This window comes from Coffea eugenioides, chromosome 3, assembly GCF_003713205.1.
Source record: "Coffea eugenioides isolate CCC68of chromosome 3, Ceug_1.0, whole genome shotgun sequence".
Lineage (NCBI taxonomy): Eukaryota > Viridiplantae > Streptophyta > Magnoliopsida > Gentianales > Rubiaceae > Coffea > Coffea eugenioides.
The window spans coordinates 39,588,076-39,732,254 of NC_040037.1; the positions used below are offsets into that span (position 1 = coordinate 39,588,076).

A 144,179-nucleotide genomic window follows, 5' to 3' on the forward strand; every position below is an offset into this window, starting at 1 on the left:
AAATTTGATTTTGAATTCTTCGATTTTTTTTTCTTAAGAGTAAATACCACGCTATGGATGGAATTAGAGGCATTGGTTATGCCGGGACAGGGTACTATTTGAACAGAAAAGCTTTATATTGTCGTCCAAACCATGAGAATAGTTATACAATTCTACATTTTTTTTTATCAAGATTTACTTTTTTTACTCCTTCAGCAAATCATACAGTCAAAAATGAATTTTAATGCACCTTCTTCTCCCTCTTCTCTCTCAAAATTGACAGATGAGATGCTTGTTGAGCCTGGGCCTGCAGTAGATTCAATGATTCAATCAAGAGTTTGAAGGAGAGTCACACAAGGAGGAAAGAAGTCATATCACATGGGACTTTGCTACTTGTACATTTGAAGAAAACACTGAATGGGGAAATCAAGTATGTTTATTAGACTACTCCCCATTGAACTTCTCTCAATTATACTCTAATTAAAATTAACTTAGGAACCATTTTCGAAAATGAACACCGTTCATATTATATTGCATCACTTATGCTAATTATAAATAAAATTTTATATCAAATTGACTAAGTTTTATTGTCTGATTTATCATTATAAATTTAGTTACGATTTTTATCCTTTCTTCACGGTTCAAATATTTTGTATAAATTGAATGCCAAAATAATTTTAAAAAGCTATTTTTTAGTATGTTAATTTGGAGATCAGAAGTAAGGTAACGACACAATCATATGATTTTATAAAATTACAGTAATTTAGATATGGATAAATGGCAAAATCATTGGATAAAAAAAAAATCTAATTGATAGGATCCCAACCTTATATATTTTCTAGTACTTTTATTCATATAGTCCCACGGCTAGGAAGGTCCGTTCTACCAAAACTAAGGCCTTGTTTGGTAGACAAGTTTTTTACCAAGATTATCTGCTACAAGTTTTTTGAAAACTTTAACTACGATAATTTCAAAAAATTTCTCAAAAATTTTAAACTATATACTTTAAAATATTTAAAAAAATTTTTAAAAACTTCTACAGTAAATTATAGTAAATTTTTAGATAAACACCTAAAAAACTCACTTGCCAAACATGTATAATCAGGTGAGTACAAGAATTAAAAAATGATAACTAAAACTTAATTCGTGATGCATCGTTAACCAGTTCTTTCGTTTACTTTAGCATTGGAAACTTAGCTATAGCCTATATACTAATAATGCATGTTTAATGATTTGACAGATTATTCTCAAAAAAAAAAAATGATTTGACAGATTGGCTATTCCTACGAATGTTTGTTGGAGAGTACTTTTACTGGTTACCTTACGCATAGCAAAGGATGGAAACCCGTTTATCTTTATCCAAAAAGGCCAGCTTTTCTAGGTAGCACCCCCATTGACACGAAGGATTCCCTGGTTTAGATGATGAAATGGGCTTGTGGATTGGTTCAAGTGGGGTTTTCAAAGTATAGCCCTCTACTATATGGGCTATCCTCCAAAGCTGCCTATCCTCCAAAGCATGTGCTACGCGGACGCGGGGCTGGAGCGGTTGTTCTGCGGTTGTCAGAACAACCGCTCCGGAAGGTGTAACACCATTTGTACATGATGTAACATCATCTGTACAAGATGTAACAATTGAACAACAGCGAGTAAAATAAAATAACATTTTTGTGGGTCCCACACGGCGTGAAAATCGAGTTACAAGACGTGATCTGAGCCGCACAAATTTTTGAGGCTTCATCCAAGCCGTGAACTGCTTGGGACGGTTGTCTCTGACAACCGTCCAGGCCCCTCGTCCGTCCTACGCATACTTCACAGAGGCAAACAGATTACTGACATGGAAATAGTAGCTCAGACTCTTAACATTATTCTATCTGTGATTGTATCTTTAGGCTCCCTTCCCTGTATAACAGGATAGATTAGATTATACAAATATTACCGTCGCCGAAAAAAAGTATCTGGTGATGCATTGAAGGATTGTATTTGGCTATATTCTATGTTATTCGTATTCGTCACTTGGCCCTGCCATGCTCGTGTCCAACTCCATTTTACACTAGAGTAGTCTGTTCCGGCAGGACTAGCAGCCGAGTCCGAGTAACATAGGCTATATTGAACAATTAAACATTGGAGGGCTCAATTCTTTTTCGTAAGATACTTAGTAAGAGTAATATATTTTTTGCAGGTATCCACAAATGGTTTGCACCTTTCACGGTGGTGCATATATCCTCCCTTCTTCAGCATTTATTCGAGGTCCTTTCTTGTGGAAGCTCAATTTTGGCATGGTGGAGTGAACAAAGAATTTGGATTATAGGGTTAGTTACAGGTTGCTTATTTGGATGCGTGGATGTTTTGCTAAATCGACTAGGAGTAGCAAAGACAAGTTTTAGGTTGACAAATAAAGCCAGTGACCAAGAAAAGCTTGAGAAATACCAGAAAGAAAGGAAATTATGGAGAGATGTTCCGACAGTTCTTTCTCTCATCCCATCTTCTGGTTCTAAGTTAGCCCATCATTGAAGGACCTGTGACAAAGATGAGGAAGAAGCAGCAGTAAATTTTTGTTTAAATAATTTTTACTTCATGTAATATTTACCATATTATTCGCCTAGTCTTCTCTATTTTCTTGCTTTTCAAAAAGGAAATGCTGTGAGTTGCACTGCAGGGTGAAGTGTCTGTCACTTCTGTAAGAGATTTCTTGGTAAAATGTATGTCACTTCTAATGGTTAACTCTGTTAAAATAAATAAGAAATTGCAACTCAAATAGTATCTTTCTCTTCTATTAAGTGAATTTACCGAATAATAATGACATAAATGGATTTTGTAGATACGGACTTTTTTTTTTTGCAATTTCTCTCTATGCCTTGAATTAACCTGCTTGGGAGGCAATGCCTGTGATTTTCTTAAAAGAAAGAAAAAAAAGAAATAATAGGCTTTTATCATTTTTATTTGGAAAAATTGTATTGTAAGTCCTTCATATTTTGTCAAAAGAAATTTTCGTCCCTTACATTTAAAATGCAAATTTTATGTTCGTTACAAACTGCATTGGTCCAATTTGGCTCAAATGTCGAAAGTGCAACCATTTTTTTTTTTTTGGCCTCAAATTGTCATGTGACACATGCATGATCAGTTTTAAATGAAGTCCTAAGGATTAGCAGAACAGTTTCCAAACAAACTATTTGGGAGGCAAACCCAAAAATACAAAATCTAAGACTGGATTTAAGACAATTTCTCTATCCCTTAAGAGAAAATTGGTATTTAATAATACTTCAAAAGTAGTATGCAATAAAAAGCTAATGGCATGAAGTAATAATTTGTGCAAAAATAAGGTGATTTCATAAACTCAAAATCTTAAAAGTCTTAAATGATAAGCTCCTAAAATATCCATCTATCATTCTTCAAAAAAGGCCAAACAAAAAAAAAGAGCAGGTTCATGAATGATTTTACGACCATACATGGGGAGGTCTTTATTACTAGAAAAAAAATATAGAACTTCAGTCCCTAATATTTGACCTACGTGCCAATTTGGTATCTAATATTTCGATAAAAATAAATTTGGTTCCCAAAATTTTTCTACGTGCAAATGAGCATTAAGAATTAATTTGGCACATGAATCAAACATTAGAGATCAAAACTACATTTCTCTCTTTTGATTATTACAAATTTCAAGGCAGAGAGCTACTATAGAGTATGGACATGACCATGAGGGTTCTCATTCATATAAGATCCATGCAAAAATATTTGATATATAGATGCTTGGCCTTCGCAATGTAGGATGTATACACACTTATAATATTAACTAAAAGCCCTTCCTCGTCTCCATTGGTAGAGTAAAGCTCAGAATAAAGGATTTATTACATTTACGTTCCGCAGGTACAACTTTGAACGGATTCGGGCCTCTCTAGTTGAGGTTCTGTCTAATTTCATCAAATTATGAAAATTGGTACAATTTCTATGCAAACAAATATGTTTTTTTGAGTAATCATGAATTTTATACTAACTTAATTGTTTATTAATTTACACAACTAGACAGAAAACTTCCCATTTGGTCTGGGCATCGTCTGGTCAACCAAATCAGTTCCCATAACGCAATTTGCACCGGCAGCTTGATCTGCTTGTTTAAAAGAAAAAAAAAACCATCGTCAAAATTTAGTGTTTTGAATCAGTAATAGACACTTGAAGAATTGGATCGAGAAGATTGCATACCTTAAATTCAGAACTAAAGCAGTAATTAGAAACGCTTTCTTGTAAAAACTAAGGGAAGAAGCAGTAAATATTTTTATATTTTTACTTCATGTAATACTCCCCTTACTCACCTAGTCTTCTATATTGTATTTTGGGATAATTTCATAAACCTCCCCTAAGGTTTCTAACAATTTTACTTGACGCCTTTAAACTATAAAAGATCTCACTTGTCTTCTTGGGTTTAAACTTTTTGCATCATTTAAAACCCATTTTAAAATATAATATTAAAAAAATTCATTTTGGGAAAGTAAATATAATCTCGTTCCAAATTTGCCCTTTTGTTTTCTTACTTTTTATTACAAAAACAAATGAAAAAACAAAAATAAAAAAATATGAAGATTTATTTGGATTGGACAAAATGTAGTGTGTTTTTAAATACCAAGAGTTAATATATGAAAGTTTATTTGAAAAATTTTGCAAGTTATCAAGACAATATTTTCTTTACTTAAAGCATTTTGAGTTAATTTAAGAAGTTTTATAAATCATTTACATTTTTTGAATTTTTAATTTTTTTGTCCAAATTGATGGCTTGAAAATTAAAAAGATAAAGCATGCTGAAAATTATATATAAATTTTTTGTATTGTTTTTAAACTAGTGCAAAAAAGATATTATCATAATTGTAAATTATTGCAAGTTATTTTTAAAAGTATTATAAATCATTCACACTTTTAAGTAATTTAACATTTTTTAATCCGAACTAATGACACAAAAACTATTAAAGAGTTTTTGGTTCTTGTTATCAATTTTTAAATTTTAATTAAAGAATTTCATCGATCAATTTACAAAAATTAAGAGATAAGTGCCTTTAAACTTTTGTATCACTTGTCTTCCTTCCTTGCTCTATTTGAATCGGATACAACAATTCATACATGCAACAAAGTAAGGATAGATAAATATATCTGTCAATCGTAAAACGAGATGACAGTCATATATAATTGCTTCATCTTAACTATATTCAACAAATCTATACAAGTTCAAACATACACTAAGTTAATACACCATCCAAAATCAACCACTACGCCGCGCTTTTTAAAGAGTGATATATCATTGCAAAAGGATATTAAATGCACCACCAAAATATGATAGTTAGCAAAAGCTCTTCTATGCAGATTCTGGCCAAATTGTTGTGGAGATTTCTTGAACATGGCCCAAAAAAGTGAGAGAAGAGAAAATGGCGGAGAGAGTCGTGTAGTTGTTTGGAAGATGCTGAAGTGAAAACACTATTTTGCCCCCAATGACGGAGCCGGGGGCTATGTTTTGAAAATTTTAATTTATAGTATGTCAATATATGTTTAAAACAAAGTTGGCCCTCCAAATTTTTTATAATTTTAATTTATATTATGACAGTTTATATGTGTATATATTAGCCACCTTTGAATTAATTTTTTCATCAAAAAAAGTTATTTATTTTTTAGTAATTATTTAACTTTCAAAAAATTAAACATATAATTTGATGATCCATAGTAAATTCAATTTGATATATTGTAATAAAAGATCCAATTCATAATTATTAATAGTTTAAAAAAATAATTAATTTATTGGTCCACATACAATATGCAACTTAGCCCAATTGATCAGACTTATTCACATTCTTCCTGTATCAACTGAAACTATAGAAAGGGCATTTTCAATTATGAAAATAATCAAGACAAAGGTTCGAAACAAGATGGAAGATAATTTTTTAAATGATTGTCTAACTGTGTACATAGAAAAGGAAGTTGCTAAAAGATTTAGCACTGATTCAATCATAAATGAATAGTTCTATAAAAGAACGTAAAGCTTAATTTACTTTTAAGAAAAGAGGTTGAAATTTCAAGGTATGTTAAAATAACTTTACCTTTTTTTTAATTGAAAATAGTTATATTTATATTGCATAGTTATAGATAAATACATACATACATACACACACATATACATATATATATATATAGATATATTGCACATGTGACATATTCTCCTAATGTGCAATTTGGCTGATTTGTGATGTTATGAGATATTTAATCAAAAATCATTTTTATCTTAATTTTCATTATGACTATGCTGCATATTTATGAAATAGGCATACCATTGTAATTAAAATTAATATTTGATGCTTTTAGATGTCATATATTTAAATAGATGAAAATTATTTTGAATATTATATATTAAGATAATTTTGTTAAGAAAAATTTTGGCCACCCTTGGAAAAAAATCTCGACTCTAACGCCCTAGGATATAAAACCCCCAAAATGCATAGAGGACCATAAACGTCGAGTAGTAAACTCCCGCTTTTCTTATACTAAGATTTGCTAAACTATGATAAATTTTTAGTCATATTATTATTAATTTTTAATATAGATTCCCGTAATAACCGTAACTTAAAAAAAGTTACAAACGCATACAACTGTCTCAATTGTTACTTTTTATCACTTAAAATCATTAGTTTCCACAACATTAGTTTCTAGAACATTGATACAATACTTAGCTTCCTCAAAAGATTATTAATACATATATGAGTTGTTGAAAGAAAAATTACTGCATAACTACGTAACTCCATGACAAATTTTTTTTTTTTTAAAAATTAATTCTACAGTATACTTGAAAATGGGATCACTTAGTCTGATATATCATATATGAAGCATATAGGAAAACTATAAGAAGAAACTAAATCACTTCGACTTCAGTAAGATTCCAAAACCAAGTAAAGACAATGTTAAGGACTCTCTCATTCTAAATTTAGATGTAGCATAATCAAATTAACTTCTTTCAAATTTGGGACAAAAGAAATATTTCTCCTTGTGAATTTAGAAGTACAATGCCCCCTTGTTTTTTTTGTAAAGACTCTTGACATTTCTCCTACATCATGAACAATAAGATTTTTTTCTTCTTCTTTTTTAAGATCCATACTTCTATTTAGCTGCTTAAATCAGTGGTTTCAAGTGAAAGGAGCTCATCTGGTAGCATTTTCATATCTTCATCTGCCAAGGTGACCAATGCCTGTATTCCCTCACCATATTTTGCATCCATTAGGATTACCCTGTTCTTGACCGGTAGAGCCGGACCACAGACAGAAAGAGGTTTACCCCAACCGTAGTACACTTCATGGAAGGGCAACTTACACCCACTGGTGAAGTGACAGTAAAGGGTTTTTGGGTTATTAATTACTGCTAAAATTTTGTGAGGATCATTTGCAGAAACCACATTGTTTACCACATCCTCTTCTGGGTAATTGTTGAATTTTCTTGTCACAGTTCTGAAAGCACTTACCAAATCATGGAATTTTCTTGTATAAAAGAAAACACGAGAAACGAAATATGGAAGATGAATTTGGTCAAGGTAAGATAGTCTCTGGTGTTTTAAGTGATGGGGAGTTGGAGAATTTGGTTTTATCAACTCTTTCGAGATGATCTCTAATCTGGTGGCCATCTGTGTATGCTAAAATTTCAGAAAATCTATGCTGCCAGCCCTCAAATGTTGAGTGTTGATATAGTGCAAGTCTAAGGTTCATAAAAAAGTATGCAACCGAAATTGACTAACCGTTACAAGTGTGAGATGTGATTCATGTAAAGGCTATGAAAGGCCTGAATAGCCATGTGTTGGTATATTCAACTTTGTCCCGTTTGCACCTCCAGTGGCTTGTGTACACATGAAAAGCTCCTCATGTTTTTATATCAAATAGCCATGTTTTTATACACATGAATAGCCATGTTTTTATATTAAAAGACAAATTTTCAATATCATTACTAGTTACTGACACGTGTCTTACAAGTGTCAACATGTTAAAAGTTGAAGCCGAATCATAAAATAATTAGTGAATCACTATAATAGGAGCAAACATGCTGGGTAGGTTCCTAGCATGACATCTCATCAAAAGACCTCGACCCAATGTTTTCATAATCGGACCGGACTGGCCGGTTCGATCGGTTGGACCGCGAACCGGATATACCACCGGTCCGGTCTACTATCAAATCCAAAAGTTAATGAAAAATCGCTAGAAATCGGTCGAACCGTATAAACCGCTAAAAATCGTACAAATCGTAACCCCGCGGTTTTTAAATTTTCAAACAAAATGTCAAGAATGAAGCTGCTTAAATTCGAACTAGATCTCCATGTTCACATAAGACAATCTTACCACTAGACCACAGTCATAGGACAAGTTCAGTTTGTCCTAAGAATTCTACTTAACTTGACTAAAAAATAGATTAAAAAAATGAAACTCTAACATTAAGAAAAGAAATAGCAGACGCACTTTTCTTTCAATCCATCACTTTCTCGGTTTCAGGCTTCTAGGCCAACGGCTCCTCTAATTCTCCTCTTGAATTTTTTTTCAATTTTTTCTTCTTAACCCTTTCAAACCCAAATATCCGCAACAAGATTTTCTCAAACCTTCACCATTATTATCAGGCTATCATCTTTAGCAGATTGTAGACAAGTTGGAAATTTCAACTTTCACAAGATATTTGAGACTCAAGAGCTTTTCCTGTTTTCCATCATCTTGGTAAGTTTAATTTTTCCTTTTTCAAGGTTTTTGTTTTCTATATTATTATCTTCAGCCGATTTTTTTTTTCCATTTTCTTCTTTTTTTTCCCCAATTTTCATCCATTTCCCCTAATTTTTGTTTTATTTTTATTTGATTAATTAAGGATGAAATTATGAATCATTAATTATTTTGCAATCATATTTGGAGAAGCTATTTTTTGGATGAAGTATCAAATTAATAAAATGAGACATGGATGAAGTATCAAATTAATAAATTTTGTATCAATGATTGTTTGGTTTTTTCTATGCTGTTTATTGTGTTTTTATTGCTTTTGCTATGCTGAAGTAATTAGTCTACCGAATGCTCATTCATCTTGAATTTTATAGGTTTCACTGAAGCAACAAAATTAAAGACATGTTAAAGTTGATTTGTGAAAGTTGTCAAACAAAAGCTTAAAAAAAAAGTGCCAAATCGGACCACATGTTTGTATGTCTTGGTAAATCCGTAAATGGTAACCTCAGGATCCGATCAATTGACCATTTATTTACACTTGCCACTAAGGTCGTTAGAACCATTAAATTTATTGGCACAAAATCGACTGTATCTCAATTGATGTTTGTTTCATTTAAAACTGGTTTGTGTTTTTATTTGTGATAATTGGTGAAAATTTGGATTGTATCTATTTATGTTTGTAATGAATTTATGAAAACTTGTGGTGAATTATGATATTTTAATTATGTTTATCGTTCCAGGTTTTACGTATAACTTTTAGGAAATTTGTTATTATCTCAACTTAAATTTAGTTATGTTGGTGAATGCATTTTAGAAACTTAAGTTATCAATAACCATGTTAAATTGTACATTAGTCGTCAAGTTCAAGTGTAGAATGAACACCTGTGAAGTACTTAACATTAAAGTTGCAAAAAAAAAAAGAGCAAAAAACCGGTGAACCGGTCGGACCATGAACCGGTCCCCTCTCTGATTCGTTGGCCGGTCCAAGTTTAAAAACATTGCCTCGACCTCGAGGTCTTGAAAATGCACAGCATGCCAGATCAAACAGTCCCACCTGCTTACAGAAATATAAAAAAAAGATGTGATACTAGAAAAATGGTATGCATACATCTCTTCTCTCAATGAAAGGATAGAAAAACTTGAATCCCTCTTTCTAATTTGATCATCGGAGTTTATTCCGGGGAATTGAGCACCATCTATTTTTACAAGTTGTCTACCAAGAAAATATCAAGTTTCATTAGCATCACAACAGGATTGCAGAACTTTGAATCTCAGAAAAAAAAATATATAACTATTTATACAACTTAAATGGATCAATATGAGTCATACGCCAATAACATGAAATATAGGATGATAAAAAACATGAAATTGTCTACATTTTAGAAGTATTAACAAATAATCAAGTCAAATAATAGAAATGAAAAACATAATATGAGAAAATTAAGAAAATGAAAGCGATGGGTTGATTTATAAAACAAAAATATCAAGAAAAGCAAAATCAACAATCTAGAAAAACAGGATTCAACAGCATTTGAAACTATAGACTTATGGATGAAAAAAAGTCAAGAAAGCAAAATCAATAACATATTGATTAAAATTTGTTATAAAAAAGGAAGTAATGAATTATAAAAAATAAAAATTGTCCAAATTTTTGTGATAGTAACTGTTAACATATAATCAAACCAAATAATAAGAATACAAAACATGATTGTAGAGAATTAAAAAAAATAAGAAAACTATAAGTTTTTTTGATAAAAAAATTTTAGTAAGGCATAATTAATACAAACATATATAAGGCAAAAATTAATACATTAATTAAATGTTGCTATAAATAAGGAAGTAAAAAAGAAGGAAATTAATTGTTACCAAAAATAGAAAGAATTAAAAAAGTAAGAAATCAATATATTGATTGAAATTTGTTATAAATACAGAAGTAGTGAGTTATAGGAAAAATTTTTTTAAAAATTCCAAATTTTAGTAATAGCAACTTCTAATATATAATCAAGCCAGATAATAAATTACAAAATGTGATTAGAAAGAAATTTAAAAAAATCTAGAAGTTGATTGATTAAAAGATTTCACAAGGCATAATAAATACAATCCTATATACGGTGGAAACTAATAAATTGATTGAAAATTATTATAAATAAGGAAGTGAAAAGGGAAGGAGATTAATTGTTACCAGAAAATAGAAAAAGAATCAAACACAAATATTAAATTCATCCCTGTGACAGAAAAATAGACAGTTCATTTGGTAGAAAGTTGAAGTAACCAAGTCAACAACCTTCTAAAATTAAAACTAATCATTATCACACACACACACACACACACACACACATATATATATTGTATGTATATACACATATATATTATATGTATATATGTATGTATATGTATATGATTACACTTCTTGATAGCCAGTTTTGAATGAAAACACACAAGTGCTCCTGTGTTCAAGATAACTTAACATGAAATATATCTTCTACCTACTAGAGTTTTGGCAAATGTATTGAAAGTTGGGAATCAAAGTACAGAACCAAAAAGTATAAGATAAGATGACTCGGTGCAAATTCAGTCTTGGCAAATACATTAGTTACACAAAATATCTTCAGCAGTACTTTTTCACATTTCTGCCCACCGTACAAGGCTTCACGAACGTGCTTATTTCATAGGGATGTGGCGAGGTGGTGGCTTGGCTTATACCCAAGTAAACTGTTGGAATTTGCAAGCTTGGCAATCAGATGCAGCACCGGTATTTTCATTTGGCGTATCAAGATGGAATCAAGTAACAAAATTGGCACCCTTCATATTCTCCAAGTCTACTCCATGTCTAGCGAATATATCAGCAAGAAGGAAAATATTCCTTCAAGCTTTATACATTTCACTTGCATAAGATTGCTACCATTCACCTCCACGTTTAATGGAACTTGATCAATGCGTTCTGTGCTACTTGAACCAATATCCACACAACTGCGCCTCTCCGAGACAGATGCAGTGGCTCTCTGACTGCATCATCCAAAAGCCTTCAAACCAGAAATCATATGTTGATGTCAGAAGCTCCTTACTGAAATCTGAAAATCACAAAATGGTAAAAAGTTGCTCCCTCAGTACTAGCACTAGTCGGAGATTTAGCTGCTACTTAGTCGTCTGATAAGCTGTTCCTTCTGGGAGACCACCTTTCACTTTCATGAGAATATCTGCCACGTTGGCGTGAACTGCTTCTGTCCATGGAACCAACGACACCTGAGTGATCACGACTGTTAGACTTCTTTTCATCTCGATGAGAATGCCTACTACGTTTGTGGTGCTTGCTTGAGCGGTCGTGCCTGTCTCTTGACCTCCTCCGTCTATCAGATGACTGTTCCAGGCTTGGTGACCTTTCGAGATGATAATCACGACTAGTTTCTTCATCATGCTTATAGGAGTAGTCTTCACGGTCTGCAGAAACCCTTTTTCTTCGGGGTGGTGATGGAGCCTTTATGCATTAAATGAAACATTATTAGCTGCAAGTTTTTGGCAACTACTATGTACTTGCTTCATCAAACTTGAAAGGGACTCCGGTCATAGTCTTCACTGGATCAAGATATGTTTAACTAGGCTTCTTAAAGTGAAAAAGAAACAAGGGGAAAAACATCTGAACATAGTCAAAGTAGTTACTTAGATTAGAGTATTCAAGCAAATAACTACAGGAAATCTTGATGAACAAAGTTGCACTTTCTTGTTTAGTATCAGAATACACACACACACACACAAGCACCAGAAATCTAATATTTGACATTCTGATACCTCAAAGCGTGACACATATCTTCCTTCCAGGGGAGGTGGTATGCCAAGCCTTTTGAGGTCATCAAAAGGAATTTGTCGCCTGGGTTATACCAGAACCATGCAAACATAAGATTAGGATATCTAAAATCTTGAACAAATTAAAGTTATAGTCAGTTGAATTCATCAAGGCAAAGATAGTGGCTAGCAATAAATCTGAAGACCCAACCCAGGCAACTGTTTATAATTTAGGATAAAATGATCAGTCATGTACATGACAGAACATTCTTAGTCTTCCAAAAGACCCACACACCACTATAATTTCAAGCACCCCCTTGGGGATCAATGACCAGTCTACCACAATGCCTCCCGCCAATCCAAAATGTTAGAAAAAAACTACAAGATAGCTGCATCTTTCATGTGAGCAGTTGGTCATGGACTCCATAACTTTCAGCCTCAATGAAAATAAAATAAAGAACTTAATTTAGCCTGAGGAAATCACATAGGAAGATAACAAAGAATAATTTGCTTGTCACTTTTTGTCAAGTCAGGTGCGGTTGCATTTCTCCAGGTGCCAGAATTTTCAATTTCTTTCTCAATTTAGAATAGTTCGACTTGCATTAATAGCTGTTAGGAAGTTGTGAAAGTAAGCATTAGGGTAAAGTGACAGCAAAAAAGCGGCAGAACAACAAGAACTAAAACTTGATTATAGGGAGGTCACAATTCAATCATACAACTGAATCATGTCTCATTCACCTATTAACAGGAGAAATTTACCTCTTATCCTTTTACTTACACAAATAGGAGAACTGTAGGGCCTAGTACTCTAGAGCAAACAAGGGAATATTTGGGAAAAATATTATGGCTATTCAATATTTGGACAACTGTATTTAAAATTGCAGGCCACTACAACCTCAAAATGGAAGTGGGGAGGACTTGGAAATTCACAACAGAAAGGGTTCATTTGTAAATGTAGTTTATTGAAAACTGCTTCACTATGTTTCACTGTGGATGACTGCCGTGCACTTAGACAATAGGAACAGAAGGAACCAGAGAATTTTCAGCATCTGATGCAAGGCAAAACAAAGACGAAGCAAAAGGAAAAGGAAAAACTATAGCCTATTACTTAATGGCTATTCTGGACCAAACAACCCACAAATTACTTAGGCACAGGGAATTTTAAGATCCCTTTTCAAATATTCCAATGAAGTTAACTTTGATATCTTTTGCTAATATTTGAATACTAAAAGGGCATTTGAATAAACAATAGAAATAGAAGGAATCATAGAATTTCTACCATTTGGTGTAAGGCCATGACAAGTATGAATAAGGAGGATAAGAAAATACTACAGTTTATGGTCATTCTGGACCAAACAGACTTAGGTGCAAGGTTTAAACATAAACAAATCTCACGAGTTACTAGGGAACTGGAACTCTTTAGGATTTCTTTTCAAATAATTCAATGAACTTAACTCTGATATTGTTTGCTAATTTAGTGTATAGCTTGAACCCAGGAATCAGATGTCATGAAAAAGACTATGCTTCCTACATTCCTGAACTTCCCAAATTGAATGTGTTACTGGGGCTGAGCATGATGATTTAGAATAGTGAGAAAAGAGAGAGACCAGACACAGCTTAATCAAATTGGGAATGATCAGACAATTGACATATCAAACTGCAACAAAAGGTACAAGATCAACTCCTCCAGTGTATCTAAAACAGTTGCAACAGAAGATATACTTAAGGTATAAGATTGGCTACATCTCAAGGGGCTAAACTAATCAAATGTAGCAAATTACTGAATCTCAAGTATAATAGGTCAATATAGTACAACGGAATTGGATTTTCGCATCAGACAATTGACATTAAAAAGAATATCAAAATTACTCTGGGAAGAGAGTGTTTTTAGTTTGTAAATTTTGAAAAATGATACTGAATATTCTTCTCAAAACTAGGTTGCCAAATGGAAACAAAGCATTTCCCTTTTTTTTTTTCAAAAGGTTTATTTTTCATGTATAACATGTAACAATTAGGTATACATGCAATGCATCATAAGACAAGATTCTTAAAAATGGATTACAATACTTGTTTTGCAAGTGACCGTCAAGTCATTTCAGTGCGAATATGGAAGTCCCATGAAAAGGGATCAACCCTTCATTGAATTGTTGAATTATGTGATTCAATCAATGAATTTATCATAAAGTGATCCAGTTGAAGAACAACCAATGTCTAAATTAGGATCATCTTCTTTATCCGCAATGTTCACCAAGGTGGTAAACCTAATAAAAGTCTACCAAAAGAGTGAAATTCTGATTTCAACTTTATGTGGAAAATAAGCTTGATGCTCAAAACATTTGAATCCATAAACAGAAGTGCTGAAATTCAAAAACTGAATCGGTAACAACATATTCCTTGAGAAAAGTAGATTAATTTTACAAGCTTAGATAACGCAGCAGATACTGTCCTAAATCTCAAGAGTATGCATCAATAAAATTTGCATTAACATCTGTCACTAGCAAAATTTATGTGACATCTACTTGTTTCCCACTTGCAAAAGTTCTATTTATGAAAACATCCTTTTACTAAGACAAAAGAAAACAGTCACCCATTATGTAATCTATATATCCCACAAAGCGATTAAATTATTACAAATGGAAACAAGAGAAAATATCCCAGTGGCCAAAAATAACAAAGGCATAACCTATAAGAAAACAACTCTAATGGACTATTTAACGTTCCTTATACCTTCTGTTGCAACTTTCATCTAGAAAAATTCCAGTCAATTAGTTAGCATGGTTCAAGAAGCAAAGGATTAACACATACAAGGGAGCACGAAATGGTCGTTCTCGCCCTCCGAAACGCAGCTGCCCAGACTCTTTTCTACCACCAAGACCCCCTCCTGGAAAGAAAAATAACTATTAAAGTTGATAATAATCATAATAAGGCTTCGAAAGATTAGAAAGATTTGACAAACCTAATCTTCTTGGGATCCAGCCTGGCATGAGCTGCTGTCTGTTGTAATCAACTATGATTTCCGAATCATCAATAAAGGTATGATGAGCATCCTGCACAAAAGATGTGGAAATAGGTTTTTCATCTGGTATTTTTCTGATTATGATGATCCCTTTAAGTATCTCAGACTTAAATCCCACAACAAATAGGAAGTACGGATAAACATGTTAATACCAGGATTTTACAGTGAAAATGTACTCCAGGATCTGCTAGCTAATAAGTCATATCCTACATGATGCATTATCGAGAACATCTCATGCAACCAAATTCAAGAGGAACAGGGAATGCTTCAACAGAGGGTTGTGGTGAAATTAAGGAAGAGAGTATATGCAAGAACTCGGCATCTCTCTGCGTGAAAAGGAAACAGGGTTCCTTGCCTTAAATTACACACATAGATAGTGTAATATCTAACACATCCATCACAAGATTAGTTTGTAGAACCATAATTTTTACCTTGGCTGCTGACCTTTTGAAGTAAAAATTTACATTATCCTAATTCACTCATAATTAGCATTCTAACTACTACCAAGCTGCTGTGAAACTTTGTTTTGTTACATAGCAGAAAGATGGCTCGTCTACACTTTTAGGCAACCAATCTCAGACAAGTTGAAGGTCTTTTCCAAGGTTTCTGACTTAAAAAACCTCAGCCCTGACACAAATTATGCCAGGCTCCTCATTTCTGCCCATTTTTAGTTAGTACCAGAACCAAAAAGCTCCAGAGACTGGCAGCAGTTAAAGAAAATAAAACAAAAAGTGGTAATCAAAAGATGACCTTGATAGATCAACAGTTGAACTAATGCACGCTTGAACCAAGATGCCAAATTTCATGATTGCTCCAGCTAGCCATTAAAGTGATAGCCAACTATAAGGTAGTCGTAAAGTACGTTCCTCAGAGTAAAGCTAAACAATTTGGAAATACATGCATTGCCAAAATCCAGTCAAGAGATAAAATTTTACAGATTGAAGGAAAAACTCTTAAGACTATCAAATTAAACAGACAAACGGAAAGAACAACAAAGAACTGACACTCGCGTAAATAGGGAGAGAACTAAACACGGTTGACAACCTCTCATATATAACAAAGTAGACTCACCTTATACGCTCGCCTCATTTCTCTTTCTGTTTCAAATTCAACAAATGCATAACCACGTGAGGCACCAGTGACTGCAGAGCAATCATGAGAATGATTAATTTACATCAGCAACTCATTTGCAAATTCAAAGATGCCATTCTGAGACGTGGACCAAATTCCCGGTAAAAGTTTCTAGTCATGGATTCAACTAGGATCATTCTATATGTTGCAACAGAAAGGGTGTTACAATTGATTAAAAAAAGATTAGGTTCCCTATATTTCTCCCTTGCATTTGTTCTCCCCATACAACTGATACTAGACTGCATTACAAAACCAAGTACCTACTTAACATCTCCCTAGCGTGTTACAATTTCAAAACCAAGTACACTTCTATTTCTTTCGTTCTTTCTACAAGTAAAAAACTGTGAGCAAAAAGATTTGCTACACAACAAAGCTATAATAATGGAGCATTTCATCTTACTTTCTTCCAAGCAACTGAAGAAAAGAAAGACAAAATTCCGGGCTGAGAAAAACCATATATCATCATAAATACTTGTAACGATTGGTGGTTGCTAGCGTGCTTCACATTTAATTGTAGAAAAACTATAACTTCCTTTACAAATCATAAACAGACAAGTAAAATATAACACAATAATACTCAAAACCGAAAATACAATTGAAATTAAAGTTGATAAAAAAAAAACTGAACAGCATAAATCAGTGGATAAATTAGTAACTAACCAATGTGTCTGACTAATCTCAAGTTCTTTACTCTTCCATATCTGCTCATAGCCTGAAGAAATAGACAAAACCCATATCCCCAATTCAACAGATAAGCTCAAAAAAGTAATCTTTTCAAATAAAACGCCATAACCAAAAACCAACAAAACAAAGTGAAAATGAAGAAAATGAAACTTAAATAAAAAAAAAAGGGACCTGGCGAAGAGTTTCTTCAGTACTGGAGTGGGAAAGACGGCCCACAAAAATAGTGCAATAGGGGTCACCAATCACCTTTGGATCACCGAAGGGGTCATCTGCAAGAAAATGGGCACATAAAAAAGTGGGAAAAAATGGCAAAAAAGAATGAACAAGAACCTGGGAAGGAAATCAGCAATAGGAAAAGTTACAGAGGCCAGAGTTGGTGCAAAGGAAAGCTCTGTAGACGGCGTTGTCGTGAGGAAGAACGTCGGTTCCATCGATGCTTCCTGCTTGAATTGGATGGTATGATTCTGCATAGAATACTGAGTTGACGTTGCTGCTGCTGCTCATCTTCTTCCTTCTTTCGCTCTCTTTGCTTGCTTTTCTTTATTTATTTGAGATTTTTTTTGGGGGTTAATTCTTGTGCAATCGACCCGACCCGAATCATAACAACAGTCTCGGATCTGTATGGATTGATAAAGTATTCTTTGGAATAATTATCCTTATTCCAGTCAAAGTGTATTGGAATATATTGAGAATTATGGGCTTGTTTGGAAGCCCTGTTTTTTACCAAGTTTTTATTATACTAGTTTTTTAACAACTTGCGCTACAGGAACCCCCAAAAACTTATCAAAGTTTTTAACCAACACACTTAAAATATCCAAAACACCCCAAAAAAAAAATTTCCTTCTCCTTTTCTTCTTCTTCCTCCCCCACCACCACCTCCATTGCCGGCTCCGTCGCTGGTTTTCGCGCCAATTTTCCGGTGCCGGTGCCGGGTTTCTTTTTTTTCCCCCTTTTTTCCCTATCCCCTCTTCCTCCCCTGCCATCATCCTCTCTTGTCTTTTTTTTTTTCTCTCTACGTCCGGCGCCATTCCTCCCCCACCTCTCTGTGGGAAAAAAAAGAAAGAAAGAAAGATGGTGAGAAGCAGGAAGGGAGACAGGGTGGAGGGCGAGGGTGGGCGGGGCAGAGGGGGGTGGCAGGGGAGGGAAGGCGGGCAGAGGGGCCAATCTGTTGGGGGTGGCGGAGGGGAGGGGGAAGGAGGCAGAGGGTGGCGGAGGGGAAAGGCAGGGGGAGGGGGAGGCGGGGCAAAGGCGGAAAGGGGCTCAGAGGGGAGGGGGAAGGCGGGGCAGAGGGAAGGGAAGAGGGTGCGAGGGGAGGGGGAAGGGGCAGAGGGGCGGAGGGGAGGGGAGGGAAAAGGGGAAAGGGAGGAGAGAGGTGGCGGTTGTTGGCAGGGCTGCTGGGGATGGCGGAGGTACGGGGAAGAAGAAGAAGAAGAAGAAGAAAAAGAGAGGAAAGAAAAGAAAAAGGAAAGAAAGAAAAAGAAAAAGAAAGGGAAAGAGAAAAAAAAAGAAAAAAAAGTTTTTCACCTTACAAAAGCTTCTACAAAATTTTTTCAAAAACTTCTACAATGCACTACAGTAAAGTTTTAGACAAACTCCCAAAAAACTCAGGTTCCAAACAGGCCCTATGTTTGGATAGTTAATTTCTCTTGAATTCTAAATAGGATTTTTGTATGGATTGTTAATTCTATACCTCTAAATTTTTGTCATAATTATTTGAAAGTGCATAATTTGCCTTTGCACTTTGTAAACTATTGAAACAATTAAAAACACGAGTACCATGGCATCTCTAACTCTTGTTTCACAGTGCAAGTAATTTCTCGACAGATTCAGATTAGCAAATACAAATAAGTGCTTTTAATCGGACAGTGGTGTCTCACCAACTAGCACACACAATCATGATCCAAACAGAATTATCAAAGTAGTTGATATTAGATGATAACTATACTTTATATGTTTAGTATAGTCCGTACGCCGACACACTAAAATTAAAGCAAGAGCATTGACAATTTCTTTTCTATTGCCTTCGCCTACCACTTCTGTAGTCATTCCACATTCCATTTGCCATTGCATCCCTCATTCCATGCCATTCATTCACCTCTTCTTACGAGGCATGGAAAGGTTGGATTTCTGGCTTTGGTGGTACCCTACCTTCTCTCTCAACCTCCATCTCTTGTTTGTGGTCATTGAAGATGTCATCCACTGGCAACTCGTCTCGTATAAAATTGTGAAGTGTGCAACAAGCGATGACAACATTTATTTACGTAGTCATATAAAAATTTGGCACTGGACCGCACAATATGGGTGAATCATCTTTTTAGCACCCCAAAACATCCCTCAATTACATTTCAAAACGATGAATGACGAATATTGAAAAGCTGCTGCAGGGAGGTAAAACCTCGTCATCCTTGTACTTGCTATCGGAGTGTACCACGATAAGGTGCAAGAAATTCTAGAATGTTTCTATATGCACTGTCAATCAAGTAGTATTTTCCTACCATGACATTCACTGAACGGGAAAAAAAACCAGTGATTGGTACAAGAATAAACACTTAAACTATATAAAAAAAAGATTATTATATAATTGTTTCCACCTGGCGGAGGCATTGGAAAATGTGTGAGCCCTGTTAGTGCTCTATCCAACACATGTGTATCATGGGCACTCCCTTCCCATCCAGCATAAATATATATAAAGTGCATATCAAAACCACATATGGTTAACACATTCTGAGTTGCTTAGCCATGCCTATACTTGTATGTGACATGTTCCCTAGGCGGAGCATGTGCTGGAATATGAGTCACATCCATTGCACCTACCGCATTCTATGCATGAAATAAATGAGTTGGTGTGATGTCTGTAATAGCATTATTCATGGCAAGAAAAAATATTAATCTTAGGAGTAAATAATCGATTTGTAATCGTTAAAAATATGCATTACGAAAAGGGTGCAAAAATTTTCTACTATAAACCAATTGGTGAATCTTCGATCCGTATAAATTTTTGGATGCACATTGTTTTGGTCTCTGGGTCAAACAAGATGTTTTCCTAATTCACAAAGACTTCGTAGGATCTCGTGAATGTTCTTGCATATAGTTTCCAGGGAATGCTGAAATCGTTCAGCAAGACAATGCATTCGATGGTTGTGACTTAATATCACCATTGTCATACACACTGCCTCTTATATTTTTACTCTTTTCTGAGGGTTTTGCGGGACATATCCTCCACTAACCAAAATTTCACATAATCGCATGAAAGAGTCCACTGTGACCCTACAATTCTCAAGAATCCTTGTTGGATATCTATGAATCATTTCTTGGACATAATCTCTTCCCGATAATATGCTATTTCTACATGGTAGTGGCAATATATATTCGACTGCTATTTTGGCGACCGAATTGAAAAGAACAAGAATTGTCCATTCAATTAGTTGCCAATCCTTGTCGTCCTCCTCTTGGTCATAAGAAGTTCCCCAAGTAGTCCAGTTCCTGTCTATGCTTCTGCTCTCTCTCGATACAAGCAACCTATACCAATTTCAAAATGCCAATTTCATTAGACAATGCATAGGTTATAAGAATCCTTGGTAGGAGAAGATCTAATTTTACATAGACAAATGTGATAGGACAAATAGGTTTTTTGTTATGATACATTTACCTGCATTGTGATACCGTTAAACTAGTGTCTTGAGCAACCAATATATGTCTGGAAGGTTAGTCTACACCGTTGTGAAAGTAGGTAGCCGATATCTCTTTCACAGTAATTTATAGGCAAAGTATGAGTCAGTGTAGTTGGCAGCTGTACAAGGGAATCTCACACAATCTTATTTTTGGCTAGTCCATACAGTTATTCGTTTGTTCCTTCCCAATAAGTTTACAGAACTTTTAATGGGTCTACGTGAAAACATTTCCACTTTCATTGCTAAAACACAAGTACTTCCATCCGAATGTCTAATAAAGCTATACAAATTTAACAATGTAGATGGCCATATGCATCATCAGGCACTAGTGGTATCAACTGTTGAAGAGCACGGATAGGGAGTAAAAGTTGCAATCTCTACATTTTCATCAGCCAGAAGCCATGTGTGTGCGGGGATGAATGCAAAACAACAACGTTGCTTTTGTCCGGATTTCAGTTCATTAGAGTAATAAAGAGCATAATCAGGGAGACCTCAATGTCATGCAAATATCTTGTTACAAGACAAATCAACTTTCAGTGAACTGTATTTGAATGCCACCAGTAGGTTACCTGTAATTGATAGGGATAAATGGGACATTCCAATCAAAACGTATAAAACAAATGTTTTCAATTCAGGTGATGAGCATTTCATTTTGATTTCTCCACCACTAAATATCCTTTCATATAATCTGCTATAAAGAAAGTATATATGCATATACAAAAAAAAGAACTTCAATGAGTACACATATACATTTACATATGTACCTCTGTATAAATATATGCATAAATATAAATATATATATATATTTATATACAACTATGTATATATACATATATACATATATCTATTTATATGTTTACATATACATAAATATATAGCTATATCTATATAAATATATATGGATATATATATTCATATATGCATTTATATCTATCGTTATATATAGGGTTATATATATCCATAAATAAATATATAATTATATTAGGATGTGTGTATATATGGATCCCGACAGCTATGCGTATAATTTATCTCTAGTAATAGCTATGCAATGTCCACAATATTAAAAGTTTTTAGCCAAGTGATCACATTACAATTCGTTCAAATTAAAATGAATACCACGTCTTTAATGTCCCCGCTTCTAATCGAAACACACATCAAGTTTCACATAGGGCAAAAATGTAAGCAGTTCCCCTAATTCCATAGTTGAAATCACATAATACATTCAAATTTCACATAGTAACAACATATATGCCGAATGCTTGGGATTGGTGAGACTAAACTACAAAATTGCTCACCAACTATAAAGGTTTCAGGGAGTACCAAGTGTGTGATGGTTGTGGGGTTTAGGGATCCAGAATGGTATCAGCATAGTAACACTGGAAGCTTTCATCCGACAAGAGGAACATTTGGCACCACTTCTCACTCTTTTCAAACTCTTTCATGCAGGCCAATCGTTTCTGAGACTAGAGCTTAACAGACTCATGTTTCGGATAGCTGTTATCTCAAACCTTTAATGTAGTGACACACCACTCGTTACATCGTTCTCTATCTTCAATCTTCAATTGTGACAACTTGCTGATGTGGGTGGCTGTGTCTCTTAGAGCATCCCCGGTCTTTTGAGATTTAGTGCTTCTAGATCCATCATGTGACAAATTTCACAGGCTTGATGTAGGTCTTTTACCAGGCCTCTTTGAAACAAATTCAACCTCATCATCATGAATAGGGATGTACACATCCTCTCCCCAGAAGTCGGAGCAAGGTCCATCGAGTTTCGCCTTTCCCTTGAGCCTTGAACATGCATCTGCTATTTTTTCGGTACACCACGGAGAGTGGTGGACATCACTTTGGGCGGATGACTGGGCATGTTTACCGGTAGCTGTGTGCCTCTCCAGAATTTCAGTCAACTCAAAGAAAATACCACAGTTTCGACCTTCTTTGAACTGTGCAAAGTGCTTGCTTTCTGGCCATTCAAATATTTACTCACTAGTATGCAACCCCTGAACAAGTAGCATTATCTAAATCATAGTAGTGAATTTTTAAACAGATCTAGTAGAACTAGGATTTTTTCAATTACAAGGCAAAGGAAAAGGGCAATCCAGTAGCATTAATTAAAACTCTACAACCTGAGTATGTAATGTTAGATGCAAAATAAGTATCAAGTACAAGACAAATCCATCTCAGATCCAGCAATAATCACCAATTATGAACACTTTGATGTGAGTTTAGCAATTTAAGCAATAGCAAACGTTTTAAACACAGGTTGTTGTCAGTATTTCCCTACTATGGTTCTTTGTTACATCAGCACATTAGGTTGAAAAGCATAAGTCTTAAATTAGGCATATAAAACAGTTTAAGCTTCATAACCGGCGAGCCAAACCAAAGCTAATGTTATATTTAAGTAGCAAAGAAACAAAAGGTCGTCAAATAGCCAAAGCTGTTATGAGTATTGTCCATAATGTAGTGCAGTAGTACACAACACATATTCAAATTTAAATGTAGAAGGTAATGGAATGCATTACCCTCTTAAGAGCACTCTATTTTTCCTTGATAGCTTGGAAGGTCAAAAGGTCGGCATTCTACCCGAATCCTATCTCTGCAGTTGATCGAGACATCCCAGTTAGCTGAGTGAAACAATTTCATTCAGCTTCCAACATATAAAACTTGGATCGGTATTGATCCTATTTCAAATTTACGCTTTACTTGTCATTCATATGTAAGGACAAGTGATACCAATTTGACCTACCCTTCTGCAGCTTGTTCCATGCACCATTCCTGTGCTACTCCACCAGTGTAGCAACAAAGGTCGGCTCCAAAGTGCGGTGATTTTTCCAATTAGCTATTTTGGAATCATCATTCATTTGACCGACATTTATACATTGCTGTTGGGTTAGCGGCAGATAGTAAGAGCAAAAGGACTTGAAAATGAGGGCTGGCAATTGAAAGTTGGAGTAGGCATATACCTTCAGCAAGTCGTTTCTTGCACATGTTCCTAGATCATTTGAAGCGGTCTCGAAATATGATTGCTGGACTATAAAATAAATAAATTTCAATGCAACATGGTCATATTAGGGACTGAAAAGTGTGTAATTTGAAGTAAAAAAGTTCAGCTGAAGTTTGTAATAAAAAAATATATAAAAGTAGTTAGGCAATCAGCCAAACCACAACTAGTGTGTGCTAAAACATCTATGGAATATAGATGAAATGAACATATAAATATATAATAATTACTTTCATGGCCAAATTGATGAAAGTAGTACATGCAAAAGGGTCTTACCACTGCTCTTAAGGACACGACGGCATTTATGGAGCATATAAACGTGTGAAAAAGGACAAGATCGGTGGAACAACAATGTTCCGGAGTGAGGGGCTGCACAAGTCAATGAAGAACTTATAATAGAAATGGGACATTCCAATACAAAGTACTAAAAATCATTACTGAAATACATCTAGATTCTAAGGAGTAAAGGATAGGTAAAGCCCCAACATGAAGGGGGTAGGGTATAAGATTGACAAATGGGCTGGGTAAAGAAAAAATGCGAAGTTAAAAACAAACAGGCAAGTAAATAGAATGAGCAAATTATCCGGATGACCATTAAAATTTTGCAATCGTCGAGTTTTGGCCATTGAACTATTAAATGTCTAGTTTTGGCCACTAAAATGTCAAAAGTTAAGACTCGAGATCATTCTGTTAGATTTAGTCGTTATGTATGCCAAAATTTGACTGCCACGCAATTCCCAAGATCGCAAGAAAAAGGGGCAAATTATCTAGTGGTGATTAACAAGCTGGAGAATATCTTTTACCGTTCGATAGTAGTGGCAGTAGAATCTCAAGAAGAAGAATATGAAGAATCCCAGTCTCGCTGCCTTGACTAGCAGAGATGCCCATGGTGGAGGATTGGATTCCTTGCAATTTTCAAGGAGAGAATTGATCTCTTTTCCATTTCAACCCACCGCCTCCATCCACCATAACTCCTCTTCCTCCTCATCCTGGAAACTCAACATTGACAAGTTCCGATTGTTTCAACAACCTCATCACCATCGCTCCTTCAGTTTCCCATGCCTCTGCCCAAAAAGTTAGTACTACTTTTTCTTCCGCCACTTTACCAATTTGAACTTGCTATTGCTGGTGTTGCTGCTGCTATTAGTCTAATCACCCAATCCATCATTCTAGGAAATGAAGATCTTATTCATCAACCCTTCCTGCTGATTCTTAATCCCTCCATTCACTTTGTCGTTTCATTTTTCTTCGTTTCTCAAATGTTTGATGTTGGGTTTAAGTAAAAATAAAAGGAAGACGAGGGACCAGATGCATAGGAGAGGACGAAGTGGTACAAGCACTCATTTCAACTTTCTAATTTGCCCCATTCGTTTTGTCTTGGGAATGGTGCGAGCAGTTAGATCTAGCATATTTAACGACTAAATCTAACAGAATAGTCTCGAGTCACAACTTTTGATATTTTAATGGTCAAAACCAGACATTTAGTAGTTCAATGGCCAAAACTCGACGATTGCAAAAGTTTAGTGGCCATCAGGATAATTTGCTCAAAAAGAATTAACCAGTCAAATTTTTCTTTCTTATAACACATTAGCCAAATCAACTAACATCAACGTGATTTTATGTTAATAGTCCTTTTTCCTCCAGTGTAAAGGCATCTGTACACAAAACATTATCTCAATATAGAGCTGTTGCATTTATTAAGCAAATTTTAGATCTTTTTCGTGTGATTTTCAGGCCTTGCTTAGTATTGTATACAAATGATAAATAATTAACCAGCCCAAGCATCTAAAGTAGTTAACCAAAGGAACCTCTTTTTCATCTACTTTAAATGGTAAATGTCGTACAAGAACCATGTGGTCATTATAAATGGCTATCTGGAACTGATATTTGTCTTCTTAAAACGGTGAAAATAGGAACCATTGGCTCCCTGCAGTTGTACTAAAAAGAATCCAAAAAATGACGAACCTTAAGTTTTAACCTCGACTACAGTATCATTCTACAATTAATCTGCTATTTGGAGCTAATAAAAGCTGCGATTGCATAGCCCTTTCCATGAATCAAAAAAACAAGGCAACAATTTATAGAAGGAGATGTACCTAAAGGGAAATTATTGGATTCCTGCCAGATGGTTAACAAAGATGGCCGCCGACAACCAAGAAGCACCTCTCTTCTCTATGCTCAGTGTTCGCACACTAACACCCACGAAAAACACATGAAGGCACTATCAGAAATCAGGTAAGCAATTTTAAGGAGTGAAACTTATTACGTCAAACCACCGGATGTCTGCTCTTTTTCTGATACACGAAACGGGAAGGTGGAGATGTTGAAATCCAGAGTAAAGTACAGAGGTGGGGGGAAGGGTTCTGAGTTGCTTGCTTTATGGGAGAACTTCTTTCTAACGTTCAGAATACAATAAGTGTTTGTACTTGTTTTGGATACAAAGTAGTGGGGACGAATTATTTCGGTCAAATTTGGTCAATTTTTCCAAAATTTTACTGTTCAGAAATTAGAATAAAGGAAACTATCAGTCCATACAAAGCGATTATTATTTATTATTTAATGTCTGTAGAATTTCTTTTAATACGTTGTAGGAGTGGAAACACATTTGTATCATATACACTCTCTTCCTTATAAAATGGAAAACTATAGATTATATAAATTTTGAACTAGTTTTATTATTTTGTTTCATGATATTGTTTTGTGTTACAAGTTTGACACATGAAAAATCTATAATGTCGTTGTATTTTACAACTTTAAAGTATATTTAATTGTTTCTAATATCATAAAGAGAAATGTTATTTGCACTTAATTTTTTATTATTTGCACTCTAATTTTTTGTTTTATCATATAGTTTAATAAATAAAAATTATACGATTAAAGTGATTTTGAGAATGTAATTTAAAAAATGGGAGTATAAATAACATTTCCTTATGTTAATTCATCTCCATAAAACAACCAACTAACCTAGCAATGGTAAATGAAAATAAATACATAAACAAAAGACAGAAAATATTCAATATATTTAAAAAAAAATTGGACACTAGTTAGAAGACACTCTTGGTATTAATTTATTGGATAATTAAAATTAATTTGAGAAATTATCCAAAATGCAAGGAGGCAACAATTATATTAGAAAATGATTTCCAAATAAAACAAAATTTGTATGACAAAAAAATGATGCTAGAAAAGAAATTTCTATTGTTTTCTAGATGTTGTTCCTAACTCAAGAAATATATATATATATATATATATATGGATTAACTTTTTATGTATTAATAGCATAGTGATTTTTTTTATATTAAAGATTTTGAATGTATGTTACATGTGCATGATCTGAATTTGAAATTTGGATTCATGTTATGTGGCATGATCTAAATTTGCTCCTAAAAAAAAATTATACACTGATAGTGTATAAAAAAGTTGTCATATATATATATATATATAAGGTAAATTTTATATAAACTAACAGTGTATACACTATTACCATTAGATTCATGATACATATGTAAAAGTTGAATTTCAGTGTATACACTATTACCATTAGATTCATGATACATATGTAAAAGTTGAATTTCAAATTCAAATTTTACATAGTTATCATTCATCCCACACTGACAGTGGGAAAGATTAATCCATTATATATATATATATGTGGATTTTTCTAACGGTGCGTTAATACACATAATATTCACCTAACATAACATGTGCATACACATATTAACAATTATTATCTTTTCTTGTATTTATATACTTTTCCTATTTAATCTTACCTATGTTCCTTTATATTTATTTACTTTTTTCTAATTAATCTTACATTTTCAAAAATATAACATCTGAAATATATTTTAATGAGTGTTCTATAAGCACTGGTTAGACAGGCCCTATATGTGTGTGTGTGTGTGTGTGTGTATTTTTAGAGCACAAGTAAATTAAAGACATAGAGAAGCTATAATAATTGAATGTATTCAAGAATATATACGTGCGTGTGTCTATATATATGTGTGTGTGTATATATATATACATATATGTTTGTGTGTGTATATCGCATGGTCCAAAAGTTCTTTTTATACACTACAAAAACAAAGGATAATTTCAGAAACCTCCCCTAGGATTTTTTTACTGTTTCACTGACCTCTCTCCATATTTTGAAATTTACACTAACCTCCGTTAAGGTTTAATTATTTTATAACATTTAGATCTAATCAATAATTAAAAATTAATATTAGGATAGAGAAGATAATATGATTCCATCATTACCCCTCTTTTACTACATTATTTAATTAATTCAATATTAATCTACATATTAAAGAAAAACACTAAAATTTGCTTATCATTATGGATCAAATCACATATAGTATCAAAAAATAGTATATCATTGGATACGGCTAAATCCACACCTTTCTAGTGTAAATCCACATCTTTTACGCTAAAATATCTATAAACCTCATACTATTTATCAGGATTTCATAGAAACTTTTTCAATACCAAAACTAATCTTTTGTGGTGGGAAAAGATGATGTCAATTAAGTTTATTTTTCTCCCCACTCAATTTCATCCTTTCATCATCCTTTTTCCTTACTTTCTGATGTTCACGAACTATAGCAAATCTTATAACGTTTAGACCCAATCAATAATTAAAAATTAATATTGGGATAGAGAAGATAATATGATTCCATTATTGCCCATCTTCTACTACATTATTTAGTTAATTCAATATTAACCTACACATTAAAGAAAAATACTAAAATTTACTGTTTATCATTATGGATCAAATCACATATAGTATCAAAAAATAGTATATCATTGGATATGACTAAATCCACACCCCTCTAGTGTAAATCCACATATTTTACGCTAAAATATCTATAAACCTCATACTATTTATCAGGATTTCATAGGAACTTTTTCAATACCAATACTAATCTTTTGTGGTGGAAAAAGATGATGCCAATTAAGTTTATTTCCCCCCCCACTCAATTGCGTCCTTTCATCATCCTTTTTCTTTACTTTCTGATGTTCACAAACTATAGCAGCAAATATTATCATCAGTTGGAGAACTCTGAACTTCTAGTTCTAAGTGAGTATGAAATCATTGCAATGATCATCATTTGTTTTTTTATTATCAATAGATATTTGAAAATCAAGTATCACTCTTCAATCTTGATCCTGAAATTTTTATTTTTTATTATCAATAATATTGGGTTTTCTTGATTGGATGTTTTAAGAAATTTTAGTCATTTTAGAGTCTTTGGATATTATGGTTTCTAATCTTTTATTTGATTTGGACACCAAACAATCATACGTTTAGTTGGTTGGATCAATATGGTTATTCAGATGAGAAGCTTATTTTTATGCTGGAAAAAATTGACATGGAAATAATTATTGTTTGGTAGTGTTAATCTGTTTACCAACGTAATTCTATTAATTCTCTTAATATGTTGAGTGCTTGTAACAATTGGTTATTTTTAAATTAGTACACTTGTAATTGATTTTATTCTTAGCATATATGTGAATTCTGGTATGAATTACTAACATTTTATAGGTATCAAGTGTTTGTAATTAAGCCAAAATAACTTATGGAATATTTATCAATATTTTTTGATCTCAAGTCATACATATATGCATATGTGACTGGTTTCATTATTCTTTTAACTGCAGGCATAATGTGTGAAAGAGAATCAATGACTTTTGAAATAGAAACTGAATCATAATATGCAATGCAAGATGATCTTTTGGAATTACAAAAGAATCATTTTGAAAATCTCGAGTCTTTTGAAAGTAACTCAAGAGTTTGTTTTAAAACGAGGCTTTTCTTTGTCTATTAAGAGGTCCAAAAAAGATAAATTGATAGTTATAGGGTATGGTGGAGGAGGCATATATCGCAATAAAAGTAATCTCTCGGAGCACAATCGTAAGAGAAATACAGCATCAAGACTTATTAATTGTTTTTTTGAAATTCGTGGAAGGAAGAAGAAGGGACACTGAAAGCCTGAAATAGGAAATCCCATCCATAATCATGCATCTTCGGAAGATATGTTAGGTTATCCTTTTTGTCATCGATTCTCCAAGAATGAGGAAATAGATGTTGAAGAGTTGATCAAGTATGGTATACCAACTCGTCAAATTCTTTCTACAATAAGGCAACACAATGCCAACACTCAAGCAATATCTAAGATGGTAAACAATTTGAAGGCAAAGTTGTGAAAACAATATTTATTTGGTCGCACACTTATACAAGTTTTGTTGGAGGAACTTGGTAAGGAAGGTTTTATCTATAGCTCAATGCAAGATCCTAATGGACGGATAACACACTTATTCTTTGCTCATCCTTTTTTAATTGTATTGAGTAGAAGTTATCCTAATGTCTTTCTGATGGATTGCACTTATAAGACCAATGGATATAAAATGACACTGCTTGAGATTATTGGTTGTTCAAGTTTCAATAAATCATTCTACTCTTGTTTTGTTTTCTTGAAAAATAAGGAAAAAGAAGATTATATACGGGCACTAAGAATATTTTCTAGTATACTTGGTGATGATTTTCAGCCTACTGTTGTTGCCACTGATAGAGAATTGGCATTGATGAAGGCTATTCAAATTGTATTTCCATCAACTATGAACATTTTTTGTGTCTGGCATATTGAAAAGAATATAGTGTCACGTTGCAAAAATCAATTTATGGAAAGAGAAGATTGGAATGGATTCTTATCATCTCGGACTGGTGTAGTTAATTCTACAACTCAAATGGAATATGAAGAAGCCATACAAAATTTTGAGTATATTTATGCAGAAAAGAAACATGCTTTGGATTACATTCAAACTACTTGGCTACCTTCTAAAAAGCATTTTATGAGTGCATGAACAAACGAGTACGCTAATTTTAGAAATGTGCTACTTCAAGAACTAAAAGTGCACATGCTTTGATCAAGAAATACTTGCAAGTATCTAGTGGTAATCTATGTGAGGTGAAGAACAAAATAGGTCATGCTATCAAGCATCAATTTCAAGCAATCAAGACACAACTTGAAAATGAAAAGACTAGAGTTCTGCATCGTTTCCTTATTCCTTTTTCAGTGAACCTATCACTTGCATGCCTTTGTTTGCATTAGATAAACTTTAGAAGTAGTATGAATTAGCTAAATCTGACGATGAGTTGTTACCTTGTGAAAATCAATTCATGACTACGATGGGTCTTCCTTGTGCACATGAGATGAGGAACTTGAATTTAATTCAGCTTGACAGTATTCATTCATAGTGGAGACTTGATATTAGGCCATTCAAGGATAATGAGAAAGTCCAAGATATTGAGGATATTCCTTCCAAAGTTTGATTGGAGAAGTTACATGACAAGTTCACGCCATATTAAAAGACGGATAATCAAGTACACAAATACATATCAAGTTGGACAGATAACCATGTATACAAGCACATATACAAGCACATATACTAACGTCAATATAATAAAATTATATAGTAAATATATTATATATCATATAACCACAATTTAGTATATTATAATATTAAAATATATCATATTAATATATTAATATTATATATTATAATATTATAGTATATTAAATATGATATAATTAATATATCATATAATATATTTGGACTTGTAGAGCCTGCTTCGCGTGGTCTCTGCGCGGAGTGAGCCTGGGCTGAGTGGTGAATAAGTATGAAGGACTAAGTACTCGTTCGAGCATAAGCTATGAATTGTGAATTGGTATAGGCCTTAAATGTTCTTATGATATCTGAGGACCATAGATAGGTACGTCAGGTAGGAATTTCGATTGTAGATAGTTTACTCTTGGGACTGGCCAGCTCGAGATGTGAACTATCTTATTTCGGATTCTCGTGCCCGAGTACTCCAGAATTGAGGCGATGCAAGCTACTAGGTATTTGAGCCTTGTATTTCGGAAACATGAACAGGCTTTGTCTGACTAGAATGAGCACAAGAGATCAATGGACATCTAGTTTGGATAGTAAGTGACGTGAGAGACCAGACGGGCTGATACTGGGACGACTTCACCTTTTCCTTTTGGTTCGTCTGGATATTACTACCACCTGACGTTAGTATATGTGCTTGTATATGTGCTTGTATACATGGTTATCTGTCCAACTTGATATGTATTTGTGTACTTGATTATCCGTCTTTTAATATGGCGTGTTATGTGCGATATGTTATTTGAGTAATTGGTATGATAGATTTTGGTATGATAGATATGTTATGGCCACTTGACAGAAAAAGAGAAATAAGAAACAAGATTTCTGAACTTGTGAATGAAAAAACTCCAGTGGTTTATGAACTTGAGATTCGCACTCAAAAAGGTTGTCCATCTCTATTGAAAAGAAAAGGAAGTACTAATTCTACAAGGCGTAATCCTTCAGCCTTTGAGTATGTCGAAAATTCAAGAAGGTGTAGCAAATGCAAAGGTTCTGGTCATAACTCTCGCACATGTGAAAAGATCACAGACCTTTATGTGCCATTATCTCATAGTGAAATGATAGAAAACAACTCAATTGGCACTATATCTAGTGCAACTGATGACTTCTTGTGGAGCTAGATTTTGGTATGATTTGCAAGAATTGGTGTACAAACACATTCCTTTCCATTGATTATGTCTATCCCAAACATGGGATTTTTTCTTCTTTTTCAGACTCAAATGCATTAGCTGCATGCATCATGGAAGACAACAGATGAGAAATTCTTTTTCAAATGGCATTATGGGGTTGTGACGGGTTTTGTTTTATATAGTAGGGACATTTAGATTTCAATTTTCTATAGAGAATTCATATTCATGTATTTGTTTGGATATCCAGTAGATATCCTTACATATGTTAATTTCTAAATTTCTTGATGTTTTTCTTCATTCCTTTTGTTGGCATTGGTTGAAACAATATTATTATCTCTTATTATGTATTAGAAGATGAGAAATGTTTTGATAAATTTTTGCTATGCTCTGATACATTTTAGTTGATGATGATAGTTGCTACTATAAGTCTTCAATATTGGAAGGTAAGGACAAGGAATGATAAAAGAATGCAGTAAAGTAGGGGGAAAGGATGAACTTGATTAACTCCATCTTTGTCCACCACAAAAGGTTTGTTTTGGTATTGAAGAAATTCCTATGAAATCCTTATAAATAGTATGGGTTTCATAGACATTTTGATGTAAAGGGTGTGGATTTAGACTAGAAGGGTATGAATTTAGCCTTACCCTATGTCATTTTATATTTTTCACTTAACATAAGATCCAAATTATTCTTTTCAATCATATATTCATTCTCAAACAAGATCAACAACAAATAATCAAAAAATTTGCAACCAAAATATTATAAAGAACAAAGTTTAATATCATAAATATTCTTGTCAACATATTAACGTTAGTTGCTAAGATTTTTATGGTATTAAAGTTCACTCTTTAAAATATTTTGGTTATATTTTTTTAATCATTTGTTGTTGATCTTGTTTGACAATAAGTTTGAAACTGAAAAGAATAATTTGGATCGTATGTTAAGTGAAACATATAGAATGATATACTATTTTTGATACCATATATGATTTAATTCCTTACGATAAATAGTAAATTCTAGTATTTTCTTTAATGTTTGGGTTGATATTAGATTAATTAAACAATTTAGTAAATGAGGGACGATGGTAGAATCATATTATCTCGCTCTCCTAACATAACTTGTTGATTGTTGATTGGACCTAAATGTTACAAGATAATAAATCTTTGGGGAGGTTGATAAAATTTTCAAAATCTGAAGGGAGGACAGTGAAATAATCAGAATCCTCAGGGGAGTTTTCTGAAATTATCCCACAAAAAAATTGATTAGGTGGTAGAAAAATTATAGCCTGGCTAGAAAAGAAAATAATTTTTTATTCATTTATTTAGTTTCCCGTATGTGTCGTCCGGAGTCCAATCCCCTCCTCCTTCTCTCTCACACACAACACACAGTAAAAAAACCTCTAAATTCTGCAGCTCATCTCAGAAGCCTCTGATTCACTATAATATGATGATGGCTCCAATATAGACTTATCACCTGTTTTGAATACCTGGGTTTTCTTCCAAATTCTGTAATTTTCCTCTTATTTCCCCATCTGGGCTCCGTTGATTTCCTTATTTTCATTGGAGAAAGAAAGAAAGGAAATTAAAGAGAAAATTTCAACAAAAAATGGGGAAAAATCAAGCTTACAAAGCTATGCAAAGAGCAAGGCTGGGTGCCAACTCTGCTGCTCCTGAAGAGATCAATGACGGCATGGTTCGTACCCTTCCATTCTATTTTTCCTTTTCTGTTTTTTGAACCATTTTTCCTTTGTACCAAATGAAATATATGCCTTGTGAATGATTTTTTTTTTTGGTTGATGAACTACCATGGCTATCCTTTTTCTTCTTTTTTTTTTCTTTTATGAATATCGGATTTTACTCTTGGTGTTATCTGGGATGTTTGCAGAATTTTTTTCATTTATTTTTTCAGATTTTTGGATGATTTCAAGAAATTGGGCCGAGAGTTTTGGTGCATGTGAAAAATTGGACTAAAAGGTTAAAATCAAGCTTGAATTTGGATAGCCTTAATTTGCTGCTAGTATTTAGCTGTCAATGATTGGATAACTTACAGTTTTGGGTCGTGAATTAAATGGATGACATAAGTGCTTTGTTATTTTTTTTGTTTTGATGCTTTTCTTTTTGTTTGTGGCTTGAAATTTAATTGGGGTTTGTTTAAAAGAGATTTGGTCAGCCTATAAGCTAGAAGAAGACTCTATTGCTTGATTCAGGAAAAAGTGAAAACTACGTAAATGATGCGATTCTATGAAATCTATGAGGATGTGATTAATGGTGTTTGAAATTACTAGTAAAGTGCGCCATAATTCTTGAAGCATTGGGTGTTTGTATATTGGTATTATGTTTCTATTGAAGCCGATTCATATCTTGTATTAGCAGTGAAGTAGACTAGTCTTTGTATTCAGTTCTTCCTTTGGTTGCTCTGATTAAGATCATTGTCAAGCGCATAACCTTTCGTTTTACATGTAATGGATCTAGATTACTGAGTTTGAGTTGGCAAAGTGGTTTTGCCCTGTGCATTTCTGATGAGGACTGTCGCAGGTGGATGGTTCTTTTCATTCACCAGAGTGGCATGCTGCTCGTTTGGCAGGTCTCAATAAATCTCATACTGTTACGTGGGAAGAGTTCAAAAGGAAGCAAAAGGTATTCTGCTGGATGTTCTTGTGTTTGATCTTGTCTTAGTACTTCCACAGTTTGACCGCTGTGATTTGTTGCAAGGGCAAAAAAGCTCGATTAGACTACTGCTCAAAGGTGTTGAGTGATTGCCACATACAACATGGAAAGATGTACCTCATGATTGCTTCATAACTCATTTTCGTTTTGCATTGTTTGCTGTTGTCAAAGCATATATTTGTTATCCTTACATTTGGTGAAACATTATTGAAAGATGTTATGCTTTTAAACAAATAGTAATAGTTAGCTCCTCTAATTTTGTTTCAAGATTCCTGATATTGCTCTCAAAAGAAAATCTTGAACAAAGAAACAACTGGCTTTACAGCTTACTAATTTCAAAATGCATGAAATTGTATTTAAAGATTGGGGAAGACATACTGGGCTCTTGAGATGTATGAGATAGTATGCTTGCATTTCTGTAATGGTGTTGGGATCAACATAAACGAACTCTAAAGGTACACAGACTATTGACCCTTCAGATTTTGGACAGTTGTAGGAATTGTAACTGCTGGTTTTCTCATTGTGCCTGAGTGGCTTACAAGTTAATTCGAACTTCCTGTGGACAACAAGTCACATCCATTCTGTCAAAAAAGGACCTGAGATTAGATGTTCAATTCTATGTTGTGTCCTGGGTTGTGCCACTAGGTCCTCTGATCTTGGGGGTGTATCATTATCCTTTTCTTCTGTGAAAAGGATTCCATATAATGAAATTTGACTTTGGTTTTGGTGGTCTTAAAGAATTAAAGTTGCAGTATTTGTAGTCACGTTATGGATGGTCCAGTGTGCAGATTAGATTGGGGTGGGCAAAATGGCATTCTTGAGCATATTCAACTTAAGTTTTGTGACTGTTATGAGATATTTTGGCTTGACATTTGTTGTTCTATGTCTTCCGAAGATAACCAGATAAAAGATTCTGGTTGTGATGAGGTTTGATGTGGTGAGTCTCGTAATTGATTTTGTGAATTGCATTCTCTTGTTGCTTTCTCATGGGTTACTCTGTTAGGAAGAAGAAATGAAAAAGGGGGAGTTAGAAGCAGACAAGGATAGAATGATGAGGGAGTACAGGGCTCAACTAGATGCTGAAAGGGCTCTCAAACTTTCTCAAGGGAAAAACCACTCAAGCAGGAAATCTGGCCGCAGAAAAGGTAATGTATTATGTAGTGAAAGGAAGAGCATATTCTTGTTACTAGTTACATAATTAGATTTCTTGAGTGGTGAACTTTTATTCTTCCAGAAAAGAAAGATAAGGATTCAAAGAAGCGCAGCAGCAAGAAGAGAAAGGTGCGCTCAAAAGTGTTCTTTATTCTTTTTCCTCTTTTTTTAAATCTTTTTTGTGATTGTGCTTAGAGTAAAATAGAAATGTATATAACCATACATATTTAGTAGGTAAAGTACCAAACAGTCTTTTGGAATTAAGAAATTTTTTTTGATAACATCCATGTGATGCATTTAACATATAAGCAGTTATTTTGAGTTTGGCCCTGTCCACATGGTGCTAAACTTGTGATGAGGTTTGTCCTTCTTCATGGTTTTACTAAATCTGATTCTTATGCGTACGTCTATAATGAAAATTCTTATGCGTATATCTATAATGAATGTAGTGTTTTCTGTAATTATCACAATGCAAGATCTGTTAGGTAATCTATTCCTTGTTGACGGATGCCCTTCATGAGAACATTTTGCATGAGAAAAAATGGTAGCGAACTTGGAAGGTATTCTTTTTGCTCAATCATAGATAATGGAAGTTCCTGTCGTCACTTCTTTTCATAAGCAGTCAATCAAATAGAAGATTGACAGGACCCTGGTTCAAATAGTGCAAATTGGGGTTTTTTTTTTTTTGGGGGTGGGGGATTTCTTGCTACCAGTTTATCAGACTGAAATTTAACGAGTTTCTGCTCTTCACAAGATGGGGATGTGGTAGAGGTGACTTCTTCCATCCTTTCCACTTCTTTAGTCAACCATTCAGAAAGCGCTGAGTTCATATTCGCTGAAAGAGTTTTATTCACCTGCTCAACCGCAATTACGGTTCCAATATAAAGGTTTCTTGGCAGTCAATTAGTTCATCTGTTTTCCACATTTTTGCTTTTAAGTAGAATGTTTTCAATCTTTGTCTACAATAAGATAGCTGGTTTCAATGGGTTAACCCAATTTCACTGCCCTTGCGGGTGTATGTAACCTATAAGTTGTAAGCTACCTGAGATAAATTGGTCTATGGAGCTTCTTTTTGAGGTTCTCATCATTGGAAATTTTCTACTTTTATTATTGACATTTTAAGGTTTAGTGGATTAATATGATTCTCCATAGTTGAGGAGCATCGATTAGTGCAAGGGTTCATCAAATTACCTGAAAAGCTGATTGGGGTGCACATAAATGGTTTTCATTTGTTTTTCTGTTTCTCTTTTGATGCTGTACAATAATGTCGCATACTTGCATTGCAAGATGTAGATTCCACTTAAAGTTTTGACCAATATGTTGTAATTTTATGCTCCATATGCATGAAGAAATGAAAGATTTAGTATTGGATTTTAACTCAGCCCCTACCTCAAGCATTTTTCGGTGATTCAAGGAAGAAATGCTATAGTGTTTTTGGTATTACTTGTGTCGTGGTGTATTCTTTGATTCTTCTCTCAGCAAGCAGGGAAGTACGAGTACTCGTAGAGAACTTATGACTTGTGTTATAGCCGTTTAACGATTAATCATCTGAACAGAATCTGACTGTGTGGTTTATATTCTACAGTTAACAAATATGAATGAAGCCAACTATGGTCTTCTTTGTTTCATGTTATGAAATACCTGATTTGGATTATATATTCTTAGCATTCGAGGAGATATTCAGATTCTAGTTCTTCAAGTTCACCCTCAGAGTCTTCAAGTAGTGATGACGAATCAAGAGGATCAAAGTCAAGGTCTAAGAGAAGGAAGAAAGAAAAAAAGCATCGATCAAGATCCAAGCAATCCAACAGTGATAGTGGAGAAGCTGACGGGCCTTTGCCACTTTCTAGATTCTTTGGGAAAAGCTGATTTTATTGTACTTGTACCATTAATCTTCTCTTAGATTAGCGGTTGAGGGGATTCTTCCGAAGTCAACAGAATCTAGGTTGCACTTTTTATTGATGTATGTATCCATAGCCTTCTGTCTCGTTATTACAGATCAATGTCTTCCTGAGCTAGAGGTTATGTAGTGAATGTGGGAACAACTTCTATATTTCTTGGATTACTGTCTACTAAAATTTGAAACTGCTTACATTGTGATCTTATAGAATCTGATAGAACTTTTCGGAGTGGAGGAGGTCAGTTATTCTCCTTTTCCAAACTTAAAAGCCTCTTTTTTTGAGTTTGGACTCTAGGGTAACTGCGCTGCAAATGTTGAACGTGATTCCACTCTTGGGATGGATGACAGGGAACAGCAAAAGTTGCCATTCAATTCACTGCAGTAACATAATGCTTTTCTGGATATATGTTCGACTGGTACAAAGTGTTCTCAACGAATATGCAGAGTTCTATGTCTTGCATTACTGTCCTTTGCAACTGAGTTCCCTTATGTTTGTCTCTGTTATCACAAGTGGCTGCTGGATTTTCTTCTAAAAATGCCATCAGTTTTATAACTCAATGATAAAGGTTGCAATGGTTGGAGTCTTAGGACTTCTTGTCAGATCTGATGGATGAGAAGTTGCCATAAGTACGAGCTATGTACGCCAATGGACTTTGATAGATACTTTTTAGCCAGGTATATTCACCAGAGTCTGGACTATGTATGACCTTGTAACAAATGCACCCAGAGGCCCCTATACAATCCAATATTTGCGCATCCATCCATCCATGTGATTCAAAACTCTCTTAGCTGGGATATGGTTGTTTGTACTCTAATAAATTGGAGGGATAAAAACATTAAACTCGCTTGAATTTTACTCTCAATTGCATTTTACTCGCTCAACTTAATAAATAGGCATTTTGCCCATCTGTTTCATGTTTTAGGACGAAAGTGCCATTTTCATATTAAACATTATTTTATTTTATTTCATTTTTTTGGTTCTTTTTCAACTTGTCCTTTTTTATTTTTAAAATTTTTCTTCCTTCTCTCATGTGGTTGACAACTATTTCCTCTTAGCTGTTATTACCCATATATTAATTTTCATATGTGTGTGTGTCTATACATATATATATATTCTGTATATAATATTATGGTTGTATGATAATTATATAAATGATATATAAATATTATACATAATATGTAATTGATAAGAATACAATTAGGTATATATTATGCATAAAAATTATAATCATTAATCACCACAAATGAGTTTGAAATCCATGCGCATCAACTTGAGAGAAGCCATTACCGATTCCACACCTAATTCTAATTCGATTTATTAAAAGTGGTACATACCAAATTTGTAGCGTTTATCAATTTACCAATTTCATTTTGGATGTGGTTAGCAAATCAATACCACCGATTTATACAATTTTTATTTTGTGATAAAACATCATAATTTCATTAAAATCTGCACTAATGACAGAACTTGCATCATAAGAAACCCTAAGAAAAGAAACTTCATCACACAAATGACAAAAAAAACTATAGAGAGGGTTCATCCCATAAAAAAAGATCAGAAAAATCTGGTCTCTCCCATCGAAGAGTTGGAAGAAGTTTTGGCTAAAGAATTTTTCTGAAAAGAAGGAGAAGAGAAGTAATTTAGCTTATACAGATTTAGATGCCAAAGAAACTGTCAATAAGGATAAAAAAATAAAGGAAGAAAAATGATATTAGAATGACTTTGCTAAATATTTAAATTCTAATTTTTGTTGATGATTTGATCTTTTCATTTTCCTTCCTTAAATACGTTTGTGCATGTATTGTCAGTAGTCCTCGCGCAACTCTAATAATGCATTTGCTTCGCCTAGGAAAAGAACAAAGAAAAAACTTAAGCTTAACCATTTCAATCGAGTATTCAGGACCATCAGCAATCTATATTTTGGCATCCTAATATCTGTTCTACTGTATGTTAACCAGAACTGGAACTTGCAGCCATGAGCAGAAGTAAAAAGGAGAGTGAAAAAGGTCATAATTAGAGATTTTCGTACATTAGAAATTTGACTTCAACTAGTAGTACAGGAAGGAAAAGCAACCCTTACAACAACATGACAATGGTTTCAACCTATGCCCCCGATCCAATGTCTTCAATAGCAAATCCATCCAGGTTTTGGATGGATAATATATACATTAAAGGAGAAAAAGTAGAGTACAAATTATCACAACGTTCAAATCACACTAATTAACTCAACAACAATTTGACAGCAAACAAGTCTCACATTTGCTGATATTCTGGATTGAATGCAAGAGCCTCTCGATAAATCAACTCCTTCATCTGTTCCTCAGTCAAGGCATGCTGCTCAAAATCGAAGCTAAAAGGAGTCATGCAAATAGGTTCATCACTGATGTCATGGAGTGATGTTAGATATGGGTGTGCCAGTGCATCTTCAACTGAAACACAAAGACAGAAAAGAAAGGATGAGATGTCAAAACAAAAAGTCTCATCACCATGCACGGAGGTAAGAAAAGAATTGTAGTGGGACAATGCTAAGATAGAACCACACTTTTGCAAGGGTTCAACAATTAGTTCTTTAGTGCTAATTTCGTGTTTCACAAGAAACCTTATCCGGGACAGAACGCTAACTTGAATCCTGTGAAGGATCAGTGATTTACAGCACAGGCTAAAATAAAAGCTCTAGTTGCTTTATCATGTTTTGAGCTGTGGACCTCTTTACTAACATTCACACAATAGGCAAAGGAGTAAAACCTTCCATTGCAACGTTAAAATGCATCTTAACTCATGTCTCTTCAATTGCACTCATTACCTGCCTGACAGAAGAATGTAGATTTGCAGAAGTGCTAAGCACGCATTTGTATAATTAGTCAAGATTAAACACAAAAGTTTCCAAAATAGCATGTTGAACAGGACACAAAAATATCAAGCCATGAATCATGTTAAGTTGCCATTTCACATAATTACCAAAAAACAGCATGTAGGGAAAACCCAATGTTTGACGCAACGTATATTTGATTTGCACATTGCTATAGCACCTTGGGGTTGCAGTGGCACATAACTACTGCAGATCTCTGTTCAAAAAAATTTTTAATCTACTTTTATGGCTGTCTTTGGAGTTCTTCTTATAAGGTCATTAGTACTATAATTTATATAATTTACTTAAAAATAGTTCTTCATCATTTCTTCATAATTGGCAAAATTTGCTTCTTGACCCAGGTGGAAAACAAAACAGAGATTGATATTTCAATAACCACACATAAACCCCATGAGAGCAATAAAAAAAGGCATTGCCAAGGAAAGCCACAACAGGCATACCTTTCACTTGTTGGATTTTAAATAGAAATGTGTTGCCAGGCAGCTATAATAAATTCCTAGTATTGGTGGTGGACTTATAAAAACAGTTGTCAGAAAGTATATATACAGCAACATAAGAAACTCTAGCTTGATCAAATATGCTACATGACATGAAACATTTACGTCCAATCCCCTGGAAGATATAACATATTCAAGGAACCATTACTTGTGGCCTTTTAGGGAACTGGAGACATACATCTTATGCTACATTTCAAACAAATATGCAGCAGAACCAGCAGCTCTAAGTTAATCTATCCCAATTCAAGAAGAAGTAAAATAACCAGTGTTACTAAGATCAAAGCAACTCTGGAGGTTAAACTTAACTGGAGTCCATGTTGCCAAGGTGTTAGGTCTACAGGTGACTAGTTTTTTTATTGAAGGGGTTTCACAAGATTAGGGAGCACGAGGTAACATCTTAAAGAAACATAGACTGGCAGGAGAACGTGCCAAAAATGGTCAAGTATAGTGATGCCTGTAGAAGGAAAGTATAGTTCCTTCCTGGCTATTGATTGAGAAGGTAAAGCTGGCGTGTTAGCTTCAGAAAAGATTAAGTCTGGTACTTTAGAAAATAGTAATGCAACACATATCCAAAGAGCACACATAGTGAGAGCACAGTGGATAAAGAAGGGATTTGTTGAAATGTGTTAAAATTTAAGAAACTGTAACAGGAAAAATTTAAAATAGGTGGTTCAGGAATGTTCTATCTCAGAGGAAACATCAGGACATGATCCCCAACTCCCCATGTAGGGTGATCATAATGCCATCGCATTTGTTCCTAACTTATAATGCACAAGGCTTCACCATCCTATATGAAGAGGAGTTACCATGGTATTTTTATTCACAAATGCATATAAGATTAGTATCAAACATGTAGCTCCCGGCAAGGCCAGTATGGTCATAAAATAGGTCCTGAAGTTAGTTCAACCATGGGACTGTTGGAATAAGTTTTAGCTACTTGTTAGGATCTGCTTTGGCACACCAATTTGGAAATAAGGAAGCTTCAATTCTAATAGGTCCAATCACCATTTTTTTTCTTTGGTCCCCGCTTAACGTTACCTTACATGATACAAAGTTGAATGTTACAGTGATGGTGATGTGGCAAAACACAGCACCTAAAACTTTTTTCAGAATGCCAATGCTCTCGTGGGGCCAGAATGAGCAGTCAGCAGCATCAAGTATTGAAAATGCCAGACTCTTCATGAAATGGATCATACATGATATTCAAAAGGGCCAGTGAATTACATGTATGCTCACTGGTGTGACTCTTGCAACTTTAGATGTTGAGAAAACACCAAACTTCCACAAAATTTTAGTAGGTTAGCTCAAGTACATCTTGTAGATTCTTATAGCTTTAGCTTAAAGGTCATTCAACACTCTTTGGTCAAAAATAAAACAGCTATATTGGGCAGTAGTCCTTGAGTATGGAATAGGAAAAAGAGTGGAGGACTATGATATTAACAACTCAATGTGTGTATTTTTCTATCCTCCAAGAGTGTCCAGGCTGCTCTTCTCCAAATTAGTTAAAGTGACTCAGCATTAACTGCTATTGTTGGCAAAGGGCAGCTGATTATTCTGGAACGCACACAAATGAGGTTAGTGAACCATCATGTGCTTGCATTTACATAGTTTTTCTCTCTTCTCTGTCAAAGAGAATCTTAGGTCTCAAAGTAGCAATTCCCCAAAACCATGCCAGCCTACATTCTCAGATCTACTATAGTTTGTTATCGCTGAAATCAGAATCTACATTTCTAACCAGACTGCAAACAATGCCAACAAGTAATGCATCTGTCATATCTGGGAACTGAATATCTGGGAACTGAATTACATATCTTGTCTCCTGACCTGAACATTGGCTGACAGGCATCAAAGAAAGCAGCTTCTATATTTTATTCTCCATGGCAGTGAAGAGCCTGCACCTCAAGCAAGTTAGCCTTTACTTCTTTTTTGCCATCATTTCCAGCTCTTTTTACTTCATGATTCTGGATTTCATAATTTTCCACGGAAAAGAAAAGTCACTAGAAAGCTCAAGTATTTCTGATGGTTCTCAGTGATTCTGGTATTGCTAAGGGAGTCTGATCGATCTTAGAGACTTTTCGTTGAGCTTTAGCTGCAAGGAAACTCTTTCATTTACTCTCCGTAAAGCTCAAGAGCTGCAGCCAAAGCAAGTCACGTTCTATTTCTGCTGCCAATATACAACACATTGTATTTCTGATGGATCTTAGTGATTCTGGGATTTTTAAAATATTTTTTTTTAGTCATTCTGGTATTGCTAAGGGACTCTGAGTATTACTCTACAGAGATTAATAACATATCATCAACATAATAAATTGGTTGATATTACCACTACATGACACATACCAAGGAAGTGGTTGAAAAAATTTAATCGCAATTAGCACATAAGTGCAAAATGTCAATTGCGATTAAACTTGCTCTCTCTGATGGAAAAAAGGATTCATTCATTTATCTTTTGGGTGAGGGCGAAGGGGCTCTATCGTACGAGCCACAAGATGGACACATATTATCAAGTTAATTCTAAATTAATGCAAACCAACTGAAATGCATACACTGCTAGCAAATGAGGAGGCACATTATCAGAAAGTCAAATGTCGAAAAACTCCATAGGATTGAGGATGGAATGCCAGACTAATCTTCATAAATTATTTGCTCGACAACATAATTCATAATTGTAAGGTGATATGATTCTTATACAAAATGCAGGATAACCTACAACTCAGACAAAGATCTGCATTAAACATACTTATTTTATGCTGTTAAGAATATATATATGATGCAGCAGCTATCAGGTATATAAAAAAGGCACAAACCCTTAGGACAGGTAAGACAAAATGGAAAAGGACCTTTTGGTCCAAGGGAAGGTGTCCAAAGTAGTTGTGTCTACTGGTGGTTTTCCCAGTGCTTCTGCAGAATTAGAATGCTGAGGAATGTTTGTCATTTCAGCAGTTGCGGAAAAAGCAGCAGCTGCAGTAGACATGAATTCTTTGTGCCAGTTGACGTAGTTTCTAAATTAGTATTTTTATGCAGTCAGGCTTTGAGGGTCAAGGTAATTTGATCAAAATTAAGGATGTTCATTTTTGAGTTCAAGGTGTACTGTTGTGCGTTCTTCAGGAAGCCTCACCCTGGTTGGACAATCCTAAGGAAATCTAAGTGCAAATCTACGTGGACTTCCAGAAATTTCTGTCTTTACCTCATCATGCTCTTCCAGTCTTGCTTTATACTTATTAACATTCTTATTTTTGCCCATCCTACCTACTCATCTGTAGTAATTTCCAAAGACCAAACATAAGATTTTGATATCCATAATCTCCAATATTGCTTATTTGGTGTTGCATCCATCAAATGGTGTAGGGGAATTTAGATGGGGTGGAAGAAATTCAAAGAAACACAATGCCTGTGAGTTCTTAAGCTTACCTATCCTAAGCCAAGTCTATCCACACTTTGCTCAGAAAACAAAAAAAGAGCAAAGATAAGCAACATTTCAGAGACTATATAACTTATACAGATGAGAATTGCCAATTCCTTTAAAAAGCAAAGACAGCTCAACATACACCTTGCCCTTACAACAACTATAAAGCACTTCAATCAGCTCCAAATCAGTTACAAGTGGGTGGAGTGGGTCCACACCTATTTAACAACGCAATCATAAGCTGTGATATAAATTTTCACATTCTGCTTCTTGCTTAGGTTTCAATTCTATATCTACATTTTATTGATCCTTGTAAGCTGCCAACTTTGAATATAGATATACCTCTATGGAGTATATCATTTTTCCAACTTCAAAAGGTAGTACCCTTAGGTAGAGGAACATATCTATTTCTCCATTTCATCAAAGTTATTCATAAACTGTAACCTAAGACTGCAAAAAGGCAAACCCCAAAACAATTCAACTAACTAAACTACAAGGGGTCTATATAAGGTGCAACTCCAGAGTAAACGAAATAAGGGAACAAAAAATTACTAATAATAAAATCCCAAAACTCCTGTATTAACATATACAAGTCCACTAAATTCCTTTCCAGTCCTTATCTCAGTGTATGTTCCTGTTCTTTGGTTTCCTTTCTTAGTTTAACAATGAGACCAACTGGAAAGTTTGAGGCACAGAATCTCAAGAATGAAGTAGGTCCAAAATGAAAATCAATCTTAAGTCCAAAGAATAATGGACTACAATGTAATTTATGAGTTGTTGCATGTACAAATGGTTACTTTCTTTTCCTTTTTTAATTCAAGAAAAGAAAAAGGAAAGAAAACGTCAGAAAGAAATATAAGCCACCTAATATGGAATAAAGGATTAAGAAGGCAATTATCATCCATAATGTATGAAAGTCTACAATTAAGCAACATAGCACCAATAATTCAGCATGAAGAAAACCGCTTGTTTGAGCTTGTTTCTACATGAACTTACTATGCAAAAATCTTGATAGCACGTGTCATGATGGTTGAAAAATGAATGCAATCATTAGACAGTCAAGGCTATAAGCTCCTTACCAGTAATCCTCTGTCTAGGATCAAATGTCAGCATTTTCTCTACAAGGTCAATAGCAGCAGGGTGCACATGGGGAAACTTCTCGCCAAACGACTGCCGACGATAAAGAGGAAGTTGCCTGATGTATCTTTTTGCATTTTCATTCAAAAACCCCAGATCAGCCTCTGATGGAGTGCCAATTAACTGCAAAGGCAGAAATTCATCATGATGTTTTCATGTGAATGATGCCTACACTGCTCTAAAAGCCTTAAGGGCATGTATAATACAAAATCATACAAGTAATGATGGTTTTATTCATTTACAAAGTGTACTTATTGAAAGCCCTGTTTATCAACGGTATACATTGTTATAGGCGAGAGTATTATTAAAGTGGATTTTTGGCAAGTGGACTTTTGGCAACCCAAAAATGAAATAACTTGAGTTAGCTAATAAGTTTTTTCCAACACTTGCAGCTTTCTGCAATCAAAATGAGTTTATGATAATTCTTTGTGACCTAGAAATTGTCGCAATGAATTTGCAGTTAAGGCCCAGTGCTCATTTCTTTTTCACTCTCTTCTGAGCTTGTATACAAAAATTAGTTTGCAACACAATTAATTAATTGGATATACCATTTCTGCTTAATAAATTTTACTTATTATATTATTAGTCCATATTCACCAATTAGATATGTGGACGAGAATCTGTTTTAGAAGCACCTTCCTAAATTGTCCAGGAGATGCACGCTTTTCTATATCCTCTATCAAAGGCTTCTTTAACCCAGGGTTGAGTCATCAAATTAGGCAATTTCAGATATGCTATTTGTTTATTTTTATCCTTTATGCAGTGTACATTTTCTACTAAAAGTTTTGCTGAAGTAAATATATTGAAAATCTCACACCTATAGGGCTGGCACTCATAGTAAACAAAGATACCCATAGCAACTCATAGATAAGTAATTAAGGTATCAAATGGGTACAAAGTAGGAGATAAGCAAAATTCACACACAGTAGCAATCTCCAAGACCAATGGAACCAAAGAAACCCCTTTTGAGTACAACAATTTCACACAGGGGATCAGCAGATAGACACCACGGCATCCCATTTTTACCTTGCAAAAATAAAAAACTGGATCTACCTCTGAACTAACGTTATTCATGATGCAGACGCATCAACATGTAAAGGTCTATGCTCTTAGTTATGGTAGCTGGCCCCAGAGGCTCCACATTTTCCTTGCTCGGACTCCCTCCCTCCTTTTTCTTAGCACATTCCCCAATTAAGCTCTGCCTTTCCACGTATTCATATTCTCCAAAGCATGCCCCCAGACAATTTCTTAAACAATAATTATGATAGTTCCGGTTATCAATGTGAGGCAATCAGATCAGGAAAGCAAGCATATCCTAATCACATGTACAGCTTGTAAACCAAGTTACGCCATGCCTACATCTAAATTGACAACAGCATTATAAAGTGGTTGTTAACAACAAGTTTATCCGTGCTTAGCCAATCAGGATTGAAGACAATGGGCACCCATTAAGAACAAGGGCCTTTTGGACTTTAATTCTACAAGTCAACAATTGCTGGTTACTCTTCCCCAGTATCCTTCTCCAAACACTATCCCCGAATGACCCCTCTTTAAAAAACAGAAAAGGAAAAAGAAAGAAAAAGAGTATGAAGTGAACAGAAGAACAGAAATTAACTTAGCACACAAGATTAAAGTCATTTCCATAGGAACATAAGCCCACCTAACTTGGGGACCTAATATTCTCACTTGGTTACAATAAATCAACCAAGAAAAAGTCCTTAATCTAAAGTCAAGTTATCAAGGATGTGCCTTATGGGTAATCCATTGCAATGGTATAAGAACTGTTTATTGAGAACAATAAACTTAACACGTGCTGCTAATATTGTATTCAAAGAAATCACCAGATAATGAATAACTGCAACCTCCAAAGAAGAATACCTCCATAAGAAGACGTAGCTGATGCACATGATCTCTACCAGGAAACAAAGGCTTCCGATCCATCAATTCCATGAATATACAACCCACAGACCATACATCAATTGCGGTTGTATAATCAGAAGAATTCAACAATAATTCTGGTGCTCGATACCATCTTGTAACAACATATTCCGTCATAAAATCCGTTTCGGATGTTACACGAGCCAATCCAAAATCGCATATTTTTAGATCACAATTGGCATTTAAGAGGAGATTGCTAGGCTTCAAGTCTCTATGAAGAACATTTGCAGAATGGATATATTTTAACCCGCGGAGGATCTGATACAAGAAATACTGCACCCAGGATTGAGCTTTGGTGAATAATCAATCCTTAAATTCAATGGATTGTAACAAAATCATATCAAAAAGCTTGAAAGTAGAGATAAATATGTCAAAGAGGTTTGCTTTTAGATTTATGCCGGGAGGCCTCAGATCAAATTAGAGCTAAACTGCAGACATATAAGGCAGTCACTATTGATGACCAGGATAACTAATGTGTGATTATAAATCACAAGATTGTCTCCATTAGGATGAACTACATCAATATCTTGTTAACAGCAGAAAAAATGAAAGGGGAGCATGGTTCAGAGATGAAAAAAATACTCAGGATAGAGGACATCAATAAGCTTAAGATCTTTCCAGCTGTCTCATAAAACAGACCAATCCAGAAGTAATATTAACTGATATATATGGTTGTCATTTTAGCCCTTAAGACTGATTACAGTAAAAGCAAATTATAACCTGACAATGCTCCTCTGATAGTGCCTGATTAGAACGAATAATCTGATGGAGATCAGTATCCATAAGTTCATAAGCAATGTAAACATCATTAAATGCTTCCCTCTGAGGTGGTGGAATTATATCTCTAATTGCAACAACCTGCAGGACCAAGCAAGTGTAGGTTAACACACAAACAAGATGCACAAGAACACAGCACCCCCAAAAATTCTAATTTTCTTTCTGGTAGGCACTTTTGATGAGTAATGACATGGTCACAGAGAAAAAAATCAGGACTTGCTGTTATTAGGGTACATGCTTAACTACTACGCCACAAATACCTAAGTTTTAGGGTGTCTGGATATAGCTATTGACTTTGAACTACAGGATAAAAACAAAAATGATAGGCAACCAAAAGCTTTTACAATTTTTTTTTTATGAGAAAAATATCAATGAACATATTTTTGTTCTTCACTTGTTTAAAACCAAATAAGGTATCGCGACAAGCATTTAATGCAGAAAACATACTGTAACCATGTTTTCTCTTCACATATTTAAAACTAAATAAGTATCACTATAATTAGTGCAGAAAACATCCTCTAACCATATATCAAATGACAATTTATTCTCTAGATAAATAGGAAACTGTGGCATGAAGATGTGCATCAAAAGCCAAACAACAGAAATCAGTTCCAGTGTCGAGAACTACTAAAAGCAGATACGTAGTAGAGCTAATGGCATGTCTATGCGTTAAAAGGAGCACAGGTATCAAAAGAAAAGGATGTGCAGGGCACTTAGATTAAGCAAGAATCACAACATCAAAAATAAAGCCTTTGCGCTATCTTTTCCAGAAAAGTAACCAAAAAGCGCATATGAAAAGATCCAATCTGTGTCATAATGCTAACAAAATGGAATACAAGGTCATAAGCAGATGGGAACTGGCTACTGCCAAAAGACGAAGTTTCTTTAACTAAAACTGCATTAAACACTTTAGGATTTCAATCAAAGGAGATCAAATGGAATAGCAACTTAGGGAACTAAAAATACACGCAGACATGTCTACGAGAAATCAATAGAGGACTTCAGTTGGACATATTGGAATGCCTCTGGTACATCTTATGCAGTCACCTAAGGGTCCTTTGTGTAGCTAATGGAACACAAAACTTATATATTTTCCTGCTCTGTAAATGTGTACAGAGTAGATACCTACTAAATTTTCTTTAGTCCACATCAATTAAACATCATATACCCGAAAGTCACGATCTTTCTATGCGTCCATAGAGTTAGAAATGCTATCTTTTCCAAAAAGATCAACTTTAACCAACTTAGTTTCACTTTATTTCCATGCTACTGCTGTAGCCTAATAATCTTGAAACGGGAAACCGGCAATTAACTTCCTCGCTACTATATAAAGAGTTCCATCATAGAACCAAAGATAGATGGCATAACAAAAGGTGGTTTCTTATTGCAAGTGTGCAGGATACCTATCAATACCTTAGTTTCTCATTACGTGTCTGACTACGACATTCAAAGCAGAAAAAGGACACTTGCCAAAAACTGTAACAAAGGATACCAATGAGCAGTCATAAATGAATAGTCATGCCGTCACATCCAGCTTTACATTACATACGCACATTGTCACAAAATAACACTCAGCTTCCAATTACATTAAAACATTCTCACAAATCAAACAGCTCCCAATTACATGCACACACCCTAACAAGGTCACAATAAGCTTCAAATTACACACACACATTCTCATGAGGCCAACTCAGCAAAACACTAGCTCCAAAAAGCATCTAGCTAGATGCACATCACCAGACAATTCACACTTCACTCCCACACATCATATCCAATCTCCAGTCTTTCCGCTGTTTGCAATTTTACCTACTTTACTCAATAGTTTTAAATTATTCACTGATCTCAATCACTCTTATCAACTGATCCAATCTTCAAAAAAAAAAAAACCCCCAAAATTCAATCTTTCATCCTGTAATCCACTTTAATCCAGCTCAAATGCCAATATAGTAATTTCGCAAACACACAATTTTCCATCTCCTGACGAATCTAACTCAAAAATTGCACTTTTTACTAAAATAAAGAAGCTCCAGAAATTCATAACCCAAAAGAAATGACTCACTGACGTTTTCATGATCCATATGGCGAAGAAGCTTGATCTCTCGCAAAGTCCTCTTCGCATCGATCCTGTTATCAAAAGCATTCGCAATCTTCTTCAGCGCCACATGCTCAGTGGTCTCCGAATTCAACGCCGAGCTTAAAAAAATCCCCAAAAAAATAAAATAAATAAAAATAAGTAAATGAATAAATGAAATGATCCGATGAAACCACAAAGGAAAAGCGAATTGGATTTACCAGACGATGCCGTAGGCGCCTTTACCAATAGGCATAATTGGGGGCTTGTATTTAGCAGTGACCTCAAAGATATTTCCGAAGATATTATACTGAATAAACCGTCCGCCGTGGCTGAGAACCGCCGGGACATTCTCCACCCCCGCCGCCGCGGCGTACGCCTGCTGCTGCTGTTGCTGTTGAGCTTGAGGCGGTTGTGGTGGCGCCGCCCCGGCCTCCGTCATCACGGTGTCCGAGGGCTGAGCTCCTCCCTCCATTTCCATTACTTATTTCTCTCCTTTAAAAGTTTATTCGAAACAAAATCAATAGTACGATTCAGTTACTACTTTTATAGCACAAACAATAAATAGAGAGGACGAAATTTGGCGACTACCAAAATAAGAATAAAATAAAATGGGGGATGAAAATAAATAGCAAATTATTAAAAATCAATCGCTCTCTCTCTCTTTTTTGTCCTTTTTTTCCCTATCTATTTTTTTCTGCTCTAGACTCTAGTGTGGTTTCCTAGCTGTTGACCTGAGTGGTGTATTGTTGTTGGTGGAAAATTGGTGTGGAGTATATATAAAAGTGTGTGTAGTGTGTGTTGTTATTGTGTGTTAGGAATATGGAGGCTTTTGGTGAAGAGATCCGCCAAGTGTGTTTTACTTAGGGTTGGGTTTGGTAGTACACTTTCTAAATTTAAATGGTAGTATTCTTCAGGACATGAGTAGGGTAAGTTATAATTTTCTGAAATTTTTTTTTCGTTTGCTAATCTTGTAACTTTTTATGCATTTGTGATTATTTAGTTTTTGATAATTGCACTTTTGCTCCTGTGCTTTTGTTTGAATTTTATATGAGGAAGTAAGTATTTTCTTTCGAATCCTTAAAAATATTTTTAAGCCAAGAGATCATAAGCGTGGAGATTGGGCTAAAGGTTGAAGCCCTTCTAAGTGAGATTGTTCATATTTTGGGAAATATTAAGTTAGATGTGAGCTATTAGGTGAGATTCATTTGGGATGAACAATTATAAGTGAAATAAAGAAGGAAAATTAGTTGTATTGAAGGAGAACAAAGAGAAAATACCTACATAAAATATGTATATGACATAGGTTTAAAAGCATTAAATCTCTCAAAACTTTAGCCCCCCCTTAACTTAATAAATAGGCACTTTACCCCTTTCCTTTCTTTATATTTTAAGATAAAATTACCCTTTTCATATTAATTATTATTATATTTCTTTTCTCTCTTTTTTTGCTCTTTTCTACTTGTCAATTTTCTTCATATTTTTAAAATTTTTCTCCCTTCTCTCACTTGTCAATTAATTTATTACATTCTTCTCTTTGCTATCATCATCTATATTTTAATATTAATCTTCTTAAACATAATTTTTATTTATTTCTAACTTATTTACTTTTTGTTATTGAAAAAAATGACCATAAAATCTGTGTTGTAACAAAGATTATATTATCTTTGTACATAAACTATTTTATACATTACTTAAATCAGTATGTCTAGAGTTTAGAATAAGTTAATTGTTAATAAAAATAGTAACGATCAATCAACTATACACAAAAAAAGTAAATAAAATCATTAATTACTTTTATTTTGGGATATAATTTTAAATATTAAGTAATTTAAAGTTGTAATTTGCTAATATCCTTTTAAATATACAAATTGCTCGTAATATATACTTTTTTATTTTGATTGGCATATGTTAATTTTTACACAATATAGTTTGTTTTAAATTTTCTAATAGTGTAAATAAATAAAACAAAATGAAATTGTAAGTAAATGATGATTATAATATTGTAATAAGCATACAAATTAGTAATACTAATAGGAAAGTGAAACAAAATAGTCACATGAGATAAGTGAAAAAAGAAAATAGTAAAACAGAAAAATTAAAAATTTAAAAAAGTATGGAAAAGTAAAACAAGGGAATTAATAAACAAAAAAGAAACAAGATAAAATAATAAGGGCACTTTTATCTTAAAATATCAAATAGGGGGGACAAAGTGCTTATTTAATGAGTTTAGAGAGACAAAGCGCAACTAAAGGTAAGGTTTAGGGGGATTTAGTGCATATAACCCTATGAAATAATGAAGGAAATCTTGCAGGAATAATCAATTTCTTAATAGAAAGTGTATGGAATAAGGTAAATTTTTGTTTTAATATCGAGAATAACATTGAAAAAACAATGTATGGCAGATTTAAATCAAGATACTTAAATAATAAAATAAGTAGAGAGGATAAGAAATTAGGTGGCGCCAAAAATAAACATAGAATGGGAAAAAGTAAGTAGAAAATGGATTATGTTTGATAGCTTTCTCTTTTTTCTTTTTCTTTTTTTTTCTTTTGGTGGTTTTTTAATTGTTAACCTAAGTGGTATTTCGTTGCTAGTGGAAGATGGTGTACACATAAAAATCTGTCAATGTATAGTGTTTGTTTTGGTCAGTTACGAGTAAAATGAGTGTGATTTTTTTTGGGATTGGTTTGGTTTTAGGGAATTGTATTACATTATTTTGTTGTACATATAATTTCATTTTTATTCAATAATTTCATATATTAATATAACTACAACTGTAAACATACACTATTTTTTTTAAAGAAGTGCAATAATTATACCAATTATATAAAATTTGAATCGTATCTGCCCTGAGTCCCTAATGATTTTGTGTTTTCCTTGATTTCAAGTATGGCCACAGCTTTTGGTGACTTATCCTACATCTTGTAGGTAGCTTTTTGGATTAATTACTCTTTATGCAATGAAATTAGTGCTTGGAGTATGCAACTGGTTGTTGGTTGCTATTATATTTATATCTTTAATGGTATAGAGAATGGTCATTAAACGCCTATGTAATGAAACATATTTTTGCTTAATAAGTCAATGCATACATTATGCTTGGATTTGTTTTTGTAGTTCTCTTGGCGTTTTGTTTAAGTAAATCTATCAATAAAAAACAGTACCACATTGTTTTTATATTAGTTAGTCTCCAAAATGATATGAAATGGTTTCTTCATTTTATGTTACAAAGTATGATTCAATACATCAACATATATACAGCACTATTACATTCCATTGCATTTTTAGGAAATTAAAAAAATTATTTATAAAGATTACTGATGGATAACTATTTAAAAGTACTTGAAGATTGGAAAAGATTATAAGTGTCATATCCAAATCATATATATATATATATGTGTGTGTGTGTGTAATAAAGTCGTATTCTCATCCTTATTCTTTTATTTTGTCTCTTTCCTATGTGGCTTAACAACATAGAAAGTAGTTTCAACATGCTTTATATAAAAACCAACCCTTTTCCATCTCTCTCTTCATTTGCTTTTGTTTGTTTATTTCATGATTTCTTGGTGTTTTTTTAACAAATTCTGTATGGAGTTATCTCTCTCCTTTCACAAGCATGTAATCAATTATAAATATCTATCTAAATTTAATTTCAAATATAAAATCCTCCTTATCATCCAAGTTCTATAAAATCATCCTTATCATTCTATCCTATATTTGCTCTCTCTCTTCTTTTGCCTTTGTTCGTTTATTCCATGATTTTCACCTTTTTTTTTAACAAATACTATATGGAGCTTACCTCTTTCCTTTTCATAAGCATGTAGTCAATTATCAATATCTATCATGTAATCAATTATCAATATCTCTCTAAGTTTAATTTCAAATATAAAATCGTCCATCATGATTGTTGGAAGTAACCACCAATACCAACCTGATAGCATCGTCTTCCCAGATCCCAAGTACAACAGATGATTCTAATCAACAGCATTTCAATGTTATTCATCAAAGGGTTCAACAAAAACAACAGAGGATTGGAATCCTCATAAAAAGATTTGCATGAGAAGGTAGATTCAACATAGTATTTTCCTGTCTTAAATTATAATCTTTATATATTGTCTTACACAACTTTGAATGTGATAAATCATTTATTTTTTATACTTAATTATTGTACTTTGATATAATGTAGTGATAATGGAAAATTTATAAATGCTGATTTGCACATCAAAATGGAGGAGAATGCTGAAATAGAAGAAAAGTAAAAACAAGTTTCTGAAGAGTAGAATATTTTTTGATACTATTTACTGCATTTTTGTCTATTTTCAAGCTTTTAAATGTTATCGTATTGTCGAATGTTATTTGTTTCATTTTGAATTATTATTCATTGAATTAGATGTTCAAATTTATATTATAAAACTACTTTGAATAACAATGCTCACATAGTAATATACTTAAAAAAGGTTATAATAAATTATACATTATATTTGTATTTTTATATCGATATTTTTATAAAATTGACTAAATAGTTTATTAAGTTTATTATATTTCAACGATTCCCATTCAATGAACGGGTACAAAACTAGTTTTAAAATAAGTTCAAATCATAAAAGGATATTAAAATTTGAAATTCGAGTTAGCTAAAAACACTTAAAATTAGAGTTAGTTAAAATTAGAATATTTCTACCTAAAATTAGAGCTAGCTGAAAACACTTAATAAAATGTTTTCACCTAAAGTTAAATTCATAGTGAACAAAGTGTTATAAAATTTTGATCTAAAGTTAAATAAACTAAAATATAATAAATACAATAGTTTAAATTATTATGCTATAATCGCCAACCTATAAAAAATAAGTTAAAATTTCAGCATTTTCAGCTATCAAAATCATGATTCTGATGATAACCAATGGATTCTTCTTGTAAAAAGTAATAACTTTTGAATGCTTATTAGTAACCATGATGTCTGACTTAAATTATATATTTCAATAGCAAAAATAATGAAGAATCAATAATTACCAAAAGTAATTTCTAATTCTATACATTTGTATGAAGCAACAGGTAAGAGCCCATTACACAATTTTCTATGGTGACTAACGAATCGTAATCTATTGCCGATCAATATTTGCCTGAAGTACCTATGAAAGAAAAGTAGTTTGGAAGACATTAGTTCTTAATTAAAATCAAGGGATTAAATAATTTTTTCAATCTACTCAAATAAAAGTAAGAAAAAAGATTCTAGGCGTTAATATACTTACCTTCATTACCCTTTGGTTTCAATTTTATCTTCCAGTTCCATTTGAACTTGTGATCTTAAAAATCCTTCAAAGATTGATAATTTTGCCTAAAAGCCTACAACAATAAGAATTTAAAAAATAATACTATACAGTTGAAAGTTAAGACCCTTTAAATTGGTATGAGCATGCATGAAATTTCTTTAAAAAATTGCTAAAGTCAATAAGTGACATCTATAGTTCTTGATAGTTGCTATCCTTGATAAATACAAAATAATAACAAACCCATTAAGAAACTAATAGCTACAATTGTGATGAACAACAATCTTGAAACTATACTACCATAATTACTGTAATCACTTGTAAAAGTTACATTCTTGACTTGTGAACAGAGACCACCTATAAAGCATATAATCATAGCCCATCCATCTTCACTACCACGCATATGCCCTACCCAACCGATTGTTGAAACTTCATGAAGTCGATATTATTATCCATTAGCCCTTTTGCAATACCTATATTATAAAAAAAATAGGTATAGAATAAATAAAATATTTATTAAAACCATGAAATATGTTGGAATAAAACGAAACGGAAAAAAATCTTACATCAATAGAGAAAAAAAAAGTCTTGAATTTTGACAATATTAAAACTGTTTACATATTATATAGAAGCATAAATAGTCAATATTGCAAGTTTGTATGGTTTCAAATTCTACTCGAATTGAGGGCATTGAGATGATAAGATATTTTGAAAATAAAATGGAGAGATAAGCTTTATTGAAGAGATAAGCCTATTCGTAATTAGAAAAATGGAAAATAAATATATAAGACAGGACATGCAACTTTAAATGAGTAGATAGAAAGTAATTAAAAGCATGTAAATTACCATAGAGCGCGTTGCAAAAACTTACTCAGCTAGAGTACCATGTGTGAAAGGGAAAGTGCTGTAGATAAATATTAGAATAAGATTTTATTATATTTATATATGATTTTAAATATATGTAAAGTGTCATATTGTTTATGTAATATTAGTAAAGTTTGTAGGTCGTTTATGTTTATGTAAATTTTTTTTTAGGATGTCTCCTTAATCTTTGGGATATGTACTATAATGTTTTAAGATGATCGAATGCAACTTTGGAAAATTGAAGTTCAATAGAGTGGTTGGCTAGATTTCACAAGAGTAATTTATATTTTTCTATTTTGTATAATTTTAATTTTATATTATTTTTAGGACCCAACGGTTCAACCAATCGACCCGTGGTTCAACCACTAACCCAGTGACCCGATCCCCTCTCTAGGTCAGGTTTAATGGTTATAGATTTACTAAAATTGAGGACATATTCGTAATATGGCTAAATCTCGATGTTTGATTCATAGTTTGGTTAAACCTCAAAGGAGATAAATATAATTAACTCACTTATATATGTTTTATTTGTTGTTCACATGTAACTTGTGGCCTAAATAAAATCGCATATTATGTAATGTTTTTGTGTAATAAGTCGAGTTTGTATAAGTATCCTGGCATCCAAAAGATTGAGCATTAATCAAATCAAATTGCTAACCAAGTATAGTCCAGGGATGCATTTTGTAGGAATTTTTTCTTAATCAAATCGCACTCTACATTCTTATAATAACACTCTCAAAATCTTTTTTTTTTAAAATCATATGATTTTCATTTATTAGACTATAGGATAGAAAAGATAGTGGGAGTGCTATTATAAAAAACTGAAGTGCAATTAATATTGTTCAACACTTTTGGTTTATTAGATTTCTCAAATTATATTTTAATTTTTGAAAAATATTATATTTTATGTAACATATTTCGAGTTATATTTAAAATAACACATATATACATTATAACTTCTATGGATGTATACATGTAAACATAATAAAATTTTAATAAATTTAATGCTTGATACACAAGAATAAGAGTTTCAAAATGTATTATGTGGTAAAGTCTATGAAAATTTTAATAATTTTACCCATTTTTAGTTTGTAATTTTCAAACATATTCACAAAATTCTAATTATTTTTTCCTTGATTTTAGCCAAATATTGCTTTAATTGTCAGATTCTACTTATATTTGGTTAATTGTATTAATTGTTGGGTGGTGAGCGAAGATTGCTAAAAATAGGTGATTTTCTGCAAATTGGTTGTCAAGGCCGAAGAATTTGGGATTCGCACGTTCGGGGCCTGTTTCCAAATTCAATTCAAACTCTAGGTAGCTTTAGAGAAAAATTTGGAAGATTTGAATTTTCATTATTAGTTTTATGATTGAATTAGGAAATTTGGAATATTTTCTTTTGTGGTTTATTTTTCTGTTTAGGAGACTAGTTGTTATTTAGTAGTAGACTTCAATTAGGAAACAATGAGAGAAAAGGCCGGAATCCTGCTTGATTAATACTTTGGCCAGAATCGTGTTGCTATGTTAGAGGAAGAATAGTTATACTGATTCGGTATATTCTAAAGATGCCTTCAATATAATATTAATAATCTTACAAAAAATTTTCAATGAATTGATATTTATTTAATGGGATTAGATCTTAACATATTCAAATGTGTTTGCTAATAAAAAGCAGAACATCTGAACTAATTAACTTATACTGAATTTTCTAGATAAAACTTGCTCCGAAAACTTTATTTGTTATTTAAAGTGATATACACTCAACTGCATTAGTAGCTTAACGAATTCAGATTTCATATGTTAGTTTTATCAAACTCACCCTAAATGTGTGACTTTTCACCCATATTAGTATGGTCTACTGTTAATTGGTAGTCTTATATGTACTCGATTTGTCTATTAATTTGTATTTATCCAAAAACTTGAAAGCCGTTAATCTGTAGTCTTATATGTACTCGATTTGTCTATTATTTTGCATTTATCCAAAAATTTGAAAAGTGTTAGGTAGACGTTATCGGTTTTGTACATATCATGCCTAAACCTGGATGCACACTTAACTTGTGACCAATATAAGCTTGTTTGTTAGAATATGCTCGGATCCACCAGATGCCTATACTTGGATGTACGTTCTCTTTACCGAAAATAAACACCTAACTCAACCAGTATGATGACTCTTTATATGACTTAATCTGGATGCACGCTTAATTTGTGACCAGTGATATAAGTTCGGATCCAGTCCACGTAGTTTATCGGATCGTGACTTCCCAAATACTTGTTCACATTCTCCTTATGGAAAATAAACTCCTAACTTTTGATTTATAAACTCCTAACTCAACCACAACTTTTTACTAACTAACATTAGTAATGAACTCCAATGGCATAGGCTCCGTTTGGATTAGCTGTTTTTGGGTTTGTTTTTCAAAAACACCACTGTAGCATTTTGAATCTGAAAAACAAGTCCGTTTGGATTAGTTGTTTTTGGGGTTGTTTTTCAAAAACTATATGAAAAACTTTTACTGTAGATTTTTTTGGATTATTTTTAGAGGTATTTTTGAAACATATTTTTGAGTATTTTTAGAATATTATAATTTTTATATTTTTATATAAATATACATTTATGCATTTATAATACATTTATATTTACAAATGTATAGATGTATATTATTATAAATGAATAAATTATAAATGAATATTATATAAATGTATAAATTATAAATTATAAATTTATATTTTTATACAAATATGCATTTATAATACAATTATAGATATTTATAAATACATATATTTATATATTCATATAAAAATATATAAATGTATTATATTATATATAATACATAATATAAATATATTTATAAATGTATAAGTGTATATTATTATAAATGTATAAATTATAAATGAATATTATAAATATATTATAAATTATAAGTGTATATTATTATAAATGTATAAATTAATATATTATAAATATATATTAATATTATGTAGAAATGTATTTATATAATTAATATAAATGTATATATGTATTGATATTATGTATAAATGTAAAATTAATATTATGTATATTAATATAAATGTATAAATGTATTATATTATATATAATACATAATATAAATGTATATTTAAATGTATAAGTGTATATTATTAAAAATGTATAAATTATAAATGAATATTATATAAATGTATAAATTAATAAATTATAAATATATATTAATATTATGTAGAAATGTATTAATATAATTAATATAAATATATACATGTATTAATATTACGTATAAATATAAAATTAATATTATGTATATTAATATAAATGTATAAATGTATTATATTATATATTATACATAATATAAATGTATATTATAAATATACATAAATATTTATATATTATGTATAAATGTACATTTATATAAATGTATAATATATTATATATTATATTATATATAATTTATATAACATATAATATTTATGTAAATATATTATAAATAAATAAAAATATATTATAAATAAAATAAAATATTTATAATATGTATGTATAAATATATAATATTAGAAATGTATAATATATATAATATACATTATTATTAATATAATTTATGTATAATATACATAATTGAAATATACATATTAATATATATTAATATATATTATAAAACAAAATTGAATAAATATATTTATAAATTTATATATAAATAAATGTATTTATATAAATATATAATATTTATTTCAATTGATATAATATATATAATATTATACATAATTGAAATAAATATATTTATATTAATATAATATATATAATATACATAATTGAAATATACATATTAAAATACATAATTGAAATATACATATTAAAATACATAATTGAAATATACATATTAAAATATATGAAAATATAATTGAAATATTCATATTAAAATACATAATTAAAATATACAAATTGAAATATACTTATTAAAATAGACAAATTAAATATACATAATTGAAATATATTTGGAGTTGTTTTTAATATATTGTTTGGATATGGTGTTTTTTAAGTTGTTTTTGAAATACACATTACTGTAGCATTTGGAATGTGAAAAACAGTTTTTCAAAAACAGGTGCAAAAACACTCAATCCAAACGCAGCCATAGTTTTCCTGCATTAATGTTTCCTTTATAGCTGCAAATGATAAATAACGCATATTGCCATTTGCAATATGTTTTTGTATATAATATATTATAAATTAAATAAATTTTAACAAACTGATAGGCATCAACAAGTGACATTATTTTTAAATTAACAATATTCTAATAGTTAAATTGTTTTTAACTATTTATAGTTGCATGGGACGTGATGATGATGCTAGTATATGTGTGTGTCTTTATATATATGGCATAGTTCCAGTTTAATGACTTGTTTAGTAATTGTTTTGACATAATTTTTCTCACTCACAATATTATTTCGTTGTATGTTGAGTGAATAATGTAAAATATTTTGCAATGAACATAAGCTTCATTTTTCCTAAAATAAATTTTAAAAATATAATAACCACCATGACCATTGATTGAATCAAATTGTCACTTACAATTAAATAGAGTGAAAGTACCTTTGTCAAAAAAATTGAACAAAGAGCGTGTGTGAAGTAATATCTCCAATCGATGATAGATTCCAAGGATTTGATGATTCAAATGTTCAAATGTTTCAAGGATTTAGTGGGTGATTTAGACGTTCCAATGATTTGGTGATAAGATAAGGATAGGTGTAGGTGTGTCATTATATATTCCTCTCCAGAGATACACAAGGTTTCTTATATTTTTCTCTAGGTACAAAGGGTTTCTTTTATCCTGTCTTTAGATATAGAGGGTTTCTTATATTTCTCTCCAGATACTGAGGGTTTCTTATATCTTATCCACATAGAGGATTTCTCATAAAAAAACAACTTTATATCCAGATAGATTGGTGACCATTTTTGCTGCCTACCCAACTGCTGCAACAATATTTGCACTTTGCTAACATTGGTTGACATTACATTTCGGTTTTCAACATGAACCAATTCAAAGCTGAAATTCAGTGATCTATTTGGCATATGTTGATGTGATTTTTGGTCTGATTTGATATTTTCTATTGATAATGTTTGGCTTTCATTGGATGCAACCGAAATGAGTTTATTTTGGGTTTAACTTTGTGGTATTTTTGGTGTTAATGGGAAAGAATTTTCCTTGTTTAACTTTAATATTTACTAATGATTAATATTTTGCTCTCCTAACGTCTGTACTTCGATATTTACTAATGATTAATGTTTTGCACTCCTAACGTTTGTACAAAGTGTACATATCATTTTTGCTTTTCCCAACTCAAATGTGGCATAAGATAATCTCAAATGAGGAGTTTTGCTTGTTAGATTAGATCATAGAATAAATTGTAGATCATATAGCTGTTGATACGTATTTTGCATGGTAACAATGACTAATATTTTTTTAACTTTTGTGTCTCTTAATAGGTCCAAATAGGCTCTTGCAAGTGGAAAAGGAAAAGGAAAAGGTGGAAAAGGAACAGACACTTTTAGATATTGACGGCTTGGTAAATGCTGTAGTGCTTTTTTTTTGTGGAAAATGTCACTTTTTATTGATTTGCAATATAGCTTTACAATGGAGTTATAACTCCAGCTATATTTGGGACTCACCGGTGATTAATCATTATATACTATGGGTCATTGTTAATAACTAAAACTTGACTATCTACAACTTCTGAAGCAATTATTATTCATTTGCAGATAAGCTACTGACGAGTACCATTCTAGTTCCATAAATTCCAATGGCCGATTTGAAAAGATATAGGGGCCACCTTACCATGATTTGAAAAGATCACCTCAGTAGGTAAGTGTAACTATGAAATTGCAAAAGTGTACATCTCTGGAAACAACCCTTTCGACAAAAATTCCTCATTGTCTTTTGATGATTTGATGTATTTTCCAAAATTGCCACTATTCCTTATGTGATAGCAGGCAAGGCTCCTATTGCCTAAGGGACTACAATGACGAAGATATTCTGATTTCACATCACTCCTCCTCATTTCCTGAACCTCTTGTTCTCCACTACTTTTGAGTGCAATGAGAAGTTTAAGTGCTAAGTTTGATATGTTAGCTTCTAGAACGAAATTCACATGATTCTAGTGTACTTTATTTTATACAGAATATTTATGAACAAAAAGATTTTAGAGTTGACAATTTTGACCAAAGTACATTTTTAATACTAATTCAATTACATTCTCTATAAAACGTGCACTATGCAGTTGCTGATTCAACAGACAAATTTTCTACTTCACCACTAACGTTTGTAGTCTAGACTTTTATCTCCTTATTCTTTGCCCATAGGAAAGGACAGATGCTCACGATGATGAGAGAGATAACAAGCAAGCTACAAAAATAATAATTGCCAATTGATTGTGAAAAAGATGAATATTGTCATCCAAACTTTTTCATGTTATTGTCACCCCAACTTAATTTAACAATCCTCTGGATTGTAAAAAAAAAAGGGTAAAAGTAAAAATACAACTAGGTATACCGTATACAAAAATGGGAAAGAAAATTACATAGTCGGGAAAGAAAATTACACAGCCGGTTAGTGCAACCGCGAAGAGTCACAAGAAAATGCACTAGTAGATATCAACAACAAGGATTTATCAAAGCTATTTCCAAAGTCTAGTAGATATCAACATATATTCCTGACAAGGTCAGATAAAAACAAGGTTCATCCCTCTAGCTCTGATACCAGATGGGTCGAGGGGGTAGCCCATTTGTTTAGCAAATCATTGATGATAATTCTTTCGATGCTTCTTTGATCCATTCCTTGTAATGCTGTGTATTGACTCCTTGTTTGTCAAGCAAGTATTTGTTGAGAATCATTCTTTGAATATTTCTTCTTTGCATGAAGCATTGTTCTTTCAATGTTTGTACTGACTAGTTTGAGCTTGCTGCCTCGATGTGATTGTATCTGTGAGTGTTGTAACAAGGGATTCTTTCTCCAGTATCCCTGTTAAAGTATATGATGTCAAAGTTTCTAATTATGGATTCTTTTCTCTCGTTTTTGAGATAGTGATATTCCATCCAGAGTTGTGAGAAAGTATCATCTCTGAGTTTGATCTGGAAGGATTGAGTAGTAGGATCTTCAGGAATTAGAAATGGATTTTTATCTTTTTCAGTTTCTTGGATCCAGTTTATTGTTGAAGTCTCATTAATTACTTGGAATTGATTTGAGATTGTTTCATTAGGCACCCAATTTGAAGTAGATTCTGCAGGTATCCAGTTTGAGGATGATTCCTCAGGGATCCATTCCCAATTAGCTTGATTCTGATCTAAAGATGTTTGGTATTCATTAGTTTGATTGCTGGATATTTCTCCGTAGGAGGTTTGTTCCCAAGTTGAGTATCCATTGAAGAGACAGTTTTTCTCTTCTGAACTGTATGATGATGAACTTCCTTCTCCTGCCATATTTCTGCATAAAGAAGTAGTTAGTTTAAAGAGTGTAGGATTATATATATATATATACGTATATGAATTTTTAGGGAGGGGTTGTACTTTTGCTGAACTTGAAATGCTCGTGACGAGCCTACCAAGCCGAGATTTACCCGTCTCGAATTCCCTCACGTTTCCCAGAAAGTCGGATCAATATCAATAATGAATTTCATTTCTTTCGTTCAACTAGAGACATGTTTTTGTTTCCTAAACAAGCTGAAACTCCTAAGTATAAGAAAAATGAAAAATGTTCATACTGATCATCCGAACAACCAACTTAATTTGCGACCAGTATAAGTTTGTTAGGACATGAGATGTTTATTTCATCTGTCTTTCTCTCTTACTGCTTCTACTTGACGTTGTATGTGATAGTATTGGTAATAGTATAAAGACCATAAATTTATATTTATATAGGTGATACACCCGTCTCAAATTCCCTCACCTTACCCAGGAAAGTCGGATCAATATCAAAAATAAATTTCATTTCTTTCGTTCAACTAGAGACATGTTTTTGTTTCCTAAACAAACTGAAACTCCAAAGTATAAGAAAAATGAAAAATGTTCATAATGATCATCCGAACAACCAACTTAATTTGCGACCAGTACAAGTTTGTTAGGATATGATATTTATTCAAGGTTTGTTAGGAGATATTTTCATCATAGATGTAAAAGGAGGCTTGTTAGGAGATTGAAATTTGTTAGGAAAGAAGAAGGTATTTTCCTTCACATACTTCAGGATTGTTACAAATATAAACATGCTATCACCTATATAAATATAAATATATGGTTTTTGCCCTTACGTTATTATATAAAAAAGAGTTTTACTAATTGTCCTATTACAAAGAGTTTAACAAAGAATATAATGCTTTTAAATTATACAAAAAAATTAATTTCACAATTGCCAAATTATTGTGTATATCTTATCTTTTCAAATTAATTACTTCCAACTCTACACAGATTAAACAGTGGGAAAAAACTTATACATTTTAAACATTAATGTTTACATATTTGTACTGAAATCATAGCATCTCCTTAAAATCACATTTCATCACAAGGATTTCATAATTTATTCAATTTATTGTGAAAGTTGTAAATTAATTTTTGAAAATTTGTTACTTCTATGCGTTTCACCAGTTCAAATTTTCTAAACGCTTTCCTTATTAATTTTATCGAGTTTACAATTATTTTTAAATTTTCATAAATTTTAGTATACACGATATCATATATCTTTACAAATTAAAAGAATCACTAATTGCATGTAATTGTAAAGATTTTAAATAGATTCTATAGCTTTCTATGATAATAAAAGTATTAAATACAATATTCTAAAATTTAAATTATTTTTGAATATTTATAGTTGCATGGGACATAATGCTAGTGTGTGTGTGTGTGTGTATGGCATAGTTTCAGTTTAATGATTTTTCATAAGGTGTAATTGTTTTGACATAATTTTGCTCAGTCACAAGATTATCTACCAACTAGATAAGAGAACAACTGAAGTTCTCCATTGAATGCCAAGTGTCAGTGTGTTATTGGAGGAAGCAGTTTTTTTTTTTTGAATTTTGGGGTTTAAGGAGTGAGAAATGTCTATTTGAGTCTTGGTATCCAAATTCAAAGGCTTAATAGTTCCTTACTATTTAGGGGCTAATTGGTAACAATGGTTTAATTATTTTCATTTGTTCCTTTTGTTTGGTTTTTAATTGGTGGGAAAGGTCATTTGAATCCTTCTATGAAAGTTAACTTTTTAAATAGTTGCTAACTATTTAGGGTTATTTTTGTACATTTGAAATTATTTCTTTTATAATTTTCTGGTCAAATGCAAATAGTTGTAGACTATTTGTGGGCTCCTTTTATCACATGGGCTGTTTTTGAATTAATTAAAATAATGGAGTCATGCCTGTTAGAACTGATGTTGCTTTGTCATGCCCGTTAGTATAACTCATGTAAGTTAGTCAAGACCACCTTAATGGTCTTATTAGTCGGTGAAGTTCCTTCCCCTTCATAAGTCAGTCTTGTTAATATAACCAGAACTTCCTTCCCTTTTCTTTCCATGGGATAGGTACCTATGAGCTTGCAAAATCTTCACTTTTCTACCAATTCCTCCAACAACTAATTGCCCTTCCTTTTGATTGCAACCCAGAAAATCCTCCACATGCATGTCAAGATTTCTTTTGCCCCAAATATCAGCTCAGTGAAATTTCTTTTCCCCCAAAATCTATGAGCCCGCAAAATCTTCAGTTTTCTACCAATTCCTCCAACAACTAATTGTACTTCCTTTCGATTGCAACCCAAAAAATCCTCCACATGCATGTGAAGTTTTCTTTTGCCCCAAAAATCAGCTCAGTGAAAATTTTTTCCCCCAAAATCAGCTCACTTTAGGGATGACTGCTGTACCAATTTATCATGTATGGTACAACTTTCAAAACCTACTATTTAGACAAAAGAGATACAACAAGCCTTAAATATACTTCTGTTTCCGACTTTTGCCAGCATTCAGACGAGTAAAGAAAATATAGGTATGTTTCTATTTTCTCTCCTTCTATTTTGAACTGCAATTTTTCAGTTTGAATGTTGTTGCCTTCTGTTTATTGCCTTCCGTTAATTAAAGACTGCCATGTGTTTGATGTTATGCATAAAAGAATAATTATGATGGTAATTTTTCAGATTAGCTTATGTTTACTTTTTCCTTTGTTTTTAATTTCAAATATTGCATGATGATGTTAGCTGTTTATTTATTCAATAATTACATAATTTAGTATGATTGTAGTTTGGGTTATTAAGGTAGTCATTTTTATATATTAGTTAGTTTTAACTATTCTAGGATGCTTTTATGTTGTCATTGTTGTGTGTCTTTCGCTTAGTATCTTAGTTTCTTTTTAGTAAAATTAGATTTTTATTTTTTGTGTTTCAAAATGAAGAAAAAAAGAAAATTTAGTACAAGTTTTAGATTGATAGATGAGTTGTTTGATGATGCTTTTGATCTAAGAATGTTAGAAAAAAACAAAAAGACAAACTTAAATATGCTCACGAAGCATATGAAGTTTACTGTGAATTCTTCTGTTTCTCAGGCATATTCTCCCTCTCAGGCATATGAAATAAATGATCAATTGATCGAAAAATTTCCAGGAGATTTGAGTGAGTACTTAAGCTATGATGAAACGTTGAATGAAAATCATCAGTATGAATATATTGATCTCCTGAATAATCTTACACCTAACAACTTACCTCCACATAGGTTGCTGTTAAAACCCAATGCCCCAATAATTCTTTTAAGAAATCTTGATCCTACTGAAGGATTATGCAATGGAACGAGACTCATAATAAAGAGTTTGAGTAAGAATGTTATTTGTGCTAAAATTATAGTTGGTGATTTTTGTGGCAAAGAAGTTTTTATACATAGAATTTCCATGCAGCCACCAAGTGATGAACAATATCTAGTTCCATATAAAAGAACACAATTTCCAATTCGTTTGTGCTTTGCAATGACAATAAATAAAGCACAAGGCCAAACATTAGATTTTGTTGGTATTTATTTGAAAGAGCCTGTGTTTTCACATGGCCAATTATATGTTGCACTTTCAAGGGCCAAAACAGCTTCAGCTGTAAAAGTGCTTATCAGGCCAACTTATTTTGATGAATCGTGCACTGATCATACTAAAAATACAGTATATAAAGAAGTTCTTGAAACTTCCCAAATTACATTACCAGGTTTGAATATTCATGGCCTTTTTTGTTTCGAATTTTATTATTTTATTTAATTGACCATCTAATTTCTCTACGAATATAGGTCATTATGCCTAGACATATATCTTCAGTGCTAGACATTCAGAAAGGAGCAGAAAAATGGACTGTTCTAGCACAAGTTGTTCACAGAGGCCACAATCAACTGACTCGTGAAGTTCCGCCTAGGCGAATTATGCGCTTTCTGCTCACAGATACTGAGGTTAGCAAATACTTTCCTATTTGTCTGCTCATTAAATTCATATATGAGAACATTTCACGATCTGTATAAGAACATTTCATGATTTGTCTACTCATTACATTTGCTTAAGAAAAAATCCGTAGTATTCATGTAAGTTTATACATACTATGATAGCACAACTATAGTTTCATTGTGAGTGAATAGTCACCTAACTATTCAAGTATTCATACCTATAATTTTAATTTTTGTGTGATAAAAATGATGTTAGCCATCAACATGACACTTATGGTTCTAACTCATGATATATGGAACAAAAGTTTCTGTTGTGACCTACAAACAACACATTAAGGTTTTCAGCAAATTTCTCCAGCCTTATCAAAGATATTATGTTTCCAATGCAACTATCATTCCTGCTGACCCAACATACAGAGTTGGGACCTATGAATGCTCCTGAATTTTGAACTACAAGACTTTGGTTGAAAATTATACTGAACCTGTGCCGCCTATGTTGTCTTGCATATTTGAGCTGACAAAGTTCTCTGATGTGCTCAAACATGCTGATTCAAATAATCTTTGCAGTAATTTTTCTTACATTATTTTTTAATTTACTTGACAATCATTTGATATTTTATTGATTACGTACATTCATATCAATATTTTTATTTCAGATATTAGAGGCTTTGTGATTCAGGCATTACCAGTAAAACAAGTAGATCCAGATTGTACTTCTAGAGACATTATAATAGTGAATGAAGAGTAAATCAAAACTGAATACTATTTTTTTATTAAGTCATTTTAGATTAATGATAGCAGTTACAATTTTTTGTTATACCTGACAGGAAAAAACTCATGCTTATGACTGTTTGGAATGAATTTGAACATGATGAAGAGAGCAAAATAGCAGACATGATTAGCATTGCCCCTCTAATCATAGCTCTCCGTGTCAAAGTGACCACATTCAATAGTAAAATTTTCATTATGCATTATGATTGCTTTACTATTTGACTTCTAAATACTGGATATGTTATATTACTAAAAATTTTCATCATTTTTACAGCTCTGTCATTCACTACAAGGTATTCATTTGGCATTCTGATAAATCCTCCATTCCTAGATTACCTCTCTTTCAGGCAATGGTAAATATAATTTTCTTTTTATTTTTTACCATAAATTATCAATTTATTTTACTGGTAAATTTTTTATTTGTACTTTAAACATAACCATTCAGGTATAGTTTGAACAAGGAAGAAATCAGAAATTTGCTTAATGCTAAAACATACAATGATCCAAACTGTTTACTTCCTCCTCCAAATGAATAAGATATCAAAGCAATCAGCAATTTTCAAGCATCATTTTCAGTTGTAAGTGCCATTTGTTATTTAAAAATTTCACTTAAATATAACTATTTTGTCTCTAACTTACATTCAATACCATTCATGCTTGGTTCACTCAGCAAAAGATAGCTTGGGTGCAAGGAATTATCAAACTTGCATACGGATTCACTAAATATTGGACTACTGCTTGTGTGAATTGTCACAAAATTGTAAATGCTGACATTGACTGGATCATCCATTGTCCTTCATGCAAACAGCAACGTGAAGTTGAACTCAGGTTAGACCATTAACTTATAAATTAAACATTATTTCGATTTGTCACCGTATATTAATCTTAATTCCTTCACTCAATTAAAGGGCTCGCATTCCAATTATTATAACTGATGCTTCAAGCTCAATACATTGCATTATATCTGGAGAAGATGCTAAAAAAATGATTGAGTTCACTCCACTGCAACTTAAACAAGCACAATAAGATGTAAGTAAAAATTTTCTGTCTTATATTCAACCATAAATACAAATAGACATACAAAACAATTCACAAAACCTAACCAAAAAATTTTTCTGGTGCAGGGCTTTGGAATAGACACTGAATTTAATGATACATCGAAGAAGTACACAGTGGTCTATTTTCTGAAATCCTACGAGTCTCCCTTTCAAGGTCAACTCAAAAGAAAGAATACTGTCATTAAGGCTTACACTGCAGCTGAACTATCGCATAATCCACTTTCACTAGCACTTCCAGAAAACACTGAAGTTTCTTCTGCACTTGGCAGTTCATCAGCAAAGCATGCAGAAAAATCATCAAAGGACAAAATGTTCACACCAACCACAAAGTTGGTACTTGAAGAAATTGCTGCAGCCAGTTCTTGCAAAGAAAGCCGCACATCCACAACCAGTGGAGCAAACAGAAGCCGTGAGTTTCCAGAAGCCCATCTCAAAATCAAGCTTTGCCAGTAGACACACCTGCTAAACATGCAACAAAGGTATGCCAAAGAAGCTGCAAAACAGTATAGTCCACCTGGCAATATCAAAGACAGTCAAGCAAAGAAAGCTAAAGCTAAGCAAGTCTGATATGGCCTAATTCTATACTTTTGTTAAATCTTTTGTTAATTACCTTAGTGCCTGCCTTCATTGCTTAGACAATATGTTTTGAATTATATTATGATCCATTATTCTTTTGACTTAAAAAATAATGCATCCTAATATAACTTTTAATAGTTTAACCAACAATGTTGTAATTCAATAGGCAATGAAGCTTATTTAAGCCTCCTAATATGTAACTGTGGCTAGTACTCAAGTATGTATTCTACTAAGACATGAATGACTTAGTTTATGTAATGTATGGCTATAATTTGAATATTATTTACCTCTTGAACCTATATATACATTATGATCTTTTAGCAAATTATCCTCATTGTTACAGCAAATCCAAAAAATTTAGTTGGTCATATCAGTGGGTAGGCCGCTGCGTAGCACGGCCAAACCCATGTGTGAGGCCCCAGCTCGTTCTACATTGATATATTCATTAATTGGGCGGTAACGTTTGGTTTTGGGAGTATTTCGAAAACCCTAAGTAGGGATTAAGATTTAAACCCTAAGTTCCGGTTAATATTGAAAACCCGTTTTTTCTACATTTTCTTTATTAGAAAATTCCCCAGATAATTTTATTGAGTAAATAGAGTTTTTAGATGTTTTTTTTAGTATTAGTTAGTTTTTGAGAAATTTAGAACGTATATCGGACGTGGGACCCACTAGTGCGAAAAGTTCGGAAAAATTCGGCCAATTAGGTTAAATTCCGGATACTGTGTAAAATTTACCGGGTGTTAAGAGATAAGTAGAGGTTGCAATTTGGATTGATATGAGAGAGAAAAGTTAGGTAGATATTTAATAAAAGGTGACAAGTGTCACCATAAGATTTAATCTTACCATAAGACCACTATTCACCTTTTTCTATTTTGACCAAATAAATCACCAAAAATAACCAAAAATTCCTCATTCTTTTCTCCCTCTTGGCCGACTCTCTCTCCAAGCAAAAGAAGAAAAACCTCTCTCAATTCCTTGCTCTAATCTTGCCCAAATCAACAACTTAACCGTTTAATCTTGAACTTACTCCATAAAACCTCTCCTATTAGTGTTAGTAAGTTGTTTAGTGAAGCTTTTTGGAAGAGCTAAGGTGACCAACATCTTCCTCTCTCTTGTTTCTTGGTAAGTGAGGCTTGAACCACCCTACTACACCTAATGATGCTTATGTTATGCTTATTGGTGATTCAAGTGCTGAAATTTCTGGTTTTTATCTTGGTTTGGAGTGATTTGGTGAAGTTTTCTATTTTATGATGATTTTTCTGGTTTAATTGGATTATGATGGTGTGGTTGTTTATGATGATTGGAAATGGTATATAATGATTCTAGAGGGTGGAAAAAGTGGAAGATTTCAAGTAATTTCTGTTTTTGAAGAAATCTGGAAAAATTAGGGTTCTTGGTTCTTCATTCTGTCCGAAAATTTTGGTCATAGATAGAGGCCGAATTGGCCTTGGCTTAAAACATGAAAGTTGTAGGTAATGACATTTTATAGGTGCCTGTAAAATTTCAGGTCAATCGGAGTAGCGTAGAGTGAGAAAAGTCGAATTTACCCTTGCTGTTCTGGTTTTGGCCGAATGTAAGAACTGCGATTGTAATTGGTTGTTTTGGTTGGGATTGCTTCTGAATTGGTTGTTATGGTCTTCTGATGAAATGTAGCCTTAAATCTTAGCTTTCATATGGCTTTGGAATCTCGAAATTTGGACTTAGGTAGCCTGTTTTATGATGTTTGTGCTAGAATACATTTTGTGAATCTGTTTTTGCGATGCTGGTGTAGTATCTTGCATTTTTGACCTAGTTACACTCGAAACTGGATTGAGTGGCCTTCTTCAACATTGTAGCCTCTTAGGTCCTGAATCTACTTGTAAAATTTCAGGTCAAACGGATTAGTGTATCCTGAGTTATGGACAAAACCATCAGGCCTGTTTTAGACGTTCGTTTGTGTACGTTTTGAATTTCAGTTTCTGACCGTGGGTTTTTCCGTATTGATCCCATTCGATCTGGGTGTCGACTCCTTCATAAGAAATTTAGATCTTGGTCTCAGCTTCGAAACGGTATAAAGTACGTCGGAATCCGAGTTCCGTAGCTTCTGTTATGACCCAAACAATATAGATCGTCAGAACTGCCTTGTATCTGGACAGTTCTGACGGGTATTTTGGCACTCGATTTTCGTTCTATTCTGAGTGGATTCAGATCTTGGCCAAAACATCAAAGTTTTAGCCTTATGTTTCAGCTTTCTAACGCCTCTGGAATTTCTTGATTTCGATTTCTGAGCCGTGAGTTACGGCCTTGCAAACAGGGCCTGTTTGGTAAACCGCAATGAAACAGCTGGCACTGTTTTGTGCATTTTTGACCTATACCTATTGAGATCTGGGTTGAGATACCTAAATTAAAGTTGTAGCTCTTCCTTTTAGCTTCGAAACGGTGTCTCACCCACCTTGATCCGACACTCCTAGCCTAACTTTTGACCAAAACGGTTTGAGATGGCAGATCTGGCCGTCCCGTTTGCCGTTTCCGCACTGGCGCGTGCCAATTTTGCCGTTTTGCTTGTTTTAAGTACGTTAGTGGCCGTTTGTGATATATTATGACACAATCTTCTATTTCAGACAGTGGTGAGCTAGGCGGAGCCGGTGGGGCCCACTACTAGCGAACACGCGCGAAGCGATTTTGCTTTAGTACTACTTTTGTATTTTGGGTAAGTATTCAGGCCAGTTTGGTGTGTTTTCTTTGCTATGTGTTTGAGATATGTGAAAAGGGCACTTAGGCCAGGGTGTACTTTATCGCACTCGACCTAAACCCTAATTTGAATGTATAATTGTACTTGGCATATGTATATGAACCTTTTGGAACCAAAACCCTTGAGCTTGTGGCTCGGGGCGACTTTCGAATAAAGTTTGTGAAGTTTGCAAAGTTTGTGATTTTGAATAATTTTGTGAAGTTTGTGAGTTTGGGGCGAACTCTTGACCTGGTTGGACTATTCGAGCCGGTTAGGGCTTGGTCGAAGTCAGTCCAACTTAGTCTGAGGTCACCAAGTTTGTAGGTTCATGTTATGAACCAATTTTGTGAATCCGGTTCACCGAGAAGGTGACCAAGTTTGTGACCCGAGCTTGTGACTCAAGCTCAAGTTTGTGATTTCGTTCGCCCGGGCAAGTTTGTGAGGTGACTGGCCAGTGAGGGTGATAAGGTGTCGGTGGGTGTACAAGTGAAGTTCTACGGACTATTATTTGCGGTCGACGGAATGTCGGCAGGAGATCATGCATGGTACATGAATTGGCTTTGGAGCCAACCGTATCCTTATTATATGATGTTGTTCTTTTCTGCTTTTGCTTTACTCTTATTGTGTAATTGTTGCTACATGAATTTACGCTTTCGCCCCTGTTTACTTACTAAGCATATAGCTTACCCTATTCCTTTTGTTTTCCTTAGCAGGGACCGACGCGGGGACTTTTGGCTCGTATACTAGTATAGTTAGATTGGCTTGTAATAGTTGAACAGTTAGAATGTTTATTTTTGTTTTGGTGGTCTGACTCGATACTTTTGGAGAATGTAATTATAACTCTTTTGGGGTTGTATATAGTACTCTTTTGAATTTTCTGGCTTTGATTGTTTTAAGTTTTGAGTCCTGGCGCGAGCTAGGCAGGCGGCCCGCCGATACCCTTGGGTTCGCCCTTGGGAGAAGTGGGGCTGTCACACCATGCTAGTTTAGTTATGTGCTGAGTGAATGATGTAAAATATTCTGTAATGAACATAAGCTTCCTTTTTCCTAAAATAAATTTTAAAAATATAATATCTACCATGACTATTGATTGAATCAAATTGTCACTTACAATTAAATAGAGTGAAACTACCTTTGTCATAAAAATTGAACAAAGAGTGTGTGTGAAATAATATCTCTAATTGATGATAGATTCGAAGGATTTGATGATTCAAATGTTCAAATATTTCAAAGATTTGGTAAGTGATTTAGACGTTCTAAAGATTTGGGGATAAGATAAGGCTAGGTGTAAGTGTGTCATTATATATTCCTCTCTAGAGATACACAAGGTGTCTTATATTTTTTTCTAGGTACAAAGGGTTTCTTATATCCTATCTTCAGATATAGAGGGTTTCTTATATTTCTTTCTAGATACAAAGGGTTTCTTATATCTTGTCCACATAGAGGGTTTCTCATATCCAGATACATTGGTGACCATCTTTGCTGCCGACCCAACTTCTTCAACAATATCTGCACTTTGTTGACACTGGTTGATATTGCAATCCGGTTTCCAGCATGAATCAATTCAAAGTCAAAATTTATTGATCTATTTGGCATATGTTGATGTGATTTTTGGTCTGATTTGATATTTTCTATTGATAATATTTTTCTCTCATTGGATGCAACTGAAATGAGTTTATTGCGGGTTTAGCTTTGCGGTATTTTTGGTGTTAATGGGAAAGAATTTTCTGGTTTAACTTTGATATTTACTAATGATTAATGTTTTGCTCTCCTAATGTCTGCACTTTGATATTTACTAATGATTAATGTTTAGCACTCCTAACGTCTGTACAAAGTGTACATCTCATTTTTGCTTTTGCCAACGCAAATGTGGCATAAGAAAATCTCAAATGATGAGTTTTGCTTGTTAGATTAAATCATAGAATAATTGTAGGTCATACAGCTGTTGATACGTATTTTGCATTGTAACAATGACTAATATTTTTTAACTTGTGTGTCTCTTAACAGATCCAAATAGGCTCTTGCAAGTGGAAAAGGAAAAGGTGGAAAAGGAACAGGCACTTTTAGATATTGACGGCTTGGTAAATGTTGTGGTGTTTTTTTTTTCTGAAAAATGTCACTTTTTATTGATTTGCAATATAACTTTACAACGAAATTATAACTCCAGCTACATTTGGAACTCACCGGTGATTAATCATGATACACTATGGGTCATTGTTAATAACTAAAACTTGACTATCTACAACTCCTGAAGCAATTACTATTCATTTGCAGATAAGCTAGTGACGAGTACCATTGTTGCTCCATAAATTCCAATGGCCGATTTGAAAAATGCAGCAATTGCTTTGAATTCAAATAATATCAAAGCACTAATAAACGAAGGTCATGGGGTCAAGGGCCTGTCTGAGATGGACCTTAAAACTCTGCCACAGGAATTCATTCAACCACTTGAAAAACGGTTCAATATTGACAATACTTTAGAAAAATACATACCCGTGATCGATATATCAAATTGATATGACCCTAACATTGAGAACATGGTGTGTGATGCAGCTGAGGAATGGGGATTGATCCGACTTGTTAATCATGGGATTTCTACTGAGGTACTTTCAAATTGAAGGAATGCAGCTCGTGAATTTTTTGAATTCCCACCAACCGAGAAATTGAAATATACCAAAAACAACTCTCCAAGCAAAAATGTTTCTCTTCGAACAAGCTTTTTCCCAGAAATTGAGAAGATTCATGAGTGGCATGACAAACTTACATTTACGTATGTTTCTGATGAAGAGGCCTTGGCGCTTTGGCCTCCAAGTTGCAGGCATTATATATAGAATGAAAACTTTTTTGGTATACTCTGACTCATTGCCTTTCATGGTTTTGGATTCTTGAACTTACTCATTTGGATTCCTTTACTTAAAAAAAAGTAAATTTCTAAACGATTTTTCATATAGATTTTACAATCACACATTTGGCAGTATATTGTTATATATTGCCCTAATAATTCTAATATAAAGATGTCCTTTTTGTTGGGTTTCAGGAAAGAAGTGTTGGAATATATAAAATCATGCGAAGTACTTGCTAAAAAGCTATTAAAAATCCTCTTGAAGCGGTTGAATATGAAAGAGATTGAAGAAACAAAACACTTAATGCTTATGGGTACAAAAAGAGTCCATTTAAATTATTATTCAAAATATCCCCAACCTGAGCTTCTATTGGCATAGGCCGTCACTCCGACTCATCAACTGTCACTATACTTCATCTGATTGGAGGTTTTTTGGGTTCGAAAATCAGAAAGTGATCCATGGATACATGTCGCTCCAATAAATGGAGCCTTAGTGATAAATGTTGGTGATGCTCAAGAAATCATGAGCAATGGGCGCTATCAAAGTATCGAGCATTTTGTGACTGTTAGTAAAAATCACAATAGGATTTCGATGCCATTTTTTGCAAGTCCAATACCTTGTGCAATTATCGGGCCTTTTGAAAAAGTGCTTGAGAGCACCGGAGAAGAACCACTCTATAAAGAGTGTCTCTACTCGGAGTATGCAACACATTTTTACTCAAAAGCTCATCGTGGAAAAGACTAAATTTAATTTGTCCTGACATGAGATTCGGTATTTTGATGTTATAGTGTTATAGGATGTTCGCATCCCATATTGAAAAATAAATCATGTAATTTATATTCCAAGAATACCAAAACCGTGAATTCAAGAGTTTGATAATACTAATGATTTTTAATAGTAACAATAACGAAGCAAACCTCTCAATTTGAAGCGCGACCAACTTGTAGGTGAAAAATAATAGAATGAAGTTCTTGCTAATCAAACCACACAAAAAAAAAAAAACGGTCATGCAAAGAAAGCTAAAGTTAAGCAAGTCTGATATGGCCTAATTCTATACTTTAGTTAAATCTTTTGTTAATTACCTTAATGCCTGCCTTCATTGCTTAGACAATATGTTTTGAACTACATTATGATCTATTATTCTTTTGACTTAAAAGTAATGGATCCTAATATAACTATTAATAGTTTTACCAACAATGTTGTAATTCAATAGGCAATGAAGCTTATTTAAGCCTCCTAATATGTAACTGTGGCTAGTACTCAAGTATGTATTCTACTAAGACATGAATGACTTAGTTTATGTAATGTATGGTTATGATTTGCATATTATTTACCTCTTGAATCTATATATACATTATGATCTTTTAGCAAATTATCCTTATTGTTACAGCAAATCCAAAAAATTTAGTTGGTCATATCAGTGGGTAGGCCGCTGCGTAGCACGGCCAGACCCATGCTAGTTTAGTTATATGCTGAATGAATGATGTAAAATATTTTGTAATGAACATAAGCTTCATTTTTCCTAAAGTAAATTTTAAAAATATAATAACTACCATGACTATTGATTGAATCAAATTGTCACTCACAATTAAATAGAGTGAAATTAGCTTTGTCATAAAAATTGAAGAAAGAGTGTGTGTGAAGTAATATCTCCAATTGATGATAGATTCCAAGGATTTGATGATTCAAATGTTCAAATGTTTCAAGGATTTGGTAGGTGATTTAGACGTTCCAAGGATTTGGGGATAAGATAAGGCTAGGTGTAGGTGTGTCATTATATATTCCTTTCTAGCGATATACAAGGTTTCTTATATTTTTATCTAGGTACAAAGGGTTTCTTATATCCTATCTTCAGATATAGAGGGTTTCTTATATTTCTCTCGAGATACAAAGGGTTTCTTATATCTTGTCCACATAGAGGGTTTCTCATATCCAGATAGATTGATGACCATCTTTGCTGCCGACCCAACTTCTTCAACAATATCTGCACTTTGCTAACACTGGTTGATATTGCAATCCTATTTCCAACATGAACCAATTCAAAGTCGAAATTTATTAATCTATTTGGCATATGTTGATGTGATTTTTGGTCTAATTTGATATTTTCTATTGATAATGTTTTTCTCTCATTGGATGCAACCGAAATGAGTTTATTTTGGGTTTAGCTTTGCTGTATTTTTGATGTTAATGCGAAAGAATTTTCTGGTTTAACTTTGATATTTACTAAAGATTAATGTTTTGCTCTCCTAATGTCTGTACTTTGATATTTACTAATGATTAATGTTTTGCGCTTCTAACGTCTGTACAAGGTGTATATCTCATTTTTCCTTTTGCCAACTCAAGTGTGGCATAAGAAAATCTCAAATGATGAGTTTTGCTTGTTAGATTAGATCATAGAATAAATTGTAGGTCATATAGCTGTCGATACGTATTTTGCATTGTAACAATGACTAATATTGTTTAACTTCTGTGTCTCTTAACAGGTCCAAATAGGCTCTTGCAAGTGGAAAAGGAAAAGGTGGAAAAGGAACAGACACTTTTAGATATTGACGGCTTGGTAAATGCTGTGGTGTTTTATGTCAATTTTTATTGATTTGCAATATAACTTTACAATGGAGTTATAACTCCAGCTACATTTGGAACCCACCGGTGATTAATCATTATACACTATGGGTCATTGTTAATAACTAAAACTTGACTATCTACAACTTCTGAAGCAATTACTATTTATTTGCAGATAAGCTAGTGACGAGTACCATTGTTGCTCCATAAATTCCAATGACCGATTTGAAAAAGACGGCAATTGCTTTGATTTCAAATAATATCAAAGCACTACTAAACGAAGGTCATGGGGTCAAGGGCCTGTCTGAGATGGACCTTAAAACTCAGCCACTAGAATTCATTCAACCACATGAAGAACGGTTCAACATTGACAATACTTTAGAAAAATACATACCCGTGATCGATATATCAAATTGATATGACCCTAACATTGAGAACATGGTGTGTGATGCAGCTGAGGAATGGGGATTGATCCAACTTGTTAATCATGGGATTTCTACTGAGGTACTTTCAAATTGAAGGAATGCAGCTCGTGAATTCTTTGAATTGCCACCAACTGAGAAATTGAAATATACCAAAAACAACTCTCCAAGCAAAAATGTTTCTCTTCGAACAAGCTTTTTCCCAGAAATTGAGAAGATTCATGAGTGGCATGACAAACTTACATTTACGTATGTTTCTGATGAAGAGGACTTGGCACTTTGGCCTCCAAGTTGCAGGCATTATATATAGAATGAAAACTTTTTTTGTATACTCTGACTCATTGCCTTTCATGGTATTGGATTCTTGAACTTACTCATTTAGATTCCTTTACTTAAAAAAAAGTAAATTTCTAAACGATTTTTCATATAGATTTTACAATCACACATTTGGTAGTATATTGTTATATATTGCCCTAATAATTCTAATATAAAGATGTCCTTTTTGTTGGATTTCAGGAAAGAAGTGTTGGAATATATAAAATCATGCGAAATACTTGCTAAAAAGCTATTAAAAATCCTCTTGAAGCGGTTGAATATGAAAGAGATTGAAGAAACAAAACACTCAATGCTTATGGGTACAAAAAGAGTCCATTTAAATTATTATCCAAAATATCCCCAACCTGAGCTTCTATTGGCATAGGCCGTCATTCTGACTCATCAACTGTCACTATACTTCATCTGATAGGAGATTTTTTGGGTTCGGAAATCAGAAAGTGATCCATGGATACATGTCGCTCCAATAAATGGAGCCTTAGTGATAAATGTTGGTGATGCTCTAGAAATCATGAGCAATGGGAACTACCAAAGTATCGAGCATTTTGTGACTGTTAGTAAAAATCACAATAGGATTTCGATGCCATTTTTTGCAAGTCCAATATCTTGTGCAATTATCGGGCCTTTTGAAGAAGTGCTTGAGAGCACCGGAGAAGAACCACTCTATAAAGAGTGTCTCTACTCGGAGTATGCAACACATTTTTACCCAAAAGCTCATCGTGGAAAAGACTAAATTTAATTTGTCCTGACATGAGATTCGGTATTTTGATGTTATAGTGTTATAGGATGTTCGCATCCCATATTGAAAAATAAATCATGTAATTTATATTCCAAGAATACCAGAACCGTGAATTCAAGAGTTTGATAATACTAATGATTTTTAATAGTAACAATAACGAAGCAAACCTCTCAATTTGAAGCATGACCAACTTGTAGGTGAAAAATAATAGAATGAAGTTCTTGCTAAACAAACCACACAAAAAAAAAATAGTCAAGCAAAGAAAGCTAAAGTTAAGCAAGTCTGATATGGCCTAATTCTATACTTTAGTTAAATCTTTTGTTAATTACCTTAGTTCCTGCCTTCATTGCTTAGACAATATGTTTTGAATTACATTATGATCTATTATTCTTTTGACTTAAAAAGTAATGGATCCTAATATAACTATTAATAGTTTTACCAACAATGTTGTAATTCAATAGGCAATGAAGCTTATTTAAGCCTCCTAATATGTAACTGTGGCTAGTACTCAAGTATGTATTCTACTAAGACATGAATGACTTAGTTTATGTAATGTATGGTTACGATTTGCATATTATTTACCTCTTGAACCTATATATACATTATGAACTTTTAGCAAATTATCCTTATTGTTACAGCAAATCCAAAAAATTTAATTGGTCATATCAGTGGGTAGGCCGCTGCGTAGCATGGCCAGACCCATGCTAGTTTAGTTATATGCTGAGTGAATGATGTAAAATATTTTGTAATGAACATAAGCTTCCTTTTTCCTAAAATAAATTTTAAAAATATAATAACTACCATGACTATTGATTGAATCAAATTGTCACTCACAATTAAATAGAGTGAAATTACTTTCGTCATAAAAATTGAAGAAAGAATGTGTGTGAAGTAATATCTCCAATTGATGATAGATTCCAAGGATTTGATGATTCAAATGTTCAAATGTTTCAAGGATTTGGTAGGTGATTTAGACGTTCCAAGGATTTGGGGATAAGATAAGGCTAGGTGTAGGTGTGTCATTATATATTCCTCTCTAGAGATATACAAGGTTTCTTATATTTTTCTCTAGGTACAAAGGGTTTCTTATATCCTATCTTCAGATATAGAGGGTTTCTTATATTTCTCTCGAGATACAAAGGGTTTCTTATATCTTGTCCACATAGAGGGTTTCTCATATCTGGATAGATTGGTGACCATCTTTGCTGCCGACCCAACTTCTTCAACAATATCTGCACTTTACTGACACTGGTTGATATTGCAATCCTATTTCCAACATGAACCAATTCAAAGTCGAAATTTATTAATCTATTTGGCATATGTTGATGTGATTTTTGGTCTAATTTGATATTTTCTATTGATAATGTTTTTCTCTCATTGGATGCAACCGAAATGAGTTTATTTTGGGTTTAGCTTTGCTGTATTTTTTATGTTAATGCGAAAGAATTTTCTGGTTTAACTTTGATATTTACTAAAGATTAATGTTTTGCTCTCCTAATGTCTGTACTTTGATATTTACTAATAATTAATGTTTTGCGCTTCTAACGTCTGTACAAGGTGTATATCTCATTTTTTCTTTTGCCAACTCAAGTGTGGCATAAGAAAATCTCAAATGATGAGTTTTGCTTGTTAGATTAGATCATAGAATAAATTGTAGGTCATATAGCTGTCGATACGTATTTTGCATTGTAACAATGACTAATATTGTTTAACTTCTGTGTCTCTTAACAGGTCCAAATAGGCTCTTGCAAGTGGAAAAGGAAAAGGTGGAAAAGGAACAGACACTTTTAGATATTGACGGCTTGGTAAATGCTGTGGTGTTTTATGTCAATTTTTATTGATTTGCAATATAACTTTACAATGGAGTTATAACTCCAGCTACATTTGGAACCCACCGGTGATTAATCATTATACACTATGGGTCATTATTAATAACTAAAACTTGACTATCTACAACTTCTGAAGCAATTACTATTTATTTGCAGATAAGCTAGTGACGAGTACCATTGTTGCTCCATAAATTCCAATGACCGATTTGAAAAAGACGGCAATTGCTTTGATTTCAAATAATATCAAAGCACTACTAAACGAAGGTCATGGGGTCAAGGGCCTGTCTGAGATGGACCTTAAAACTCAGCCACAGGAATTCATTCAACCACATGAAGAACGGTTCAACATTGACAATACTTTAGAAAAATACGTACCCGTGATCGATATATCAAATTGATATGACCCTAACATTGAGAACATGGTGTGTGATGCAGCTGAGGAATGGGGATTGATCCGACTTGTTAATAATGGGATTTCTACTGAGGTACTTTTAAATTGAAGGAATGCAGCTCGTGAATTCTTTGAATTGCCACCAAATGAGAAATTGAAATATACCAAAAACAACTCTCCAAGCAAAAATGTTTCTTTTCGAACAAGCTTTTTCCCAGAAATTGAGAAGATTCATGAGTGGCATGACAAACTTACATTTACGTATGTTTCTGATGAAGAGGACTTGGCACTTTGGCCTCCAAGTTGCAGGCATTATATATAGAATGAAAACTTTTTTTGTATACTCTGACTCATTGCCTTTCATGGTATTGGATTCTTGAACTTACTCATTTAGATTCCTTTACTTAAAAAAAAGTAAATTTCTAAACGATTTTTCATATAGATTTTACAATCACACATTTGGTAGTATATTGTTATATATTGCCCTAATAATTCTAATATAAAGATGTCCTTTTTGTTGGATTTCAGGAAAGAAGTGTTGGAATATATAAAATCATGCGAAATACTTGCTAAAAAGCTATTAAAAATCCTCTTGAAGCGGTTGAATATGAAAGAGATTGAAGAAACAAAACACTCAATGCTTATGGGTACAAAAAGAGTCCATTTAAATTATTATCCAAAATATCCCCAACCTGAGCTTCTATTGGCATAGGCCGTCATTCTGACTCATCAACTGTCACTATACTTCATCTGATAGGAGATTTTTTGGGTTCGGAAATCAGAAAGTGATCCATGGATACATGTCGCTCCAATAAATGGAGCCTTAGTGATAAATGTTGGTGATGCTCTAGAAATCATGAGCAATGGGAACTACCAAAGTATCGAGCATTTTGTGACTGTTAGTAAAAATCACAATAGGATTTCGATGCCATTTTTTGCAAGTCCAATATCTTGTGCAATTATCGGGCCTTTTGAAGAAGTGCTTGAGAGCACCGGAGAAGAACCACTCTATAAAGAGTGTCTCTACTCGGAGTATGCAACACATTTTTACCCAAAAGCTCATCGTGGAAAAGACTAAATTTAATTTGTCCTGACATGAGATTCGGTATTTTGATGTTATAGTGTTATAGGATGTTCGCATCCCATATTGAAAAATAAATCATGTAATTTATATTCCAAGAATACCAGAACCGTGAATTCAAGAGTTTGATAATACTAATGATTTTTAATAGTAACAATAACGAAGCAAACCTCTCAATTTGAAGCATGACCAACTTGTAGGTGAAAAATAATAGAATGAAGTTCTTGCTAAACAAACCACACAAAAAAAAAATAGTCAAGCAAAGAAAGCTAAAGTTAAGCAAGTCTGATATGGCCTAATTCTATACTTTAGTTAAATCTTTTGTTAATTACCTTAGTGCCTGCCTTCATTGCTTAGACAATATGTTTTGAATTACATTATGATCTATTATTCTTTTGACTTAAAAAGTAATGGATCCTAATATAACTATTAATAGTTTTACCAACAATGTTGTAATTCAATAGGCAATGAAGCTTATTTAAGCCTCCTAATATGTAACTGTGGCTAGTACTCAAGTATGTATTCTACTAAGACATGAATGACTTAGTTTATGTAATGTATGGTTACGATTTGCATATTATTTACCTCTTGAACCTATATATACATTATGAACTTTTAGCAAATTATCCTTATTGTTACAGCAAATCCAAAAAATTTAATTGGTCATATCAGTGGGTAGGCCGCTGCGTAGCATGGCCAGACCCATGCTAGTTTAGTTATATGCTGAGTGAATGATGTAAAATATTTTGTAATGAACATAAGCTTCCTTTTTCCTAAAATAAATTTTAAAAATATAATAACTACCATGACTATTGATTGAATCAAATTGTCACTCACAATTAAATAGAGTGAAATTACTTTCGTCATAAAAATTGAAGAAAGAATGTGTGTGAAGTAATATCTCCAATTGATGATAGATTCCAAGGATTTGATGATTCAAATGTTCAAATGTTTCAAGGATTTGGTAGGTGATTTAGACGTTCCAAGGATTTGGGGATAAGATAAGGCTAGGTGTAGGTGTGTCATTATATATTCCTCTCTAGAGATATACAAGGTTTCTTATATTTTTCTCTAGGTACAAAGGGTTTCTTATATCCTATCTTCAGATATAGAGGGTTCTTATATTTCTCTCGAGATACAAAGGGTTTCTTATATCTTGTCCACATAGAGGGTTTCTCATATCTGGATAGATTGGTGACCATCTTTGCTGCCGACCCAACTTCTTCAACAATATCTGCACTTTACTGACACTGGTTGATATTGCAATCCTATTTCCAACATGAACCAATTCAAAGTCGAAATTTATTAATCTATTTGGCATATGTTGATGTGATTTTTGGTCTAATTTGATATTTTCTATTGATAATGTTTTTCTCTCATTGGATGCAACCGAAATGAGTTTATTTTGGGTTTAGCTTTGCTGTATTTTTTATGTTAATGCGAAAGAATTTTCTGGTTTAACTTTGATATTTACTAAAGATTAATGTTTTGCTCTCCTAATGTCTGTACTTTGATATTTACTAATAATTAATGTTTTGCGCTTCTAACGTCTGTACAAGGTGTATATCTCATTTTTTCTTTTGCCAACTCAAGTGTGGCATAAGAAAATCTCAAATGATGAGTTTTGCTTGTTAGATTAGATCATAGAATAAATTGTAGGTCATATAGCTGTCGATACGTATTTTGCATTGTAACAATGACTAATATTGTTTAACTTCTGTGTCTCTTAACAGGTCCAAATAGGCTCTTGCAAGTGGAAAAGGAAAAGGTGGAAAAGGAACAGACACTTTTAGATATTGACGGCTTGGTAAATGCTGTGGTGTTTTATGTCAATTTTTATTGATTTGCAATATAACTTTACAATGGAGTTATAACTCCAGCTACATTTGGAACCCACCGGTGATTAATCATTATACACTATGGGTCATTATTAATAACTAAAACTTGACTATCTACAACTTCTGAAGCAATTACTATTTATTTGCAGATAAGCTAGTGACGAGTACCATTGTTGCTCCATAAATTCCAATGACCGATTTGAAAAAGACGGCAATTGCTTTGATTTCAAATAATATCAAAGCACTACTAAACGAAGGTCATGGGGTCAAGGGCCTGTCTGAGAAGGACCTTAAAACTCAGCCACAGGAATTCATTCAACCACATGAAGAACGGTTCAACATTGACAATACTTTAGAAAAATACGTACCCGTGATCGATATATCAAATTGATATGACCCTAACATTGAGAACATAGTGTGTGATGCAGCTGAGGAATGGGGATTGATCCGACTTGTTAATAATGGGATTTCTACTGAGGTACTTTTAAATTGAAGGAATGCAGCTCGTGAATTCTTTGAATTGCCACCAAATGAGAAATTGAAATATACCAAAAACAACTCTCCAAGCAAAAATGTTTCTCTTCGAACAAGCTTTTTCCCAGAAATTGAGAAGATTCATGAGTGGCATGACAAACTTACATTTACGTATGTTTCTGATGAAGAGGACTTGGCACTTTGGCCTCCAAGTTGCAGGCATTATATATAGAATGAAAACTTTTTTTGTATACTCTGACTCATTGCCTTTCATGGTATTGGATTCTTGAACTTACTCATTTAGATTCCTTTACTTAAAAAAAAGTAAATTTCTAAACGATTTTTCATATGGATTTTACAATCACAATTTGGCAGTATATTGTTATATATTGCCCCAATAATTCTTATATAAAGAAGTCTTTTTTGTTGGATATCAGAAAAGAAGTGTAGCAATATATAAAATCATGCGAAGTATTTGCTAAAAAGCTACTAAAAATCGTCTTGAAACGGTTGAATATGAAAGTGATTGAAGAAACAAAACACTCAATGCTTATGGGTACAAAAAGAGTCCATTTAAATTATTATCCAAAATGTCCCAAACCTGAGCTTGCTATTGGCATAGGCCGTCACTCCGACTCATCAACTGTCACTATACTTCATCTGATAGGAGGTTTTTGGGTTCGGAAATCAGAAAATGATCAATGGATACATGTCGTTCCTATAAATGGATCCTTAGTGATAAATGTTGGTGATGCTCTAGAAATCATGAGCAATGGACGCTATAAGAGTATCGAGCATTTTGTGACTGTTAGTAAAAATCACAATAGGATTTCGATGCCATTTTTTGCAAGTCCAACACCTTTTGCAATATCGGACCTTTTGAAAAAGTGCTTGAGAGCACCGAAGAAGGACCACTCTATAAAGAGTGTCTCTATTCGGAGTATGCAGCACATTTTTACTCAAAAGCTCATCGTTGAAAATACAAGATTTAATTTGTCCTGACATGAGATTCGGTATTTTGATGTTATAGTGTTATAGGATGTTCGCATCCCATATTGAAAAATAAATCATGTAATTTATATTCTAAAAATACAAGAACCGTGAATTCAAGAGTTTGATAATACTAATGATTTTTAATAGTAACAATAACGGAGCAAACCTCTCAACTGGAAGCACGACCAACTTGTAGGTGAAAAATAATAGAATGAAATTCTTGTTAAACAAACCACACAAAAAAAAACAGTCAAGCAAAGAAAGCTAAAGCTAAGCAAGTCTGATATGGCCTAATTCTATACTTTTGTTAAGTCTTTTTTTAATTACCGTAGTGCCTGCCTTCAGTGCTTAGACAATATGTTTTGAATTATATAATGATCCATTATTCTTTTGACTAAAAAAGTAATGGATCATAATATAACTATTAATAGTTTAAACAACAATGTTGTAATTCAATAGGCAATGAAGCTTATTTAAGCCTCCTAATATGTAACTGTGGCTAGTACGCATGTATGTATTCTACTATGACATGAATGACTTAGTTTATGTAATGTATGGTTATGATTTGCATATTATTTACCTCTATATATACATTATGATCTTTTAGCAAATTATCCTCATTGTTACAGCAAATCCAAACAATTTAGTTGGTCATATCAGTGGGTAGGCCGCTGCGTAGCACGGCCAGACCCATGCGAGTTTAGTTATATGCTGAGTGAATGACGTAAAATTTTTTGCAATGAACATAAGCTTCCTTTTTCCTAAAATAAATTTTAAAAATATAATAACTACCATGACTATTGATTGAATCAAATTGTCACTTACAATTAAATGGAGTGAAATTACCTTTGTCATAAAAATTGAACAAAGAGTGTGTGTGAAGTAATATCTCCAATTGATGATAGATTCCAAAGATTTGATGATTCAAATGTTCAAATGTTTCAAGGATTTGGTAGGTGATTTAGACGTTCCAAGGATTTGGGGATAAGATAAGGCTAGGTGTAGGTGTGTCATTATATATTCCTTTCTAGAGATATACAAGGTTTCTTATATTTTTCTCGAGGTACAAAGGGTTTTTTATATCCTATCTTCAGATATCGAGGGTTTCTTATATTTCTCTCCAGATACAAAGGGTTTCTTATATCTGTAGAGGTTTTCTCATATCCAGATAGATTGGTGACCATCTTTGCTGCTGACCCAACTTCTTCAACAATATCTGCACTTTGCTGACACTGGTTGATATTGCAACCGGTATCCAATATGAACCAATTCAAAGTCAAAATTTATTGATCTATTTGGCATATGTTGATGTGATTTTTGGTCTGATTTGATAATTTCTATTGATAATGTTTTTCTCTCATTGGATGTAACCGAAGTGAGTTTATTTTGGGTTTAGCTTTGCGGTATTTTTGATGTTAATGGGAAAGTATTTTCTGGTTTAACTTTAATATTTACTAATGATTAATGTTTTGCGCTCCTAACGTTTGTACAAAGTGTACATCTCATTTTTGCTTTTGTCAACACAAATGTGGCATAAGAAAATCTCAAATGATGAGTTTTGCTTGTTAGATTAGATCATAGAATAAATTGTAAGACATATAGCTTTTGATACGTATTTTGCATTGTAACAATGACTCATATTTTTTAACTTGTGTGTCTCTTAACAGGTCCAAATAGGCTCTTGCAAGTGGAAAAGGAAAAGGTCGAAAAGGAACAGACACTTTTAGATATTGACGGCTTGGTAAATACTGTGGTGTTTTATGTCACTTTTTATTGATTTGCAATATAACTTTACAATGGAGTTATAACTCCAGCTATATTTGGAACCCTCCGGTGATTAATCATTATACACTATGGGTCATTGTTAATAACTAAAACTTGACTATCCACAACTTCTGAAGCAATTACTATTTATTTGCAGATAAACTAGTGACGAGTACCATTCTTGCTCCAAGCATCATGCAGCGAGCGGGTCTTGGGACATAGGACAGTTTTTCTTGAATCCCTTGTGAACACAAATCGTGCAAGATAACAAATCATGCTTAAAGGGTGTCTTCAACACTCTACAAATAACAAATCATGCTTAAAGGGCGTCTTCAACACTCTACAAATAAACGACCATACAAATATAGATGGGAAATTAGGGGCAAATACATTCATTTTTCTCAAGGACTAAATCTACTTTACACCCTTAAACTTAAGTACCACTTTTTTACTGTTTACTCTAAACTCTCAATTTTGAATATTTTGCATTTTAAACTCTCAAATCAATGATAACATATTGAAATTGTTTAAAACGAGTCAAGGAATCATAGTTAGAATAAAATGACACATTATCATTAATTTGCGTCTCCTTTCTCATTAATTTTACTAACATTGTCATTAATTGGATTTCAATAAAACAAACTTGAAAGTTTAGTGAGTAGATCCCAAATTGAGAGTTTAAGATATAAAGTGTCCAAAATTAAAGGAGACTATGTGTGAAGAAATAGGAGACCATGTCACAAACATTACATATTTTATTTTTTTATGAAAAGAATAAATGGCAATTTCTGCAAAAGTTTCTATCTTGAAGCCAAAAAAGAGAAAAAGAATGAATAGTAATTTCTCCAGAAGCTTCTAGCTCGGTAGCTGACATTGCCTTCAAAGTTTCCTCAACATTTGACAGCACAAAACTCTTAGGAATCTTGTTATTAATATTGATTTTTTTTGACATCCCAAATTTTTTATGGGATTTTTAACGGAGCCCTTAACACATCTAATATTCACTTAATCTACTATATATATAAACATACTAACAATTATTATCCTTCATTGCATTTATATACTTTCCCTATATAATTTTACTTACTCTTCCCTGTATTTATTTATTTTCCATAATTAATCTTATATTTTCAAAAATATGAAATGAACATGTTATGTAACGGGAGCCCTTTTGTTTATTTATTTATTTTTGGTACTTAGAAACGAACATGTTATATAACTGTTGTTGTGCTCTGCATAACATTGTCATGATGAGGTGATCGTAAATATGTAGTAAGTGGAAATGTTAATATTAGTTCTTTCTTTCCTGTAAAAGAGGATATGGTCATCACTTCATAAAAAAAAAACCAAGTAAATCAGTGGGCGCACATGTGACGTCATGCATTACAGACGAGTCTACGAAATATTTTACCGTTTGGAAAACCTCTTAAAATTTACTGCTATAAAATGTGAAATAAAATGAGTGCACCTCAAATTACACTAAAACTCGGAGGAGAGTACAAGGTAAGATATTTCTTGTTGCAAGAAAATCTTTCATGTTTAGTTAAAAATTTATTGCTCATTTCTGATTTAGCTAAAAAAATGATATTCTGTTTAACTCTCTAATACCCATTAATTTTAGGATTTTATAGGCTCGGATTCTTGTTGTTTTTCAGTAGCGGAGAGTCCCTGTCTCAAAATTATCCTAGAGAAAAGGAAAAACAAAAACATAATTCATTCCGTCCTTGCTTCCTTGGCATTTGAATTTATTTAAAATGCCAAGAAATGAGAAGTTCAACACAAACTCAACACTCAATACCGCAACAAACTCAACATACGGAGTGCATGCAGAGGAAAGAGAATTCAAAGAGAACTAATTTTCTATCTCTCTCTCACACACACACACACATATATGTTTAACTTTGATATTTACTCATGATTAATGTTTTGCTCTCCTAATGTCTGTACTTTGATATTTACTAATGATAAATGTTTTGCACTGCTAATGTCTGTACAAAGTGTACATCTCATTTTTGCTTTGGCCAACTCAAATGTGGCATAAGAAAATCTCAAATGATGAGTTTTGCTTGTTAGATTAGATCATAGAATAAATTGTAGGTCATATAGCTGTTGATACGTATGTTGCATTGTAACAATGACTAATCTTTTATAACTTGTGTGTCTCTTAACAGGTCCAAATAGGCTCTTACAAGTGGAAAAGGAAAAGGTGCAAAAGGAACAGACACTTTTAGATATTGACGGCTTGGTAAATGCTGTGGTGTTTTATGTCAATTTTTTTTATTTGCAATATAACTTTACAATGGAGTTATAACTCCAGCTACATTTGGAACCCACCGGTGATTAATCATTATACACTATGGGTCATTGTTAATAACTAAAACTTGACTATCTACAACTTTTGAAGCAATTACTATTTATTTGCAGATAAGCTAGTGACGAGTACCATTCTTGCTCCATAAATTCCAATGGCCGATTTTAAAAAGACGGCAATTGCTTTGAATTTAAATAATATCAAAGCACTAATAAACGAAGGTCATGGGGTCAAGGGCCTATCTGAGATGGACCTTAAAACTCTGCCACAGGAATTCATTCAACCACTTGAAAAACGGTTTAATATTGACAATACTTTAGAAAAATACATTGAGAACATGGTGTGTGATGTAGCTGAGGAATGGGGATTGATTCGACTTGTTAATCATGGGATTTCTATTGAGGTACTTTGAAATTGAAGGAATGCAGCTCGTGAATTTTTTGAATTCCCACCAACTGAGAAATTGAAATATACCAAAAACAACTCTCCAAGCAAAAATGTTTCTCTTCGAACAAGTTTTTTCCCAGAAATTGAGAAGATTTATAAGTGGCATGACAAACTTACATTTACGTATGTTTCTGATGAAGAGGCCTTGAAGCTTTGGCATCCAAGTTGCAGGTATTATACATAGAATGAAAACTTTTCTTATATACTTTGTCTCTTTGCCTATCATGGTATTGGATTCTGGAACTTACTCATTTGGATTCCTTTACTTCAAAAAAGTAAATTTTAAAATGATTTTTCATATAGATTTTACAATCACAATTTGGCGGTATATTGTTATATATTGCCCAAATAATTCTTATATAAAGATGTCATTTTTGTTGGGTATCAGGAAAGAAGTGTTGGAATATATAAAATCATGTGAAATACTTGCTAAAAAGCTACTAAAAATCCTCTTGAAGCGGTTGAATATGAAAGAGATTGAAGAAACAAAACACTCAATGCTTATGGGTACAAAAAGAGTCCATTTAAATTATTATCCAGAATGTCTCCAACTTGCGCTTCCTATTGGCATAGGCCGTCACTTCGACTCATCAACTGTCACTATACTTCATATGATAGGAGGTTTTTGGGTTCGAAAATCAGAAGTGATCCATGGATACGTGTCGCTCTAATAAATGGAGCCTTAGTGATAAATGTTGGTGATGCTCTAAAAATCATGAGCAATAGGCGCTACAAGAGTATCGAGCATTTTGTGACTGTTAGTAAAAATAACAATAGAATTTCGATGCCATTTTTTGCAAGTCCAACACCTTGTGCAATTATCGGACCTTTTGAAGAAGTGCTTGAGAGTACCGGAGAAGAACCACTCTATAAAGAGTGTGTCTACTCGGAGTATGCAGCACATTTTTACTCAAAAGCTCATCGTGGAAAAGACAAGATTCAATTTGTCCTGACATGAGATTCTGCATTTTGATGTTATAGTGTTATAGTATGTTCGCATTCCATATTGAAAAATAAATCATGTAATTTATATTCCAAGAATACAAGGACCGTGAATTCAAGAGTTCGATAATACTAATGATTTTTAATAGTAACAATAACGAAGCAAACCTCTCAATTTGAAACACGACCAACTTGTAGGTGAAAAATAATAGAATCAAGTTCTTGCTAAACAAACCACACAAAAAAAAAAAAAACAGTCAAACAAAGAAAGCTAAAGCTAAGCAAGCCTGATATGGCCTAATTCTATACTTTTGTTAAATCTTTTGTTAATTACCTTAGTGCCTGCCTTCATTGCTTAGACAATATGTTTTGAATTATATTATGATCCATTATTCTTTCGACTTAAAAAGTAATGGATCCTAATATAACTATTAATAGTTTAAACAACAATGTTGTAATTCAATAGGCAATGAAGCTTATTTAAGCCTCCTAATATGTAACTGTGGCTAATACTCAAGTATGTATTCTACTAAGACATGAATGACTTAGTTTATGTAATGTATGGTTATGATTTGCATATTATTTACCTCTTGAACCTATATATACATTATGATCTTTTAGCAAATTATCCTCATTGTTACAGCAAATCCAAAAAATTTAGTTGGTCATATCAGTGGGTAGCGCACGCACCAGACCCATGCTAGTTTAGTTATATGATGAGTGAAAGATGTAAAATATTTGGTAATGAACATAAGATTCGTTTTTCCTAAAATAAATTTTAAAAATATAATAACTACCATGATTATTGATTGAATCAAATTGTCACTTACAATTAAATAGAGTGAAATTACCTTTGTCATAAAAATTGAACAAAGAGTGTGTGAAATAATATCTCCAATTGATAATAGATTCCAAGGATTTGATGATTCAAATGTTTAAATGTTTGAAGGATTAGGTAGGTGATTTAGACGTTTCAAGGATTTGGGGATAAGATAAGGTTATGTGTTGGTGTGTCACTATATATTCCACTCTAGAGATATACAAGATTTCTTATATTTTTCTCTAGGTACAAAGGGTTTTTTATATCCTATCTTCAGATATAGAGGGTTTCTTATATTTCTGTCCAGATACAAAGGGTTTCTTATATCTAGTCAACATAGAGGGTTTCTCATATCCAGATAGATTGGTGACCATCTTTGTTGCCGACCCAACTTCTTCAACAATATCTGCATTTTGCTGACACTGGTTGATATTGCAATCCTGTTTCCAACATGAACCAATTCAAAGTCAAAATTTATTGATCTATTTGGCATATGTTGATGTGATTTTTGGTCTGATTTTATATTTTCTATTGATAATGTTTTTCTCTCAATGGATGCAACCGAAATGAGTTTATTTTGGGTTTAGCTTTGCGGTATTTTTGGTGTTAATGGGAAAGAATTTTCTGGTTAACTTTGATATTTACAAATGATTAATATTTTACTCTCCTAATATCTGTACTTTGATATTTACTAATGATTAATGTTTTGCACTCCTAACGTCTGTAAAAAGTGTACATCTCATTTTTGCTTTTGCCAACTCAAATGTGGCATAAGAAAATCTCAAATGATGAGTTTTGCTTGTTAGATTAGATCATAGAAAAAATTGTAGGTCATATAGCGGTTGATACGTATTTTGCATTGTAACAATGACTAATATTTTTTAATTTGTGTGTCTCTTAACAGGTCCAAATAGGCTCTTGCAAGTGAAAAAGGAAAAGGTGGAAAAGGAAAAGACACTTTTAGATATTGACGGCTTGGTAAATGCTGTGGTGTTTTATGTCACTTTTTATTGATTTGCAATATAACTTTACAATGGAGTTATAACTCCAGCAACATTTGGAACCTACCGGTGATTAATCATTATACACTATGGGTCATTGTTAATAACTAAAACTTGACTATCTACAACTTCTGAAGCAATTACTATTTATTTGCAGATAAGCTAGTGACGAGTACCATTCTTGCTCTATAAATTCCAATGACCGATTTGAAAAAGACGGCAATTGCTTTCAATTCAAATAATATCAAAGCACAAATATACGAAGGTCCTAGGGTCAAGGGCCTGTCTGAGATGGACCTTAAAACTCTGCCATAGGAATTCATTCAACCACTTGAAGAACGATTCAATATTGACAATACTTTAGAAAAATACGTACCCATGATCGATATATCAAATTGATATGACCCTAACATTGAGAACATGATGTGCGATGCAGTTGAGGAATGGGGATTGATCCGACTTGTTAATCATGGGATTTCTACTGAGGTACTTTCAAATTGAAGGAATGCAGCTCGTGAATTCTTTGAATTGCCACCAACTGAGAAATTGAAATATACCAAAAACAACTCTCCAAGCAAAAATGTTTCTCTTCAAACAAGTTTTTTCCCAGAAATTGAGAAGATTCATGAGTGGCATGACAAACTTACATTTACGTATGTTTCTGATGAAGAGGCCTTGGAGCTTCGGCCTCCAAGTTGCAGGTATTATACATAGAATGAAAACTTTTCTTATATACTTTGCCTCTTTGCTTCTCATGATATTGGATTCTTGAACTTACTCATTTGGATTCCTTTACTTCAAAAAAGTAAATTTCTAAATGATTTTTCATATAGATTTTACAATCACAATTTGGCAGTATATTGTTATATATTGCCCTAATAATTCGTATATAATGATGTCCTTTTTGTTGGATTTCAGGAAAGAAGTGTTGGAATATATAAAATCATGCGAAATACTTGCTAAAAGCAACTAAAAATCATCTTGAAGTGGTTGAACATGAAAGAGATTGAAAAAACAAAACACTCAATGCTTATGGGTACAAAAAGAGTCCATTTAAATTATTATCCAAAATATCTCCAACTTGAGCTTGCTATTGGCATAGGCCGTCACTCCGACTCATCAACTGTTACTATACTTCATCTGATAGGAGGTTTTTGGGGTCGGAAATCAGAAAGTGATCCATGGATACATGTTGCTTTAATAAATGGAGCCTTAGTGATAAATGTTGGTGATGCTCTAGAAATTATGAGCAATGGGCGCTACAAGAATTTCGAGTATTTTGTGACTGTTAGTAAAAGTCACAATAGGATTTCGGTGCTATTTTTTACAAGTCCAACACCTTGTGCAATTATCAGACCTTTTGAAGAAGTGCTTGAGAGCACCGGAGAATAACCACTCTATATAGAGTGTCTTTACTCGGAGTATGCAGCACATTTTTACTCAAAAGCTCATCGTGGAAAAGAAAAGATTCAATATGTCCTGACATGAGATTCTGTATTTTGATATTATAGTGTTATAGGATGTTCGTATCCCATATTGAAAAATAAATCATGTAATTTATATTCCAAGAACACAAGGACCGTGAATTCAAGAGTTTGATAATACTAATGATTTTTAATAGTAACAATAAAGAAGCAAACCTCTCAATTTGAAGCACGACCAACTTGTAGTTGAAAAATAATAGAATCAAATTCTTGCTAAACAAATTACACAAAAAAAAAGTCAAGCAAAGAAAGCTAAAGCTAAGCAAGTTTGATATGGCCTAATTCTATACTTTTGTTAATTACCTCAGTGCCTGCCTTCATTGCTTAGACAATATGTTTTGAATTATATTATGATCCATTATTCTTTTGATTTAAAAAGTAATGGATCCTAATATAACTATTAATAGTTTAGCCAACAATGTTATAATTCAATAGGCAATGAAGCTTATTTAAGCCTCCTAATATGTAACTATGGCTAGTACTCAAGTATGTATTATACTAAGACATGAATGACTTAGTTTATGTAATGTATGGTTATGATTTGCATATTATTTATCTCTTGAACCTATATATACATTATGATCTTTTAGCAAATTATCCTCATTGTTACAGTAAATCCAAAAAATTTAGTTGGTCATATCAGTGGGTAGGCCGCTGCGTAGCCCGGCCAGACCCATGCTTGTTTAATTATATGCTGAGTGAATGATGTAAAATATTTTGTAATGAACATAAGCTTCCTTTTTCCTAAAATAAATTTTAAAAATATAATAACTACCATTACTATTGATTGAATCAAATTGTCACTTACAATTAAATAGAGTGAAATTACCTTTGTCATAAAAATTGAACAACGAGTGTGTGTGAAGTAATATCTCCAATTTATGATAGATTCCAAGGATTTAATGATTCAAATGTTCAAAATTTTCAAGGATGTGGTAGGTGATTTAGACGTTCTAAGGATTTGGGGATAAGATAAGGCTAGGTGTATATGTGTCATTATATATTCCTCTCTAGAGATACACAAGGTTTCTTATATTTTTCTCTAGGTACAAAGGGTTTCTTATATCCTATTTTTAGATATAGAGGGTTTCTTATATTTCTCTCCAGATACAAAGGGTTTCTTATATTTTGTCTACATAGAGGGTTTCTCATATCCAGATTGAATGGTGACTATTTTTGCTGCCGACCCAACTTCTTCAACAATATCTGCACTTCACTGACACTGGTTGATATTGCAATCCGGTTTCCAACATGATCCAATTCAAAGTCGAAATTTATTGATCTATTTGGCATATGTTGATGTGATTTTTGGTCTGATTTGATATTTTGTATTGATAATGTTTTTCTCTCATTGGATGCAACCGAAATGAGTTTATTTTGGGTTTAGCTTTGCGGTATTTTTGGTGTTAATGGGAAAGAATTTTTTGGTTAACTTTGATATTTACAAATGATTAATATTTTACTCTACTAATGTCTGTACTTTGATATTTACTAATGATTAATGTTTTGCGCTCCTAACGTCTGTACAAAGTGTACATCGTATTTTTGCTTTTGCCAACTCAAATGTGGCATAAGAAAATATCAAATGATGAGTTTTGCTTGTTAGATTAGATCATAGAATAAATTGTAGGTCATATAGCTGTTGATACGTATTTTGCATTGTAACAATGACTAATATTTTTTAACTTATGTGTCTCTTAACAGGTCCAAATAGGCTCTTGCAAGTGGAAAAGGAAAAGGTGGAAAAGGAACAGGCACTTTTAGATATTGACGGCTTGGTAAATGTTATGGTGTTTTTTGTCACTTTTTATTGATTTGCAATATAACTTTACAATGGAGTTATAACTCCAGCTACATTTGGAACCCACCGGTGATTAATCATTATACACTATGGGTCATTGTTAATAACTAAAACTTGACTATCTACAACTTCTGAAGCAATTACTATTTATTTGCAGATAAACTAGTGACGAGTACCATTCTTGCTTCATAAATTCCAATGACCGATTTGAAAAAGACGGCAATTGCTTTGAATTCAAATAATATCAAAGCACAAATATACGAAGGTCCTGGGGTCAAGGGCCTGTCTGAGATGGACCTTAAAACTCTGCCACAGGAATTCATTCAACCACTTGAAGAACGGTTCAATATTGACAATACTTTAGAAAAATACGTACCCGTGATCGATATATCAAATTTATATGACCCTAACATTGAGAACATGGTGTGCGATGCAGTTGAGGAATGGGGATTGATCCGACTTGTTAATCATGGGATTTCTACTGAGGTACTTTCAAATTGAAGGAATGCAGCTCGTGAATTCTTTGAATTGCCACCAACTGAGAAATTGAAATATACCAAAAATAACTCTCCAAGCAAAAATGTTTCTCTTCGAACAGGCTTTTCCCAGAAATTGAGAAGATTCATGAGTGGCATGACAAACTTACATTTACGTATGTTTCTGATGAAGAGGCCTTGGAGCTTTGGCCTCCAAGTTGCAGGTATTATACATAGAATGAAAACTTTTCTTATATACTTTGCCTCTTTGCTTCTCATGATATTGGATTCTTGAACTTACTCATTTGGATTCCTTTACTTCAAAAAAGTAAATTTCTAAATGATTTTTCATATAGATTTTACAATCACAATTTGGCAGTATATTGTTTTATATTACCCTAATAATTCTTATATAAAGATGTCCTTTTTGTTGGGTTTCAGGAAAGAAGTGTTGGAATATATAAAATCATGCGAAGTACTTGCTAAAAAGCTATTAAAAATCCTCTTGAAGCGGTTGAATATGAAAGAGATTGAAGAAACAAAACACTCAATGCTTATGGGTACAAAAAGAGTTCATTTAAATTATTATCCAAATTGTCCCCAACCTGAGCTTGGTATTGGCATAGGCCGTCACTCCGACTCATCAACTGTCACTATACTTCTTCTGATAGGAGGTTTTTGTGTTCGAAAATCAGAAAGAGGATCCATGGATACATGTCGCTCCAATAAATGGAGCCTTAGTGATAAATGTTGGTGATGCTCTAGAAATCATGAGCAATGGAAGCTACAAGAGTATCGAGTATTTTGTGACTGTTAGTAAAAATCACAATAGGATTTCGATGCCAGTTTTTGCAAGTCCAACACCTTGTGCAATTATCGGACCTTTTGAAGAAGTGCTTGAGAGCACCGGAGAAGAACCACTCTATAAAGAGTGTCTCTACTCGAAGTATGCAGCACATTTTTACTCAAAAACTCATCGTGGAAAAGGTAAGATTCAATTTGTCCTGATATGAGATTCTGTATTTTGATGTTATAGTGTTATAGGATGCTCGCATCCCATATTGAAAAATAAATCATGTAATTTATATTCCAAGAATACAAGGACCGTGAATTCAAGAGTTCGATAATACTAATGATTTTTAATAGTAACGATAACGAAGCAAACCTCTCAATTTGAAGCACGACCAACTTGTAGGTAAAAAATAATAGAATCAAGTTCTTGCTAAACAAACCACACAAATAAAAAACAGTCAAGCAAAGAAAGTTAAATCTAAGCAAGTCTGATATGGCCTAATTCTATACTTTTGTTAAATCTTTTGTTAATTACCTTAGTGCCTGCCTTCATTACTTAGACAATATGTTTTGAATTATATTATGATCCATTATTCTTTTGACTGAAAAAGTAATGAATCCTAATATAACTATTAATAGTTTAACCAACAATGTTGTTATTCAATACGCAATGAAGCTTATTTAAGCCTCCTAATATGTAACTGTGGCTAGTACTCAAGTATTTATTCTACTAAGACATGAATGACTTAGTTTATGTAATGTATGGTTATGATTTGCATATTATTTACCTCTTGAACCTATGTATACATTATGATCTTTTAGCAAATTGTCCTTATTATTACCGCAAATCCAAAAAATTTAGTTGGTCATATCAGTGGGTAAGCCGCTGCGTAGCACGGCCAGACCCATGCTAGTTTAGTTATATGATGAGTGAATGATGTAAAATATTTTGTAATGAACATAAGCTTCTTTTTTTTTCCTAAAATAAATTTTAAAAATATAATAACTACCATGACTATTGACTGAATCAAATTGTCACTTACAATTAAATAGAGTGAAATTACCTTTGTCACAAAAATTGAACAAAGAGTGTGTGTGAAGTAATATCTCCAATTGATGATAGATTCAAGGATTTGATGATTCAAATGTTCAAATGTTTGAAGGATTTTGTAGGTGATTTAGACGTTCCAAGGATTTGGGGATAAGATAAGGCTAGGTGTAGGTGTGTCATTATATATTCCTCTCTAGAGATACACAAGGTTTCTTATATGACAAGATTCAATTTGTCCTGATATGAGATTCTGTATTTTGATGTTATAGTGTTATAGGATGTTCGCATCCCATATTGAAAAATAAATCATGTAATTTATATTCCAAGAACACAAGGACTGTGAATTCAAGAGTTTGATAATATTAATGATTTTTAATAGTAACAATAACGAAGCAAACCTCTCAATTTGAAGTACGATCAACTTGTAGGTGAAAAATAATAGAATCAAGTTCTTGCTAAACAAACCACACCAAAAAAAAAAAACACACACATACACATGCACGCACAAAATACTCATTCTGAGTACCAAACTTTTACTTATCTAAGCAACCCAAAGAGTCTAACAAAAACCAAAATTACCAAAATAGAACATGGAATCACAGGAAAACATTAACTTTTGTTCCATCAATACTCATAATTAGAATTCTGGGGAGCCAATACTAATGTACTGATTATATTCGCGGGCAAAGGTTTCTTCTCGCTGATTATAAGAATATTGTGTTGGTCCATGCTGGTGATCCTCTCAATTCCCATGGTGATCCTCTCAATACTAATCCGTTCGTATGGTTCATCCTTTGGATGGGTTCCAGACGAGGAAGTAAAAGTTTTCTTCACCCCTGACTTCCATTCTTTGACGACATTGTCATGTACAAAAGATTCAATTTACCAAGATTTCTTGACAGGAGAAGAAAAGAAGCAGCAACGCTTAGATAATAAGTTTAAAGAAACAAAGACGTTACAATGTCGAACCTCAGTACACAGTGTTGCCATTTCATTCCATGTTCCCAATTTCGTACAGTCACTGTAACACCGAATATGGAAACTTCTTGCAACTTAATTTTTAGTAACAATCAAATATGGAAGCTGAAGCTTAAAAATGTTGTACCAAAGGTTTCTATAAACGAGTCTTACGTAGTTTTACGTCGAACGACTCTGACCCAACCGTGACATAGGAAAAAAATATGGTATTTACTGACTCCAATGATAAGTGACTAATTTACGCTATATTTGAATGACATTTTATGTTATTTTTAGTCACTTTGGCTATATTATTGGAAGAAAATAGATTATTTTGGCCATAATTAGTTTAAAATGCTTCTAAGTATTTAAATGAGGTTTTTATCACTTTTTACTTGCATTTTGTCCATAATTTGCATAGGAGTTGGAAATATACTTCATTTGGATGAAAAGGAAATTGATAGTTTTGACACATTTTGTATTTCGACTATAATTTGAGCTAAAATAATCGAATTAAGATGATTTCTGAACCATTTTGAAGCTAAGAGATAGATCTACAATTCATATGAGATATCAAAAATCCAATTTGAAGGTTTTCTAGGTCAAAAAGCTAAATTACAATAGCTAATCTTCTATGGTCGAAGCTGAGACAAGGCATTGAGTAGTGAAGGGGGTTTCAGGCATTTCTCAGCCTACAAAAAACCAAATGAGGTGATTCTTGATGCATTAGAAAGTTAACTCAAAGAATTACAAATTTCATGTTTTGATAAAGAGTTAATTCAGCTTCTATCATTAACAAAAGTTTAGTTGAATTTGAGGCAAAATTGGAGCAACATTGAAGATTGAACAGAAATTGAGAAGAATAGCAGGAGAGCAATCCGGCCGACAATCTGGTCGGATTTTGGCCAGATTTGTGGCTGGATTATGGTCAGAAAAGGATGCTCCCCACTTGCACAACTTGTTTCCTCCTCTAATAATTCACAACTATTAAGAGACGTGTGACAACAACTTTGCAGCTGTAAAAGTAATGTTTAAAGCCTCATTTCTTGACTAAATCATCTATAAATAGCCATGAACTTGCAAGGACAGTGAGAGCTTGGAGAGTGTAAGAAATATCACAAAAATATAGTTCTTACATTTTCTTAGTGCTAGGTTAGTATAGTGTAGGATAGTTTAGCTAGTTAGTTCATCTTTCTTGTTTATTAGCTAGATGAAGAAGATGTTGGAGGATGAAGAAGGCAAGGAGATGAACTCATGTGACAAGGGTTACATTCCTTTCCAACTCTTTATCTTTTGTACTTGATTCCAAGTTTAGTTAATGTGCAAGTCTTGGATTTGATGTTTATTATGTGTCTTTAAAAGTTTATGCCTTGGGTTTGGTTGAACTTTCTATGATTGTTAGTGTTTATTATTTGGCTATTTGATTCTATTATTTTGAGCAAGTTATTTAGTATTTTTGCTCTTTAAATCATGATTAATTTGGTACCATTAATTGTGATTATTTAAAAGTGTTGTTTCTTCAATGAAAATTGAGATTTAACACTAGTTCAAGAAGCGCTAAACCTAGGGAGTACACTCACGAGAGTAGATGTGCACCTATGTAGTTTTAGTGATTCATTTCATATAATTTTATAGAAGAAATAAACTTGTAACTAATTCATAACCACGATAGTAGGTATGGATTTGTTATAAATATAGTTGATTTACTACGAAAGCAGGTTTCACATACATAAGGAAATTACGCCATAACTAGCCAAGATAGTAGTACTTAATGATCCAAAAATAGTACTTGCATGAGTAGTTAGGAATACCATAACCTAAGGAGCTTTCATTTGTTATTTTCTTGCATAAGTTTAGCATAGTTTTATTTTTTTTTAAGTCATTGATCGTCTAAATAATAGAGAAGCTTTACTAGTGCTGGTAATTGTCGAATCTTCCTCGTGGGATCGACCCAATATATGCCCTAAACTATTAGTTGACCTGTATACTTGCAGTCAAAGCGGGTATAAATTAGATTTAAACTTGTACTTATATCAAAATCTCGTCAAATTTTGGAGCCATTGCCGAGGAAGATTAGTGGCAATATCGGCGTGAAGAGGAATTTTATTAGTTTGGATATTTTATTAGTTTTCTAACGTGTTAATTGAGTCTAGTTTGTTGTGTTTGTCTTGAATTTTATTTTAATTTTGTGTTTTATGTGTGTATGTGTTTTATTACCTATTCTTCTTACTAATCTTGCTTTTAAGTTGTTTAAAAGCAATTTTACGTAATGAGAAGGATAGGTCAATTTGGAGGACAATGCATGAGAAGTGGAAGATCGACAATAAATGGTTACTACGTGCAAAGTTCCTTGAATAGAGGTAACCAAGAAATTATCAAAGGTATGTCATTTGAAAATGGTTTAAAGTGCTTAAAGGCAAAACTTGATGATATAATGTTACAAGTTCAAATGAACAATATTAAGCATGAGATTGAGCAAAAGAGGAATATTAATGCTTTTAATTCTTATCATATAATTTGTGACTTATGTGGAGGTTATCATGCTACTCATACACGTAGACAAACACAAAATGTGGATTATTGTGATGAATTTGGGCTTTGCAATCCTTATCTTGATCAATATGGTTCTAATTAGGGCAATTCTTATGCTTATGGTTGGGATAATCAATGTACTTTAGTGATTATCCATGTTTTTATGATTACCCCCCTGAATGTGTCCAATTTGAATCAAAATCATTTTGGGAATTGGCAATAGAAAAGTTAGCTAATGCATCTCTATCTTGGGAATTAGAAAGTGAACCATTAGCCAATGATTCTAATGCATATTGGGAGCTAGCGGTAGAAAATTCTTCTAATCAATTTGATTTAACTATAAAAAAACTAGCTAACGCAAATTCCGATCTTTTTGATAGGGTTGAGAAAAGATTAGATGAATTAACCACTCACTTTTGTAGAATACAAAAATAATTACATGTATTGTGTGAAGTTATTTCTTCTAATAATATGCAAAATGACTCTATTATGAATGGTGGGAATGTTGTATGTGACAATGGATTAAATTATGATCAAAATGATGAATCTAATTTGAGTTTCAATGAAGAAATGTCCATTTCACATGATAGTATCTTTGAAGCTAAGATGGAACCTCAAGAGGTGAGCCTTAACGACTCATTGATAACCCCTCTTGAAGAATGTGTTGGAAGTATAAGTTCTAAAGGTATTATTGCCCAAGAAACTCTTATGACATCTCCTTTGGTGAGTACTCAAGTGATGCATATCCAAGGTAATATTTATGACTCACTTGAGTTAGGTAAGCTACTTCCACCTCTCATATCATTAGAACACATAGCTCTAGTTGTTAAGCCGCCTTTTAATGATCCACCACGTCCTTTAATGGTAGATTATTCATTAACTAAACCTCCTTAAAAAAGTGAGGTGCTATAGTCAAGCTAATGACTATAAAGAAGCGCTTGTTGGGAGGCAACCCAACGATTTCGTGTTTTTAGTTGATTTTAGTTGTTTAACTAGAGTTTTTGTGTGTTTTATAGGTGGCAATGACAAGTGTTCATACAATTTGTTTCAAATGCGAAAGAGCATAGAAGGAAGTAAAAAGGGAGTTTTTATGTTCATTTGATGCATTTAAAGTGTTTTATGCTAAAATTATATTGATGCATGATTTCATGCATTCGGTTAAGGAAAGCACATTTTTATGGTTTAAAGTAAATTTTTATTGAAGAACATGAAAACAGTTGAAAATCGGGTGAGTACGGAAACTTGATCAAGCAAAAAAACTAGAGGAAAAACTGCAAGCAAAAAAACTGGAGGAAAATTGCAGAAAACAGATTTTTCTGCAGCAAATCCGGCCAGTTTTTGGCCAGATATGCACAAAACAGAAAAATTTTTGCTCTCTAGCCAGAAACGTGCACACTTTTCTTCTTCCTTTCTCCTTCAACCTTCACACACAGTCACACCTAAAACACGCACAACTTACTAAAATCACTCTTTTCACCATCCAACCTTCAAACCAACTTCACCAAAACACTTTCCTTTACCTCTAAAGATGATTTCATAGTTTAAACTTTAACAAAAACAAGCTTTAATACGGATTTGAGTTTGACAAGAATAAGGGTTTCAAATTTTTGAACTCTCCATTTGAGGTCGAATTGGAGTGAGATTTTTGGGGATTTCTTCACCATTTGCATCTATAATCATCAACCAACAAATTTAAGGTAACAAATCTTCACCAAATGTTGTCATTTAAATTTTGCCATGTTTCACTTTTTTTTCTAATTTTTGGACAATTTTGAATTTCTTCATTTTAAGAAGTTTGGTGATTTACATTGTGCTTATTGAGGTTATTGATGATTATTGGTGATATTTAACTCATGGGTTTGTGATAATTTGGTGAATTTAGCAATTTTTAGGTAATTTTGAGGATTAATATGACTTGATAATTATTAGCTAAATTCTTGAGTTAATTGGATTGAAGAAAATTTTATGAGAAAAATGGATTGCTCTAGGGTATTTACATGCTAAGTTTAGGTTTAATTTGCTTATCTCTTAATTTTTGGCATAATTATTCTAGAATTTTGGTGAAAGGAGAATTAATGACTTTTTTAAGCCTAAAACTCACGGTTAAGGTGCTATTTAGCATTTAATTATGTTTATTTAGATCATTAAGTTGGGAGTGAGTTGTGTGATTGTTTAATTGCTTCCTCTAATTATTTGGACATTATATACTTAATGTTGCGCCCCATTTTTTGAAAAACGAAAAAATAATAGGTTTTATAAAAATGATTTTTGGTTTATTTTGAGTGAAGATGAGTTTTTGATTAGAAAATAAATAAAGAGAAATGGGCCTAAATAGGACTTAAAAAGTGCGACGATTTTGACCCAAAAATAGTAGTTTAAAAAGGATTTTTAATGAAAAATAGGTGTCGACACTTGGTATTGAGTTAAATTGTACCAAATCACCTCAAAATGAATTTTAAATGAAAAGTAGAGAAAATCCTTTTTAAACGACTCCAAATCTACGCAAATCAAAGAAAAAGGTTCGAGAGTCACGGTTGAAGAAAGAAAAGGTAAGGATAAAATCCAAGACATCCTTTCAATCTAGCCAAGGCTAGTTGCGTGATTTAGTAAAAAATTTTCTTATTTTAACCTAAAAATTTATCACATTTGGATGTCACTATATGAATACAAATCTGAACCTAATGTATATCGGAATGGTCAATATGTCTCTTCAAAACTTGATTGGTGCAAATCGCATTAATTGCGACGCCCAACAATGATTCTTTAAATAGGTCACGAATATGCAACTTATGAGACTTGAAAAAAAGAAAGAAAATAATATACAAATATACGTGACTTAAGGGAATGCATCATAATAGGTGCGCGGAGCTAAGATTCGTGACTCTATTTTTCCTTTTATACAGGGAATACGAGCGTGCTAAGACTAGAGAGCCATACTCGTCCATATCCCATATATGAAGGATATTTCCTATCTAATCAAGTAAACGATCTAACCTAATTCTAATTCTTTTAAATGAAATGTAAGTCTAATGTCATGTTTCACACATAGGGGTAAGGAATATACATATAGGAAAAATATGGGATAAGCGATATACATATAAGGAAAATGTCATGCAAAAATGAAAAAAACCTAAAAAGTAGAAAATATACATGAAAATGTAGTGATCGTCACACAAATATGATCTAGCGCGTGAATGATCCCTAAGGGTCTAGCGTTGGACTAGTCTATGTCTATAAGTTCTTACTAGTGTTGAACTAGTGAGAAATAAAAAAAAAAGGGCAACAACTAGCGTTGGACTAGTGTGAAATCGGGAAAAGAGCCACAACTAGCGTTGGACTAGTGTGGTGACGTCATGCACCTATTATAATAAGATAAAACATAATAAAGCAAATAAACATATAAATTACATATAACATATAGCACATAAGCATGATATCTAGATGTAAAGTTATAAGAAAACGAGTAACACATAAACACATAAGCATGCAAAATACTCAAAGAAAATAAGAGCAAATAGAAACATAACTATTACATTCGGAGGTCCTAACCACAATCTAAAGTGGGGAAAGAATAAAATAACTAAAATAAATACCTAACTATTACATATTCTATCTAAATATATGTCTTGAACCCCCTAACTATTACAATTTGGCATTTAATTGCCTAAAAAATTAAATTAAAATAAATATACAAAATTAAAAACAAATAAAGCGAATAAATAAGTGAAACACAATCAATAAATAAAGAAAACATTCAAAAAACATGCAATTACACACATAAAATCACATAGGAACACATACGATCAAGTAATATAAAAAATAAATGAGTAGAGTGTACCTCTCTTGAATTGCTGATCTAATGAAATGAAATTTTTCTTATTTATCCTCTAAAATAAAGAAAAAAGTCAAGGCACCACTTTAATTAACAAATAATCATAAGAGATGGAAATAACCATGAAATTGAACAATTAAAGCATTTAAATGAAAGCAAGCAACCTAGATTCAAAAATTTAAAACAAGTGAGGACTTAACTGAAAAAATTAAAAAAGTTTAGGGGTCAATTTATAATTATTATAAAGATGGGTCAAAATTGAATAAAAATAAAGTTTAGGGACCTATTTACAATTAAGTTAAGGATCTAATTGAAAGAAATTAAAAGTTTTTAGTGCCTTAGTATAATTATTTAAAAGTTCAGGGACTGTTATGAAAATTCTGTGTCCAGATTCAGGCCATTGGGCCGTTTTATTAATTTTTTGGGCTAAAAGCCCCTTCTGGCCCAGTCTCAAATCCAAGCAAATATGCAAGCCAACCCTCATTTTTGAGCAAACGAAACCCAACCAAATAAATAGGGTTTAATTACCAAGCCCATAAAAGATAAGCCACAGTCCACTTCTAAAACCCAAGCAAAATGAACCAGATTTTTATACCAACCCAACCAAACAAACCTCAATCCAACCCTCCAACTATTTTTACTAAATTCAATTTGATAAAAATCTACTAAAATTTATTAAAGATTGATTATACCCTAAATCCTAGAAATAATTTACTTAAAAACGCATTTAAACATAGAAAATAGGATCAGAACTCAATAGGGGCATAAATGGTTCAATTGTAAAAGTTTTTGGGCCATAATATAAATATCTAAAAGATCAGGGGGCAAAATACAAATTTTAAAGGTTTCCATGCATCAAGTTTTGTAGCTTTCTGCAACTCCAAAGGCTTATGCAAACCCAGAAAGATTTCTTTTACCCAGAAAAGCAAAGCGCATTGATTTATTCAATAAAAACTCAACACCAAGACTTCAAACTCGTTTCTTAACAAAATCCAATGATAAAACACTCCTTCGGCAAGATTAAAGCAACAGAGAAGAACCAAAAACATATAAAAACAGCAAGAAAATGCCATCAACCGCAGCGACAAAAACGCAAGAGGATAACCCAACAACGAATGAAAGTGGAAGGAATTAAGATGTCAGTTCAAAAAGATACCTGAAGAAGCTTTTTGGATCGAAATCAGGACAGGAATCGATGTGAAATAGGCGTTGGAGTTGTTTCGTTGCAACTTTGAACTCGCACCAGTGAAACGAAGCAGCGAGCTTTGAGGCTGAATTCGGGAGCCCTCTCAACGTTATTTGCAAAAGTAATCTGAACAAAACTCCTTCTCGTAACTACCTAGTGTTCACAGAAACAAAAATCTAACCGAATCAAGCAACAATGGAAGAGATAAATTCGTCCCAAAATGGCTGAAAGTCAGCCCTTTTGCCAAAATTTTCTGCAAATTCTCTCTTTTTCTCCCTCTCTTTTCTCTTTTTTCTTTCTTTCTTGTGGGAAATCATTTAAAAAAAAGAAAAGAGAGAAAATTAGAAAGAAAGAAAAAGAAACAGAAACAGAAAAGAAAAGAAAAGAAAAGAAATAAACAAAAATAAACAAAAATATGAATAAAATGAATAAAATAAAATGGTAAAATTTTGGTGTCTATAGCTTGTCCCTTTTTGTCTGAATTTCGAAGAAATTCGAGATAAAGACGTAGACACCAAATTAATTTATCTGTTAGCTCTGATCATGATAGAAACGACTAGTGAAACCTGAACTTAAAAAAGAAAAGGGTTGCGGGGATAGAACCTAAGCCCAACAGAATAAAACGGTCAGTGGGATAAAACTCAAACCTGTTGAGATTGGTGGGATACAATCCAAACCTAACAAGATAAAACGGTCAGTGGGATAAAATCCAATCCTACTAGGTTGGTGGGATAAAATTCAAGACCAACAGAATAAAACAGTCAGTGAGATAAAACCCAAACCTGCCGAGGTTGATGGGAATAACAAGATAAAACGGTTAGTGGAATAAAACCCAAACCTGCCGAGATTGGTGGGATACAACCCAAGCCCAACAAGATAAAACGGTCAGTGGGATAAAATCCAATCCTGCCGAGATTGATGGGATACAACCCAAACCCAACAAGATAAAACGGTTAGTGGGATAAAACCCAAGTCTGTCGAAATTGGTGGGATACAACTCAAGCCCAACAAGATAAAAACGGTTAGTGGGATAAAATTCAAGCCTGCCGAGATTGGTGGGATAAAATCCAAACCCAACAAGATAAAACAGTCAGTGGGATAAAATTCAAGCCTGTCGAGATTGGTGGGATACAACCCAATCCCAACAAGATAAAAACGATTAGTGGGATAAAATCAAGCCTGCCGAGATTGGTGGGATACAATCCAAATTCAATCCCAACAAGATAAAAAAAAAGGTCAATGGGATACAACCCAAGCCTGCCGAGGTAGGAAGACACATTAGTGGGATGAACCCGATGTTAACAGTGATAGAAAAATATGGCACACATTAGTGAGAAAAACTCGATGCTAACGGTGAAAGAAAAAACACGTTAGTGAGATAAACTCGATGCTAACGTATGTAGAAGCCACGTTAGTGGATTGGATCCGATGCTAACGGTAATAGAAAAATACGTTAGTGAGATAAACTCGATGCTAACAGATATAGAAGCCACGTTAGTGGGTTGGATCCAATGCTAACAGTAATAGAAGCCACGTTAGTGAGTTAAACCAAATGCTAACGGTGATAGAAAAACACGGCACACGTCAGTGAGAAAAACTCGATACTAACGGTGAAAGAAAAAATACGTTAGTGAGATAAACTCGATGCTAACGGATATAGAAGCCACATTAGTGGGTTGGACCGATACTAACGGTGATAGAAGCCACGTTAGTGGGTTAAATTCGAGGCTAACGGTGATAGAAGCCACGTTAGTGAGTTAAACCCGATGCTAATGGAGATAAAAGACACGTTATTGCATGAAAATTTTTTTTGAATACTTATCTGAAAAATCTTTTCAAAAATTGCCCCAGTTTGAATTAATTTTTGTACAATCAATCATTTGCTTTGCATTGTGGTATTATTGCTCATTCTTAAGGCCTTGATTTGCACTTTCTCTTCTATTTGAATCCTGAATGTTTAATTGTTGGGCGACAATTCCTGACTTTATTACAAAAATAATTTTCCCCAGTTTTACTATGTGAAACAATCAAAATAATGTCACCACCATTCGATCCGTCCGATTTTCGAGAAATGTGTAAACACGAGTATTTTGATGTTTTTCTCTCGATGCTGCAAAATCAGACCTTGCACCGCAAATTGTATCCCGGTTGCCTTAGCTTCCAATACTAACATAATATGAAAACTTATACATATGCACATTTAGATAAATCGAGAAAACTGTCATTTGATAAAATCAAATGAGACAAATGAAACTATGCAACACCCAAAGAATTTTTATACAAAAATGTCAAAAATCAAAGTAATGCAAAAAAATAACCATTGACTTGTATTGAAAGAAAAAGATGACTTTAAAGAAATAAATCACAAATCCAGCAATCTATGTTGATGACCAAAATATTTTGGCCTCTAACAAAATGCCCTGTTTCATCCTTTGGATATCGTCCGTCCGAAATTCAATGCCCGTAGAAAAATCACAATGTGAAAAAGAATTCCAATGAACTGAGTTACATTTGCTCTCTTTGTGCAATCCTACCTTAGCGTCATTTCGGGTTTTTACCAAGATTACCCTCCATCCTTTTGTTTTTGTTTTTCTTTCTCTTTTTTCCCTATTTTTCTTCTTGATTTTCTTTTGTTTCTTTGTCCTTTTCTCTTTTAAAGGCGTCTTTGCGGGTTTTCACATGATGAGTAGTGTCAACTTCACACCTAATCAATTCAGCAATACATCTAAAAAATTTTCTGGTATCAGCATATGAACATCATTTGCCAATTAATTAGCAAATTTCTTGACGGAGATATTGCAAAGAATAGAAGTCAGGACTTTCGACTTTTGTAATGGGGTCAAGTGGAGTGCTTAGAAAAGTTAAGGTTTGAAAGCGGATTTCAAAAGTGGTTTAAATGATCTGCAATCGCATTATTGTATTAACCCTATATTAGGGTTAAATCAAAACTTGCCGCAGTTTGTCCTTAACTGAGGTTCTCTTTTCTTTCATTTTCTTTTTTTCGGCTTTTTGCCATTCCTTTGAAATTTTTGAAATTTGCCCCAATTTATGCTTAACCGAGATTCTCTTTTCTTTCATTTTTCTTTTTCGGCCTTCTTCCATTCTTTTGATCTTTTGAAGTTTTTCCTTTCTTTTCTAGCTTTCTTCTGTTAAAATTCAAATTTGTCCCAAGGTGGGGTTTGCGATTCTCAGGAGTTGCCAAACGAAATGATCATTCTGAAGGTTCAAAATGGGTAACTAGGGATAGAGTGTTTGATTGGAAAAGAAGAGGGTCTGACTTTTATTCCGTTTCTTACATTAACTCTCAAAGAAAATTTTCATTAATGTGAAATTTCTTGCATGTATCTGAATTAATTGACTGAGGAAGACTCCTGTTCATTCATATCTGTGAAACATAAGTGATCCGCCGGACAATACTCTTCCTTTTTCTTTTTCTTTTTTTTTTTTTAAACAAACCCTTTCCAATCTTGCACCGATAACAGTTGCCTTAACATTTTGTCTCTTTTCCGAGTAGTCACGATTTGACCCCTTTATTGTAAGTACGGGTCGCTCCTTTTGATTGCATTTGGTTGCTTCTCATCAAATAAAGATTTTTGTTCTTGACACTGCTTTCCCATCAGCCTCCTTTTTCTGCTTTTTATTCAAGTGATCACTAATTTTATTTCCTTCATCTTGATCCCCATTCGGTTTGAGTTCCTCCTTCGAATCTCTTTGAAGTATGTTTGGATACCTCCTCACTATTCCTCTCATTTTGAATTTTGAAATCACATTCATGCGATATCGAGATTGCAGCCATCAAATTTCAAAGTAGTAATATCCAGAGGGTCAGGAGATTTTATTCTCGGCCATTTGAAAAGAATGTGTAAGTCACAGTACATAAAAAATTGTACATTTTATTGCATTTTAAGGAAAAAAACCAAACTTAATATCATGTTACTTGTTAAACGAAACGTGTTTTCAAAAGTCACTTGATTGAAAACTATTTACAAAAAATATAGTTAAACAAAAGATACACGCATGAATGATTTTCATAGATTTTAACCAAAGACAACTCCCAAATTTATTGAAACTCCCTTCGAGAGGGGAGAACAGGTGGATAATTTTTTTGAGGAATCTTGAGTGTGAGGAGAATTGATGTGGATATTAGATGTATAGGTATGTGGTAGGCCATAAATGAGATATATGAAAGCTTCCTCCGGTGAATTTACGAAATATGGAGCAAAGGAGATCTGAGTATAGGGTAGGAGTAGTGGTTGCGATTTAGTTTGACCAGCACATAAGGGATCATGTTGTACACTGCTGCTGCTACCAGCAACCAACTGATCAATCATGCGCCGTTGTGCAGTCATCTCCATGCTTAACTCATTGAAATGTGTTTAACACCTCGGACAATTCAGGACGTGTACTTATGTTTACACTATTTCTTGAATCTCAATTATATGACCGTGTAATGATAGGACTTCTTCTTGTAGCTATATTTGAAAAATACTTGACATTTTAGAAAACCCTATTTAGCATCATCTCTTGACCGGCTGTTGGCAAAGCAAGAAAAGAAAGAAAAAGAAAAAGGCACGAGTTAGTATATATTGAGGTAATTTGGATGCATGCCTCCTTTTTACGCCAAGGATTGGCCTAGCATGAAAATGCAATCCTTCAGGGTAGGCACTATACAATACCCGATGGATCTGATCAATTATTGCCATTCGATTGGAAGGTAATTTGAAAATTTTGGCCAATTGAACGACGAGAGATTTCTAGCCTAATAGAACAAGGGTAAAGTCCGAATGGATTGATTGCTTTGATTGATACAAGAATTTGTAATAACACACCGATTTGACCTTGAAGAACTTTCTATCAGAGAGATTGAAATTTGTTGACAAATTTTCTCAGTGAAGCATGGATCGAAGCACCAACTAATCAAATGGCTGGATGCAATGCATGGTTTTCTCAAAATTGACTAGGTTTTCCAGTTTGAAATTTGACATTGAAACCCTAATTGGTCAAATGGGTTGAATGAAATTCATGATTTGCTAAAAATAGACCGGCACACCTAATCGATAAAAATCCTAATTTGACACTTTTGGTGCTAACGCATTAGTCTATGAGCTTTCTACAATCAAGATTTTGGCTTTGATTCATTTAATGTCTCAATAATGAGGAGTTATTCATGAATTTATTCAATTTAAGATCCTTTATGCAAAGGATTTTATCAATTTGATAAAATGGGCCAAAAAAATGAGTATTAGAGGCTCATATTTTAATACACAAAAGATCGCTCTATGAATATGATCGAATCCTACCTTAGCTTGTGTACTACCCCTCCGGATGTTACAAAAATGTAAACGTGCAAATCACCTTGGATTAAGTATCTGAGACAAAAAGGTGGATTATGCCTAATATGGGATTCCCTAGATGGCATTCCGTCTAAAGTTTATGCATGATACCAATTTATCAAAGCTATTTAAATATGTAATTAAAAAAATGAAAACATGACCTAAAGGGACCCTTTGTATGCCAGGGTGGGCCTAAAATGATGTGCACTTATTAATCTACAAATGTAATACATCGAAGTTTTAAATGTGCAATAGCCTATCTAAGAGGGTAGGTTCTAAAAGAGAATCATGCCAGATCTCTTTTTTCCTAATGTTTGTTAATGTAAAAGACAAGAAAACAAGGAACTGTTAGTTCAACACATAACACGTTGTGGCAATCAATTGATATAAAAAGTAAAAAGAGAAATAAGGAAAGAGAGGTGGAATCCCTTCCCTCATGCCTAGTGTTCCTAGTTGGGTAAAGTTGACTTTATCCTAGGGTATTTCTAATATGGATGCATGAGGTTTGACTTACTAATACATCTAAACTCGATAAGGCTTTAGGCTCCCAAGCCTTCAGACCAAGAGGCGAAGGGTCATCAATCCCAAGGCCTTCGGTCAGTAGCTTGAGTGATCCCTTAGGCATCATTATGGGCGCACAGCACACCATCCGCTTACCTAAGAAAATCAATCCTAATCCTACATGGAGATGCGGGAAGCGCCCTTGAAAAAAGAAAAAATAGGGTAAAAGTAATGCATGCACGTATGAAGTGCTTCCTTTTTGAGGGAAGAGATTATAATACTATCAAATGAGCGTGAAGGTTCTAGGGTGACTACCCCCCAAGATGCAAGTGCGATACAAGTAAAAACAAATAAATAAACAATCCATTCATCACATATGCGGATATCGAGATGATTGTGCGTGTGAATATGCAAATAGCCCTAAAATGAAAAAAATGCAACCTAAAATCTCCAAATGTGATATGTAAAAAGGTTAGAAAAGGAAAAGAATTGACTAAATCAAATCCATCCCATCCCTCTCCTATTTTTGACTCACAAAATAATCCGAAAACTATTTTCATTGTACAATTTGATGTCAATTCATCGACAACTTGTCACTTTATGATTTTGATGATCACAACGCAAGATTCTTTGCCTATCTCTGTCGCAACACTGCAATCAATTTAAAATTTCTTAATAATAATATGGAAATTTCTTTTTCTTTTGGCTTGATTTAATATGCCAACACCTTAGAATTGTTGACAAGAGAAAGGTGTACTATAGGAATGAGGTTAATGAAATTGGTTGTGTATGTCGCTGTTATATCCCCTAGGATGTAGTATAGCAGATTGTTGTAGAAAGCAATTAATGGAAGGCAAAAATCCTTGGAGATGATGATACCTAAATTCATGCATATTTTTGGGTCATTGATGCCCTACCAATCCATGCATAAGTTGCTGTTATTTTGGTAGTTGTCTTATTTTTTGAGTGCCAAAAATCAAAATTATCAATCAATATAAAGAATGCGGGCCAATTGAATAGTTATCTATCACTAAACGGGCAGACAAATGCAAGCACAATGAGCAAATGTGGGCCATTTAAATAAGAAGACAGAGATCGTCATGAGTGGAATTGATTCAATTAAGGACCATTAAAAGGTTTTCTTAAACAGTTTATAATAGACTTCATTAATTAAAAATGTTAAACGTAAAATCTTTCAATTAGAAGACAAAAATATATATTGGAATAGGTTAAAGAAGTTACAAGTCTTCTTTATTGAGGAATTAATTACTTATTAAAACTTCCTCATGTCACTTTAATGGCTTTACACGACTGCCAAACATCATGCAGCGAGCGGGTCTTGGGACATAGGACAGTTTTTCCTGAATCCCTTGTGAACACAAATCGTGCAAGATAACAAATCATGCTTAAAGGGTGTCTTCAACACTCTACAAATAACAAATCATGCTTAAAGGGCGTCTTCAACACTCTACAAATAAACGACCATACAAATATAGATGGGAAATTAGGGGCAAATACATTCATTTTTCTCAAGGACTAAATCTACTTTACACCCTTAAACTTAAGTACCACTTTTTTACTGTTTACTCTAAACTCTCAATTTTGAATATTTTGCATTTTAAACTCTCAAATCAATGATAACATATTGAAATTGTTTAAAACGAGTCAAGGAATCATAGTTAGAATAAAATGACACATTATCATTAATTTGCGTCTCCTTTCTCATTAATTTTACTAACATTGTCATTAATTGGATTTCAATAAAACAAACTTGAAAGTTTAGTGAGTAGATCCCAAATTGAGAGTTTAAGATATAAAGTGTCCAAAATTAAAGGAGACTATGTGTGAAGAAATAGGAGACCATGTCACAAACATTACATATTTTATTTTTTTATGAAAAGAATAAATGGCAATTTCTGCAAAAGTTTCTATCTTGAAGCCAAAAAAGAGAAAAAGAATGAATAGTAATTTCTCCAGAAGCTTCTAGCTCGGTAGCTGACATTGCCTTCAAAGTTTCCTCAACATTTGACAGCACAAAACTCTTAGGAATCTTGTTATTAATATTGACTTTTTTTGACATCCCAAAATTTTTATGGGATTTTTAACGGAGCCCTTAACACATCTAATATTCACTTAATCTATTATATATATAAACATACTAACAATTATTATCCTTCATTGCATTTATATACTTTCCCTATATAATTTTACTTACTCTTCCCTGTATTTATTTTTTTTCCATAATTAATCTTATATTTTCAAAAATATGAAATGAACATGTTATATAACGGGAGCCCTTTTGTTTATTTATTTATTTTTGGTACTTAGAAACGAACATGTTATATAACTGTTGTTGTGCTCTGCATAACATTGTCATGATGAGGTGATCGTAAATATGTAGTAAGTGGAAATGTTAATATTAGTTCTTTCTTTCCTGTAAAAGAGGATATGGTCATCACTTCATAAAAAAAAAACCAAGTAAATCAGTGGGCGCACATGTGACGTCATGCATTACAGACGAGTCTACGAAATATTTTACTGTTTGGAAAACCTCTTAAAATTTACTGCTATAAAATGTGAAATAAAATATGGTAGAATGCACCTCAAATTACACTAAAACTCGGAGGAGAGTACAAGGTAAGATATTTCTTGTTGCAAGAAAATCTTTCATGTTTAGTTAAAAATTTATTGCTCATTTCTGATTTAGCTAAAAAAATGATATTCTGTTTAACTCTCTAATACCCATTAATTTTAGGATTTTATAGGCTCGGATTCTTGTTGTTTTTCAGTAGCGGAGAGTCCCTGTCTCAAAATTATCCTAGAGAAAAGGAAAAACAAAAACATAATTCATTCCGTCCTTGCTTCCTTGGCATTTGAATTTATTTAAAATGCCAAGAAATGAGAAGTTCAACACAAACTCAACACTCAATACCGCAACAAACTCAACATACGGAGTGCATGCAGAGGAAAGAGAATTCAAAGAGAACTAATTTTCTATCTCTCTCACACACACACACAGACATATATATATATATATATATATATATATATATGTATGTTTATCAGTGTAGAGAAGACTAAGAGAAGATTGATTTTTATAGTTGAAAGGTGAAAGGAAGATTGAAATAGTGTGATACGAAAGAGCCTTGTGGAATATCAATTCCTCAACCACCATAAACGACGTCATTTTTATTGGGACGTGGGACAGTTTTTCATGCCTCCCCTGTGAACACAAATCGTGCAAGACACCAAATCATGCTTAAAAGGGTCTCTTCAACATTCGACAAATAAACGATCATACAAATATAGATGGAAAATTAGGGGCAAATATGTTCATTTTTCCCAAGAACTAAATCTACTTTACACCCTTAAACTTAAGTATCACTTTTTCACTGTTCACTCCAAATTCTCAAGTATCATTTTCTATCACTTAAGTATCATTTTAACACACTCCAAGTATAGCTGCATTTAAACTCTCAAACCAATGATAACATATTGAAAATGATTAAAACAAGTCAAGGAATTGTAGTTAAAAGAAAATGATACATTATCATTAATTTGCATTTCCTTTCTCATTAATTTTACTAACATTGTCATTAATTGAATTTAATTAAAACAAACTTGAAAGTTTAGTGTGTTGTAAAGTAAGAAAATGGTACAAGTTAAGTAGTGCAAATTAGAATTAGTCCCTTTCCCTCCGTATCTAATTAAACTACATCTTTGTTTTATTTTATTTTATTTTTTGATAGAAAGCAAAACTTTCATTAATTAAACAACAGAGTCCGTGATTTTTGGCCTCATTTTTTTTTTTTGGTGATTCAGTTTCCTCATTGGCTTCAAATTCCGAATGCATGGGGCCACTATTTTTTCTTTAATCTTCTCATAACAATTTTTAAAATTTTGACTTTCCTTTCTAACCCTCTTAAAGCAAAATTGAAAAATACCCAAAAACAAACTGAATATTAGTATAAAGAAAAATTTTGAGCTGACAAAGGGAGTCATAAGTTGCTCAAAAATCAAATTATCTTTTTTTGTTTTTTAAAAAAAAACGATTTTCTTGTTGTAAGTACAATTTTTTCTTCTTTACTATACACATCTTTTTAACTTCTCAAATTAAACATTAAACTTATGATTAATCTCAATTCAACCAGTGATTTTGAAGAATGACAAATGATTAAAAAGCGTACAAATTTTTAACTCATGTGCATCGTGGTCGGAAGTGGCTAGTCAACTAATTAAAGAGAAACACGTTGCCACCATATACGTTGTCCTACACTGTGAACATGAAATTAAGTGCTGCCTATATTATTATTATTATTATGTTGTGTTGCCTAGCAAATTTCATTCTAATGTTGATTGGCCCTGCTTGGTTTCCAGGAAAACATTGAGGAAATGGAAATGAAAGAAATGGAAAGTGAGTTCCTTGAAATCCCTAATTCTTTCCCCTGTTTGGTTAACCAACAAAAGTAGTATGGAAGGAAAATGACTTCCTAAGAAAGCATTTATTCTGTTTGGATTGTAAATTTCTCAAGTGAAATGAAAATGGAAATGGAAAGCAAATTAATCTCAAAATTATAGCCATAATTTCATTGAAATTTCAATCTTCCTTGGCTTGAGATTCAATTGTTTTCGCCAGAAATGAATTATTACATACCAATAATTATATTGATGATCTCGTATATTTAATTATCTTGTCCTTCTTTTCTTTCACTGTATATGAGAATGTAAATTAACTAGAGTAATTAAAAAGAGCATTAAATAAAAAAGTACAAAAGCAAGACAATCAATCCAAGCAAAGTCATGAAATATGCTTCTTACGGCAACAAATGCCCCATCTAATTGTCCAATCATGCAATGAAGCACTTCACCTACTTGCTGGAAAACTTCTTAAGGTGGCCTGGAAAACCATTCTGGTTTCAGCCTTTTCTTTTATCACCATAAAAAAGCTATATTCCCTCCCTCTCAATATGTGACTCTCTCACTTTTTAGGAATTCAACCTTTTAAGAATAGTGCTTTGATTGCAATATTTGTATTTCTCTTATCAATTTTACCCCATAAATTTCAAATTTTGAGCTCAAATATAAGATATGTATGAATAAATTCATGAAGCGTGATTGAATACAAGTCTAATAAATTCCTTCTTCCTTTTCAACGTCATACTGTCTTCCTCCTCTAATGCATCAGGATAATGCTGTGACTCAAAAAGAAAATATAACTCATGATGCTTGCTATTTTGAGTTCTTGTATCTCATTCATTCCTTTCAATTACGATAGTTAAAGAAACCATCCTCCTAAATGTGATCATAAGTTGTTCACTAGCGCAGCATATCAATCCTTGAAGCGTGATTGAATTGCAAACCCCTGCAAGACAAGTTAATAGTAATCAAAGGGGAATACTTTTTTTTATTCAAGAAGAAGCAACAAAAAATAGCAGACAAAAAATAGTAATTTTCTGATATCAGTCCTTAAACATTCTTAATTCCGCTATTTGATCCCATGATTTGGAAAGCAAAGGAAAACAAATATGTGTAGACACATGCAAAAGCCTTTCTTTAAAAGTTATTTAAGGCAAATTAACTGATAAAGAAAGAAATAGGAGACTATGTCACAAACATTACATATTTTATTTTTTTTATGGAAAGAATGAATGGCAATTTCTCCAAAAGTTTCTATCTTGAAGCCCAAAGAGAAAAAGAATGAATAGTAATTTCTCCAAAAGCTTCTAGCTCGGTAGCTGACAATGCCTTCAAAGTTTCCTCAACATTTGACTGGGCAAAACTGTTAGGAATACTTGTTATCAATATTGATTATTTTTGGCACCCAAATTTTTTTATGTATTATTCTAATGGAGCCCTTAGCACACCTAACATTCACCTAACCTACCATAGATTAATATATATATATATATATATATATTCACCTAACATATCATATATTAATATATATATATATATATAAAGCCATTTTTTTAACTATTTCCATCAATGTTTCAAATTATTTCAAATTATAAGGTACTGACACGTATGATTTGAAATCACATGGAATTTTTATGGGATTTTTTTGTACGATAGTTATCCAATAGGGGGCTTTTTTGTTTTTTTACCCAAAACAAAAAGATAATTTATTCCGTCCTTGCTTCCTTGGCATTTGAGTTTAAAATACCGAGAAGTTAGAAGTTCAAAAAAATTTGGATTTAGTATAATGCTCCAATACAACAACAAACTCAACACAAATTCAACAAACTCAGAGAAAAGAGAATTCAAAGAGAACTACAACTACTCAACAAACTCATCATACGGAGTGCATGCGCAGTAAAGAGAATTCAAAGAGAACTAATTTTCTATCCTATATATTTATATGTATGTTTATCAGTGTAGAGAAGGCTAAGAGAAGATTGATTTTTATAGATGATGGAAGTAGATCAGAAGAATGCAACGATACTCGGATCAGTCATTATGCTCTCTTTCATTTTTGCTGCTGGATTTTATGTCCAACAGTTTCAGTGCCCAGTTTCAGTGTGATAGGATTAACAGTTTGTAAGCGTGGTGGCCAATAGATACGAACACTTGAAACTGTATGTTTCTATGGGCCACTACACGTACAAGCTGTTCATCCTGTCACAATGAAACTGGGTACCTACTTTACGTAAAATCCACCAGTGTGACAGGATCTGAGAGCTGAGATTCTGTTAAGGCATCCATCCGGTAATGTTGGCTCATTTTAAGACCCTTGTATTGATCAATCTTATGTGGTCTCTTGCAGGTAGGTAATGCAGATGCATTGGCTTTCTTTCTACCAGGCGTTATTAGTCAGATTGGTAACGTTCTGCATATGTCCAAAACAAAGCTTAGTGGGGCTGCGGGAAATGCTGAAGCTTTCCCAACATAATTTGTTGGGAAACGATGTGACAGTTGCTCCATCCCATGCCCGGAAGTTACTTGTAACGATATATTTCTCAGGTCCACGATTTGTGCCCATCCTCCAACTTGACTCTTCTGTGCGTGGAATCCAGTTTTATTTTCCTGAATTTATGACTGCTTTGAGTCCTTTCTATTAGATAAGAGTTAGAGAACCTAGTTTTTATGTCTCTTAGTTTGACCGATCATCAATTCCCTGAAGGGGTCGTGACCTCTTTTAACTTCATTTATAGTTCATAAAGTGAATAACAAATTGAGATAACACATCAGTTCTCGTTCATGTACTACTTTTGCTTGTCCTGTTGCAAATTGAGGCCCCAGTCTTTGAGTAAACTCAACAGCTTATCAATAAAAGTATAAAGTTTACCAAAAGAAAAAAAAAGGGATAATTTCAGAAACCTCCCCTGAGGTTTCCACAATTACATTGACCTCCCCTGGCAGAACTTGGGACCCAATTACTGGCATCATATAATGCAAAATTACTATTATACCCAAGATATTGCGTGTTATTATGAGACTAAAATCTGATAAATAAGTCATTAGGGTACAAATTAAATCTTTCAATTTCATTAACCAACTTATGTTGTCATTTGTTGGGCACTAAACTGGGTACTTTTATGGGAAAAAATTGAAACAATTATAAGCTGAATTTTACATGAAGTTAACCAGATATTCACTTGTATAACGGAGTCTGAGCTCTATATGCAATAACTGCCAGTCAGAAAACATAGAATTTTGATTTAGGCAGTATAACTTCGTTTCTGGTGATCAAGCATCAGGCTTTAGACGGCTCCAATGAGTGGGAAAAGGGAGAAGGGGGTCGTTTTCTCAAGCTTGGCATTAACACCCTCTGGAACAATACGATTCTCTTGCTTCTATTTGACATAGTCTGTGCGGCTGAACATGGTGAACCCCCACTTCCTGCTAACAATGATCTTTTGGCGACCAGGAAACTTGAACCTGGCACGGCTCCAAGCCTCTTGAGCATGGTGGCTGTTAGCATCCTTGCAGCATGCAGAGAGAAGTACCGGACCAATAGCAACACGAGCACATGTTCCTTATGGCTTCCCAAAAGCACCCCTCGTACCAATTTGAAGCCTATCAGCTCCAGCAAATGACAACATTAAATCCTAGTACCTTAAAGTGTGGAAATTGTGGTCATGCATCCTCAATTTCGCCTTGTGCTTTTGACCATTCAAGTGCAATTGCAAGCTAGTTTTATCCATGCTACAATCTGGCACAGATTGTATCTTGGTTGCTGATTTTTACTTGGTCCAACAGCTGCATTCTTATTCAGTTTTGGTATAATAGAACAGGATCAGGACGGCTGGCTGGTGCAACAGGCTAGTACTGTTGTATGCATTGTAAATGAAATGATCCATCGTTTTTCAGATTAGTAACTTTGGAAGAATGTTTCTGCACTCCTATTTGAAATGGCAAGAGATTGAGGAATGCGATGCGAATGGTTATGCTCAGCCTTGCAAGCGTGATGAACCTACGCCAGATAACGACCTTTGGCATATTTGTAACCATAGCAGGGCTAAAAATAACTTAAATTCACAGTATCGGGAGGGTATTACATGAGTCTCTCTCTCCTGAAGTATGGACTCAACCACTTGATCATACAGATTCTAGTATGCAGTCTTATAGTGGTGGCAGGCATCTAGCTTTGCATTTCTTCAATGATAATGCTCTGCTTCACCAGGAAATATATCTCTTCCTTCACTTCTTAATTTTTTTTTTTAAATTTTTTTTAACACTATCAGCACAAGTTGTTGGGGCTCAATTCTCAACGTTGATTTGAATTTATTATTTCTTAGACAGATTATGATTGAAGGAATTGGTGTCCTCACCATGTCCCTTGGAAAAGAATATTCTTCTTCAGGATTTCTTCGCTCCTCTCTCTTTATGTTGCTGGGGAATCTTATATGCTTTAACTTCAAAGTTAAAAGTGCATCTGATGCTGTCTTACGCGTTATGGCTGCTACACTTGATTGCCCAACGGCGAGCAGGGGGTGCATTTCTTGAGAATTGGTGGATTCTGTTGTTAATTACATCAAGTTTTTAAATATGTTGTAGGTGAGCCATTTAGTTCTAGCAAATTCAGACTAAGTAATAGACTCAATATGCTGGCAACTGCATCATTTGGATCTTAATCCTCACATGCCAAGCGTACTTGCTGCAATTCTTTGCTATATCGGAGAAGCTCATAAAATCCTACCATTGTTGGAGGAGCCGGTATGGATTTACTTTTCCAGTTTCAACATATTGCAGCAGAAAAGCTATTTGTTTTTAATGTTTGACCGTACTTGCCTGCCTTTCCATAACTTATATCAATTGTTTTTCATTACTTAAACTGCTCCACCAAGGGCCTGACATAATGAACATTTTACAGATGCTCGCTGTTTCTTTGGAACTCGAAATTCTTGGCAGACATCAGCACCTAGATTTGACCATTCCCTTCTTAAAGGTAATCTCTCTGAACTCATCCATGACTTTCTGCATCCACACAGCATCATAATTGTTGTTCCCTTTACATATCATAGACAGCCATAGGACAAAGCTGTTTCATGGAAATTGCCGGGGCCTGTTATTACTTATTACTGATGTTTGATTGCTTCATTTTCTAATCTGCATGGAGAATAGATTGGTGTAATGATCTTGTTTATTCTTTTACTTTTCCGAAACTTTTTCAAGGAGTGGCAGAAATAGGTAAGGCTTCAAAACAGGAGGCCTGTACTCTGCCAAGTCAAACCTAAGCATTATACAAGGATATCGAATCAAACATTTTAGATTTAGAGAAGAAAAGGGAATGAGTTTTGATATCCATTGAAGTTGATGCAACTGTGGATTTTCCAGAATCTGGTTAGTACCTCTGAAAGTTTTGTGAAAAATGCTTGATAGATACATACTTCTGAGAACAGTTGCATTTCCAGGATCTTGTTAGGATGTTACAATACATCTATACTTCTGAGTTTTCAAATTGAAAATAATTGCTGTTATTAACCATTACACATTCTTCTAGATTAAAATACATGTTATAGACTAGATGTGCGATTAGTTCATGAAAATTGTGTTTGTTTCAGCATGTTTACACAATAGATGCGTTTTCTTTTTATTCTTTACTTGTAATTTCGTCTCTTTTTTAACCCTAAGGAAGGTACTCCTTGGGTTGCTGGGAGGTGCATTTCTATGTTGTGCCAGTAGGTAGCTCCTCAATGTGTCCTTTTTTGCAATAAGAAACTGGCCTTCTTGTTTATAACATAGTAAAAGTTGACATGGACTTACTTGTTTATAATGCAGATACTTACCTATGACAGAATCAATGTCCTTAAATATTTTGACATTCATTCTAGAAGATATAGGACTACGTACACAGTTCGATTGATTGCTGGTTCTTGTCTAATTGCTGCTGCTCCTGTTCTTGCTTCATCTACACTAGCAGCTTGCTTGATAGCTCTTGACGTAATTGAGGTATGGAATTTGCTAAATAGTATCTAATTGTCTCAGTATTTCATTACCTGCTTTGATCAGAAATCTCTGTTTGAACCTTGAGGAGGTTGCTTTTGCCTTCAAAGTAGACTTTCGAGACACACAACAGTATTGAGTATCCAGTACTACTTTTGGCATCTTTCTTCTATATATTAATAGTACCAAGCCAAAATTGGTTACATATTACATGCAGCATTACTAAACTCTGACACATTTCTTACATCAAAACTTCACCTCCTAGACATAGTAATATCTCCTGTATGGTAGGCCTTGCTTAAGGGGACTTATTTGTGCATGCCAAACCAATCTCCAAAACTCGCAAAGCTTGCTTTCTTTCTTTTCCTTGCACGCAGAATTCAAAAACCACATGCCCCTCGTCTTTACCATTCGTGTAATCCTGGTTAGGCCCTTTCAGCGAGTCCAGAATAACGATCCCAAAGTTGTAAACGTCACTTTCCTGGCAAAATAACTCGCTGTACTTGAAATTCGGCTGAGGAGGAGGTTTTCGCTGCCAAGTGTCGCCAACTTCCACCCTCTCAGCCAGTTGGATGAAGCCGTAGTCGGACAAGCGAGCAGTGAAGTCTACATTCACCATGACGTTGGAGGTTTTGATGTTCCCGTGCACATTCAACTTCAGGTGCTTCATCTCTTGCAAAGGATTTCTTGAATGGATAAACCCAATTGCATTTGCAATGCTCAGAATTATTTTAAGTCGCTGGTTCCAAGTTAAAGCAGTTTGATTCTGCTCCCTTGCACCTTCACAGTAGAGAGGAATATATGAAAAACAATAAGGCAATTGAATTAGGACAATGGGTAGAAAGTACCATTTGAAGTGCAGGAGTATAATGCCAGTCAATCAGGCATATCCAAAGTAAAACATTCTTGGACAATCATGACAAGAATGCAGCGTCCCAAGTTGTTATGTAGGGATGATGTGTAAGATTCTACTAATACATGTGTGGCTATAGGGTTTGGCTCATATGGGCATTCACAAAGGTTTCAAGTACTAATTTTTTTGAACTGGAAAACTTTTCGATTCACAGTTCGACCCCGATTCAAAGGTTTAATAATTTTTTTATTCATTTTAGTATTGAAATTTTTGAATAAAACTAAAATATTTATTTTTAAAAATAAATACTTAATAAAAATCGGTTGAACCTCCCGATTTTTACCGATTTTGACCGGTTCAATCGATTCTTGACTAGTTTTGACCGGCTCAATTAATTCTTTGGATTTTTAGTTGAACCGGATCGGAGGCATAGTCGGTTCACTGTTCAATCGATTGAACTGGCCGGTCCGGTTTTCAAAACATTGTTGAGCACCTGCCGAAGAGTCAATTGCTGTGACTCGGACTAATTGCTATGTTTTCAGAACCGGACCGGATATCGACTCGGCCGAGATCAGGGGTCAGGGGTCAATGGGTTCGATCGGGGGTCGATAGGGGTCGAACCGGATGACGTCATAAATAAAAATTATTTAAAAATTAAATTATTGTATATAAAATATCCAATAACATATTGATATTAATAAAGGTATATTTATATATATTTGATGTTTCAAATATATTTAACAAGAAAATACAAAGAAATTAGAACAATCAAGTAACAATTTATATTATTTAATAAACATTAACAAGTTTAGAATTAAAATTATGGATTTAATTGAAAAATAACATCAAATTTTAGGACAATATTTATAAAGTATGAAATATTTAAGATATATTAATAAGTTTTCACAATTTAGGGGGTCAAAACATAATATTAAAAAAGTTTGAACTTTTTTTACAAAATCTCCTGTTGGACCGGTTTTTCCGGTTCTGTACTGGTCAAACCCGGTTTTTTACTGGAGTTGACCGGGTTTTAAATCTCCCGGTTCTGATGACCAACTCGGATCGGACACCTGGCCGGTTCTCGGTTCAACCGATCGGACCGGCCGGTCCGGTCCGAGTTTGAAAACACAGACTAATTGCCCTTATGGTTGCTGCCATCACAAGAGATCAGGGGAAGGTCGTCCATGAACCCCACCATGAAGTCTCCATACTCGGAGGAGAGTATGGACATTCTAATCGATAGCTATTTTCTTTTTCCGCCCCGTGAAAGCTCCTTCTAGGCTTGCTATTCAAAGCCCTTGACAGCATTGTTTATTTCTTGGAGGGTAGGGAAGTAGGGAAGTGGCAGAGATGGAGGAGGAGGACACATTTGGTTGGAGTCCGGGATAGTTTTCATTGGCCTGAGTTTTAGCTGTAGTTGTTGTTGCATCTTGATTGCATCGATACGATACACGGCCGGCCGTTGCCGTGGCAAGTGTGCATTGATATAAACTCCGAAATGGATTTTCTATCCGTCTTAGTTTTAGCTGTAGTTCTTTTTTGTTTTCTATTCAATAATTTTTAACTAAATAAAAAATAAATACAATAATTTCAAAAAAGTAATATATAATAGAAAATTAAAAATACAGTAGAAAATTCATAAAAAATGAGTTTTATGAGTTTGTTAAATTTTATGTATTAATAGAGCCATAATATTTTTTTTGGATAAAAAGTATAATTTCATTTCAATAACTGCTCAAATGGCAATAAGTACATAAAAATATGACACAAATACATAGATATGGAAAACAACTAATACAATAGATCCAAAAGGCAGTAAACTTGATCATGATATTGAACTCGGAGAAACTCGGAGAGTATCTTTCCATCAGATGGTTATCACTGAAACCCAATACATCCATGTCCATATCTTTCAATAGTCAGATCTAATAAAATTGCTCAAAACTAAAGAAAAAATTTAGATCTGACTTCTAGATTTAGATTTGATTCTTGAGATCTATCAAATCTTTGATCTCACTAGCTGAAAAAAAAATGAAAAAATAAAAATACTCTTACAAAGATGTCTTAGGAGCGAATAAAACTCCCACTAGAAAAATCTAGGGAAAAAGAATCTCTCACTAAGAAACTCTAAGAAAGAGCAATTATGACTAAGAAAAATGTAGAAGAGAATTTATTCAAACAAATAAAATAAATATTGGAAAATGGCCCCTCCCTGGGAAAAACCAGATTATCTAGTCTCGAGCCATAATACTTGGTATGATAAAGTTAGTCTCGACCTATCATGTTTCCCAACAAATCTAAACAGGTAGATTGTAAAATCTCAAAAACTCATTGGAGATCAAAGTTTTCTGATTTAAGTTTGGACGGCAAATCGCTGTCTTGGTTAAGGGTGTTCATCGGTTCATAACCCGGAATTGGATAAAAAAATTTAAATTTTTTTCTTCTAAAACCAATACCCAATCACCATCCAAACTTTAATTGGTAATTTGGATATTGATAATTAGATTTCGGTTTGGTGATATACGAAATACGAAATGTCATTGTATTAAGCAAAAAATTTTCAATTTTCTCTAAAAAATTATTGCACCAAAACTAGATCCCATATGCTTTTCTCTAGAAAATTCAATCAATTTAGTTCAAACAAACATGATATGGAAAACCAAAAAAAAGAAAAAAAGAAAAAAAAACATCAATCCTCAAAATCATCCATCATCGTCACATTAAATAAAAAATGAGCAAGGCAACGTGCATTTGGTGATTTTCGCTTTCCACTTTTTAGACTCTAGCTAGTTGCCAAATTAGTAAACATTAAACATCAGTAATAAACGACTAAAGAAAGAAAGGAGGAGGATTATTCACCCTTCTGGTCATTAGATAGATGATTTTGTTCGTGGTTAGGTGCTTTTATACATGGTCTATAGAGGAAAACCGGGAATAAAAAAGAGTCAAAATTTGAAAGAAACAAAAAATAAAAAGCAAGGAAAAAATTAGGAAAGAAAGCACAATGGCCCAATAAATTTGGAGGGTGAGGCTCCTTGACATATATAAAAGCTGTTTGAATCAGCAACATTTGAATCACCAAATCGGTTGACTAAGTAAAAATGTGATTTAATTACATAAGAAGTTTGTTAGAGCAACATCCCAATCACCAAATCCGTTAACTAAGTAAAAATGTGATTTAATTACCTAAGAAGTTTGTTAGGGTTTGTTAGAAAACATCCTATTTTATACATATCAAACTCAATCTATATTGAGGTTTGTAAGGATGTGATATTTATCAAAGTATGAATTTGTCATAATTATAGATGTAACATGGTTACATGGCACTCCACCTTACTTACTCTTAGATATTCCACAATTTAGAAATTAAAGTGAAAATTTACTTTTCGCATATGATAGGCTAATACAAAAAAATATCTACAATTCAGAAGCAAAAAAAAATGGTAAAACAGAAGATTCAATATATATATATATATATATATTCATTTGGTTTGTGGGTTTTCTCAATTTTTGTTTAAAAAGGTTAAGAGAGGGACGGATCCGATCCGATATAAAAAATCCGTACACTTGGTTAATGTCTGAATCACCAAAATCACCAAAAGATTTGAGACCCATAATCCTTGGTGTCTGTTGTCTGACTAAGTTAGGAGTTTAAAGTCTGTTAGGAAACCTAAATATATCTTCACCTACTTACTATCTATAGTCGTCATTTATAGTGCCTAATAATAGTAATAACAATAGAGCCAAATAATAGTAATAAGAGTAGACTAGTTTCACTTTGCAGAAGCCATATCAGACTACAAGAAGAAGAAGAAGAAGAAAGTAGAACATGACGAAAGGAAGTAGCATGACGGCTATGAAGGAATGGTTTGAGGGTGGAAGAGTTGCCATTGCTATGCTAACGGTACAAGTCATTAGCGGCGCATTACAGATTATGGCCAGAATAATATTCAATCAAGGAACCTTTGTTTTTGCTTACTTGTTTTATCGGCATGTTGTGGGTGCAGTTTGCATCGCTCCTCTTGCTCTTCACCGGGAAAGGTTATATCTGACTGCTGCCCTCTTTGTCTTTGGTTTGTAGTTTTGTGCTATTTGGTGATTATGGATTCCGTTAGTTAATGCTTTATAATGCAGAGACGGTGGTAAGAAGTTGAGCTGGGGCATTTTCTTGTGGCTCTTCGTGGTTGCACTAACCGGGTATGTCTTTTTTTTTGCCCCCATTTTTGTGCAAGGTAGAATCGGTTATATTTTTAATTTTTTTTTGGTAATCCAGATGATTGTTAAATTAGGTTGGGATGACAATATATAATGTCAAAAAGAGTTGGGATGACAATATTTGTTAGTATTTGATTGCGGAAAATTAAACATGGTTTGATTGTTTGTTGCCTTGTGAACCACCGTTGAGGCCAATAGTAACTAATTATGCCCATTATCTTTCTGTTGAAAACTGAAAGTTCATTCTCGGATTAATAGTTTTCGTTTCTAGATTAATCACTGGTACCAATCTTTCTATAACATGGTTTTTGTTATAGCCCGGCAGTTAGTCAAACCCAATTCTTCATACTGATTGATGATTTTGATACTCAAAACATAAGACTTTTTTTTTTGTCAAATTTTTTTGAAGGACTCAAACCATAAGAGTACTGCAAAATGGCAACTGCCTACTCAAAACATCATATGCACAGCAGAGATGTGGGTGTCATCATTTCCAATGCTTCATTAATTGCTTTGTAAGAAGAATGTGCTTACTCGTGTTCATGTCTTCAGGTTGACCATGGCGCTGGGACTTTTCTGTTATGGCATGTCAGATACCACTGCGACATATGCGACAAACTTTCTTACGCTTGTTCCCGTGGTCACTTTTCTATTCTCAACAATTCTGAGGTGGTCATGACTTTAAATTGCTACTAATTAATCTCCACCAATCTTTTCCGTTTGGATTAGTTATTTTTTAGGATATTTTTAAAATTTTTTACTGTAACAGAGTTTTTAGAGTATATTTTGAGATATTTTTAGAATATATTTTCAGATATTTTTTAAACATTAAAAAAATTTAAACTATTTTTAGAATATCTTTTAGAATACTTTTCAAAAACTTTTATAGTATTTGAAAAATTAATTTTTGAAAAACTGATGAATCCAAATAGGGGTTTTTTCATCTTACTCATTCATAAAAAAAAATAAAATTCTAACACGTTCTAACTTACCTGAATTTGCTTCTAATTGATTGGTTCAGAATGGAAAAGGTTCAGCTGCGTACCAAAGTTGGGAAAATGAAGATTTTGGGTACAGCAATATGTTTTGGCGGTGCACTAATCATGGCTTTGTACAAAGGCAAGGCCTTCTACATTATTCACCGCACCCAGAAGCACCATCGTATGCTAACAAAATCTAAGCCTCAAAACTGGACTCTTGGAACCATATTCCTAATTGGCAGCTGCTTGTCTAATTGTTTCTGGTTTATATCACAGGTAATTGACTGTTTATCAGAGTTGGAAGTTAAAATCAGTTTGGAAATTGGAATTGTATATCCTTCAAATTTGTTAAATTTCTTTGAATTGATTTTGATAGGGTAAGTTATTAGAAATATACCCCTACAAGTTTTGGACAACATTTTTTATTTGCATCATTGGCTCGCTGCAACAAGCAGTGATAGGGTTATGCATCAATAGATCCAGAGGAGTTTGGCGTTTAGGATGGAATCTAGAGTTGCTTACCATTTTTATCTCGGTAATAGTCCGGCATTTTACTTCAAAATTCTCTAGTTTTTTAATATAAATAAGTATGGCGAAGTGAAGTATTTTCATGTTAAAACTCAACAGGGAACTTTGGCCACAGCTCTATCCTTTTGCATGATTTCTTGGGCTGTAGCAGAACGAGGTCCTACTTATCCTGCGATGTTCACCCCACTCCGTCTCATCTTTGTGGCCATCGGAGAAACTCTGTTCCTGGACGAAGTATTAACAGTTGGGGGGTAAATATTTATTTATAGTATTGGAGCACATCTCTATAGTTAATTGCATTAGAAAGTTCACCTTTTTCACCATCAATTGGCAATTATTATTTTTGTAGCTTGCTTGGTATGTCTCTCATCATCATCGGCTTCTATTCTTTCCTATGGGCAAAGAATAAGGAGATAAAAGCCAAGACGACAAACGCTGATGCTGAAGTAGAAAATATGCCCGATGAATCTGCAACTGCGTAGTGAATGTTTTAGAGAGTGTACTTGAATTATTATTAAAATGTATTTCAATCAAATTTGTCAATGTTAAAATCTTTTGTACATAAATATTCTGTAGTGTATAAAATGCAGTTTTTATCTCGCTTGAACAAACGTGAATTTCACTCTAGAAGCTAACATATCAAACTTAACACTTCTAATTGAACTGAAGCGGTGGAAAACAAGACGTTTGGGAAATGAAGAGGTGAGATGTGAAATCAAAATAGCTTTGTCATTATAGTGTTTGCAATTAGAGCTTAGCCTATTATCACGCGAGGAATAGTGGCAATCTTGCAAAATGCAGCCAATGATCAAAAGACAAGGTGGAACTAATGTTGAAAGGGTTTCTCCAAAAAATGTATACTTTTGTTGATTCGAAGCTAGCCAATTGACGAAACTGGATATCTAATAAGACCCAATCCAATCTAGATCAATAGTATCGAATTTCGTCAGTGGAATTAACCTCAATCCTACAAATTCTTGTAGTTGCAAACCTTGATATGATCTTAACTCACACACTAACTTTATAACCCGTGCTATGCATAGGAACTCCAAATTTTAAAAACAATTAAAATTTAAAATAAAAATATAATAGTTAATAAAAAATTACCTAAAATCCTTTCAAACAATGCAAAAAATAAGAGTGTGTGAAATTTTTGTATACTTGTACAAATATTAATTCCAACCTAAATTTGTGATTATGCTTGAAAAATGTAGGCGTATTTTTCTTTAGCATTATTTTCAACAAATTTAGTTACAACTCTTTTTAGGACATTGCATATATACTTAAAAATATAAGTACTTGCTTTGTTCCCATGTTTAAACATATGGACGCATTTGATTGAATTTGTTGAAATCAAGATAAAATCTAAATCTATTGTAATTTATTGAAACTTTCTATAAAGGTACCTAATGTAAATTTGTTTAGTTAATTTTTATTTCATTAGAAAATAAGAGTCAAGTATAAGTTGAATATTTGAAAGGGTAATGTTATTTGCACTCCCCATATGTTATTTGCACCTCCACTATCCTATTTTTATTTTGATGAGACAATATTACCCCTCCCTAATTTTATCTCCTTGCTTACGACTATGAGTTAACTTTACTGGATTTTCTCTTACATTCTAAAACCAATTAAATATTCCATTACACATTAAAATTGTCACTAATATGTATTATGTATTTTTCAACAAAACTTCATGAAGTTATATGATGCCAAAAATCCAGTGTTTACACTGCTCCAGAAGTACAGACGAGGGCTCGGATCGCCCCTTGTTTACACGGATCCGAGCTCGGATCCGTGTTGATCAAATTTCCAGTTTTTCACTTCTTTCCTTTTTCTACATTTTTGCTCCCAATTTCTTTTGTACTTTGTCCTCTGGACGATCCTTACATTTCTTTCAGCTCGTGCATGAATTTCATACATCAATAACCTTCACAATTTCACAAAATTAACGCATTAATCCACTCATTTATCAAGTTTTGAACACTTAAACAATATTTAAGCAATTATCACCAAAAGAGTTCAAATATGGCTTTAATCTTCTCAAAACATACCAAAAGTTCATGCCAAATTTGTACAAAATTTACGTTAAATATTCACTTATCAAAAGCTACAAAGGTGCTTCTCTACTCTCATGAGTGAACTTTCTAGATTTAGCACTTCCTTGAACTGGTGTTAAATTCTAATTCTCATTATAAACTTAACACCTTATAATTATCGCAATTAATGGCCAATTAATCATGATTATGTAAGAAAAAATGCTGAATAACTTGTTCAAAATAATATCATCAAATAACCAATTAAACATCACTAATAATATATAGAAAGTTCATCCATAACTTTAGACATAAACTTTAGCAACACATGATAAAATCCAAACTTGTATTATAACTAAACATGAAATCAAATGCAAAAGAGAAAGTGATAGGAGAGAGGTCACACTTGTCACATAAGAACCAACTCTCCATCTTTTCTGCCTAATTCTTCATCCAACTTTAACTACAAGTACAAGATGGATAAACTACACTAACTATACTATACAAATGAACTAAGAAAAACTAATGAAAACAACTTTTTTGGTAGTGTCTCTAGCCTTCCATAGTTGTGAAAATGTATCTTCAAGCCCCATATTTATAGATGAATTCAAACTCGAAATGAGTTGTTAAAGTTGTGCAACTTATGTCTTGAAATCACCAAAAGATGCTTCTTCAAGTTTCCAATATCACTTTTGCAGAATCTAGCCAAAAATTGATCTGTAAATAAGTTGAAAAAATTGTGTGAAAACTAAGCAACTAGCTGTGCAAGTTACATTGCAGTTTTAAGAATACGTGGGGGCAATACGCATGTATAAGGTCGCATATTGCACCCGTGTATTGGTTCTCCTACATTTTGTTTGTCCTTTTCTGCTCTAGTTAAAATGAGAAGATTAAACATATTTTCCCTGCATATTTAAGTCGTATTTTTTTTATTAGAGAATTGTACTTGTTTGTTTTATCATCTCCAAGTCATCCTTGAATCACATCTAATGTTATTGCATGAATCCTCCTCAATCTGAAGTGATCATGAATCTTCAAATCCTATCACAAGTTTTACACATTAAACTGATCAAATGCGAGTTTTGACTATAAAATGAAGATTGTAAAAATATTAGCTTAAAGAGAAAGTTTCATCTTTAAAAATCTTAAAATCACACCAAAAGTAAGCAAATAAATACACTTAAAAGCATGCAAAATAAACAATTATTAGCTGCCTATCATTATAGCACCAAAATAATAATATTAACTTTACAAATTTGTCAAAAGAAAAAGAAACAACATATTTTAAATTTTCAATATGTGATACTCTTAAGTGATTATGATACAACTAAGTTATAAAAGATAATTAACATCTCAAAATTCATACTTGAAATACTAATGATCTTGCCTTTATCTTACGATGTTACAGCTTTTCTAAAATACTTACAATGTTACGGTTTCTTTGAAATACGTGTAGCCTTTGAAAAAAGAAATTAAAGGAATATGGAAGTTTTTCTTAAACTTGCAAAATATAAAAGAAAGCCATTGATTGTAATGTGCCTGGAGGCTTATCTAAAAATAGTGGTAAGATCACTCTATCTTATCTTCAAAAGGTATACGAATACCCAATCATCCCAACAAGACGAATAAAAAAATATGAAAAAGAAAATTGAGGTTTTTTCGGTCATTTTGAATATAAAAATAAAAGTCATGTTGAAACATATAAATATTGTACATATTGAAACATATACTTGTTAAATATTGTGCATGAAGGAACGAACAAAAAAGGTCTATAATGAAAAAGAAAAAAAATTAAATTTATGCATAAATGTTAATATAATGAAAATTATCTTGAGTTGTGGATGGCAGGTGAAAAAAATGATGATAAATAAGTTAGATAGAGAAATTGAGAAATATGGAATAGGTCAACCAATTATTTAAGATTAATGTAGTATTTAAAGTAATAAAATTTGGATAGAATATAACCACTCTGTTGAATTTGAAAGTAGATTTGAGTTTGCTAAATTTGCAAGTAGATTAGATTTGGAAGTAGTATTTGAAATGTGTTCAAATAAATGTTAACTAATAAGTCTGTCGATTGTACTATTTGAACGAAACATAATATTTGGATAGAGTTCAATTGGTTTGTTGAATATGAAAGCAAATTAGATTAGAATTCAGATAATGAAAATTATTGGATTAGAATTTAGATGGTGGACTTTATACAAAAATTGGATATGTTAGCCTTATATAACATAACATGTTTAGTATTGGAGAATGTTAAGTGATGAGTTTGAAATTTTTAAAGCATTAAAAAATTATAAAACACATACCAAACTATTAGTATTAGAAAACCTCTAAAATGTCTCAACTAATAAATAGGTAGATTAGGGAGAATTATTGATAAATTAGTTTAACTACAGTTTTTATTACCCAATAGGAAACGTTAAAGTAAAGAATTTTGTAATCAGTTTTTTTACTAAATTTAACCATGGTGAACTAACAGATAAACAGACTTTTTGATAAGTTAGTTTAGCCGAACTTTTTCTAATCGAATTTAAACATTTCAACTAAACCAATAGACAAGTGTTAGCTAACATTAATTAAACTTGTTAAAGAATAAATGATTAAAAAATCTTGGGAAATGACACATTTCATATTATTAAAAATCTTCTAGAACATATCGATTGGTAAATAGTATTAGTATAGATAACTGTACTCAAACAAATCTGAGTGGAACAAGGTAGGGGCATAATCGACTCGAGTAAAAAATACTTGGATTTGAATTCGAATTCTACCTTGTTCAGTTCTTGAAAGTTAAGGTTGAAGTCAAGTTCGAGGTTGATTTTATATTGCATTACTTAAGTTCGAACTTGAACTCTTGCTTATCGAGTCCAATCTAGCCTAATTGAGTTTAGAAAATATAAATTTATATTTTATATAATTTTAAACAAGAAACAGAATACACATTTCATACTAATAAATAAAATTTTTTTAAAAAAACATATATATATATATATATATATATATATATATATATATATAAAGCTCGATTGAACTTGATTAAGCTCAAATATTAAGCTCTTAAGCTCCAATTCGGCTTGTCAAGTAGCTCGAGCTACTTGAAATCGGTCAATGCAAGTTCAAGCTCGAGTTTTGACTGAACAAGTTCGCAAGCTATTCGATTAAACTCGATTCGTTTGCACCCTGGAACAAGAATTCACTTATTTTATCTACTAGCTACTAAAGTATCGGCCCACTAACTCCAACAAGACTGGCTGAATTTATTAAGCTAATAAACTTAACTAAACGATGGACTTAAACTAGCTAACTAATGACTCCAATCAAAACAGACGAATTCAAGACAATGAGCCATTCTTGATCCGCCAAGCTTGATCCACAGTCTTGTCCAACTCCTTGACGGATCCTTCTTCAACTTGAATGAGGTTATATATAGTTGCTTGTTCAAGTTCGATCCTTTCAAGTGACTTGTGAGTTCCAATTTGTTCTTGAACAACATGCCAAGGGGGTCTAAGACTCCAAATCTATATCTTCCTTATCCTAGAGCCTTATTCTTACTTAGAAAAGCAGGTGATTGTTCCTGTCATCAACAGGAATGAGTACTTCGGAATAAAAAGACAATAATGTCCTATTTATTTTCATGAAGGGAAAAATAACGAGACAACAATCTCCTTTTTTTTTTTTTCCTCGTCTACTATTTTCACAAGAAAAAATAATTAAGGTTTTGGGGAATTTAATGCCTGTGCACCTTATTTGTCTTTTATATTTATGTGTCAATTCTTTAGCTTGCCCGTTTTGTCAATAACACATTGGCAAAATGAACTACAGAAACCAACAGAAAATACAAAACCATGATCATAGGAAAAAATGACTAAATACTAAATACCGCATTTTTCCTAGGTCGCGGTTCATTGGATGTAGTAAATTGTCCGTAAAATTTACCTTTTTATCTATCAAAACTTACCGTCAATCTAATAAAACTTAGTAATCTAATTATACAAATTGGTAAGTTTATGTAATAAAGTAGTAAATCGTCCAAAAATTTACCTTTTTATTATCAAATTTAAACCACTAGCCCAAAGGCTGATAGTCACTACTAAGCCATTAAAGATTTGGTGGGGTGAAAGGTTGCTTCCTACCAATTGCCACATTAAGCGGCTTCTTAAAAAATTCAAACAGGTGCGCACTGCACTCATCTGATCCGGTGGTGGTCGGCCCCCTTAGACCCAGTTGGATCTCCCTCTTAAATTAGGATAGTATATGATATTATAAATAAAGTGAGGATTGGGAAACAAAAATTACACAAAATTATCATTTATCTTCCAAAACTTATCATTATTATTCTATTATTCTAATTAAACTAACCAATCTAGTTATATGTAAGTTTCTCAAGTAAAATTTATAAATTTGTGCAATAAAGCAATGAGTTTTAGTCATTCATAAAATTTACCTTTGTGCTACACAAACTTACCGTTCATCTTCCAAAACTTACTATTATTCTAGTCAAACTTACTAATCTAGTTATATGTAAGTTTTTCATATAAAATGGTAAGTTTTTAAAATTAAATAGTAAGTTTTTGTCACTCATAAACTTCACGATTTTATTACACAAATTTACTATTTAACTTTCAAAACTTACTATTGGAAAAATTAGAACGTACTATAAGTTTCCTCATAGAAATTAAAATTTTGATAAAAGTTGAAAGCCAAAATGATCAAGTTGGGTTCCTAAAAAATTTTCATATTTAATTATTTGACATTTTCATTTGATTGTAATCCCTAAGATGTTTGATTTTCGTTGGAACTCCAAATTAAGATGAGACTTAATAACCAAAAATCAGCCAAACCATTTATTAAGCTAACGACATAGTTTTTTGAAGGAGAGGGAGGGAGTGTAAGTAGTAGATTTCAAGTTCAAAATCTCTTGTTTACACTTATAAAAAAGCACCGTATTTTTCCTAAGTCATGGTTCGGTCGGAGTCATTTGATGCAACATTAGGAAAGACCCGTCTATAGAAACCTTTGGCACAACATTTTTAAGCTTGAGCTTCCATATTTGATTGTTACTAAAAATTAAGTTGTGCAAGGTTTCCATTTCTGGTGTTATAGTTTCTCTGCGAAATTTTAAGCTTGAGCTTCCATATTTGATTGTTACTAAAAATTAAGTTGTGCAAAGTTTCCATTTCCGGTGTTATGGTTTCTCTGCGAAATTGGGAACATAGAAAGAAATGGCAACACAGTGTACTATAAAAATTGGGAACATAGAAAGAAATGGCAACACAGTGTACTATAAAGAGACCAGTAGTCCCGTTCGAAAGTGTAAGATCTTTGTTTCTCGAAGCTTATTATCTAAGCATTGCTGCTTCTTTTCTTAACTTCTTCTGTCAAGAAATCTTGGTAGATTTTAATCTTTGGTACGTGACAATGTCGTCAAAGAAGTCATGGAAGTCATGGATGAAGAAAACTTTTACTTTCTCGTCCAGAATCCCGTTCAAAGGATGAACCATTTGAACGGATTACTAGTCCATACTATAACCCCAGTACGAGGCAGTATGAAGAGTACAGTAGAAAGCAGGATGACTCCGAGTCGGAGTCTGATGAGGAGTGGCCGGAAGTGAAGTGGGAGGCAGAATACGACGAGAATGAGCATGTTTACCAAGGCCATGGGAGGGAATATGGCGGTCGAGTCAAGCCGGATGGTGAAACTGAGGAGGAAGAGGAGAAAAAAAAGGCTCCAGAGGAGTCTGCCTACAATAGTTACTGGGGGAATCAGCAAACTACGTACTATGGGAATTGGGAGGATCATCATCAGCATGGACATGTTAGATTTAGTCAAATAAAATCCCATTCCATTTGGGATTCTTTGCTTTAGAATAGGTCTTTCGGTTTAGGAGTTAGTTAGCAGGAGACTCCTTATTTATTGTATTTTCTGTTTGTTTTGTACGGCTATATATAGCCTAAATATTTCTCATTCAATAGACAGAGAATTCCTTCCACCTTCTTTCTTTCCTCTGCAAAACTCTTTCCTGTTAACCTTACATCTGGTATCAGAGCCTCGCAAGAGGCTCAGTACGTAGAAGCAGCAGTCTTCTAAGGGAGTGTAGGCAACGAAAATGGCAACAGAGAGTGCCTTTATTCAACCAGCAGTACCGAGGTTCGATGGTCACTACGATCATTGGGCAATGCTCATGGAAAATTTTCTTCGATCAAAGGAGTACTGGAATGTGGTAGAAAATGGAATTTTTGCAGCAGCAAAGGGTGTGACTTTAATTGAGGCACAAAAGAAAATTTGTGAAGAGCAGACGTTGAAGGATCTCAAAGCTAAGAACTACCTGTTTCAGGCGTTAGATCGTTCCATTTTGGAGACTATCGTCAACAAAGATACGTCAAAGAGTATTTGGGACTCTATGAAGCAGAAATATCAAGGAACAACGCGAGTAAAGCGTGCTCATCTACAGGCATTGCGAAAGGAGTATGAAATTGCTCACATGAAGGAAGGAGAATCTGTGAATGAGTACATTGCTCGTGTTCTTGTCATCACCAACAAGATGAAAGCCAATGGTGAAGAATTGAAAGATGTTGCTGTTGTGGAAAAGATTCTGAGGTCAATGACACCTAAGTTCAATTATGTCGTCTGTTCAATTGAAGAATCTAATGATACAAGTATTTTGTCAATTGATGAGCTGCAAAGCAGTTTGCTCGTGCACGAACAACGCATGAATAACACTATACATGAAGAACATGCACTGAAGGTGACCCATGGAAACCAATATGCAGGACAAGGAAGAGGACGTGGGAGCTTTGGAGGCAGAGGCCGTGGAAGAAACAGACAAAGCTTTGACAAAGCAACTGTGGAGTGTTATGCTTGTCACAAGCTTGGTCATTTCCAGTGGGAATGCAAGAAAGGAGTGGCAAATTTTGCAGAGAGTCAAGTGGAGAGTGAAGAACACATGCTGCTGATGGCTTATGTTGAAGGAAAGAAGCAACACAAAACAGACATGTGGTTTCTTGACTCTGGATGCAGCAATCACATGAGTGGAAAAAGAGAATACTTTTCAGATTTGGATGAAAAATTCACAGATTCAGTGAAGCTGGGAAATAATTCAAGCATGGTGGTAAATGGGAAGGGCAACATCAGGTTGGAGATTGATGGAGTTGTTAGCATCATCTCAGGAGTTTTTTATGTTCCGGAATTGAAGAATAATCTGCTGAGTCTGGGACAATTGCAAGAGAAAGGGCTGAGCCTTTTATTCCAACAAGGGCAATGCAAAATATATCATCCTGACAAAGGTTTGATCATGAAAGCTAATATGTCTGCAAATCGAATGTTCATCTTGCATGCCATCTCCTTGCCTATAGTACCCACTTGTTTTAACACAGTCACAGAAGATGTAGCGCAGCTGTGGCATTGCAGGTTTGGGCATTTAAGCTTCAGAGGCTTACAAATTTTGCAGCAAAAACAAATGGTGGAAGGTCTGCCATTACTTAAGCCACCCTCGAAGCTGTGCAAAGATTGTCTTGTGGGGAAGCAACATCGAGATTCATTTCCAATGAAAAGTTCTTGGAGAGCATCTCAGATTCTGCAGCTAGTTCATGCCGACATTTGCGGACCAATTAAGCCAGCCTCGAATAGCAAGAAAAGGTACTTGATTACCTTTATTGATGATTTTAGTCGAAAAACATGGGTGTATTTTTTGACAGAAAAATCAGAAGCTTTTAACATCTTTAAGAGCTTCAAGATACATGTTGAGAAAGCAACAGATATGTCTCTAAAAATGTTGCGTACGGATCGTGGTGGAGAGTTTACATCTCGAGAATTCAACAACTTCTGCAAGGAACATGGAGTGCAAAGACAATTGACAGCTGCATATTCACCACAACAAAATGGCGTTGCAGAACGGAAGAATCGGACTATCATGAATCTGGTTCGTAGCATGCTATCTGGAAAGAAAGTGCCTAAAACTTTCTGGCCAGAAGCAGTAAATTGGGCTGTGCACGTTTTAAATCGTAGTCCAACCCTGGCTGTAAAAGACAAAACACCAGAAGAAGCCTGGAGCGGAATCAAGCCGTCAGTTCAACATTTCAGAATTTTTGGTTGTGTCTCCTATGCTCACGTGCCTGACAGCTCAAGAACTAAACTGGATGAGAAAAGCTTGAAATGTGTTTTACTGGGAGTTAGCGAGGAATCAAAGACGTACAGGCTCTACGATCCTATCTCACAAAGGATTGTGGTGAGCAGAGATGTAGTTTTTGAAGAATGTGAAGAATGGGAATGGGATAAGCAACATGACTCAGCTGTTACTTGGGAGCTGGAATGGGAAGATGATGAACAGGCGGTGACTGAAGAATCTCTTGTAGAAGAAGATGTTGCTAACACACGGTCAGAAGAGTCTCTTACCACTAATCAAGAAACCCCTCCAGATCCCGTGGAAGGGAGGAGTAGGAAGCAACCAACTTGGTTGAAAGACTATGTTTCAGGTGAAGGTTTGTCTGATGAAGAGGCAGCATTTTTTGCCTCATATACAGCGGCTGCCGATCCACTTAATTATGAAGAAGCAGTGAAGAATGAAAAATGGAGAAATGCCATGGATGCCGAGATTGCAGCCATTGAGAAAAATGGCACATGGGAACTAATCGATCGACCAAAAGGAGTCAAAATAGTTGGAGTCAAGTGGGTTTACAAAACGAAACTTAATGAGAAGGGAGAAGTCGACAAGTTTAAGGCGAGGCTGGTTGTAAAAGGATATGCACAGCAATATGGTATAGATTACACAGAAGTGTTTGCTCCAGTGGCCCGTATGGAGACTGTTCGTTTGGTGATCGCTCTAGCAGCACAAAAAGGGTGGGCTATCCATCAATTAGATGTGAAGTCTGCTTTTTTACATGGAGAACTAGTTGAAGATGTTTTTGTTGAGCAGCCGTGTGGTTACATTCAAGAGGGAAAGGAGGAAAAGGTGTACAAGCTGAAGAAAGCTCTGTATGGGCTTAAACAGGCTCCGCGTGCTTGGTACAACCGTATTGAAACATACTTCATGAAGGAAGGTTTTCAAAAATGTGATTATGAGCATACCCTTTTTGTTAAACGAAACATGGAGGGCAGCATGCTTATTGTAAGTATATATGTTGACGATCTTCTTTTCACAGGAAATGATGAGTTGATGTTCACTGAGTTTAAGAACTCGATGAAGAATGAGTTTGATATGACTGATCTTGGTAAAATGAAATATTTTTTGGGTCTCGAAGTCTTGCAGAAATCAGGTGGAATTTTTATCGGTCAAAGAAAGTATGCTCAGGAGGTGTTGCAACGTTTTGAAATGAATCAAAGCAAATCTGTTCAAACTCCCATGGTTCCTGGTTTCAAGCTTTGCAAGGATGAAGAAGGAATTAAGGTGGACAAGACTCACTTCAAACAACTGGTAGGCTGTCTTATGTATCTGACTGCGACTCGTCCAGATGTGATGTTTGCAGTAAGTCTTTTGAGTAGATATATGGAGAATCCTACTCAGCTTCATTTACAACTGGCAAAGAGAGTGTTGAGATATTTGCAAGGAACAACTGAGTATGGAATTTTCTATAAGAAGGGAGGAAATGATGATCTTATAGCATACACTGATAGTGATTATGCGGGTGACTTGGATGATAGAAGAAGTACATCAGGCTATGTTTTTCTCTTTGGTTCTGGAGCTGTATCATGGTCTTCTAAGAAACAACCTATTGTGAGTCTGTCTACCACCGAAGCTGAGTTTATTGCTGCTACTGCTTGTGCTTGTCAAGCAATTTGGTTAAAAAGAGTGCTCAAAACGCTGGATCAGACTCAACAAGAGAAAAATACTATCCATTGTGACAATAGCTCTGCAATCGAGCTCTCAAGAAACCCAGTTATGCATGGTCGTAGCAAGCATATAGATGTTCGTTTCCATTTCCTTCGAGAACTTGCACAGACAGGTATGATAGAATTAGTTCATTGCAATACTTTGGAACAAATAGCTGATGTGATGACAAAGCCTCTTAAGTTGGATGCTTTTCTGAAGCTGCGTACTATGCTTGGAGTTTGTGCAGAGAGCAGTATAAACTAAATTCTTTCAGCATTTAGTTTAAGGGAGGAATTGTTAGATTTAGTCAAATAAAATCCCATTCCATTTGGGATTCTTTGCTTTAGAATAGGTCTTTCGGTTTAGGAGTTAGTTAGCAGGAGACTCCTTATTTATTGTATTTTCTGTTTGTTTTGTACGGCTATATATAGCCTAAATATTTCTCATTCAATAGACAGAGAATTCCTTCCACCTTCTTTCTTTCCTCTGCAAAACTCTTTCCTGTTAACCTTACAGGACAAACACAGTACTCTTCTTATAGTCAGTGGGAAGAAAACTTTGCTCATGAATATAATCAGCACATGAGGATTGGCTCGCCAGAGAATTCTGATTATGAGTATTGATGAAACAAAAGTTAATGTTTTCCTCTGATTCCATGTTTTAGTTTTGCTAATTTTGGCGCTGCAAAGTTATCAGTTTGTATTTTATTTTCCCAACTAAAATTCCTTTTGAATCTAAACGCCTAAATTTGCTTCTACGTGTAGTGATATTATTTTTTTTTTCCAACAAACGGCAATAGTGTAGTGATATTATTGACTATGCAAATAAGGAATGAAAATTCGGTGATTGAGGGTTCTACTATGAGTTTTGAGGAGCAAAAGAGTCTTTCAAACAAACTTTTGGCTTAAAAGATTTGCAATTGATACCAAGAATAATCAACTAAATTACTCAAATATCTCATTTTTAACTATAAAGGTTGCAAAATTATATAAAATACAAAAAAAAAAGAAC

At 33.4% G+C, this 144,179-nt stretch overlaps 7 protein-coding genes across 11 annotated transcripts; 5 read left to right on the forward strand and 2 right to left on the reverse strand.

Annotated features, from left to right (window-relative positions):
* Positions 1–11,079: 11,079 nt before the first annotated feature.
* On the reverse strand, positions 11,080–17,804 carry LOC113764581 (U11/U12 small nuclear ribonucleoprotein 35 kDa protein). Of its 4 annotated transcripts, XM_027308512.1 has the most exons (9): positions 17,661–17,804; positions 17,470–17,567; positions 17,275–17,326; positions 16,555–16,625; positions 15,424–15,514; positions 15,273–15,348; positions 12,474–12,552; positions 11,792–12,162; positions 11,080–11,710 (listed from the first exon to the last, which is right to left on the reverse strand). In XM_027308512.1, the coding sequence occupies exons 1-8, from the start codon at positions 17,800–17,802 to the stop codon at positions 11,827–11,829; spliced, it is 945 nt and encodes a 314-aa protein (XP_027164313.1). In that variant the 5' UTR covers positions 17,803–17,804; the 3' UTR covers positions 11,080–11,710; positions 11,792–11,826. The 4 variants fall into 4 exon arrangements, with proteins under 4 accessions (XP_027164313.1, XP_027164316.1, XP_027164312.1 ...); XM_027308515.1 differs by lacking the exon at positions 12,474–12,552; XM_027308511.1 differs by having other exon boundaries at positions 11,080–12,162.
* A 16,081-nt stretch (positions 17,805–33,885) lies between these two features.
* LOC113766951 (protein FAM133B) lies at positions 33,886–38,490 on the forward strand. Of its 2 annotated transcripts, none has more exons than XM_027311111.1 (5): positions 33,886–34,235; positions 35,078–35,179; positions 36,213–36,354; positions 36,444–36,490; positions 38,027–38,490. In XM_027311111.1, the coding sequence occupies exons 1-5, from the start codon at positions 34,149–34,151 to the stop codon at positions 38,228–38,230; spliced, it is 582 nt and encodes a 193-aa protein (XP_027166912.1). In that variant the 5' UTR covers positions 33,886–34,148; the 3' UTR covers positions 38,231–38,490. The 2 variants fall into 2 exon arrangements, with proteins under 2 accessions (XP_027166912.1, XP_027166913.1); XM_027311112.1 differs by having other exon boundaries at positions 37,947–38,032.
* Positions 38,491–40,244: 1,754 nt separating this feature from the next.
* On the reverse strand, positions 40,245–51,745 carry LOC113765178 (mitogen-activated protein kinase homolog MMK1). The gene is made up of 6 exons (XM_027309264.1): positions 51,179–51,745; positions 50,950–51,079; positions 48,830–48,967; positions 48,050–48,382; positions 46,114–46,294; positions 40,245–40,691 (listed from the first exon to the last, which is right to left on the reverse strand). The coding sequence occupies exons 1-6, from the start codon at positions 51,436–51,438 to the stop codon at positions 40,516–40,518; spliced, it is 1,218 nt and encodes a 405-aa protein (XP_027165065.1). The 5' UTR covers positions 51,439–51,745; the 3' UTR covers positions 40,245–40,515.
* A 31,025-nt stretch (positions 51,746–82,770) lies between these two features.
* On the forward strand, positions 82,771–83,820 carry LOC113766580 (feruloyl CoA ortho-hydroxylase 2-like). The gene is made up of 2 exons (XM_027310755.1): positions 82,771–82,836; positions 83,500–83,820. The coding sequence occupies exons 1-2, from the start codon at positions 82,771–82,773 to the stop codon at positions 83,818–83,820; spliced, it is 387 nt and encodes a 128-aa protein (XP_027166556.1).
* A 7,537-nt stretch (positions 83,821–91,357) lies between these two features.
* Positions 91,358–92,608, forward strand: LOC113766581 (feruloyl CoA ortho-hydroxylase 2-like). Its single transcript, XM_027310756.1, has 3 exons — positions 91,358–91,606; positions 91,742–91,821; positions 92,224–92,608. The coding sequence occupies exons 1-3, from the start codon at positions 91,358–91,360 to the stop codon at positions 92,606–92,608; spliced, it is 714 nt and encodes a 237-aa protein (XP_027166557.1).
* A 2,225-nt stretch (positions 92,609–94,833) lies between these two features.
* On the forward strand, positions 94,834–95,805 carry LOC113766582 (feruloyl CoA ortho-hydroxylase 2-like). Its single transcript, XM_027310757.1, has 2 exons — positions 94,834–94,899; positions 95,401–95,805. The coding sequence occupies exons 1-2, from the start codon at positions 94,834–94,836 to the stop codon at positions 95,803–95,805; spliced, it is 471 nt and encodes a 156-aa protein (XP_027166558.1).
* A 33,621-nt stretch (positions 95,806–129,426) lies between these two features.
* On the forward strand, positions 129,427–131,802 carry LOC113766584 (protein WALLS ARE THIN 1-like). The gene is made up of 6 exons (XM_027310758.1): positions 129,427–129,638; positions 129,732–129,794; positions 130,365–130,481; positions 130,834–131,068; positions 131,420–131,571; positions 131,670–131,802. The coding sequence occupies exons 1-6, from the start codon at positions 129,427–129,429 to the stop codon at positions 131,800–131,802; spliced, it is 912 nt and encodes a 303-aa protein (XP_027166559.1).
* The last annotated feature ends 12,377 nt before the right edge of the window (positions 131,803–144,179 follow it).

Coding starts and splice junctions, on each gene's coding strand:
- LOC113764581 (XM_027308512.1), bottom strand. CDS start 17,802: ATGAGCAGCAGCAGCAACGTCAACTCAGTATTCTATGCAGAATCATAC. Junction 17,568..17,660: donor TTGCACCAACTCTGGCCTCT/GTAACTTTTCCT, acceptor ATTTTCTTGCAG/ATGACCCCTTCGGTGATCCA. Junction 15,515..16,554: donor AAATGAGGCGAGCGTATAAG/GTGAGTCTACTT, acceptor TCTTTTGTGCAG/GATGCTCATCATACCTTTAT.
- LOC113766951 (XM_027311111.1), top strand. CDS start 34,149: ATGGGGAAAAATCAAGCTTACAAAGCTATGCAAAGAGCAAGGCTGGGT. Junction 34,236..35,077: donor AAGAGATCAATGACGGCATG/GTTCGTACCCTT, acceptor GGACTGTCGCAG/GTGGATGGTTCTTTTCATTC. Junction 35,180..36,212: donor AGTTCAAAAGGAAGCAAAAG/GTATTCTGCTGG, acceptor TTACTCTGTTAG/GAAGAAGAAATGAAAAAGGG.
- LOC113765178 (XM_027309264.1), bottom strand. CDS start 51,438: ATGGAAATGGAGGGAGGAGCTCAGCCCTCGGACACCGTGATGACGGAG. Junction 48,383..48,829: donor TATCAGAGGAGCATTGTCAG/GTTATAATTTGC, acceptor TCCTGGGTGCAG/TATTTCTTGTATCAGATCCT. Junction 40,692..46,113: donor TCCTAGACAGAGGATTACTG/GTAAGGAGCTTA, acceptor TTTGTGTTTCAG/TTGAAGATGCACTGGCACAC.
- LOC113766580 (XM_027310755.1), top strand. CDS start 82,771: ATGGTGTGTGATGCAGCTGAGGAATGGGGATTGATCCGACTTGTTAAT. Junction 82,837..83,499: donor ATAATGGGATTTCTACTGAG/GTACTTTTAAAT, acceptor TTCATCTGATAG/GAGATTTTTTGGGTTCGGAA.
- LOC113766581 (XM_027310756.1), top strand. CDS start 91,358: ATGGCCGATTTTAAAAAGACGGCAATTGCTTTGAATTTAAATAATATC. Junction 91,607..91,741: donor ATCATGGGATTTCTATTGAG/GTACTTTGAAAT, acceptor GAAATTGAGAAG/ATTTATAAGTGGCATGACAA. Junction 91,822..92,223: donor CTTTGGCATCCAAGTTGCAG/GTATTATACATA, acceptor CTATTGGCATAG/GCCGTCACTTCGACTCATCA.
- LOC113766582 (XM_027310757.1), top strand. CDS start 94,834: ATGATGTGCGATGCAGTTGAGGAATGGGGATTGATCCGACTTGTTAAT. Junction 94,900..95,400: donor ATCATGGGATTTCTACTGAG/GTACTTTCAAAT, acceptor ATCATCTTGAAG/TGGTTGAACATGAAAGAGAT.
- LOC113766584 (XM_027310758.1), top strand. CDS start 129,427: ATGACGAAAGGAAGTAGCATGACGGCTATGAAGGAATGGTTTGAGGGT. Junction 129,795..130,364: donor TTCGTGGTTGCACTAACCGG/GTATGTCTTTTT, acceptor TCATGTCTTCAG/GTTGACCATGGCGCTGGGAC. Junction 131,069..131,419: donor GTTTCTGGTTTATATCACAG/GTAATTGACTGT, acceptor AAAACTCAACAG/GGAACTTTGGCCACAGCTCT.